At 41.6% G+C, this 144179-nt stretch overlaps 2 protein-coding genes across 5 annotated transcripts; both read left to right on the forward strand.

The window, feature by feature from the left end:
• The first annotated feature begins 17893 nt into the window (after positions 1–17893).
• On the forward strand, positions 17894–85538 carry TUT7 (terminal uridylyl transferase 7). Of its 4 annotated transcripts, none has more exons than XM_055127185.1 (27): positions 17894–18025; positions 18715–19265; positions 25443–25624; positions 26113–26229; positions 27597–27774; positions 31405–31493; positions 33491–33542; positions 35389–35458; positions 37151–37277; positions 38329–38448; positions 43413–43565; positions 46320–46500; positions 47627–48690; positions 49066–49216; positions 50738–50824; positions 51228–51328; positions 53457–53514; positions 57572–57675; positions 59170–59259; positions 59655–59768; positions 62949–63026; positions 63634–63811; positions 65906–65953; positions 66051–66142; positions 68253–68368; positions 70109–70431; positions 83630–85538. In XM_055127185.1, exons 2-27 carry the CDS (start codon positions 18746–18748, stop codon positions 83695–83697), a joined length of 4461 nt encoding a protein of 1486 aa, XP_054983160.1. In that variant the 5' UTR covers positions 17894–18025; positions 18715–18745; the 3' UTR covers positions 83698–85538. The 4 variants fall into 4 exon arrangements, with proteins under 4 accessions (XP_054983160.1, XP_054983176.1, XP_054983166.1 ...); XM_055127191.1 differs by lacking the exon at positions 17894–18025 and adding an exon at positions 18147–18284; XM_055127197.1 differs by lacking the exon at positions 17894–18025 and adding an exon at positions 18559–18579.
• Positions 85539–88423: 2885 nt separating this feature from the next.
• ISCA1 (iron-sulfur cluster assembly 1) lies at positions 88424–101130 on the forward strand. The gene is made up of 4 exons (XM_004600106.2): positions 88424–88618; positions 93318–93371; positions 96704–96809; positions 99672–101130. Exons 1-4 carry the CDS (start codon positions 88538–88540, stop codon positions 99818–99820), a joined length of 390 nt encoding a protein of 129 aa, XP_004600163.1. The 5' UTR covers positions 88424–88537; the 3' UTR covers positions 99821–101130.
• Positions 101131–144179: the final 43049 nt, after the last annotated feature.

The raw sequence follows: 144179 nt of genomic DNA on the forward strand, positions 1-144179 counted from the left end.
AGCAGGGGACAGGCCCCAGGACTGGCCCTGGAACTAGCTCTGGGACTCAACCCCAGCCCACTCTTTCAGCCTAGTCAAATCCCCAAGAATGAGGGCTTGGGGCTCACACATAGTTGTGGTCACAATCAATGGGGTAAAGTTCTATCCCAAGGGGATGCTTCTTCTAGGACAGATATTCTTTCAGCAGGACACCCGCCCAAGAGTGGAATCCCATGGGTGTGTTTCTCTTCTCCTTGTCCAACTAACATATAAGTATCCATATTATTAATCATTTTGTATGGACATAGCAAGAGGTGCATTAAGCTTATAGAATTGCTCTCCTGGGGTCATCTTGATCTCAGACTACAGTGCTCAGGCCAGATTAGTCTTTCCTATCCCTAGCAGAGTCCTAGTCTTGTTGTTGCTTTTGGATCATGACATGACATGTCCATGACCAAGCTCTTAACTTATAGTTAAGCATTAGGCGCTTTGGCCAGGCCCATCTCGATGCCAGGGTAGCAAACAACTCACCGCTTGCACTGGGTCCTTCCCGTCCCTCGTCGGGACCCTACCTTTGGGGGTGCTAGGAAGTAAGGGCAGCTGAGGCTTAAGTCGAGAAAGCAGATGCCTGGGAGTGAATAATATTTGAAGCCAATTAAATCCCATGTTACCAAAGCATATTAACCACTGTCTTCCTTTGTCCATACAAAAAGGATATTGTTTTAAAGTAAACTATTCAAAAGACATAAGGAGTGGAGAAAGGCAATATTAACTTACAATACAAGTACACTGTCCTAGCAAGGTCTGACCTTACAAATTAAGAGTTTGATTAGAGGAAGAGCAGATAAGCTGGTAGAAGTGGTTACAGATAAACAAAGGAATGGAAGTGACTAGGGAGCACTTTGATGGGTGTGACTAATATACCTAAGATCCTAGTGGCAAGGGGAGCAGGACTACCAATGTAGTCTAGAATTGTTTAGAGATTATTACCAGATAAGCCCAAACTCTGTGGCAAGGGAGAAAGGACAAACCAATGATATCCTACAAGAAACCAAGAGTTTGTTTATCATTTCTCCAAGAATAAATTATTTTCTCCAACTGTTGTAGAAAACAAGTTAAATATTTAGGGCACATAATCAGTGAAGGGAAAAGGCTAATAAACCCAGAAAGGATATCAGACAAAGTGGTTCTGCATCTATCTAGAACTAAGAAGGAGCTCAGAAAGTTCTTAGGATTAATTGGTTAATGATTGATTCATATGCTCATAGTCTATACAACCTCAAGTTACTATAAGAACTTTACATGTCATTCACATGGTCCTAGAGGAAATTCAAGCAGCAGAGAAATTCAAACAAGCTCTCATTACAGCCCCAGTCTTTTTTTTTTTTTTTTTTTTTGCTTTTTGGGTCACACCCAGCGATGCTCAGGGGTTATTCCTGGCTTTGCACTCAGGAATTACTCCTGGCGGTGCTTGGGGGACCATATGGGATGCCGGGGATTGAACCCGGGTCGGCTGCATGCAAGGCTAATGCCCTACCCACTGTGCTATCGCTCCGGCCCCTACAGCCCCAGTCTTAACCTTGCCATCTTCAGAAAAAAATGATGCCTTTGTATGTAACTGTGGACCAAAGAGTGCCCTTGGAGAGCTCACCCAGACTTGAGAAGGAGAAAGACAGTCTTTGTCCTTCCTTTAAGCTCCTCCACAGAGCTTGGAAAACTCAAATCTTGTGTCATGGTGGCCATTGTCTTACCAGTAGAGGAGAGAAGAAAATTGACTCTTGAGGGAGACTTAATAGTAAGCATCCCTCATGGCATTAGAAGAATATGTAATCAAAAAACTGGACAATGAATGAGGCTTCCAAATTCTAAAATAGGATGACACACTACTAGAAAGCAATGATTTAGTTTTGACTATCAATACTTGCCTAAAATCAGCTAGTGTGTTGGGGTAAGGAGAGAGAGAAGTAAGCGTTGTCAGCAGTTATAATTAAAAAGGCATGGTACTGGAACAAAGGCAGAGTGGCAGATCAATGAAACAGGGTAGAATATCCTTACACACACCCTCAAATATACGATCATCTAATCATTGATAAGGGAGCAACAAATGTGAAGTGGAGCAAAGAAAGCCTCTTTAACAAATGGTGCTGGCAAAACTGGGCAGCAACATGCAAAAAAATGGGCTCAGACTTTTACCTAACACCATGCACAAAAGTCAGATCAAAATGGATTAAAGATCTCAACATCAGACCAGAATCTATTAGATACATTGAAGACAAGGCGGCAAAACCCTTCATGACATTGAAGCTAAAGGTATCTTCAAAGATGACACCCCACTGACCAAGCAAGTGGAAACAGAGATAAACAACATGATTATCTTAAACTAAGAAGCTTCTGATCCTCAAAAGATACAGTGACCAGAATACAAAGACAATCCAGAGTGGGAAAGGATATTCACCCAATACCCATCTGATAAGGGATTGATATCAAGGATATACAAGGTAGGGTGGGAGGGATACTGGGAACATTGGTGGTGGAGAATGGGCACTGGTGGAGGGATGGCTACCCGATCGTTGTATGACTAAAACACAAACACAAAAGTTTGTAAGTATGTAACAGTACCCCATGGTGATTCATTAGTAAAAAAATTTTTTAATTAATTAAAAAGGATATACAAGGTACTGGTTGAACTCTACAAGAAGAGAACACCAAACTCCATAAGAAAATGGGGTGAAGAAATGAACAGAAACTTTCTCAAAGGAGAAATCCGAATGGCCAAAAGGCACATGAAAAAATGCTCTTTATCATTAATCATCAGGGAGATGCAAATCAAAACAACAATGAGATATCATCTCACACCACAGAGCCTTGCCCACATTCAAAAGAACAAAAGCAACCGGTGTTGGCAGTGGTATGGCGAGAAAGGAACTCTTCTTCACTGCTGGTGGGAATGCCCAATGATCAAACCCTTTTGGAAAACAGTATGGACGATCCTAAAAAAATTAGAAATTGAGCTCCCATTTGACCCAGCAATACCACTTCTGCAATATCCCGGAGATACAAAAAATATATAGTAGAAATGACATCTGCGTTTGTATGTTCATTGCAGCACTGTTTACAATAGCCAGAATTTGGGAAAAACCCAAGTGCCCAAGAACAGATGACTGGTTAAAGAAACTTTGGTACATTTACACAATGGAATACTATGCAGCTGTTAGAAAGGATGAAGTCATGAAATTGCGTATAAGTGGATCTACATGGAGAGCATCATGTTAAGTGAAATGAGTCAGAAAGAGAGGGACAGACATAGAAAGATTGCACTCATTTGTGGAATATAGTGGGAGACTTACACCCAAGAACAGTAGAGGTGAATACCAGGAGAATTGCTCCACGGCTTAGAAGCTGGCCTCACATGCAGGGGGGAAAGGCAGCTCAAATAGAGAAGGGAACACTAAGTATGGGGTGCTTGGAGTGCCCACTCGGGAGGGGAGATGCATGCTGAAAGTAGACTACAGACTGAACGATGGCAATTCAATACCTCTATTGCAAACTACAACACCCATAAGGAGAGAGAGATAAAATGGGAATGCCCTGCCACAGAGGTGGGTGGGTCAGGGGGGATGGGGTGGGAGTGTTGGGAGGGATACCAGGATCATTGGTGGTGGAGAATGGGCACTGGTGGAGAGATGGGTACTCGATCATTGTATGACTGAAATGTAAGCACGAAATTTTATAAGTCTGTAACTATACCCCATGGTGATTCATCAAAAAATTAAAATTCAAAGAAAAATAACACAATGAAACTGTTTGGAAACTTACATTTGAGTTTGAATGTTTTGTATAAGTTAATACAGTTGAAGCTATCTCATGTGAATATAAAAAATAATCAAGCATTGTCAAAGCACAACTACTTAGACATCAAAGAATAGCAAACTAAGATCAGACATGAGGGAATTCCTGTTGAAGAAAATATACCCACATTCCCCAGAATGATGAGAGAAGTCCCTAATCCTCTTGCCCTCGTCAGGAACAACTGAGCAGCCAGGGAAGTAAGAGCTGTAAGAGACAGACTGTTGCACCAGGACTAAGAGATGTGCTCTGGATGCCCTTGTTGCTCCATGACCACAGAATGTGCTCAGAATGTCTAGACTCTCCAGAGTTTTGCTTCTATATTCTCCTGCCTGCTGCCTGAAAATACCCCAACTCCATCAGATAATCAATAAAACTGAGTTTTCGTGGGACCCATTCTTTGAAGCATGAAGCTCTGTCAGCATAATTAATTAAAAGAGAATTCTTCCATTTCTCAGAGCATACTGCTTGGTTTTATAATGATGCTCAGTGAGAATTTTATCATCAGTCCCATTACACAATAGGGTCATACATGTTGAGGATGTGTCATCCTGAGTAATAGGAGGAAAAAGACATAATGGCTGTGCTGTAATTGATGGAACAAATGGCCCCAATGTAAGGGAAGAAAAATAATCTAATCACTGGTTATCCCAAACCTTTTGCCTCAGTTGGTTAGGCAGTAGAAGTTCTTAAAGGACAAGAAGACACAATGGACAACGACTCAAAATCTGCTTACAGAATGGTATATACTTTTGGAAAAATCTGGATGGAACTGGATCTCAGGGACAGTAAAGGGAAGTACTTAGTACATGGGGAAGCAGTCAAACAGGTTTTGGAGAATCTACTGCTCTAGACAGATCAAGCAGTTGTCTATATGAATGGTCACTAGAAAGGAAACACTATGGAAGCTGTGAGACATAGACCTGCAGATGAAACGCTAAAAGAGCCCCCTAGAAGAGACCAGACTATTGAGATTGATCTCAAGTGTTCTGGAGGTAACTTTGAGCTTGTTACCTGGAGGTAACTTTGAGCCTGACCAAAGAAGAAAAAGAACCAAATACAAGCCACTGGGACTGAGGACAGCAAGTGAATGGACTCTTGGTAGGCAGGAGACAATAGAGAGACCTATGATGAAGGATCCTATATCCATAGTGCAGAGGGCCCCAGGCCACGTGTGATGCAATACAATAATTATGGTTGTGTCTGTGTCTATGCCATTGCTGAGCAAGTAAGTGGAGGATGTGTAACCTGCCATGAAATAACCAAGAAGTAGTCAGCAAACATATTTCAAGGGGTGTGGCCTCCTGGGTTAGACCAGTTCAAAGTATCTAGGTGGACTTCACTGAGATACTTAAGGTGAGGAGAGTAATATTTGTTAATGAGTGGATCATCTTTCTGGTTGGATGGAAGAATTTTCTTTGAAACTGCCACCACAGGAAGTGACCTTAAGATGATCTTGGAGCAGATCACAACTAGGTTCATTCTGGTGGAAAACATTGATTCAGGCAATGGAATCAACTTTACCTTGAGGGTATTAAGGGGACTTATGGAAGGTTTACTTTGGGGTATCACTCAAGTGCCTAACCCCCAGAATTCATGTCCTCGAGAAGGTAGAAAGAATAAATCAGACTCATCAGAAACATTATCAACTTAAGTTCAGAAACCAATGTCCTTTGGTCAAAATGCACTGTTTGGATTAGGGCAGTACCATGAAAGGTGCTCTCTTATGAGAGGCTTCAGTATGTAGGTATTAACTACAGCTCTCCTTCTATCTCGGATTCCACTCTAGTAACCTGGTTTTGACCTGGAAAGAAAAGCAGCTCCAAAGAAGCTTGAAGAGTACCTCTCAAGGACTCCTAATAACTGACAGTGGTGTTCAGACTTAAGAGAAAAGGATGAACTAATGCTCAAGTCTAATAGCTGGGCAAAGGGAAATAAGACAGCTGCAAGTCTACACATCTCCTGAGGAATTCCTTAAAGTTGCTTTAAGGAAAACATAAAGAATCTCTTTGAGACCTTCCAGTGGCAGTCATAAAAGGAACACATCTCAGGGTAATAATATGGTTGTTAAGGACTCTAACACAAAATTAGAGAGTAAATACATAATGCAATTAGTGATTAACATGACCAGGACTTCAGGACCCCAGACTAGCAATCTGATGCCTGCCAGGTTCTACCCTGTGGAAACCCAAAGTTAAAGACAACTTTCAAGGGAAAATAAATGTTTACCCAGAATCAAAGAATTCAGTCGCATCTCCCTGTCAGGGTTAGAGCATTGTATTGTGCCACCCAGCATGGACAGATACTACTTTAGGAAGCAAGTCTTTAAAAATATTCAAAGACAAACTACACCTACCAAAGATTGTCCCACCAACAACTATCAGAATATATAGTGCAGTCCCTTCCCTTTAACCTTCCCTAATCCAGCAATCTTGGACCAAACACCCGAGGTGACCTTCAAAGTCTATGGACTGGGAGCAGATATTTCAGGAAGAGATCTCCTAGGAAAATTATTCTTGGTGTTTGTGAGGAATGCTATTTTACCCACTATCAGTCCTGTTCCAGCTTGCCATAGGAATCTGATCTACCTCATACAGATTCTAAATGAGTGGAGATAATTGAGGTCAGTGACGTATGAGTTCAAATGGAAAGGAGATGTGTATTGCATGTGTATTGCATGTTGGTTCTACACCAGGATAAGGATGCAAAGGAAAATCAAACCTGTCTATTGCTGCTCTTTCCCACTCTTCATAACTTTCTAGGCAGGGGTAAACATTTTTAAACTCTTGGGTACTTATAGTACCCAAATTACACTCTAAGTGTCATTAGTGAACTGGCAGTGGCAATTATTCAATACTCTATTTACCCTGGTGGATGTATGGTAGTACTGTGGGAATAAGAGCCTCTGGGATGCACTACTGTCCAACTGAATGGGAACTTTGCTTTTAGTTCGATTGGTCATTCCACTCATCTAGGTGTCTCATCAAATAGCCAAACAGTATTGAGGTGGCCATTGACAAAGAGAAAATCAATAGGGTCTTTTTGACTGTCCAAATATATATATATATATATATATATATATAGGACAAATATAGATATTCAATAGAAATGCAAGGGGAATTTCCAGTGAATTGAAGGCCTGAAATCAGATAACTCTTAGGCTTGAGTCTACTCTCTTATGGTTGTCCACAAGTAAGAGATGTGAATCAGAAAAAAATATATTTATTAAACTCCAATTAGATTCACTTTTCTGTGATGAGAAAAGTCAGCAAATTCTAGAGCAATTGGGGGGGAAGAAATAGAGGTGAAAATGAGATCCTCTTAAAAGAAATAAAAATATAATAGAGATAAAAATAGAAAGAGGAGGGAACTTTTTATTAAAAGTTGGTGGTTGTTTATTTTCAAACAAAGCATTTAATCTGCATGGAAAATCGTTGGTAGCATGCCTACAAATAGACCTGCAGATCTAACAGCATTTGAACAAACAAAATGTCAGAAGGGGACCAAAATTTTTAAATGTTTAAGTGCCAGAAAGTTCATCACTGTATTGCTGTCATCCCGTTGCTCCCGCCCAATAGTTCTTGTACCTTAGTTATTTAAAACCATGAGATTTCTACACCAGATACTTTTAACAATTCCACAAGAACACAAACATGCTTTCAGACACAAAAAAGGCTTTTGGTTCTTACCAAACTTTGATATTAGCATAGAAAAAACACCTGAACTGCCAATGTTTATGAAAACATGGGGAAAGTTTATTTTAACGGTTTCTATACCTCTGTTGTTTGTAAAACAGCTAAATTTCTCATTAAAATTGGCAGAGGCTTGTAGGATAAAGCCTTGCATTTTCTGAACTCTATTTCACTTTAGTTTCAGGCTCTAGTTCCGAAACTCTTCCTAGATGGTACAGATTCTTAAGTTCAAAAGAATTTCAACTGTGCAGAACCAAGAGTGACACCTGTGCATCATCGGGTGTGACCCAAAAAGCAAAAAAATAAATAAATAAAATAAAATAAAATAAAATAAAATAAAAAGACACCAATAGTACATTGAAATAATTGTGATCGTTTAGGTCAAGTGAAATGTACTAAAATCAATTCAATTTCTCTTTTGTCTTTCTATAATATGGCTTCCAGACAAAAATTAAAATTACTCATATTGCTCCTAAAAAAATTTCAACTGTTAATAACCATTAATGTTCTTCCAATAAGAAATTTAGGTTGAGAACTTTGCTTTCTCTGTAGGTTCAACATTCTGATAAGAAATCTTTGTTTAGAGATAAATAAATGAGACTACCTTAAACTAAGAAGTTTCTGCATCTCAAAAGATACAGTGACCAAAGTACAAAGTCAATCTACAGAATGGAAAAAGATATTTACCCAAAACCCATCCAATAAGGGGTTGATATCAAGGATATACAAGGCACTGGTTGAACTCCACAAGAAGAAAACTGCAGACCCGATCAAAAAATGGGGTAATGCAAGAATAGTAGAAATAAGTACCGGGAGGTTGACTCCATGGCTTGGAGGCTGGCCTCTCATTCTGGGCAACTCAGAGAAGCGAACACCAAGTAAAATGTGGTCGGAGGTCATGTGGGGGAAGGGTGATGCGTGCCGAATGTAGACTAGAGACTGAACACAATGGCCATGCAACACCTTTATTGCAGACCACAACACTGAATCAGAGAGAGAGAACAAAAGGGAATACCCTGCCATAGAGACAGTGTGGGGTGGGGGGAGATGGGACTGGGGAGGGTGGGAGGGATGCTGGGTTTACTGGTGGTGGAGAATGGGCACTGGTGAAGGGATGGGTTCTCGAACTTTGTATGGGGGAAATATGAGCACAAAAATGTATAAATCTGTAATTGTACCCTCACGGTGATTCACTAATTACAAATAAATAAATTTTTTTAAAAAAGAAGTGAAAAAAAATAGGGTAATGAAATGAACAGAAACTTCCCCAAAGAAGAAATCAAAATGGCTGAGAGGCACATGAGAAAATGCTCTACATCACTAATCATCAGGGAGATGAAGATCAAAACAACAATGAAATACCATCTCACACCACAGAGACTGGCCCACATCCAAAAAAACAAAAGCAACCGGTGTTGGTGCGGATGTGGGGAAAAAGGGACTCTTCTTCACTGCTAGTGAGAATGCCAACTGGTTCAGCCCTTTTGGAAAACAATATGGACGATTCTCAAAAAATTAGAAATTGAGCTCCCATTTGACCCAGCAATACCACTCCTGGGAACATATCCCAGAGAGGCAAAAAGGTACAATAGAAATGATATCTGCATGTGTATGTTCATTGCAGCACTGTTTACAATAGCCAGAATCTAGAAAAAAAAAACCCAGGTGCCCAAGAACAGATGGCTGGTTAAAGAAACTTTGGTACATCTACACAATGGAATACTATGCAGCTGTTAGAAAAGATGAAGTCATGAAATTTGCATATAAGTGGATCAACATGGAAAGTATCATGTTGAGTAAAATGAGTCAGAAAGAAAGAGACAGACATAGAAAGATCGCACTCATAAGTGGAATATAAAGTAGCAGAATCGGACACTAACACCCAGGAGTAGTAGAGATAAGAACCAGGAGGTCTTGGAAATTGGCCTCACAGCTCGGAAATTGGCCTCACATGCTGGGGGAAAAGGCAGCAGAGATAGAGAAGGGAACACTTAGTAGAGAATTTTGGGAGGACCCACTCAGGTTGAAAGCTGCATACCAAAAGTAGACTATAGACTGAACATGATGGCCACTCAATACCTCTGTTGCAAACTACAACACCCAACAGGAGAGAGAACAAAAGGGAATGCCCTGCCGCAGAGGCAGGGTGGGGTGTTGTGGGTTGGGGTGAGGGTGATAGGAGGGATACTAAAAACATTGGTGGGGGAGAATGGGCACTGGTGGAGGGATGTAAACCAAATGCAAACTTGAAAGTTCATAAGTTTGCAACTGTACCTCACAGTTATTCACTAATAAAAAAAAAGAGAAAAAAAAGAATATGAACAAAACAGCTGGGAAAAAAAAAAGAAATCTTTTTTTAAACCTTGTCTAACAAGTTCCAAAACCACCTAGACCCTTTAAATTGCTGAACTGCATATCATTTTGATTTCTTGTGATGATCCTGCTTCCCCATGTCGAATTTCTACTACTGATTTTCATTCTGGCTCCAACACTTGAGTGTTCCACACAGACAGATAGACAGACAACGAACTGACTAAAAACTCCACACATACATGTGCACACATCTGCAAACATTCTTCTTTGGGTTACTTACTGAAATATTGGAAGAGCCTCCAGCCAGATAGTTTAAATAAGGAACATCTTGTCGACCTCTGTAACACCATGTGGCCTGAGTATAAACTAGAGCACAGGGAAAAATAGCCATAGAATGGCAGTTTGCATTACCAGACCTTTTACAATCAGATCTTTTGCAGGTAACAAAAGAAAAAGGATAATCAAAGCAGAGAAGGCAGGAAAATGCAAGATCATATGATTAATTGTTTAACATCAGGAAAGAAGTGAGTCACTAAGGCAGTCTATCCCCATATCTGATAAGAAGATACTAGCTCCCTGCTTCAGAACTAGTCTTGACCAAAATATGGTAACATCTGACTACCTTAGGTTTCAACAACTTTGTCATAATTTATTTTGACAGCTTATATCAACAAAAGCGCTTTCTTGACCCATTATTTAATAAGCAGGAAACTAACTGATCAGGCTGGGGATCAGGGAGAATGTTCCCAATTGGCCAACTGGGCTTAACTTTGCCCTGGGGACTGCCCCTTCCTTTCTCAGTCAATCAGTTTTCTCCCTGCCATTTTTGAACGGTCACATCGATTGATCAACTGATCAACTGCCAGAAAGTTCATAACCTGGGAAAATCTTCCTGCTACATGAGAACAAAAGGAGGTGGAGACAACCAAAAATTGTTTCTAAAAAAACAACCAATTTCACTATGGGCTCAACAGGACTGGGAGCAGAGATCCTCTGCCCATTTCCTCTGTCTCCAGCGACCCAGGGGTCACACCCATCAACCACCTCCTGCTGGAGCCAGATAATTTCATCATCAGCCACCATCCAGATCACACAGCTTTTTCTCCCAGAAGGGAGCAACATGACGCCTGCCATAGCCATACCACAGGACACTGCGCCAGGCTGTTTCAATCGGGGTGCCCCGGGGTGGGGGCGGGTCAGAGCCCTTCTCACCCCAAGGGACCCAGAACCCAAGCACTGCCACACTCAAGGCCACTCCCTACACACTCAGGCTGAGCCTTATGCTCAGTGAATGTATTTCTGACCACGTGGCCACATTTGTGGCCATGAGACTCATTATAAGACACTCCCTCCCCATTCTCCGTAAGTACCTCACTATATTTGATGGGGTTAAAATAGTAGGTAACCAATCATACAGGGAAATATATATATATGCATATATGCATATTTTCAGATATATGTGAGAAAGCTCACATCACTCAACCTTTAACAACATGTTAGTGATATCCTAAAGAAGGTCTCAATGGCCCCTATCAAAACAGAACAATCGTCACACTGTTTCCTCTATGGATACTTTTTTGTATCATTTTCAGCGGTTTTTCATAACAGACAATACAAAATAGATTATTTCAGCTGTGCTTTGGGACAGAGATGGGGCTTGCGATGGAAACATCCCAAATACGGTGGTGGGAAGGTGTAATGGTGATGGGATTGGTGTTCGAATATTAAATGCAATCAATATTGTGAACTACCTTATGAAAGTTTTTAAAAGGGAAAAACAAATAAATAAATATTTTAAAACAATTTAAAATAAAAACCAATTTCAAAGGGGTCTTGATTTCAAATTATTCAATAAAACCTAATAAAATGTAGTTGAAGTCTGGGAAGATTGTATACTCCATAGCACTCAACCTTGTGCACTAGGAAATAAAATGTTTGCCACAACTACTTTGAATAATCCTGCCTACCAGACATTTGATATTGAAAAATCTTCAATAATCACCTCTTTTCGCTGTGATTTCACTCTGCTTCATGTCTCTACATACACCATGTTTGGACTGGATGATTGTTTCTCATCCTGTGGCCACACACGTAACTTGAGCATGTGTGGAGCCCTAGGCTCCCCCACTATCCTTGCGCATATTTGGGAGCACCTCCACTCACTGGAACCAGCCAGGTGTGCCCCACCTAAAGAAACAAAATAAAAACATTTTTTAAAAAAACCTATAAATTGTTTGAAGCATGGCAGCATCATATCTAGTAAGTAGAAAGATATTGCAATAAATTGTAGGAAATAGAATGACTTCACAGGTTTTAAATAAAGGGTAAAACAAGGTTATTGGCAAAAAAAAATGATCCTTCAGGCTAGGCTACCTTTCTTTAGAGTTAAGGGTAAGGAAAAGGTGTGAAGATCACCTTATTAATATTGGGCAAGAATTTCCAGATTGGTGGATTTTCTACTTGTAAGAGAGACTAAAGTGAAATTAAGCTGATTATTAAGTTTTAGTCAACCCTGCATGAAAGAGTACATTTTGAGCCAATCATTTTTTCTTTCTCCCCTCCTATCCCCTCTCTTCCCATGCCTAACCTTCCCCTGTTTCTTTTTTCTTTTTATTCTTAAGAAACCATCTAGAATGCCCTTTGATCCAGAATCCTAAGTTGCTGGAAATGGGTCTGGATTATAAAGTAACTGCACAATGATTCTGTGAAACTGTATTTCTTCTGCTCACGTTCAAAGGAAAAACAAGCCAAATTCTTAATTAAATGTTAAGAATTCCCATTATAGAGGCCTCTCTTGGTTTAGAGTTTGGGAGTCCCTTCCAATTGTCCTTGAAAGACCATGTAGAGCCAGGATCAAACCGGATCTCCTGCATGAAAAGTTTATTCTCATCCCATAAAGCTCTTTCTCTGTACATTTTAATGTAAAAGAGTTCACTTAATCACAGGGAGACCATCTTTAAGTGAAAAGGCAAGGAGACTTTATATTAACTGCTAGATCGGCTGCAGCTAGGCAAACTGGCATGAAGCATGAGACCAGAATAGGATTTCAGAGCACTGTTTACAGGAGTTTTTCTGGCAATTATAGCTTACTGTGAGATAAGAAGGACATAAGAATGGAATTTTTCCATTGGTTACTTCACCATAATGGACCCTACAGAAGGGAAGATGGTGGAGTACATGGCCAGGCTCTGCCATGCGGGCAGGACACTCTCAGTAGCTTGCCAGGCTCTTTGAGAGGGACAGAGGAATCGAAACAGGGTCAGCAGCGTGCAAGGCAAACGCCCTACCCTCTGTGCTATCGTTCTAGTCCAGTTCCCATATAAACATTTGTTAATTTACTAATCGTTTAAGTGGTCCTATCCCCCTTTCTGTCTAGATAGCAGGTTGGTTTGGGTCCCTCTGTCCATAAATAATACTTTATGGTTTATGGTCTATTCATCTCTGCCCAGACCCTAGAATCAGTCACTCAGAGCTCCTGCCTGATTGTACTTGCTTAGCTACCTGTTTATGCTCCTGATTTTACCCCTGCACTCACAGGGTCAGGATTTAGATCAACACACCAGTATAAAACCAAAAGTAACAGTATTAAAAGGGCAAATAAACATCAAAAACTGCAATTCTGACTCTTCCCATATCATTACTCTTTTAATCAACATTGTTTCTTTTCTTTTGTTTCAGACAACCTCTTTTATCTTCAATATGAGCTTATTATGAGCAAATTTAACATAGGAGTTAAGCTTTGGCAAAAGAAAACAAAAAAGGAGGATGGTGAGAGGGATGCTGGGGACATTGGTGGTGGGAAAAGTACACTGGTGGAGGGATGGGTGTTCAATCATTGTATGATTGAAACTCAATCAGTAAAGCTTTTTAACTGTATCTCATGGTAATTCAATAAAAAAAATTAAAGTTTAAAATGATGTATTACCTATGGTCTCTCTTCTTTTGAAGAGAGGGTCATGCCCGGCATTGCTCAGGACTTACTCCTGGCTCTGCACTCAGGGATTACTCCTAGTGGGCTTGGGGGACCATATGAGATGCCAGGAGTCAGGAATTATACAAGGCAAGTGCCCTATGTGCTGTATGATTTCGCCCATCCCAAAGTTCCTCTTGAACGCTAGACAACTGTTGGCTAACTTTTCCTAAGCCAGAAACTACTCAGTTAGATGTGGTGATCCTGCTGCCCCACAATAAATGCAAGCATGTGACTTCACACTCCCTTCAGAGTCTCTCATAAAAGATCATTGCCATTGCTGAGAAGATTATTGGCTTGCTTCTCATGTAACATCAGAACCAAAACACTTACACAAAGCATTGTACAAAAGTTGTATGATCGTGCTTTAAACCACTTGTAGCATGGGTAATAATTAAGGAGAAGGTTTGAATTCCAGGGTTGTCGCTTGGTTCATTGCAAACACTTCTTCATTTTTAATTTTTTAATTTTAATTTTTAAAACTATTTTTGTTTAATTTTATATTTAAAATAAGGAGAATAGCTTTCTAGTAGAGATGCAGGGACTGAATGAGGTAATGTTTATCAAGTCCTTTCCAGTATCTGACAATGATCAGTACTTATGTGACCGTAAATTTGTGTGTTTGGGGGGGTGGGGTTGTTGCACAATAAAGTGGGGAGTCAGGCAGGTAGACTTGAGAAAAGAATACTCCCACCTCTCTGCTCCACCCACCATGGCCACCATGGGGAGAATGTCTGGGTTGATAATGTCTGCTGAGCACCTACACTGTAAGGACATTCCACCAGCCCCACAGCTGTGAAGCTGCACCTGAGGTCCACTTGTTCTGCATGGCATGGGAGATGGTCTCTGTTACCCCATTTCTCAGGGAGCTATGAACTCAGGCTGGAGTGAAGAATTGTCTTTGCAGGAAAGAAAAAAATAGTCCTAACTGCCACACAGACATTCCAGATCCAACCCCTTCCCTTGCAGAAAAGAATCAAAAATAGTTTTATTTGTTTTTTTGGGAGCCACTCCTAGCGATGCTCAGGTCTTATTCCTGGCTCTGTGTTCAGGGATCATTCCTGGCTGTCTTGGAGGACCATATGTGGAGCTGGGGAAAGAACATATATCAGCAGTGTACAAGGCAAATGCCCTAGCCACTGTACTATAGCTCCAGCCCATCAAGATAGTTTTTACTGAATGAAATTAGAAAGATGTGAAGGGAAAATAATAGAAGAGACAAAGGCTTGTCCAGAGTGGGAAAAGCTAAGATAGAGATAAGCAAATGAGCTATGTATTTAAAGGAAAACGCCGGCTTGAAGAGCAAGCCCTAAATCGCTTTCAGGAGGGCCTTTTATACAATTCCTTCAAATGTTTGTTTATTTTTCTGGAATTTTGAATACAGAAAAGTTAATCTCGGTGTTGTCACAGGGTAAACCTTTTACTGAGGGTATAAACTACTCCTTACACTATTGATGGTCTTCTCATAATCTTATCCCTTGAATTCTTCATGTCTCTTCATATTCTCATAGATTCTCCTGTAGCTTCTGTAGCACTCAGGAAGGAGTCCATCCTTCTCTGGGTGGAGGCTTGGATTTCTGCATCTGAGTGTTGCTTCAATTTCTCTTCTTCAAAGAACTCAGAATTCGTATTTCAAAGCGCTTTGGTATTCATGCCTTTGAACGATTTCAAGGCTGGGTAATCTCTTACATTTTACTATTTCCCTAAAATGCATTAATAGGGTCTCCCCACATCTACCTGCAACAGTTTATTTTTATTTAGTTTTGTTTTTCATCTGCATCCACTGGTGTTGGGGAAGGGACATGGAACCCCTGCACAATGCTCAGGAATGGAACTTGTAACTGCATCCTAAGCATGTGTTCCAACCCTTTAATAAGCCATCTCCCCAGCCTTTGTTAATAAGTACTTTGTGATGAACTGTTGTGAAACCATGGCCTAAAGCAGAGCTAGACTCAGAATGTTAGCTCCAGGGCCTTGGAAGGCTGTGAAATAGAGTGGATGTGACCAAGCTGTGTCTATGCTGCTTCTCACAAAATGGCCCTTAGCAGGAACAAAAAACAAAAACCTTCCAACCCCTGCCCTAAAGGGACAGGCCTGCCTGACCTCAATCAAATTGGAGTAGACAAAAATACAAACATTTAAAAAATATTGTACTTTTCTTCCACATTTTATTTTGCAGATAGTGCTTTACAGAATCCGTGAATATAACTGACCTGCAGGCACTAAGAAGCAGCAGAATGTAATTTAGACACCTTACCCCAGTCTCTACCCACTTGCCTTTCACTTCACGCTGGCAGATGAACCTGGCTGCTTGCAAGGTATTAGGGAAAAGGCAGGAAGCCAAGTCAGCGCTCTCTGCCTCGAGACAGATGACCTGCCTTCCCCCAGGACTCCACTCTGCTCTTGCTCTAACTACCTTGAGCCACACCCACAGTTTCCCAGTAGGGGAAATGGGGGCCCAAGCCCACCTAGTGAGGCTGTTCTGAGACCAGGCCGGGTGCCTGGAGCCTGCTCCCTCTCCATGTGGGCTGTTTGGGAGTCCAAGCTGGGTGGCTGGAGCCTGCTTCTCCTCCGTGCCAGACTGTTCTGGAGACCAGGCCAGTGCTGGAGCCTGCTTCCTCTCCATGCTGGGCTGCGCTTCCCTGCAGCAGGCCCTGCCCCAAGAAGTCCCAGCTTTAAATTTACTCTTAAGACTCAGAGAAACTATTTTCCAAAATAGACCACATGCTGGGCCACAAAGCATACCTCAATAGAATCAGGAAGATAGAAATTGTGTCAACTATCTGTTCAGATCATGATGCACTGAAGATAGAAGTTAATCATGCACAGACGCAGAGAACTAAATCAAACACCTGGAAATTAAACAACTCAATGTTTAACAATGAGTGGGTCAGGGAGGAAACCAAGGAAGAAATCAAAACATACCTGGAAACAAATGAGAATGAAGACACAAACTACCAGAACCAGTGGGACACAGCTAAAGCCGTGTTAAGGGGAAAATTTATAGCTCTGCAAGCATTCCTCAAGAAGGAAGGACCCACATAAATAACTCGACCTCACAGCTCAAGACCTTAGAAAATTACCAACAAAAGAAGTCTAAACCAGGCAGAAGGAAGGAAATAATAAAACTAAGAGCAGAAATCAGTGAAATGGAAACCCAAAAATAATCCAAAAGATCAATGAGCAAAGGGGAATGCCCTGCCACAGAGGCAGGATGGGGTGGAGGGAATGGGTTGGGGGTGGTGGGAGGGTCCTGGGATCATTGGTGGTGGAGAATGGGCACTGGTGGAGGGATGGGTACTCGATCATTATATGACTGAAACTCAAACACGAAAATATCTAAGTATATAACTGTACCTCACGGTGATTCACTAATTTAAAAAAAAGACAAAGAGAAACTAAGACATATTTCCTCTGTATCCATGCTCTGGCCACTTGCTGTAAGCTCTATAGGATAGCACAGATACTCTGGCCAACAGGGTGCAAAGGGCAGAGAGGAAAACGGAGTAATCTGCTCACTCCAGCGCTGCACTTCAAGGTTCAGAACTCGAGTGGAGCATTCTGGCCACTCCCTGGGGTGGCAGAGCCTTCAGAACGCCCCTTTCTAATAAAAGGCAGAGCGATCTTCGAGCCTAGGGAAAAGCGGAGCTGCTCCCGGGACACAGCGCGGAGAGCGACAGGTGACGTGGGCCCAGCCAGTCCGCCCTGCCACCCGGGAGCCTCCGAGGCCGCCCAGCGGCCAGGGCGCGCCTCTGCCCTCCAGACCCCACGGCCGGACCCCACTGCCCAGCCGCTGCCAGGCCAGAGGGGGCCGGGCCGCCAAGCGGGGCGAGCGACCGGACCCGCAGCCGAGCCCACGGCCAGACCCCACTGTCGGCCGGAGGCGGAAGCAGGAGGGGCTGAGGGCGGGTCCTGGGCGAGAGCCTTCGCGCGCGGGGCGGGGCGTGAGTGAGAGGGGGCGGGGCGTGCTCGCGGGGAGGCGTGATGTGTTGGGGAAGGGGCGTGTCGCGCCGGCGGGTGGGTGTGGCGATGCGGAGATGGGCGGGGCGCGCTGACGGCGGGGCGGGGCGGGCGCGCGTTTCCGGCGTGCGCGGGGGAGCGCTCAGGCGCGGGCGCCGCCGCTCGCGACCGCGCACAATGAGCAGGCGCCGAGCGCCGGAAGTGGGGCGGTAGGAAAACACGGAGAGGGCCGGCGGGACCGGAAGCGGGGATCGCGGCGGAGCTGGTGAGTCCCCGCGCTGCCTCTCCCGGAGCCTCCCACTCGGGGGTCGCGCCGGCCTGCGGCGGTCCCGGCGGCGGGCGCGGGCGCCGGCCGGGCTGGAGTCCGGCAGGACCCCGCGACCCGGGAGGCGGATGGCGCTCCCGGTCCGCGTCCTCAAGCCGCACCGGACCCTGGCGGGCGGGCCGGGCGGCCAGACCCGAGCCCGCGGGGAGCCGCTCGCTGCCCGCTTTCTGCGGCGGGCCGGCCCCGCGGGGAAACTGAGGTCCGGCGGGCTGGGCGGCGCGCTCTCGGCGCTGGCGATGGGGCGGCGGGCGGGGTGGGGCCCGGACCCGCCCGCGTCCTGCGCGGCCCCGGCCGGCCCCCGACTCGGGACACCGCGGATCTCCGCCGCAGCCCGGCCGCCCGGCGCCCTTTGTCTCCCGGGAGGGTCCCCCGGAGCCGTGGGCGCCGCCGGCGCGGCCCCGGCGGGTCGGCTCGCGACCGCGTCTCACGGAGAGTAGTCAGTCCGAAGTCTGAAACTCTAACGCGCGGCCGGTGTGCGTGCATGTTGCTGGAAGGTGATGGGAACTCCATTGAAACTCGGGGAAAGTAGTGCACAGGTTTTCCAGCATCTAGGCAGCGAATGGGGGATATTTTATTATACTCAAATGTCTTGCTGTAGTCCGATGTTTACCAAAAATACATTCTTTCAGGTGCGAAGTGAGAAAATAGAAGTGAAAGACCATGGGAGATGCAGCAAGACCTTACTTTGTGAAGCGTGCTAAAGACCGAGGGAGCATAGATGATGAGGATTTCAGAAGGGGTCATCCTCAACAAGATTATATAATAATGGATGATTATGGCAAAGGCCATAGCAATAAAGTAGAAAAGAGCCTTCCCAGAAAAAAAGTAATACCAGGAAACTATGGGAATGCCCCCAGAAAAGGACCATATGCTGCTTCCAGCAATCCGTACGCATTTAAAAACCCGATGTATAGTCCGCCTGCTTGGATAAATGACAACCACAAGGAGCAGAGCAAGAGGTGGCTGGCTGATGAACTGACCGGAAATTCAGACGGTTGGAGAGAATTTAAACCTGGATCCAGGACTCCTGTTACAAATCGATCAAGAAAAGACACTTTTCAAGAAACCGAAGATAGTTATAGGTGGCAGGACGGCAGAGGCAGCCGAGGTGTGCGACGGCTGTTTAATAAAGGCCTGGTAAGCCTGGAAGGCACGGTGGAGGCGGAGGCAGGAAACCCTGGTAATGTGTTCCAACTCAGACCTTTGTGTTAGACTAATCAGCTGTATCTTTTCTTTTTTCACCTAAATGGGTTTTATTTTCAGGAAAGTAATTTCAGTTTTCCAGTCTCTGTTTAATATGTTCATTCTATTGATCCTTTCAGTGGTTTACTTTGCCACAGCGCTCATTTTGCTTTGATAAACATTTGTATTGTTGTTCTGTTTTTTAGAAAAAGGGTTATATTCTGGGATGACTATTAAAATTTCTGAGTGGAGTGTAGACACTTGCTAAATTACTATTTTTTAATTGAATAATGAATGTGTCCATATTATGTAAAGTGACAATGTAAAGCTAAAAAGTATTGTAAAAACAATGTAGACTGCATGAGGATTATATATGTTTTCAGAAATGCAGATAAAGCTTTTCTTGTTTGTAGCTCACAAAACTGTACAGGAGGTCAGGCATTTGCCTTGCTTGCAGCCAACTCTCATTAAATCCCTGGTAAGGCATATGAACCACCAAACACCACCGAGGGTCACACCTGAACACAGAACAACCCTAAAAATACTGGATGTGGACCTAATATCTCCCCCCACCTCCCCACCAAAGTCTATTTCAAAGTGTAATTTTCTAGGTACTTGGTGCTTCTATATTTTTGAGTTATTTTAGTATGTCAGTGTGGACTTTGTTCATAGAAGAGTTCCTATAAGTAGGAAATAATTACTGGATAATTACTAATGAAATTATAAATTCGAAGGAAAAATGAAGTATTTTGTGTTATAGTGGAAATTATGCTGGACAAGATCAGGCTTTCTAGCTTCTTGATAGAAGAGCTTTGGGTGACTATATAGACAAAGTTGCAAATTGGCTGACTTGTTACAAGTATTCTAAATTTAAATGTATTCCTCTATTCCTCAGCCCTGGCTCCTTCTGGGTCTCTGAAGCCCTTTTCCTTCATGTGGCCTGGGGGGGGGGGGGGGGGGGCGTGTCCTAGAGTTTGAAAGTAACCCGGGTTTTTAATTTATGACCTGGACATTTAGAACAATGAGGGAAAAGTCACGCAGAAGTTTATTAATTTAAATAGCAGGAAAGGTGCTATACTGTACTTTTAAAAATAGGAAAAAAGAAAATGCAAATACCTTACATCAGATAGAAACAGAGCAAGGTATGAGGCTGCATGTTTTACTAGGAGCCTGTGGTCTGCTGTGGGCCCCAGAATATTCCACAGGGACTGCAGGTGGAAGTTGCATGAATGAGCACCATGGAGGAGGCCTGCTGGTCAGGCTGTGGTGGCCGCAGTCCATTAAAGATTGAGAAACACTGTTAAAAAGACTCAGTAGAGAGAGAACTTTAACCCCCTAGATCTTTAAGTGAGAAAGAATTCGAAAGTGTGCTTGATTCCATGCTTAGTCCTGATGTCTCAGAGGTAGAAAACACAAGCAGCACTGTGCCCCCAGGAGACAGTAAGAAAGCGGGACTGGAAAGCTGTGTGTGCTGGCCCCCCGCACAGAAGTATGGGCCTGTCAGGGACTCTGGGACACATATTAAACATTGGAGGACTGTGTGTGTGTGTGTGTGTGTGTGTCTTAAAGTCTGTATGTTTTAAGGATTTTATTTTTTAAATGTTCCTGTAATTGGTGGGGTGTGAACTTTGTGGAGAGGGCAGAAGGTCACACCTGGTGGTGCTGGGTGGCACTTCTGGCTCTGTGCTCAGGGTTCACTCCTGGAGGTGCTCACAGGACCATATGCTGGGGAATAAACTGGGTTGGCTACATGCAAGGCAAACACCCTTGTACCCCCCAGGCTGCATATGAACATTTTAGTTACCAGTAAAGAAGTTTAGATAAAAAGATTTGCCACTAGACTGATGCTTTTTTTCTGGTGGGGTAAGGTGGAGCACACCCAGGAGTGCTCAGGGCTTACTCCTGTCTCTATTCAGGAATCACTCCAGGTGGTTCTCCAGGGACCCTATGGAGTGACAGGGAGTAAACCCAAGTTGGTGGGGTGCAAGGCAAGTAAGTGCCTTTTTTTTTTCTTTTTTCTTTTTTGGTCACACCCGGCGATGCACAGGGGTCACTCCTGGCTCATGCACTCAGGAATTACTCCTGGCGGTGCTTGGGGGACCATATGGGATGCTGGGATTCGAACCCGGGTCGGCCGCCTGCAAGGCAAACGCCCTACCCGCTGTGCTATTACTCCAGCCCCACAAGTAAGTGCCTTTACCTACTCTCTCTGGCCCAATACAGATACTTAAAGGGACTGTTTATAGACCAAAAACCTCTTCTGAATATTTTTGTTTTTCCCAAAAGCAGCTGTTTTAGTTATTAAGTACTTTTGAACAACAAATGTATTTTTACTGCCTTCCTGTTGAAGCAATTCTAAGTATTTTCTATAGGAAGTTCTGGTGTTTATTTCAGTCACTAAGTGAAGGACTGTCCAGCTTATACTTTAAAAATCTTCATAAAGAAAATAGTACTGGTATAATGTTGTTTACTGTAGAAAATTTGGTTGAAAGTAATGCTGCACTGTGCTTGGTAGGCAGTAAGAAGGGTTTTAAACAATTGAATTTTTCTTAAATCAGAATTAGCTTATAAGGGAGCTTTTTGTGAGCGATGTAAGGAAAATTATGTTAACATGGCTTTATTTTTAATTCTGCTTTTCATTTCTGCATTTCCAATCCCACTATTTCTATACTAAAAATTTAATGATTTTGGAATAATGCTATTAATGAAAACACTCGTTTTTGTGTGACAAATAATGTGTCATGTACAAATAAACGTGTTGGAAACCTTGAAAGATAGACATACTTAGCACATACACAAAACCTGGGATGAGCCAGGTGTTCATCTAAATTACAGAAATTTTACACCAATTTCTAGCATTCTCTTCAGATGAGATTTTACTTTACTGTGGTTTATTTTGCCATGTAAGTCTAGAAATTTCAAAAGATGTGTGTAAAATTCTGACATTTCTGGTGTATATTGGTATGCTGTGAGAAATGTTTGTAAGTTTTTTTCAGAGCTTACATTTTTCAATAGAAGGTTGAGGGCAAGAGAGCTAGTATATGGGTTAAGGTGCTTGCTCTTTATACAGACAACCCTACTTCTATCTCCAGTGCTGCTTATAATTCTCTGCTTCCCCAAGAACTGCCAGGAGTAAGCCCTGAGCACCAATTGGTATGGCCCATAACCCCCACCACCCACCAAAAGAGTGCTGAATTTCAAAATATCATCCGTGTTCCTTTGTAGTGGTAGAGACCAAATACTGGGCCTCACATATTCAGGGCAACTGTTCACCTGTTGAGTTTCATCTCATCTATACTTTAATCTATTTCAGATCTCTTTATATGTCATGTGCCCTGTGACCCATGTGTCCAGTGGGGATAAGAACATCCATGACAAGCTCACTATAGGAATCTGTAAGGCAATGGGTTTAAAGTGTTGGCATCAAATCTGTCCCGTAGTAAAAAAAAAACTCACTATTGGTGATTCCCTGTGGTAGTCAGCATACTGTCAGGGTCTCCACAGCCACTCGCAGGAAGGAGTTAGTTATACTCTGTCTTCTGAAAATGAAATAGTTCTTTAGAGGTAGTTATTTTGTAAATCTAAAAAAAAATGGAAAAAATAGTTATTTTGTGATGGAGAGGACTTAAAAAAAGGAATTTCAGTCACTGTTTTCTTTCTTAACTGTGGTGAGCAAATAGTATTTTTCTATGGGGTCATGTTAGAGTCACTAACTTTTTTTTTTTTTGCTTAAGCAAGACACTTCTACCTCAGCCTGGGACACTGAAGTCAGATACAATTATTTGGGTTTTGTAATATTGATGAGCAAATTACAAAAGAATAGGTACATATCTCAAGTTCAAAAAAGGACTTCATCCCAAAGTTTGGATCACTTGTGTAGACTAAGGCTGTTACTGTCACTGTCATCCTGTTGCTCACCCCGATTTGTTTGAGCGGGCACCAGTAACATCTCTCATTGTGAGACTTATTGTTACTGTTTGTGGTATATCCAATATGCCACGGGTAGCTTGCCAGGGTCTGCCATGCGGGCACAATACTCTTGGTAGCTTGCCGGGCTCTCCGAGGGGCAGAAGAATCTAACACGGGTCGGCCTCGCGAAAGGCGAACACACTACCGCTGTGCTATCACTCCAGCCCAGACTAAGGCTACTGGCCTTAAAAGATTGTGAGAATTACCAGTAGGAAAATGCAGGTAATAAGATAGCCCGATTTTCTGATCAAATGACTACTTTCAATGTTTTGTTCATTTTGATTTCTTAAAAAAATGAATATTTTGATCATTTTTTTCATTGCTACTCATTGTTAGGATGATTTGCAGAACTTAACCATATCTTTGTGGTAGTTTTAACACAGTGTTTGGTGGCATTTGTTTTTCTCACCTTCCCTCATTCCCTTTGATGCTACAGTTCACCAGGGGTTGCATACACATGGCTATGATGCTTGTAGGTACACTTAGTTAGCTCTGGTGCTCACTGAGGTTTGTGAAGTGGCTGGTGGCATGGCTGAACTTCACTTGTGCAGGGCATCACAGCATAGCTAGCTCCAGGCTCCATGCAATGGTACTTGTGGGGAACATTGAGGATCTGAACTTGTGGCTGTCGCTATGTAAGGCACACACTCTCTCAGCCCCTATACTTGTCACCCTCAAGGATAGTGGTTTTCTTTTAGTTTCTTGTAATAACTTCCTTGAGTTAGAGGCCCCATACTTCCCTTTTCAGGTTCTTTGTAACTGCTTTACAGATGAGTGTTCTAACAAAGGGCTAGAGAGAAAGGTCAAGGGGCAGAGCGCACGCGCCTACACACGCACGCGGCGCCTACACACACACACACAGAGGGGAGGGCTGAGCACATACTCTGCATGCAGGAGACACAGCTCCAGTTCCCAGCACTGCCTGGTCCCATGACCACCACCAGGAGTAACATCAAACACTGGTGGTTGTGGCTCAAAAATAAGTTCCTCTAAAACCTTGACCTAGTTCCACTAGGTATTTTAAAAATAAAGGCACTTGCCTTGCACAGAACCAACCCCAGTTTAATCCATGCTATCACATACTCTCCCCTGAGCACATAGCCAGTTGTGAGTTCTGAGTGCTGTCAGGTGTGGCCCAAAATAAACAGCTTGCTCTGCATGTGTGAGGGTTTGGGTACACTCTGCAAGGGAAAACAAAAAACAACCTAGACATAATTCACAAGGGCAGTTCAATATATTGATGTTCTCAATGACTGATTTTTGGCATGCCATTTAAAATACTAGTAACTTTTTAGAACTTGATAGATGTCATCAGAGCTTTAGATTTCAGTCCCACAACTTGTAGTTTCATAGATTAAATAGTTCAAGTTTTAAAAAGAATGGATTTATTAGTTATAAGAATTGTAACAGCAGAATATAAATTTGTTTGATATAAATCAAATGAATTAGTCTTGTTGAAAATTCATCAACTGCTGATTGTTTTTTTCCTTTGAAAAATGGTCAATGTGCAGGCTAAAGTTATAGGTGGGCAAATTTATCTTCAAAACTTTCAATAAATAGAACTTTGGCATGGGCTTCTTAATAAGAATAAGGAAAATTTAATTGTGTGAAGGCTAAATTTGCAACTATATGATGCTGAATTTACAACTAACAGTGGTTTTTTTTTTAACTTTTCAGATGAAAATCTATTTGGTATTTAAGTTCTCTGGAGGTACATTAGCCATATTTGCCTTTTTGACATTTTCACTTATTAAAAAATGAGAAATCAAATGTGAGTAATTTTCATTAGAAGAGGTATATTTCTAGGTGTGCCGGATATGTTAGGTGTGTATACAGTACTTAGTATGATCTATTAGATGAATAAGAAGTACAGGTATTTGTGCCTTTAGAGGGTAACTTCCACTGTTGCTCATGTGGTCATTTATATATTAGGAAGATAGAAGATCAGATTGTATGATTGAAGTAGGCTTCCTTTTACATTTTTTAATAAGTTGACTTTTATGGCTTAGTTATCTTCAAATGAAACTCTGGATACATATTCAAGCATTTTAGTCATGGGGGAGCTGCCTTTTTTTTGTTTTTTGTTTTTCTCTATTATCAGCCAACATAGAGATATCATTGTATTATTAATATGCATGTAAGTTCTAATTTTTTAATTCAGGAGATGACTTTTTCAATATTGCCAATATCTTTTTCCTAATTTAAGAGAACAAGAAGCAGAGGTCCAGACCTAGGAAGCCACGGAGGACTAGGAATGAGGAGAATGAGCAGGATGGAGAGTTGGAGGGCCCCGTGATCGATGAGTCTGTGCTGTCGGCCAAGGAGCTTCTGGGCTTGCAGCAGGCCGAGGAGAGACTGAAAAAGGACTGCATCGAGAGGCTGAAGAGGGTAATGTCTTTGGGTATATTTTGTTCACTAAACAAAACATTTGCTGAAATATTTGTTGTGGTCTAAACTAGTTAATAAATAAGTGCTTTTGATGAATTAGGTATCATACTTTGGTGACCCCTAATATTTAGGCACTGGAGGTTAAAAATGGAAATTGGATTTAATAGCATTGCTTCAATAAAAATGACTACTAGAAGATGCGGCAGTATTACAGCTTACCTTGCATGTGGCCAGCCTGTTTAATCCCTGGCACCACATATGGTCTCCTGAGCTCACTAGAAGTGATCTCTGACTGCAGAGCCAGGAATAAGCCTTTGGAGTGTGAAAACAAAAGGAAAAAATAATAACTTCTAAGATGGCACTAAAGACCAAAAATTAGACATTGGTAATTTTTAAATAAAGGGAAAATAATTTTATGGCAAATTTTTGTTGACCCGCATTTTAAAAACATATTTACATATGTTATTCTAAATCTCTTCAAATTACAGCGACCTCGAAACTACCCTACAGCCAAGTATACCTGCAAACTTTGTGATGTTTTCATTGATTCTGTCGCATTTGCTCATAAGCATATCAAGGAGAAGAGGCACAAGAAAAACATGAAGGTAACTTTAATGTAACCCAAACCGATATGTGTGCTGTTACTTAGAATCTCTGTGACTTTCTTTGCTTAAGACTATGATTTTAATAACTTTACTAACACTTAATAAATTTTGTTTAGCCAGGATATACAGATCAGATTGTTTTACAGAGCAGTTTTGTAAATTTCCTTTAGGACAGTGTTAGGAAAATGAAGTCACTAGTAAGACTTAGCTTTAGGTTCTTAAGCAGAGAAGAATAAAGCAGATAATCTAAATGCCACTCGTTGCTCTTAAATACTACGTTTTCTTATCTTTGCCTTTCCTATATGATCATTTTATGTTTATAAAGAAATGTGTGAAGAACAAAAGCAACCAGTGCTGGCGTGGATGTGGGGGAAAAGGGACGCTCTTTCACTGTTGTTGGGAATGCCAACTGGTCCAGCCTTTCTGGAAAACAATATGGACAGTCCTTCAAAAACTAGAAATTGAGCTTCCATATGACCCTGCAATACCATTTCTGGGAATATATTCCAAGGATGCAAAAAAGCACAGTAGAAATAACATTTGTACCTATGTGTTTATTGCAGCACTGTTCACAATAGCCAAAATCTGGAAACAACCCAAGTGCGCTAGAACACATGACTGGTTAAAGAAACTTTGGTACATCTACACAATGGAATACTATACAGCTGTTAGGAGAGATGAAGTCATGAAATTTGTCTATCCATGAAATGGATAGACATGGAGAGTATCATGCTAAGTGAAATGATTCAGAAAGAGAGGAACAGACATAAAAGGACTGCACTCATTTGTGGAATATAGACTAACATCACATGAGGCTGACACCCAAGGACAGTAGATACAAGGGCCAGGAGGATTGCCCCATAGCTGGAAGCCTGCTTCATGAGCGGAGGGGATAAGGCAGATGGAGTAGAGAAGGGATCACTAAGAAAATGATGGCTGGAGGAATCAGTTGGGATGGGAGATGTGTGCCGAAAGTAGATAATGGACCAAACATGATGACCTCTCAGTGTCTGTGTTGCAAGCCGTAATGCCCAAAAGTATAGAGAGTATGGGGAATATTGTCTGCCATGGAGGCAGGGGGAGGGTGGAAAAGATTATACCTGGGATATTGGTGGTGGGGAATGTGCACTGGTGGAGGGATGAGTGTTTAATCATTTTGTAATTGTAACCCAAACATGAAAGCTCGTAACTATCTCACAGTGATTCAGTAAAATTAAAAAAAAAGAAAAGAAATGTGTGATTATATAACAACTAACAAAACTGAGATGCCTAGAAAAAGTTTTTCAGAAACGTCTACAGTTGTTGTCTCCGTGAGTGTTAAAAGGTAGACTGTGAATCATTTTTAATCTCAACATTAATCTTAAAAGGAAAAACAAGAAGAAGAGTTACTCACTACGTTGCCCCCACCAGCACTCTCGCAGATACATGCCATTGGCAATGCGATTGACAGAGTGGTACAGGAGTTTGGCTTACTCAATGAGAACTTGGAACAAAGACTAGAAATTAAACGTATCATGGAAAATGTGTTTCAGCACAAGTTATCAGGTACTTTCTAGATTTTTTTTCCTATTTAGATACCTAAAATTACCGAATTCATTTTCTCCTGCCGGTGGTAATTTTCTTTTGATAAAAGCTATTGGCATATCCTGAAGCTTTTTACATTTTATGTGTTCTTTTTATTGGCTTCATGTATGTTTGTTATGAAAAACCGCTGAAAATGCTCCAAAATGGTTTCTTTAGAGGAAAGAGTGTGAAGATTGTTGCATTTCACCCAGGGACCATTAAGTCCTTCTATAAGAGATCACTAACATTAAAGGTTGAGCCTTGTGTGCTAACATGCATGCATATATATGTATGTATGTATGTATGTATCTGTAAAAAAGAAATATTTCCCTCTAAGATTAGTTGCCTCCTACTTTGAACCCTATCAGATGTGGTGTGAGGTATGAGTTGTCGCGGGGTCATGAATGCAGCTGGGCAGTCAAGGAACACGTTCACTTGTAGGTGAGGCTCGGTTCAGGCATGTGGAGAGCGGCTGTGAGTGTGGTGCCAGTTGAGTTGTGGAGGCTTTCAGTTTCCAGAGCTGAGTGGGTCCCTTGGGGCGGGGAAGAGTCTCACTGCGCCCCCTCCAGGTCACTGAAAATGAAACAGCCCAGTGCAGGGTCCTGCAGCATGGTTATGGCTTGTGTATTAGATTTGTTTTGATTATAAATTTAATTGTGCACAAGTTTTGTGGCTTATATGTATATATTTGTCTTCTAAATTGACAATATTTTGAGTTAAAAATAAAGAGTTATGCAGTCATTTTCAGGTAGGTTACTTATGTCCAAAAAAGCCTCTGACTTGAAAGAATTACTGTGTCCAAAATGAGTGTTTTGCCATACTATGAGGCGCAGGAAGGGGGATGAGGAGGAAAAAGAAAAAAAAAAAAAGGAAAAGGAAAAAGGAAAAAAAAAGAGAGAGAGAGAGAGAGTTATGTACTTGTAGCCGTGGGGCTACATATCTCTTCATTTCCAGCAATGAAAAACTAATTATCAAATGTAGTAGGTCTGTCTCTCTTGGTTGGAAACTCCAACAACTATAGTGAGTTTTGTGTTGAATTATGGAATGTAATCAAGGTAAAGAAAAAATGAAGTGAAATTCATTAGTTATACAGTAGGGGGTAGGGGGTGGGGGCGGGGGGTATACTGGGGTTTCTGGTGGTGGAATATGGGCACTGGTGAAGGGATGGGTGTTTGAATATTGTATAACTGACATATAAACCTGAGAACTTTGTAACTTTCCACATGGTGATTTAATAAAAAAATAAATAAATAAAAAGAAAAAAAGACCAAAATGAGTGTTTTGGAAACTGGTTAGTAATAGATTTTTGTGTACTAATAAATTAATTTTTTATTATGTCTGAGCAGTCATGTTTACAAAGCTCTCCTAGAAGTGATTTTGATTCGTTGGTAGGACTAGCTGGCTATTTAAATTTATCATCATATCCATAGAATTCTTTATTCTGTTAAAAGAATTATATAGCATACTATTTTGATGTATATATCTCATAAAGATAAATTATGAGGGTATGGGGCTTGAGTTTGTTTCCCAGTATCTCACAGTCAGATGTGGTCCCAAATACAAAATAGTGAGAATCTTATTTTTATATGTCAGCCTTTCGTTATTTAAAAAAAAAAAAAAAATTGTTTTTATTTGGCTCAGGGAACCGAATGGGATGACAGGGTCTAATTAGGGTTAGCCACATACAAGGCCAGTACCCTGCCCACTGTCCTATTGCTCCGGCCCCGTAGGTCACTCTTCCTTTAATGTGGCGGTATGGGGGGTACCCTGTGGTGCCAAAGGCCCAGCCCCTGCTCTCGAATGCCAGCGTGCTCTCCGGCCACATCCCACCTGAGCTCCTGCATGCACAACACTCCAGCCATTTGAGCCATTTTCTTGACCCTGTTTACTTTTTATCATTGTCTGCCCAGCCTTCCTGTACCCTGTTTTCCTCCTCCCACCATGGTCGTTTTAGCTCTGTTGTCAAGAGTCCTAGATATTCTCCATTCTCTTTCTTGGGTTTTGTGTTTGTTTTTTGTTTTTTTGTGGGGGGAGTAGTTTGGGCTCCTGGTGATGCTCGGGGTGGGGCAGGCTACTCTCAACTTTGTGCTTCCAACTTGGCCCCTGTGGTGCTTGGGACTATAGTTCCAGGGTTTAAACCAGGGTCCACCACATACAGGATACGCACCTTTAGCCTTACACTTTCTGTCTCTCCAGCCCTTGTTTGTTTCTTTATATGCCACATAGGAGTGAGATCATCTGGCATTTGTTCCTTCTCAGAATCATTCAATATGACAGCTTCTAAATTCATCCAAGCTGAAGCAAAAGGCAAATTTTATCTTGTAGCTGAATAGTATTCTATTGTATATACGTACCACAGTTTTTAGTCCTCTTATCTGTTGTTGGTTATTTGGGTTATTTTCAAAGACATCCTTATTATAAATAGCATTGCAGTGAGCATATACTTGGATAAAAAACTGGATAAAAGTTTCTTAGCAAACTTCAAACACATGAACTGGGATGTAGTTCAGTGATAGAGCACATGCCTTGCATGTGTGAGACCCTGGATGTATCCCTGGTACCACACATACAAGAAAAGATTGACCCCTTGTGGGATATTTTTAAAGTGAGGAGAGGAGTTAGCTTACTATATTGAGTAAGTACTTGCTTATAAGAAGGAGCTGTGAGTACATCTCCTAATTTAAAAAAGAGAGATTTTCCTACAGCAGTAGTCAAACATTGAAAACATTTTGAAATGCCATATATCGCTACAGGTACCAAGTATACCACCTGTTTTTTTTTTTTTCCTAAAGAATGAACTGGCTGCTGCCTAATATTGAGTTCTTCACTGGGGTGGGGGAGGTGTGGGGGGGAGTATTATTTCTATTTTCTTCTTCTTTTTTTTAATTGATTCCCCATGAGCTGCAGTTACAAAACTTTAATGTTTTTCAGTCATACAGTGATCAACACCCATCCCTCTACAGTGTACATTTTTCACCACCAGTGTCCCCAGTATCCCTCCTCCCCTATCCCCCATCCCAACCTTTCCTCTATTTCTTCACGTGTGTGTGTGTGTGTGTGTGTGTATGTATGTTTGTGTGTACTTGAGATTGAATATAGAGCCTCAAACATGCAAGACAAGTGCTACCTCTTGTCTAGAATTTTATCAGTTAACCTATGGTTTTTTTTCCAGGGTTTTCCTAAAGGAATTATAATATTTGAAAAATGTTTAATGAAGTGACTTCATTTTAAAAGTAATTGCTGAAAAGATAATTTTCATGACAAATTATATCTATTGTTCTGAAAGTTGAAATGTTTGCATAAATTCTAGTGTACTAGAATCCTCATCCTTTTTTGAGTATCACATTTTAAAAAATCATTGCAAATATTATCTAATCTAGCAGTTACTTTAGTGTGTTGTTGGCTACCAATTAAACTGCAGTCAGCGTTGCTTTCTCTGTTAAATAAAAGGAGGGAAAAGCAGTTACCTAGTTGTGTCCTATAGTTCATCTTTCTCGAATACAGTTCTGCTTTTGTGTTTAGTTTTAATTAATGGCTCCACTCCTTTGCTGACAGTGTTTTGTTTTAACAAAGCTTTAATTTTGACTTGTATTTATTTAAATTATCTTTTAGATTGTTCTCTGAGATTATATGGATCGTCCTGTAGCAGATTAGGGTTTAGAAACTCCGACGTAAACATTGACGTTCAGTTTCCAGCCATTGTAAGTATAAAATGAAATGGAATTATACTTCAGCTATTTGAAGTATTCGACTCTTTTCCCCTATAATTTTATCTTCAGTTTGATTTTGGAGCACTTCTTTTAATATTCTATATATCTTTCACACTTCAACCACTGGTTTTCTAGCTGTATTAGTACAGTGGAAATGTTTAGGTTCTGTTAACTTGGGAAGGTGGTAAAATCAACTTTCCAAAGACAGAAAAGAATTTCAAGTTTTAAATAGTGTAGATATGTGTACATCTATGATCTGATGTCTTAATTTAGTCCTGAGTGTTCTGTCTTTCTACTTCGTTAAAATTGCTATACTCCTGGAAGAGCCACACTTGACCTACTTACTGGTTCTAGTATGACTCCTAAGGAATTGGAGGAGCCTTGAGATGGCTCGAAGGACTGAAGCTCATGCTCTGTGAGAGGAGGTGGTAGTCTCAAGCCACAGCACCACTGAAATGACCTCCCGCATCAAGCTGGGCATTGCCCAAAACCACAAAGTAAATGCTGATTCAGGATTTTAAAATGGTATCGGAAGACATTTTAATAGATTAACTGTTTATCTTCTTGTGATTCCCACTGGTCCCTTTGCCAGTACTTTATTCCTTTAACCTGGAATGCTAGTTAAAAATCAAGATTATGCTCTAGTGCACTACCTTTCATTCCTTGTCCTGTCTGACTTGAAAAAGCCATATAATCACCTTTACTATCCTTAGGTTAACAGCCTCAGGTCATTCATGTTTCATATGTGTTACTCAACTGAGCCCCTATACCAAGCAGTCTGCTAGATTGTGGAGAACAAAACGATTCCTCCTTCATGAAACTCAGACCTAGTGAAGGAGAGGAGTAATTATACACACTTATAATTAGAGCCTTAAAGACTCTATGACTCTATGACAGAAGGAGGAACTATTCACAGGTATCAGGAAGGCCTCTGTGAGGAGGTAGCATTTCATCTGGATTCTAAAAAATGAAAAATGGGAGTGGGGGAAAATGTAGAAATAAAAGACTGTTTCAGGCAGAGAACAGAGTATAAGGAAACTTAAAATTCACAGGAAGCTTTCCTATTCAGGGCGCTGTAAAGGAGTGGATGAGGAGTGCAGAAACCATAAGAAAGAAGAGCATGGCTTTTTGATGGAGGCAGCTATGATTTCACAGGGAGGAAGGGCATGGTTGGTGATGACAGTTTTATTTTAACCAAAAGAGGGTAGGTAGCCTCTGAAAGTTATACTTGATTTGTTTGTTCTTGTGTAGTACCAGGGATCTGATCAAACTCAAGGCTTCACATACGAAAGGCATGTGCTCTGCCACATCCTGTGCACTGAAAGTTTTAAAGAGGGAGCATGACTAGGTTTAATTCATGATGGATTCCTTTCTGAAGACACGACCCAGTGACCCACGTGGCAAGGCAGGATGGGCAGTTACTCCTTTTAGTCTTTTTCTTGTTTGTTTTTGGTGATACCCAGTGATGCTGAAGGGTGAACCATGGAGCCCTGCTCTATCTCAGCCCGGGGAATCTTTTCAGGATGGGAGTCGAGCACGGAACGAGTTTTAGTTACCAGCTCTCCATGGCCACCTGAGCCCTGCTGGTGTGGCCCGGATGGCCTGAGTGCAATACTGCCCCGGCCTTCCCTCCCAGCCCAGAGGTGACAGTATGGCCCTGTAAAAGAAAGTCAGAAACTGACATTTGTCTTATACAGTAAGAGGTAATGTAGTTCACAGACAACTTCTCATCACAACTCTGAGACTTATGGACAAACTGATTATCTCAGGAATTAAGCCAGTAGTTATTCTCAAGTCTTTTACCTATCATCCTTGTTTGGTTATCTGTCTTTTTGATGTGTGCAGAAAGATCTGTGATTGATTTCTTTAATCTGGTGGAAGTGTGCTTTCTTATCTGGAAAAGAATTTGCATAATTTGAGATGTCAACTATCTCAGAAAAGCAATAGTACTTATGATTACTTAATGTGTTTATTCATCTTTTTATTAGATGTCTCAGCCAGATGTACTCTTACTTGTGCAAGAATGTTTAAAGAACAGTGGTAAGGACAAATTATGTATTTCAATTTTATATTTTCTTTCATCGCTGTAACTTAGCTTATTTCTCAAACTTTGAAAATAGGAAGTCATAATTTCTTAATTTATTTCTATGGTAACATACAGAAAATCAAAATAAATGCTTATGATTTAATTGCAAATTTGTGTTCTATTAGAATTTCATAAGTAAAGCTTTTAGTTTGATAATAATGTTAAATATGATAAAGATAAATTAGTCCTAGACTGAAACTAAACTGATGTAGAATATGTAATATTTGCTCTGATGAGTAAAACTACAAGATAAACTGCTTTGTTTAGTGTTTTAAGTTAGTGTTTTTATAAATACAGTAGTAAATAGGTCTGATTAATAGATAGTTGTTCCCAACTAGGTTTATCAGTTATCCAAAATAATGTTGAACTTGGGTGGATGATGCTGATCTTGGTGAGGATGAACTTGGTGGCCAGGGGGCAGAGAGGGAAATTTGAGCCATTCCCAGAGATGCTTCTGCCTGCGTCTACTCAGGAGTGGTACTTCTAGCAACACAGGCAGTGCTGGGAGCTGAACGGGTTCCAGCTGCGTGGCAGGGCAAGGACCTCACTCCCTGCACTGTCCATTTCCAAATGCAAGATTTCTATGCTTTCCATGGGCTTCAAACTGGCATGATTTTAAATTTGAATTAGGTTTTTTTTTTTTTTTAATCTTTCTAATTTCAGTTGGATAAAACATTTTAAAGTTACTTCAGTCAAGGGGTTGAAGAGGTTGTGGGGGTTAAGTAAGATGCCGCTTGCATACAGCCGACCCTAGTCCATAACCACATGTGGTCCAGTCAGGAGTTGCCCCTGGGCACTGCTGGGTGTATCCCTAAAACCAAGAAGAGAAAAAAAATTATTTCAGTCTGTATATATCCATATACAAAGAGTATCAAATTACATGATTCTGTCTTTGCTTGTAGCTGCGTAATAGTGTTATATATATGTATACCAGTTTCTTACCCCACCCTTCATTTATTCCCCATACTTCATTTAATAAACACTTTGGTTTATAAAGTTGTTTATGATGAATTATTACAGACATTCAGTATTTCAACACCAGCATAACCACCATCACTTTTTCTCCACCATTATCTCCATTTTTCCAATAACCCCTCAAGCCTGCTCCTGTAGCAAGCCCACAGACATTTGTTTTCTTGTTTTTGATTGCATGTTACCAATAAATGGTTAACAGAATGATCAAAAATACTTCCTTAGATGAATGTTGTATCTCATCATAGGGACATTAAGTCCCTGTCTGAGGGAGTACTAAGATGTTATTCCTAGGACTGGAGCAATAGCACATCGGGTAGGATGTTTGCCTTGCACACTTGCACACGGCCAACCCAGGTTCGATTCCTCCCTTCCTCTCAGAGAGCCTGGCAAACTACCCGTGTCATATTTGATATGCCAAAAACAGGTAACAAGTCTCACAATGGAGACATTACTGGTGCCCACTCAAGCAAATCAATGAACAGTGGAAGACAGTGCATTGTAATGCTATAGTACATATTTTGACAGCAAATATGTTAGTAACTTTTACAGCACTTTGTTTCTATATATCCTATCCATATTTCTAATAATATGAATATGTTATAACATTGGAGTATGCCAATTTAATGTCACTTCTAATCAGTTTTGCAAAATTAGGGTTTTAAGTTAGTATGACTATTTGAGGCCGGATTAAAACTGTTTTTCCTTTTTAAGTCATCTCAAGTCTTTCTAAAGGCTGAGCAGATAACAACTCTGCTATTTTATCCTGCTTTGCTTTTACACAGATAGAGTAAATCTACTTAGAAATTGTTTTCTTTATTTCCTCAGATTCTTTTACTGATGTTGATGCAGATTTTCATGCAAGGGTACCAGTGGTGGTATGCAGAGAAAAACAAAGGTGTGTTTCTGAAGTTTTTTTCCCATACTAAATACCAGCTTTGTGAAAGAACATGTGATTCGTTAAATCTCTGTGTTTTATTTCTAGAATGGAAAGTTCCTTTTATAGTTAATTTTATGAGCTTATTGTCATTGAACCTATATTCTTGGGATTAGATACAAAAGGGAAAATCTTTTATTTTTTTTAAGGAATATGTTAGTAAACATAGCATATTTGACCCTTTTTCAGCTCAGTAGAGTGTCTTGCTCAGATGGTCACTGGTGCTGACCCTTTCTATTTACCTGCATTTTGCTTCTGTGTGTCTTCTGTGGGCAGTGGGGGAAGGTGGGCTGGTGTTCTGGTGGTGTCCGGACATAGGGGTCAGTCGACCAGTGCTTGGTAACAAGCATTGCTCCCGCCAGCTCTTTCAGCTAGCTCTCCAAACCATCCCAAAGATGTTCTTCACTTTTACAGATAAACTTCATTTTGTCTTGTTTTGAGGCCACACCAAGAGGTGTTCAGAACTTACTCCTGCCTCTGTGCTTCGAAATCATTCCTGGTGTTGCTCAGATTAGGGGATGGAATCTGTCCTACCCCACTGTACTATCTCTCTGGACCCTAGGAAAACAAACTTTTACTTTTGAAAGTAGTGCTTTTTGAATCAAGTTTCTTAATATTATCAACATAAATTAGTTGCCTGTGTAAAGATGCCTAATAACCATATAACACTTTTATTTTTTTTATTTTATTATTATTATTTTTTTTTTCTTTTTGGGTCACACCTGGCGATGTATAGGGGCTATTCCTGGCTCTGCACTCAGGAATTACCCCTGGCGGTGCTCAGGGAACCATATGGGATGCTGGGAATCGAACTCAGGTCAGCCGCCTGTAAGGCAAAGCACCCTACACTGTGCTATTGCTCCAGCACCTATAACACACTTTCAGAATTTTATTTAAAGACCATGGTTTGCAAAGTTTTTATAATATAGTTCTCTTAAGGCATTCAGTGTTCCAGCACCAATCCCACTGCTAGTGTGATCTTCCTTCCCCCACTGTTCCCAGTTTCCCAACCCCCTCCCACCTGTGCCCTTAGCTGGCACAAAATAATTCTTTTTTTTTTCTATTTGGGTCACACCCAGCGATGCTAAGGGGTTACTCCTGGCTTTGCACTCAGGAATTATTCCTGGCGGTGCTCGGGGGACCATATGGGATGCTGGGAATCGAACCGGGTCGGCCACATGCAAGGCAAACACCCTACCCACTGTGCTATCACTCCAGCCCCTTGTTACAACTAAATACTAAGTGGAATCATCAAAATATTCAGTAAAAGAAATTTTGTGAAAATTGATATCTCTCACAGTGGTGTTATTAAAGTCATAGAGAATTTACTAGGCTATTGAGTCTTCTTTGTTACTGTTTTTGATCATGGAGCTTATTGGGCTTCTTTGCTGCTTTCCCATCTAACATGGTGTTCCCCTGCTGGGCTGTCACTGTTACACGGAATTTGGTGGTGTTGCACGGCCGGATACTAGTTCCCGCCCACCCCTTCCTGAACAGGCCCTGGAATTTTCAGCCTGAGCACCAGTGGCCCTGGGAGTTTCATTGGCTTGGCATCACTTCTGAAATATGTTATGAAGCTGAGACAGTGTGAGAGGGGGAGTGTCCCCACGTAACATTTTTTATCTTTTTCCTTTTATCCCTCATCTTTCCCAGTGGTCTTCTTTGTAAAGTGAGTGCAGGAAATGAAAATGCTTGTCTGACAACAAATCATTTGACTGCTCTTGGAAACTTAGAATCAAAGCTGGTTCCTTTGGTAATTGCATTCAGATACTGGGCAAAGGTAGGTTTGAGTTATTTATTATTATTTATGCATGAATGTGTTCTATGTATACATAAGAAGTATACTTTGATTTTTTTACATGTCTAATCTCTGTGAAAAATCAAAATGACTTATAGGCAATTTATAGTGCTTATTGACAATCAGATTTTTGAGTCAGATCCCCAGAAGATACCATCTAAGAATTCACATACTCAGTGAGATGAGGAAGGGTTCTTATCTTGCACATAGCAGACCTGGTACCCTATATAATCTCCTGAGCACTGCCTGGTGTGGCCAAAACAAAAAATCCTGTGATGATTCTTGTGCAAAAGGGATTCCAGGAAAAGTAAAGTTACTTGCTTACCTCCATAATATTTTAAATACAGCATCCAAAATCTTACAGCATTTAGTATTCCCTGAAAGTACAAGGTCCCTTCATTGTTATAAAATTGAGGTTCTGTGTCAGAACTTTATAAAGTAAAGCCAAAATTTTCAGATTAAGATAAAATACTAATAGTATGAAGTTCCCAAACCTAGGAATAAGGCCCCATTTCTGAGTCCATGAATTGATAATTACAGTATATAATCCTTTGAGAGCTGCTTCCTGCCCCTCATTAAGAAGGCCATACTGTTGCTAGTTCTGTCATTGTTACTCTTTGCCTGTGTTTCCCATTTTGTTTACTTTTTTGACTAAAGACAGTATATTAGGTTAAAAGAACATTAAACTGAGCAAAGCAAATTGACTTGCATTTGCAATTGAACAGTCATTTTTACTTTGTTAAAGTATTTTACCCAAATGAATGGATTTACTGAGGATGTCAAAAAAGGGGGGGAAGTTATTATTTTAGGGTATTCCATTAATAAGTTTAATGAGATTAAATGATAACATTTATTAATCGCAATTATCATTCAGTGATAATATGTAATTTGTCCGGAAATATACGGAACTTTTGTTTTTGTACTGTTTTATTCTGAGATGTACTCATTGGTTCACATGCAGTGAAGTAGGAAATTCAGATGGAGCTGGGTGAAAGCAGGTTGATACCTAACCAGACTTCTCTTCTTTTTGTAGCTTTGCAGCATAGACCGCCCTGAAGAAGGGGGTCTGCCTCCCTACGTGTTTGCGCTCATGGCCATTTTCTTTCTCCAGCAGAGGAAAGAGCCCCTTCTGCCTGTGTACCTAGGATCATGGGTAACACTTTGTCGTCGTTGTTTATATATTTGATACAGGGCCACAATTACTTTCTCATCACTTCAAATTCTTAAAACCTGTCCAGAACTGACATGAACTTATCTGCTGTGGATAATTGTTTTTCTAAACTGAAGTGTCTTCCTTATTAAACCCCTATGGTCCTGAGGAGTTCAAACAAGAGTATCAGCCTGTATTCAATATGTAACACTTTTCTTTGGATACAGTTTTGCTACTTATATTTACTTGTCACTTCCAGACCAACTATGAGGAGCCTTTGGTTAGTGAGTTCCTCCTCTTCCTTGAGGCGAGAAGGACCTGTTGAGGCTGCCACACTGGACTGGCTGTGGAGCTGCCCTCTCAAATACCATTTTTATTTCATCTTTAAGACAGTGTCACTTCAGTAATGTTAACCATTGTTTCTAGGTTTGTTTGTTTTTTAATTCAGAAAATCCAATTTTTGAAAAAGTCTTAAGAGTAGGGGCCTGCAGCCATAGTACAGCAGAGCAGGTCTGGCATTGCATACTTAGCCCACCTGGGTTTGATCCCCAGCAGTATGTATGGGCCTTGAGCCCTGCCTGGAGTGATCCCTGAGCATTGCTGGCGTGGCCCCAAAGCAAAACAAAAAAATCTCAAAGTCAGAGTAATGGTTTCTTTTTGGAAACCTTTTCATTTCCATGGTGTTTATTCTGATAAAAGTTAATACATATACTTTATAGAATAGTTTTAATTTGTTGAAAGCTCACTTTGGCACATTGAATGGTTCAGCTGTGTTACTGTATGCTAGATGCTCATCACCCAAGGAGATGTTCCAGAGTAGTTCTGGAACAGCAACAGCGGGGGCAGGCATAGAGGTGAGCTTAGGAGACTCCAGGGGTAATGATCACAGGTCACTGTGTGGCACAAGGGGCCCGGTGGAAGGATGGGGACTATAGGACAGAAATAAGGTCAGAAGGGGCTGCTGGCTGAACAAGGTTGAGAAACTGTTCTAGAGGACTCCTGAGAGAGAAATGTGAGATAAGACCCAGCCCTCACTGATAATCGGACCCAGCTAGGAATTGGTGGGAGCTTTAGAACTTCTCTTTTGTTTGGGCTCAAATAGCAGATGAGAACGAAAAAGTCTTGTGCCCAGACTGGCCTCCAATAGGTTAGGGCATTGTTGCCCCCTCTGCTGTCTGCACACCTGTCGTGTGTGGACATGGGGAAAAGGTGCTTCTGATTGATGAAGAGTTTATCTTAATGCTTGCTTTGAGTACTGTGAATACCTTTTATTATTTCCTTGGCAGTGTAAAAGTACTGGAACTTTTCAAAAGGATGCTTACTTTGATTTTGACGATACCGTTTGTGTATCTATGATTTAATGACAGGGTTCTAGAAGAGGGGGCAGGTTAGGGCTCTTCCCTTGCATGTATCTGACCCCCATGTACATGGTCATCCCCCAAGCACTGCGAGGAGTGAACCATGATCATCATTGAGTAAACCCCTATGCCCCCAAAATATTTAATAACAAAGCAGATAAGTGTAAGGAGTGCTAAACACTGGATTAAGTTATATGGGAAAAATCAGATACTATTGACTGTCAGAATGAGTCCATTTTCGGTCTTTAAAATCGACTGACCCAGTGTGCCCACCCTGCAAGAGTCTTGGGCCAAAGTAGAAAGCAAGAACCTGGGCAGCTGACCCCAAAGGCTGGAGGGCATGTATGGCATGTAGAGGCCTCACATTGCAGGGTCCCCAAGCCTTGGCTGACAGAAACTGCTGGGTGCACAGCCCTCATGACCTCAGTAACTCTGGGCCTGAGCGGCACCACTTCACCAGACTTGAGCATTGACTTGTCTGACTCAAAAAGACCTACTTGTTGTAGGTTTCTTTGTCATCTGCAGCAAGAATTTCCTAATGATTCTAAGTATGTGTAGTCAAGTGGAGAATGCCATATACAATAACATATAAACAATTGGAAATTCTAAAAAAAAAAAAAAGACCTACCTATTGTGATGAGTGGCCCCACATCCCTTGAAACTACAATCTCAGGAATACTGCCCCATCCCACTAAAATAGTATATGTATAAAGCAAGTGAGGAGAGAGAAATTGTTCTGGCCAGATATTTTATATGCATTATTTCTGTACAAAGTTAAGACCTCAAGATTTTGCGTGTATACACATATGTGATTAATTCCTTCAAATTCTTTAAAGCACTGTGCACGTTAGTCGCTGTATTAGTAAATTCCAAATGAATAAGACTCACATTCCATCCAGAAATCTAGAGTGACATGCCTCCATGCTGATCTGTCTTTTTCAATATCTTTACTCCCAAGTAAAATTCCTGTTTTGCTGTCATTAGATTTTGATGTAACCAAAGCTAATCATAATGAGTGGATAGCCTTAACCTTGTATTCTTGTGTCTTTGACCCCCTTAATTGTAATTTACTGGTATACTTGATAGCTACTTTATTCCAAATTATATATACTTTTAGCAAGCAGTTATGTATTAAGGATGCTGGATAACATAGTAGAAAGTGGATTATAAAATTTCATAAACATGAAATTAATGCAGGTTTTTTCATGTGTGTATTTGTGGCACACGTTAGGCAAGTTATTTAAACTCTAACCTTTGGTGTCTTCATCTGAAAGATTCTGAAATGAGATCGTGAAGACTATACAGCTCCTGGAACAAGACAGGAGGAGAAACGAACTCCTCTTCCCCTGAGTAGAAAGTCAGTTTCCCCTTATGGTATGGAGGCAAGAACTCCTCTAACTACCCATCATTGTTTACAAATAGCAGCCACAAATTCTCAACACAATGCTAGAAAGAACAAAGTATAGATTCTGGACACTGAACAAATGCAAACTTGGGAGAAACCAAACTTGGCACAAGACCACTTTTCTTTCTGGCCAGAGCAGCTGGGGGTACCAGATAATTGAGAGGGACGATAAGAAAGGAAAGGTCAGAGAGATGGGACATCTCTTGGGCTCATACTCAGCAGGCCCATGTGGTACCAGGACTCCAACCCTGGGAGCCTGTGTGGGTGGCATGTGCTCTGGCCTTCTGTGCCACCACTCTGGCCCAGAAATGGAACTCACTCTGTGTGTGAATGCAGCACTTCTCTAAGCCTGGATTAGAGTATTCTATCAATGAACTTGAAGGCTGTATTTATAGAACCTGAAGATCAGCCATTTCATGTGTGGATCAGGTGACTGAGGCTTGCTGTGATCATGGAGAAATAGGTGATTCTAGCAGGTTGAACTGGAGAAAGCAAAAGCCCAGGGACAGAATTCTGTCACAGAGCCACTGCCAGGGTAAGAAGATTCTGTTCTGGAGATGTTTTGAACAAATTTGTGAGTTCAAACAACAGTGAGCCCTGCCAATAAACTCTCCCAGCACTTATTAGAGTCTTTTCTCTAGAAATATCCATCAGGTTCTCTTCTGACCGGGCTGGGGAAAGGGAAAATAGCCCACATAGTATCCTCCAGTCTCCTGGCTTGCCTCATCCCAGGAGTGATGCTCCCGAGGGCCACAACCACAATGCTGTCACTGCAGGAAGGGCAGTCTCTCCCCCCAGTCCCCTGTCACGGAATTAGTTCTCTGAATAGCAGAGGGATTGTAATGCAAAGGACTGCAGGTGTTAGACTTGCGTAAGGAAATTCTCCAAACACACTCGGGAGCAGAGACAAAAGGACCACTCTGCAGTTTCCTGACTGCGCATCTGCAGTCAGCAAAGAGTAAAACAGAATTCTTAGGCAGATAAGGTGAGCAAGAGGCCAGTACATACATCCAGAATTCAACAACAGCAGACTTGGGCTTGGGAGCCACACCTGGCTACAGTCACGGCTTAATCCAGGCTCTGTGTTCAGGGATCATTTCTGATTGTTCTCAGCGGACCAGGTACAGTGCCAGGGATCAAGTAGGGTCAGTTATATATGAGATAAGTGCATTGCCCCCTGTGCTGTCTCTCTGGCTCTCAAAGAAATGTCAAGGCATAGTAATAGTAAAATAAATAAGTAAATAAACATAGTTTAAATCGAGAGCGTGATATTGAAATTATCTAGCTGTGACGTTAAGGCAATAAAGATTCATATGACCAGGGTTTTGAGTGGGAAATGGATAATTTGCTCAAACAAATGGGTAATGCAAGCAGAAAGATGAGTAAGAAGAAATCAGAAGGAAATGCTAGATTGAAATTGTCACAGAAATGATGAATAACTTTTATTGGTTCATTAGTAGACTGGACATGGCTCAGTAAAGAATCAACTTGATTCAAAACAAACTGAAAAGCAAAGGAGAAAAATAGAACACAGTATCCAAGAACTGCTTGACAATTGCTAAGAAATGTAAAATACGTGTAACTTGAATTGAAAGACAACTGTTATTTCAATAATGTTGATGACATTTCCAAAATTAATGACGTACTTCTGATACATGTGAAATATACTATTAACAAGAGTTAAGGACTCAAAAACCGAACTTAGGGAAGAGCCGGTGGAAACATGGCAACCTGCATTTTGTCACACCACTTACTAGGAAACAAAAATATCAATAATCCTTTTTGAAGTAAGGTAGAAAATACAGAAATTCTACACTACCAAATAAATGGTAGCACAATATTCAGAGCATAATCCAAAATTTTTTGACTTTCATAGAGCTAGGAAAATGGAACCCAGACTCAAGTGAGGGAAGTCAACAGATGCCGACCCAAGATGGCCCCAGTGTAGTGACACTGAAAGACACTGAGGAGGGGCCTCTCCACACCTCGCCTCAGGCTGTTTACTAAAGAAGTGTTTCACAAATTGTATTTCTACTGCTTTTTCACTTCGAAAGACATTTTTAAGAGATTTGCAGGTGTCTCAGCAATGTTCATAAATATCACCTTTAATATTTTTAGTAAAGTACATTCTTTTCATTTCTGTGATTGGATATGCACTGATAGATCATTTCTTCTGATAATAGTATGTCTCTTTTTTTACCTAGATTGAAGGATACTCATTAAACAAACTAGGGAACTTCAGTCTTAAGGACGTTCAGAAAGATACTGTGATCTGGGAATATACTGATAATGTACTGGCGGATGCAGACAAAGCAAAAGAAGCGGCACCGGAAAAAATGCCTGTCAAAAGGGGACAGGTCTGTTTCATTGTTTTTAATTCAGTTTTTAGTTGCAAAGTTTAAGTTCATCCATCCTCACCTCTCAACTCTCAACTTTTCATGACTGCTTTCTCTAGTTCTTAGAATAGGTAAGGAGGGAGAAGAGGTCAAATTAGATTAGATCCTGTTACCAATGCTTTTTTTTCTGTGTGAAAGGTCCTTTTAAAAGATAAGTCAAAGATAGGCCCTTTTATACCCTCAAAGAACTTAAGTTTTAGATTATATTATGTATTTTAAGTATATAGAAATCAACTAACCTCAGATTACTAACAGTGTAACAATGATTAAGAGCATAGCTTGGGTCCTGGAGCGGTTCTGCAAGAGGAAGGTGCTGCTTTGCATACAGCTGACCTTTCTTTAGTCCCTGGCACCACATCTGGTTCCTCAAGCACCACCAGGAGTGATCCCTGGACACGGCCAATTATGGCCCCAGAACAGAGAGAAATAGAATTCTGCTCTTGACTGGGATTATGTCCTGACCACATAACCTTGTTCATAGTCTTTGGGGTAAAAATGACAGTCCGCAGAATACTTCAGACACAGGATTCTAATCCCTGTTTTTCACAAACAAGTCATGTGTCTCCTATTATCCACAGTGTTTTGTTTGTTTGTTTTTTATGCCTAAGAGATAAAGGCAAATCATTGCTTGTCCAGTTGTGTTCTCGAGAATCCTTGAGCATGGGGCCGTAAAGGAAAAGGTATCCCAACTGTTTTGTTTTCTATTTGTAATTCCAGAGGTGGGTAAGAGCAGGAATGTTCCAGAGATGGAAATTGAGTATGTGAATTGTATCCCAGCTCTCCCACTTCCTAGCTGTGTGTTCTCAGACAAGAGACCTAAGCTTTCTGTGCCCCAGTTTCCTCACCTAGAAATGGCGTTGACATCGGTACTCTCACAGGGTTGTTGGTTAATAGAATGCTTAACTCAGTGCCAAGCGTGTGGTAAGCACTCAGTAAGTGTTTGCTGCTGCTATTTTATTGGAAAAAGAAAGTGTCCTCTGTTTAAAAGAACAGACACCACAGTATCAAAGTGGTGTACCACTGGCCCAAATATATCAGAGGTCTCTACGTTCCACGTTACAGTGTTATCATTTCAGTGAGATGCTTAAAAATCCTTCATAGTGCTAAGGCTTATGGGTAAAGGTGAGATTTAATGTGGCTTTTAGTGTCTGGGAGTTTTCTCTGTGTTCTCAGCTACAGAATGGGACCTAAACAACTTCCGTTTTCAGTCACTTCTGCTTTGTAAAACACCTGATGATTTTATATTATTTGCCAGACCATTGTGGTCAAGATTTAATGTGAATTATAGATATGTGAAGGAGGGGCCGGAGAGAGGTTGCAGGAGGTAAGGCGCTTGCCTTGCATGCCGCTGACCCCAGTTCAGATCCTCGACACCACACATGGTTTCCTGAGCACTGCCAGTGCAGAGCTAGAAATAGACCCTGAGCATTATCGGGTATGGATCCCCCCCCAAAATAAAAGAAATGTGAATGAAGAGCTAATGCTATTTGTCCAATTAACTATCTTATCTTTACTTTTTATGCTACTTGGAGAAATTAAACATTCTGCCACTTCTGAAACTAAGTGGAGGTGTGGTAAAAGAGCACCATGCTGCTATTCACAGACTGCCCTCGTCCTGTCGCAGTCAAGCAGTGGGACCTTTGACAAGTCACTAAAAGTTCTTGTAATATATGGGATTTGATCTAGATTACCTCTTAGAAGCATCATCTGATTGTGACATGTTTCAATGATAAGTGGATTTGTTGTTCCTGAAAAATTAAAGAAAAAATGCAGAAAGCAACCAAGTCTGCCAGATGCGTTCCCTTGTTTCTGATTTAATCTTCATGACTATCCTGTGTTATAGGTGGTATCATCCCTACTCTGCAGATATGGTAGCGACCATTTTTTGAACTGTGTGCAGGCACTGTGCTAAGCTCTTTACAGACACTCTCTCACTCAGTCCTCCCAACAACCCTATGAGGTGGGTACTGTGATCCCCATTGTTCAGTGAGGAAACTGAGGCTTAAACAGTTGATATACCTTGACCAGGATCATACACAGCTAATACATGGCAGAGCTGGATGTCAGTCCTCAGTATGTCCCATTCCAAAGCTAGCTAAGTCTTTTAGACACTGTTACACTGCCATTTTGAAAAGTTAAGTCATAGAACAGTTAGAGAATGAAATGACAGATTCTCTGAACCCAGTTGCTCTCCTAACTCAACTCCTCTGTACTTTCTAATATATTACATCACAGTATATTCCAGTCTTTCAAGCCTGTGATGTCAGACTAGTCACCAGTTCTGTTTCCAAGTTTTGCTTTCCAATTGATAGCCATTGGCAGACCCAGTGCACTTTGCAGTCCTTAGCTGCTGCCTGTTTCCGTGTGAGCCATGTGCAGGCGCTGTTCAGTACCAGAGGCAGTGACAAGGAGAGCTGGCGCCGAGAGCACAGCAATCTGCACGAGTTCATAACTAGGAGTGCTGCCTGGGTCTGTCAGATTGCCTGTCTGCGATGAGAAGTAGATTTTAAGATGCTCTATTATCAGGAGTGCAGCGAAAGAATACTTTTTTCAGTAAACAAAATAGAACTAATATGTGATTTCACTAGATGGATTGCCAAATTCATATTTTGCTATGGTTCTCTTATTTTTTTTTAAAAGTGATACTTGAATGATCAGTTGTTCAGATTGTGCTGATATGAAATGACCTGTATATTTTCTCTTTGCTATTAATAGGTTTCATTAGTGTTTGACTTAAAACACCGACCATCAGTACCTGTTGGGCAGCTCTGGGTGGAATTGCTTCGATTCTATGCCTTAGAATTTAATTTGGCTGATTTAGTGATAAGTATTCGAGTCAAAGAATCGGTGTCTCGTGAATCAAAGGAATGGCCCAAAAAGCGCATTGCCATTGAAGGTATTCCAAGTGTTTATCTTTAACTCCTTTTGATGTCTTGAATCTAAGGATACCAGTTTACCAGACTTTTTATTTAAGTCTTTTTGGCTACTGCATACTGTAAGGTAGGCACACTTTACCCCAAAAGTGAAATAGAATCCTTCTTCCACATGTTAGTCCAGGGAACCAAACTTCAACTTGGGTTTATAAGGTGCTGCATTGGAATACCATAATCATCAAAGCAGCTCGATGTGGCTGGTGGAAATCTTCACAAACCATTTCTGTTGTTTGTGTTGGTCAGAACTCCCCTAGTGACATGTCACTTGCTCTTGCGGCTCCATTTTCATCTCTGGGTATTTTGGGTCTTTCAAGAATTGGTACCAGTGTTTAATTTCTCAGAGGTAAGGAGAATATTTTCTCTGCCTGAAGTAATAATAATTAATTTCTAAAAACACCACTCCTGCTAGCTGAAGGCTCTATTAGCTAAACCGTGGTATAAATGACACTCCAACATGAGCTGTATATGTCAGTAAACGGACAATTTCCTCTTGGCTTTGCAAAGCCAGGAGATTAAAACCCCTCTAGAAATCTTAATTCTCTTCTGGTATTTAAGGAAACTCTTAAATGGCATACTCTTATCTTTGCTTGATTTTTTTTTTTAAATCAAACTTAGTGTTGCTTAAGAGGTTTTTTTTGGCATTTTACATAAATTCTGTTTATCTTCGTAGAGATCTCACATTCTTAAGCAGTCTCCTGCAGGTTCTCTGGCTCAGCTCTTGCCCAGTTGCTGGAGTTCTGGGGGCAAGCAGAGAGATAGAGTGGATCTCCCTCTTGCTCCTTATTCAGTCGAGTCAGTTGAGTGATGAGGCTCCATCGAGCCCAGGGCCTGGCTGCAGGGTTGAGAGGCAGCAGCAGCTCTGGTGGAGCCCAGACAGCCACAGTTGGTCAGGCCGCACACGTGCTCTCTGCAAGCAGAACACACATCTAGGAGGCCCTTTCTTTTTGTTCTCCCATTGTATTTTCTTAATCCTGTATGAAGTTAAAGTCTACTATATGCTATCTTACATGTAATCTGCAGCAGGCTAACTTGAAACATGAAATAAAAATGTATGAAGTGATGAACTTTGTTTTGTTTCTTCTGTTACAGATCCTTACTCTGTTAAAAGAAATGTTGCAAGAACCCTAAATAATCAACCCGTGTTTGAATATATACTTCATTGTTTAAGAACAACATATAAGTATTTTGCTCTACCACACACACTTACAAAATCCATCCTTCCAAAGTCTCTAAGTACTGTTAAAGGTATTTCCAAGCATTCTAAAGAAGTAGCAAAGCATGATCCAGCTGTTCAAACAAAAGATGATAAATTCAGTAACTCCGTTTTGGCTCAAAGTACTGGTGCAGCTGCTTCAGCTGCAGACCCCTGCAGGGTGCAGCACCCAGGTTGCAAGGAGGCAGCAGGAAGCTCTGGAGGCCCGCCAGCAGATACCGTGGGAGACATGCATCCTAGTGGCCAGCTGAGGAGTATGGGCGCTGGCAGGGCACAGGGCCACCCAGGTGATGATGAGAAAGCTAAAGAGTCCCACAAAGAAACTGAAGGTGAAAATGGCAAAGAAAAAACTGAAAGGGAAGACACACACCCTTTGACCAGTGATGATCCAGGTTTATGTGGCCAACAAAGAGAGCATGGCATCTGTGACAACGCTCAAAGTGATGAGAATTTAGAAGTCTCGCAGAATACAGCTCCAGAATGCGAAGGATTTGCTGGTCTGATTGAGAAGGCTGCTGCTGAAGAAGGCACAGAAAGTACTGAAGAACAGAAAGGTGTTCTGACACACTTTGCCCCCGCCAGTCAGAGCCACACGTCAGGAATCATCGACTCTGAGGAAGGAGAGGAGGAGGAGGATGATGAAGAACTGAGGCATGCTGCTTCCCAAAGGGAAGACAAAGACAACATCCCTAATGGAGACGAGCTAGAGAGCAGCTGTGCGGAGTCAGGGGACGAGGCTCTGTCTGGAAGGGAAGAGGAGCTTGGAGGGTCTGCTGAGTGTGGAGACATGAAAGAACATGGAATGCATGTGGATGGAGCTTTCCTAATGGAACTTCAGAAAATCAGTCTTCATGAAAAAAGCGAATGTGAGGAGAATTCAACTGTAGATCAGTCTGACTTCTTCTATGAGTTTAATAAACTGACCTTCACCAAAGGCAAGGTAATCTGGAGATCTAAAACCCTTTATTGTGTTGATTTTTAGGTTATTAAGCTCAAATATGTCTTCATCCCTGTTTCAATGGTAGGTAGGGTGTTGGCCTAACATCTAGTACAGCTTCTCAGCCCATTTCTCATTTTAGATTTAGGAATTTTCATAGGAGGTAGAGTATACTGCTGGTGGTGAAAATAATTAGCTTTTTCTTTCATACTTTATAATACTCTCAAACAATTGGTGTGTCCTGCTTCAGTTCAGAATGACTGAATATTATATTCCCATTCATTTGGAAAATGAAGTCGACTGTGTACTTAAAAATAATCAAACTCCTGGCATATAATTTGTTGTTAAGCTTTGTTTTGCATTGCTTTCTCTCTGCAGACTCCTACAATAGTATGCAGTTTATGTAAACGAGAAGGTCATCTAAAGAAGGACTGTCCTGAAGACTTCAAAAGAATCCAGCTGGAACCCTTGCCACCATTAACACCCAAATTTTCTTATATCTTAGATCAAGTTTGCATGCAGTGTTACAGTAAGTCATCAGCTATTTTTTTTTTTGGGGGGGGGGGGTGTTGTCCAGAGTACTAAATTGGCATTTTCTCAAGTCATCTGAATCAACTGATCTGTTAGTTGCATAATCTGGGTTACTTTTGTTCCAGTCTCCATCATGTCCATAGTAGTGCTGTATGTATTTGGTTTTACTTGGGACATGCAGTCAGAGTGTTACAGACTTGGGGGGTTGGGGGGCGACTTAGGGCAGATCTCTTAAGTAGTCTTAAGATTGGAGTATTGTCATTTCTGAGCTGGTTTTCTATGAAATTTTTTTGTAGGTTCAGTTAGTGCGGGTGTACAAGGTGCTCATGGGCTACTCCCAGAGATTCCTGGGGACCTGTGATGCTGGTGGCTGGGCCCTGGCCTCACGCAGGTGTAACCCTTTGAGCTCTCTCTGGGACCCAAATTAAGAATAACCGTTATCACACGCCCTCAGGGAGGTAGTTGTTATTTAGCATTATACAGGCTTCTGAGAAATACAGTGATAAGCTCATTTAGTCCTTTAACTGGCCATTTCTAACCTCTGACCATAGAGGACTGCTAAGAGCCTAAATAATAGCCTTTTAAGGAATACCACCAGCTTGAGAAACAGCATATAGAGATTTAAAGTTCTACAACAGGGAGGGCTCTTGCCTGGCACCCTGCTGACATGAATCCAATCCCTGGGCTTCCCCTATGGTCCCCTGAGCCTCACCAGTAGTGATCCCTGAGTACAGCCTAGAGTAAGCCCTAAGCACCACCAGGTTTAGCCCAAAAACAAAAAATCTGCAAAGAAAAGAAGAGAATCCTGAGACTGTTCTTGCTGATAAAGATTTTTTAGGACAGGATAAACATTTGCTGTGCTTTCCTGCTGAGGTCTGCTCAGAGAGGCTGCTGATAGATGAGAGGGGAAAAGAGAAAGTGACAGCATAAGAGTATAAGAGCTGGGCAGAGCCATCGTACTTCTGGGAGGGTGTTGGCCCTGCCTCCTGCCTGGCCAGGGCACCCAGTGGGGGTGTGCACATCCATCCCCACCCCCCGCCCCTTAAAAAAAAAAAAAAGAAAAAGTAGAAAAACTTGCTACTTCTTGAGATTTTGTGCTAGAAGGTATTTGTGAGTTTTGAGCTTCAAAAAAAAAACTATAGGTTCAGCTTTATGAGAAATAAATACATGCTCACAAACTTTTGTTTCACACTTTGGGGGATCCCTGCCTTGTCAACAGTCTGTGAATCTTTGCCTTCATAGACTCATGGGACTTTGATAAACAGTTAAAAATTAAACTTAGTTTAATTTACATTCTGGGAACAGTTCTTGATGTTAGACTTTCTTTTGAAGGCATTCTCTGTATTTCTAAATGCTTTCTACCTAGAAGGCACATGAAATTTAAGATTTTTTTATTGTTGTTGTCTTGATTAGTTTTGGTTTCTACTTTTTTCAGTTTATTTAAGGCTTCATTTGATAAAATTAAGTTTTTTAGAGAATGTGAGCAGTCATTGTCTCTGAATGTTTGTATTTTAAACAGAGGATTTTTCTCCAACTGTTTTAGAAGATCAGGCTCGTGAACATATTCGGCAAAACCTAGAAAGTTTCATAAGACAGGAGTTTCCAGGTAAAGAATTCTGTGCCTTTTTCTGAAAAGAAATTAACCATCTAACAGAATGAGTCAATGAGTCACAAGGATGTTAACTTCTGAGAATGAGAAGATAACCTTGTGACCACAGTGGGGGCAGGACTTAGACAAAACAAGATGGTCTAGTCCACCCTGTCTTGGGTTCACAGTAGAGGACACAGCAGCAATAGAGAAAACATTGGGTGTCTTTATGCATCTGTAGCATGTTGATTTACAAGGAAATCTTGAGAGAGAATAATATAATAAATTAGTGGTTCATAAGAACATAGTACTAATGAGATTAATATGTGACAGTTAATACCTGTAGTTTTGATGGGAGGGCCATTTTGATCAAAAAATTATATGACTCAGATAATTACTACTTTTCCTATCTCTCTAACAGGAACTAAGTTGAGCTTGTTTGGCTCCTCCAAAAATGGATTTGGGTTCAAACAAAGTGATCTGGACGTCTGTATGACAATTAATGGCCATGAAACAGCTGAGGTATAGTGACCATATGGAATTCCCATTGTTGTGGCAATGATGGTGTGGCATGATGCGGACTGGCATCATGGTCACTGAAGCTCACCATTCCCTGGTCTATCTCTGTGGACTGTTGAAAGCACACCAGCTGTACAGTCATGCTTGCAGGGTGCACTAGGATGCTCGGGGCTAGAGTCTGTGTGAGCCTAGTTTAGTCACTGATACTGCTCTTTTCCCCACCACTGAGCTGGGCATGAGTCCCAAGCCCTGTGTCAGAAACGGGCCCCCTTCCTCACCTCCAGCACCACTATTTGTGGCCCCAAACCAAAAAATAGCAATTTATAGGCAAATGTTTAAAAGGCTTGACTTTCAACACAAGTAGACCGTGAATTTGTAAGTGGTTTGTTAAAATTCTTGAAAGCCCGACCAGTCTTCCAGAGTCCTGTTGGCATGACTTCCAAATTGTGTATGACTCTTAAACCCACAAAGTTTAGCCAGAATAGAGTCTCTTGAGCTTCTGGACTATGTGACACACAAATCCACGAAGTTTAGCCAGAATAAAGTCTCTGAGCTTCTAGACTGTGAACACGCAAATCCATGAAGTTGAGCACGAATAAAGTCTGAGCAGAAGGCAGTTCGCACAGTAAAAGTGTTAAATTCTTGCTCTCTGACAAATCTGTTTCATTAGTGCTTGGACATGTTCTTGGTTGATAAGTGGTGATGTGGGCATGGTCCTCGCTACTCTTGTGCTGGGAGATCGTAGTGAGCGTGAGCATAGACTGACTCCCCCCATTCAGGATCAGAATGTGTGTCGCACTCCTGTCTGCTGTTCTTAGGCTGCTCCGAGAACAGTCAGGTGGTCACAGCAGGTGATGTTACTTGCAATACAACAAGGGTTTGGCATCCCTGGTGGACATAGAGACTTTTACTTTTTATTTATGTTGTTTTAGGGGATTTACTCAGCAGTGCTTAGTGGCCACTCCAGACCTTGCTTGGGGGACCACGTTGTGTAGGAATTTAAACCCATGCAAAATTTGCTTCTGCATTCAAAACACATACTCAGCCTCTGGAGCTGTTACTCCAGCCCCAGGAGACATTTATAAAATATAGAATAGTGGTTGGAGAGAGAATAGAGGGTTAAGGTACCTGCCTTGGCACACAGCTGACTTAGATCAATCCCTGGCACCACATATAGTCCCATGAACACCACCAGAAGTCACTCTTGAGCAAGAGCTATGAATAGCTTCTGTCAGCCTCCCTCAAAAATAAATTTTATTAAAAAACATTGGAAAATAATAAAATAAATGGTCTGTAAAGTTACAAGATGTGAGAAACTCAGCTTGGTTTTTTTCTTTGGGGAGGTGCTTAGGGCTCACTTCTGGTTTTGCACTTTCGGATCACTCCTAGCAGTGTCTATTTTTCCTGTTTTGTTTTGTTTTTCAAACAGTGGTCCAAATGAGTGATCCTACTGCTTTTTAAGTTTTTAATGCTTTTTCATTCTTTTAGAACTTTATCTTTTGCAGGTGCGTCTAATTTGGAATATAGCCAGAACTTTCTAGTCTGAATGGTGAATGATCGGTTGTATAGGCTAATTAGGTCCAATGTTAATCAATATTGACTTTTCACATTACTTAAAACTAGTTTTTAGGGAATTTGTAATATAAAATTCAACATATAATCTGGGATACGTAGTAAACCATCAGAAGCACTTGTGTTGGAAAAGACTAAGCCATATATTTTAAGTATGATTTGTTTGAAATATCCATATCACATGATTTTTGTTCTGAGCATTGTATTTTTGGCTACTCCTATGAAGAGAGATTCAGAATTAATAATTCCTTTTAACAGTTCCCCCCTTAACTAAACTGTGATAGTCTAACCAGAATGAATTAGATGAGTCATAGAATCTCACTTATTCTGGAACATAATTTACTCCCAAATGACATAATTACATGGAAGGGCAAAAATGAAGTTTTCACTCCTGGCTCACGACCTTTCTGTAGACTGCTGTCAGCCTGTGGTGCGTCTCTGAAAACAGTTATTAAAGCGGTGGGAAGGGGTTGGAATGTTTCCTATAAGTAACTGATCAGTGATCACTTAAATGGAGGAAATAAATCCAATGCCCTTTTTGATGCCATTTTTGTTGCAGGGGTTGGACTGTGTAAAAACTATAGAAGAATTGGCAAGAGTCCTCAAAAAACATTCAGGTACTTTTATGAGTTTTTCTAAAAATATTCTAAATCTTTTTTAACAGTTTTCCGCACTCAGAATTTTCTAGTACTAGTGGTCGGTATAGTGGCTCATGTATAGATATTTGCTTGGCAATATAAGTATCTTGCTTTTTGGTTTTTAAGCCACACCTGACAGTACGTGGGGTACCCCTAGCGCAGTGCTCAGGGAAAACTGCAGTACTGAGGATCAAACCCAGTCCTTTATGCAAATCATGAACTCTAGCGCTTTCATCTTTCTCTGTAACCCCAGTATGGTGTCTTTAAAATAATTTGGTATGTCAAGTATAATAGACTAAGGAGTTGCTAATAATTTGCACGTCTAATGTTACTGACCTCAATCTTACTTCTAGGCAGAGCACCCATCTTAGAGGCTAGATATTTTGGAAGTAATTTTTACCTTATTGGTTACTACCAAATTTAGTATAGTGATAGAAAAGCACTGTGCCAGCATGGAATACCAGAAAGTCACTGACTTCTATGTAAGCACTCAGATCATCTGTAGTGGGAATAACAGTTACAGCTTTTAGGGCTAGAAAGGTAGGTGATACATTGTCCAGGGTTTAGCATATGCTAAGTATTCTTGCCTTTCAAAAAGATGTGTTGAACTTTCTGATTTTCATGCAGATCTGAGTTCTAAGCTTATTGTGTATCTGCCCTGTGTGTAACATCACTTCCCTCTTAAGAAGAAACGCCAATCTCAAAACTCCATTTGGACTCATCTTCTTGATTCTCTGTTTGGGCTCAGGGGCAGCCACATGCAAGGGAAATACCTTCATCCTTGTACAGTCTCTTCCCCTGAACTCATCTTTCTCTTTACTCCTCCCTCTGCCGTCCTACCAAACTGGCCTTCTGAATGCTTTGTCTTGTTCCTTTTTTCAGGGACCATTCCCAAAGGTGCAGAGGCGAGGGTGGGCACACGATGATGCTTCTGCACACCGCCTGGTGCTGGGGATCTTGGCGTGTCAAGCATGCCCTGCACTGGGCCCTGAGTCAGCTTTCTTAGTTGGTTTTGCTGAAATGGGCAAAGTATCTTGAGTCTTCATGGTGTTTTGCAGTATGAGTGCTGCTCCCCTCCTTGGGCGCTGCCACAGTGCAGGGAAGGTGCAGTCAGGGTTCTTTCTGTCTGCTCTCTTAAAGGAGATTTGCAGGGACTGCTTAGGGATGTTTTTTTCCTGGGGGGAAACAAAAAACTAATTGACACAGTTGTGGTGGGGTTGGTAGTGGGGTTGAACAGGAGGGGTATTAGAGTCTTTGGGGGAGGGAGGGGGGATGCGCTGGTGATGATGTGGTAGTGGAATTATGTGTAAAAGGAACCTACATGAACAGGATTTTAAATCACAGTATATCAATCAAAACATTAATTAAAATAAAGGTCTGCGTCTGTTTTAAAAAATAGGTTAGTAGGCCAAATAAGTTCGGACAGCTCTGGTCCAGAGTATCAGCCCAGGTTCAGAGTTAGGACAGAGTTCAGTAGAGGCTTGCCTCTGTCATGCCCAGATTGAATCCCATTTTCCATTTTAATAGCTGCATATTCCTACACAAGTTTATGTCTCTTGACTTTTCTCAACTACTGGGTAAAGGGTGAGAATTTAGGAAACTTGAAACAAGGACGTTAGGTGTATCTCTTACAGCTTTGTCTTTGGTCAGCCCTACCTACATTCGCTCAACCATTTATTTAGAGATTCTCCACGTTCCCCTGCTGCCAGCATAGGGAAGGCCCACGTCATTCTTCCTGCTAGCTGCAGGGGAGGCCGCCCCAAGGGAAACCTGCTCCTCTGCGCGCCACTTCTCAGACTGCTGGGGTAACGCCTGGGCTCGGGCAGAGCTGTCGGTGCTGTGAGGTACTGTCACAGGACAGCCGTCAGGCCATGCCTGAAGTGTACTTCTGTGCAGTACAGGTCCTCAGCCGCCCACAGCCTGGGCTGAAGCCAGGGATCCCCTCTAAGGAAAGGAGAGTCAGTCCACATTACTGTACAGGTTTGCCAGGAATATTGTTCTCCTCACAGAAAAGAATTGCCAGAGGCAAAACACAGAATGCTTTCATTTAAAGACATTTGCTTAGTGAAAGATGAGGCAGGAAAAAGACTCGTGTTTAAGAGAGCCAGAGCTTCTCCTGTGGGGTAAGCGGCTTTTGGGAGCTAGTTCTCTGGATTTTCTCCAGATTGCCTTGGACCAGTGTTCTCTGCAGGCAGAAAAGTCGGTCTGGTGGCCCTTTGATAGCCCTGCCATGGCTGCAGGTTCTCTTGAAGCACCTCCTTTTATGAGCGGTCCACCCTGTTTTGGGTGGTACCTCGGTTTCTCCATCTCTAAACAGCTCAGTCTCTGTGTCTCACAGGGATGTAGTCCTTATGAGTAAGGTCATTTCTTTTTAGTTTTCTTATTTCCCAAAAAAACTTTACTATCTGTCAGCCCTCCCTGTCTGATCCCGGTCCTTTGGCCTCTTGGTCGCCTAGAACAGTGTCTTGGTAGGTGTGCTCGCTGGTGGCTCCCCTCAGCTTCACTGGGTTTCTTGCCCTGAGGGTACCTGCTAGCAGAATGTGTTTCTTATGTTTGGGCTCTGTACACTATGCCTTTCCTTGAGTTCACCCTTTAGCCTATATCGTCTGAGGGAAATCATTTCCCGAGCGTGCTGCTTCAGCTTCCCGCTCTCCAGGGACAGTTTGCCTTAAATACCCTCATTGTGCCTCTTCTGCAGCCTTCTCCTTTTTCAAAACCTAGTGGAAGCAGTTTCCTCATTTTTCAGAGCCTCAGTAAGGCAGTTGACTCCTCTCCAAGTGAAGTTGATTCCTTTTTAACTACTAGCTTTGTGGTGATTAACTTCTTTTTTTTTTTATTGAATCACCATAAGATGCAGTTACAAAGTTGCTTGTGATTGAGTTTCCTCATACGATGTTCTGACACCTGTCCCTTCAACAGCGCACATTTCCCACCAGTGTTCCTAGTCTCCCTCCTGCCTCCATGGCAGACACTTCCTCTCGCCCCTGTTCCTTTTTCCTTTAGGCACCGTGGTTTATAATTCTATTGCTGAAAAGTTACCATGCATATCACTTTACTAGTCCAGTGATCACTTCCCACAGTGGTCTCTTTTCTAGCTTAACTGCCCCTCCACCCCATTCCCCCCATTTGTGGTAAGCTGCTTTCTTTTTTTTAATATTTAATAGTACTTATTTTTTATTTTTATTTTTATTTTTTTTATTTATTCTTTTATTGAATCACCATGTGGAAAGTTACAATGCTTTCAGGTTTAAGTCTCAGTTATGCAATGCTCGAACCTGTCCCTTCACCAGTGCACATATTCCACCACCAAGAATCACAGTATACCTCCACCCCTCCCCACCACCACCCCAGCCCCCCACCCCGCCTGTGTAACTGGTAAATTTCACTTTACTTTCCCTTTATGGTAGGCTTCTTATCATGAGCAGATTTCTCCTGGCCCTCTTCTTTTGTCTTTGAGTATTATTCTAATACTGTGGGATAGCTGTTGTTGTGAGGAGTCTTGACTGTCCTGGTAGGCCTTTCTCCAGTAGCTCTGTGGAGAGCCTAGGGTCCACAGTACTGACCAGCTGGCTCCTGTTTTATATTAATCAGGTGGACAGTCCTTCATCCTACTCGGGTAAGCACAGTACCCAGAGAGTTCTCACAGCGCAAGTGCTATGTAATTCATGGTTGGGATTTTTGTTTAGTGTTTTGTTTCGGTTTGTTTTTTTGGTGGGTGGTTAGGGGAAACTATGCCCTTGGTGCTTAGGGATCATTCCCAGCAGTGCTGGGGGACCATCTGCAGTGCCAAGCATCAAACTGGGGTCAGTCACTTGCAAGGCAAGCACTTTAAACCCGTATGATATCTCTGGTCTCCTGTACTTGAAAGATGAATGTGTTTAATAGTTGTAAACAGTCCAGAAAGACTCTCCCAGATAAACAATTCTCTAGGCCTAGCGACTTTAAGTGAAAGCATTTACCTCATTTTATAATGGAGCTTGAACTTAAGGTTATTTAATGCTGCTGTATTCAGTGATATTGTCTATTTCCTAAATAGGTCTAAGGAACATTTTGCCTATTACAACAGCAAAGGTGCCAATTGTAAAGTTCTTCCATTTGAGAAGTGGTTTGGAAGTGGACATCAGTTTGTATAATACATTGGTAAGATTTTCCTTTTTCTGATGGGGGGCGGGGTTAAAAGAAAAAGGAGTTTATAACATTTTATTCACTAAGCTACTCTAATTTTACTCATTCCCTGAGTTACTGGATCGATGTTTTATCTCTGACAATGTTGTGAAACGAGGAGTAGTATTGTTCCCAGCACCATTTGTTCTTCCTCTCTATACCCATTCCAGATTACACGTCTTGGTCTTGACCCCACACCCCTTTGTCCAGTGACCCAAGTTACTGGTGTGATGTCTGAGGTTGGAGACCTATCACCTTTGTTGGGGCTTGCTGCTGTGTAGTGTCCCTGGCCCTCTCTCAGGCTGTTTCCAGTACCTCCTTGTCGCCTTGACTTTTCTTGGTCTGCAGCCATAGCTATAGCCACTTACATGTGTGTGAGAACCTCTGCTGTCTGCATCCCTTGTTTATTACAGCCACTTACGGGTGTGTGACATCCTCTGCTGTCCCGCATCCCTTGTTTATTTATCACTGCTCCCGCCTTCAGCTATCCCAGGACCTTTTTTGACTAGGGAACTGGGTAACTCTCAGAGGGAAGATCTTTAATACAAGTTTAATTAACTAGTTTCCAGGGCACCATAACAGCTCAAATAAAATTCTCAATCGATTTTAAAGATTTGGGGTGGAGGGGAAGGAGCTGGGTGGGAGGGAGGCACCCTCAGTAGTGCTAGGTTCTGTTTCTGGCCCTGAGCTCAGAAATCACTACTGGCCATGTGGGGTACCTGGGATCAAAGCCCAGGTCAGCCACAAGGACAGAAAGCTTCCTGCCTACGGTACTGTATCTCCTTCCCCTGTAAGCAATTTATGAATGGACAGTTTCTGAATAACATGAAGGATTGCAGGGGCTAAAAGAGGGTGAGCTACCAGAAGAGGAAATTATTAGGCCAAGTGAACCAACTGTGGGAAGGGGAGAGGCAGGTTTTCTAATCTTTATTTGAGGATTAGAAAAAGCAGCTTGATTGTTGAGCCAGAGCAGTAATGCAGTACAGGACACTTGTCTTGCATGAGGCCAGCCCAGGTATCCCAAATCCTTCCGGGACCTGAGAGCAAAGACTGGAGTAAGCCCACTAGTTGTGGCTCAGAAACCAGGAAAATATCAAAAAAATCAGTTGAAGTCAATGTCAAACACTTTATTTTTGTAGAGTATATATATATGTGCCTTTGTTCAACTTTTCTGAATTGCTCCAGAACTTTTAGTACTTCCTTATCCCCTTAAGGCATTTAAATATTAAATGCATTGGGAGACTCATATCTATCTGTGTTTGATTAACTGATTATTGTGGGAATCATGAGGTAAGATGTTAGCATTCTTAGTTATTTAGTCAGTTAATGATGTTTGCCTTGTGAGAAAAGTATCAGTGTTTTCTAAGTGTCTCTATTGAGATAAATCACATTGTAAATCTCAGAAGTTTCCAGTTTAAACCTTTTCATATCAATATTCTTAAGGTGTGTAATTAAGTTTCTTTTTAACAGGCTCTTCATAATACAAGACTTTTATCTGCTTATTCAGCCATTGATCCCAGAGTGAAATACTTGTGCTACACCATGAAAGTATTTACAAAGGTGAATATGCTTGATGTTGTTTATTCAGGAAATCCTACTGCATCTTCAAATTTTGTTGAAACCCTGTTTGTGTATTGTGAAAACTAAGCCATGTCAAATGCTTCTGTGAACTCTTGGGACACTCTCCTCAGCAAGCAGAAGCATTATAATCTGATTTATTTGAAGCTGATAATCCCACTGCTTTGTTGGGTTTAGGGGTTATATCTTGTTTATTTGATGTTCTTTTGAGTTTATTTTTATTGGCATGTTTCAGCATTCTAAGATAAAACCTTTATTAGTCCTCTATATCAGCACCTTACTGTCATAGTAGTATGGCTACAAACTTGGCGGCAAACAGCTCAAGTGGTGTCTGTCTACAAATGATTTTCCTTTATTCCTTTCCCCCTTCCCTGTAGATGTGTGACATTGGTGATGCGTCTCGGGGTAGCTTGTCGTCCTACGCCTACACGCTTATGGTGCTGTATTTTCTCCAGCAGCGGAGCTCACCAGTCATCCCTGTCCTTCAAGAGGTACTGGTGAAAGCAAGGTCTCTCACAGAGAAAACCGGGCTTTCTCTGACGCTCTTCCTCCCCTGAAATTCTGTGGTCTATAGTTGGCTTTTTATCTTACGCCCCTCCAGTAAGTCTTCTCCCCAACCTTCTCTTGAGATGACCTTAGTTCTGTTGTCAATATACATGAGTTTGTCTGTTTTGTTTTAGCTGTTCATCAGTTTCACATCATTGCATTATGTACCTGGATGAAATTACCCAACTTGGCTTCTTCCTTCTCACTTATTTCTCTTTACATATCCCCTTGCACTCTATCCATTTTGCTTAATGATAAAATTTCATTTTTTTTTTCAATTAGGTGACTTGTATTCCATTGTTTTAATTTGCCACAACTCTATCTGCTCCTCTGCATTTTAGATACTTTAACACTGCAGTAAACATTGGGCGTTTGCTGGATCATATGGCTGCTCTCTCAAGCTTCATGAGGGAGCTTCATAGTGCTCTATGCAATGTCACACCAGTTCTCATTCTCTTCAGTGCATGAGAGGTTTTTCATTCACTGCAACATTTAATGTTGATTTTGATATAAGCCATTCTTAAAGATGTTTAGTGTGAAAATCTTAGACATAATTTGTATTTGATGATAAGCATTTTTTAAAAATTATTTTGGGCACCACAATTTACAGTACTGTTAATGGTAGGGTTTCCTGCATAAAACATTTTGGCACCTTCACAAGTGTCCTAACTCCCTTTATGTTGTCCCATTGTTTCTCCAGCCTCTCAGCCCCAAGCCCCATCACCGTAGCCTCCTGCTGAAAACCAGCTCTTAGTTTCTGTTGCCTTTGGGCATTTGTTATTTTCTTACTATATTTGTTTATATCTCACACTTAAAGAAGATCATTTTTATCTGTTTCTGTCCTAACCACTCAGAATTTTTTTTATGTGCTAACAACTATCTTCTCTGTCTTGCATCTATGGAGAAACTCTCTGCTGGCCAGGCTGTGGCTGAGCGGTGGAGCATTTTCCTTGCATGAAGGAGGCCCTGGGCTTCTTTCCCAGCATCACCAGAAAAATAAAGTGTTGGCGAGATGTCGATGCCAGTCTTAGCTATTTTTTAAATTAGGTTGGGTTACAGTTTTCTTCTTGTTGAGTGTGGTTTATATAACTTATGTACATAAGATTTATAATGTGCAAAATACCTTCTCATCCAGTAGTCTATCTTTTTGTTCAGTTTAGATTTTTTGCTAAACAAAAATGTTTTCGTTTAATGTAGTACCAGCTTGCTTTTCATCTTACACTGTTGAAGTTGAGTTCCCAAAGGCACCTATAATGCTAATAGCATGAAATATTTCACCTCTGCTGTTATTTATATATTTTGGATTTATTTCTTTTCAATCTTACATCTGTCTTTAGTCCAATTTGAATTTAATATTCTGCTTGGGTTTTTTCTTCCCCTGGTTTTTGGGCCACACCCTGCTGTTCTCAGGGCTTATTGCCAGTACAGCCAAAACTCCTGGCAGTGTTCAGGGGATCCTGGCAGTGTTCAGGGGATCTTATATAGTGCTGGGGATTGACAGACGTCTTCTCTCAGTGCTTCCTGTGCTCCGGCCAAGAGACCATTTTGCACAAGTTTCAGTAACAATCCATTTTCATTCCTTTTCAGTGTTGCTATCCAGTTTTCAGTTTTCTCAACACCCTTTGTTGAGGAACCCCTTTCTCCATTGGGTGTTCTTTGAGCCTTTTGGTTGGATGGGCAGAAATGTTTCGGTTGTTCACATTTCAACTGTACTGATTCTTTCCAATTATGCACATAGAGTGTCTTAAATGTCTTACCATCTCTTGTCTTGTTTTTGTCTTTTAACAATGTCTGGTAGTTTTTGCTATGCAGGTCTTTCACCTCTGTTAAATTTATTCCAAAATGTTTAATTCTTTTTGATGGAGTTGTGCATGGTGTTGCTTTCTTAAACCTTTAAGCCTTTGTTACTTGCATATAGGAATGCAACAGATGCTTTGGGTAGTGATATTGAATTCAACTACTCTGCTGTATCATAGTTTCTAGTAGCTTCTTAATGAACTATATATATACATATATGCATATATACACATGCAAACATGCATGTATATGTATATATGTGCATATGTATATACACACGCGTGTATGCACACATACGTGTACACACATACACATGCAAATAATAGTTCCGCTTTGCTATCAGGATTCCTTTTATTTCTTACTGTCTTATTACTGTAGCTAAGACATCTAATACTAAATTAAATGAAACGTATGAAAAACTGTCTTGTTCCTAAATTTAAAAAAAAGAAGATTCAGTTTTTTATTGCGCACAGTATTAGTTGTAGGTATGTAATATATACCCATATAGTAAAATATATGACCTTAATTGTGCTGAGATGTGTACCTCCTGTCTCCATTTTCTTGAGTTTACCTAAATGAATGCTTCCTCATTCTCTTTTGCAACATATGATTTTTGTCTTTTATTGGTAATAGTTTATTGTATGAACTGATGCCCATGGGTTAAGCCATCTTTACATGCCTAGAATCATATCCAGCTGGTCTTGAATCTGATCCTGTTGATGTGCTATTGACTCACGTTGTTTGCTGGTGTTTGGTTGAGATTTTCCATGTCTATCAGAGACATTGATCTGCAGTTTCCTTTCTGTGTGTTACTTTAGTCTTAATCAAGACATTGTGAGCCTTAGGACATGTCTTTTGAGTTAACTCTTTATCTTTCTTGAGGAGAACAAGATCTAGAGATAAGTTATTATTTTATTTAGACAGAAAAAATAACTGTTAAAGTCATCTGGTCCAGGACTTTTCTTTCGGGAGTTTTTTATTACTGTTTCAATTTTCATACCTTGATAGTTCAGGTTTTCTATTTCTTACCTACTTAGTTAATCTAAAACTGGATCATTTCTTCTAGTTTTCATATTTGTTGGCTGTTAGTTTTCTTAGTAACCTCTATTCGTTTATATTTCTATAGTATCTGTTGTAATTTCTCTTTTATTTGGGTTTTATTTATTAGAGTTTCTCATCATAAGCCTAGCTAAAGGTTTATCCATTTTATTTGTCTTTCAAAGAAACAGCTCTTATCTATAGTTAAAGTTATAATGCTTTTCCTACAAGTTATTGTATCAATGCCTTAAGTTTGTAATACATACTAATAGTTTAAAAATTAATTTCAGATATACAAAGGTGAAAAGAAACCTGAAATATTTGTTGATGGCTGGAATATTTATTTTTTTGATCAAATAGATGAACTGGTACGTATTTTTAATAGTAAAGGCTTTTTTAAATCTTGACAAAAAGTTAGCTATATTATGCTCTGGTGTAGGTGAACAAATTATATTAGTACTTGTTACATCTATATTAAAATAATAAAAACTATTATATATGGATCTTTCCTTTGAAGTTGAAAACATTTTTATTGAGCCAGGTGAGTTTTTAGTTAACAATGGCCAGGATTTCTTTAATGCCTGATAATTCCAAATCTTTATTCTAAATGAACAAATACTTGATCTGTGATTTTCTACAAAGAGTTTGGAAGGACTTAACTTTGAGTTAATCAGGACATCATTCAAGGCTCATGGTCAAATTTATGTAAGAGTCTTCCACATGACATGTATTCTAAAGTTGGACATTTAAAGCCCTAAGCTTTTCCCTATCTCCAAGTCATTGAGTAGACATTTATAATCAACAAAGTTATAAATGGTGTTTTAAAATTAGAATTAAATAATTAGAGTTTGGACTTATTTCTTAACTGAATAGAAGTAAGTCTAAATTCACTCCCTAAGATAAAAATGAACATTAACATACTAACACTTCATTATATAAAGAAAGTATGATATTTCTTATTCCTTGTACTTTTAGCCTACCTATTGGCCAGAATATGGGAAAAATACAGAATCTGTTGGTCAGCTGTGGTTGGGCCTTCTTCGTTTCTACACAGAGGAATTTGATTTTAAAGAACATGTTATTAGCATCAGAAGAAAAAGTCTGCTTACAACATTTAAGAAACAGTGGACCTCAAAATACATTGTTATTGAAGGTACAGATAAAGCCAAACCTGAATAGAAAACGTATTCTGGACTCTTGAGAGCATCACCCTTTACTCTTAGGGCGTACTTTGAGGCAGTCCTTCGCTGAGGGCAGTTGATAGCGCACCACATCCATTTCCAGGGCACACATGTGTTTTGTTGTTTTGTTTGTGGGGGGGTTACACCTAGTGGTGCTCAGGGTTTACTCCATGCTCTGCACTCAGGAATCACTTCTGGTGGTGCTCGGGGGCCACATAGGGTGCAGGAGATTGAGCCTGGGTCTGCCATGTGCAAGGCAAGCACCCTGCCCTCTGTATTATGACTCCTGCCCCTGTTTTTATTGTTTGCGTTACTTTAGGATAAGCCATTACTAATGAACTAAACTTCGAGTTTCCAGCTACCTGTTCTCAGTATGAGAAATCTTACTCGTCCTTACTATGTCTGTAAAACTGTAGTGCCTGTAACTTTACAAAAATTAATGTTGTTGTCTCACCAGTCAAGCAAACTAGCAAACATGTTTGCCTAGACACACATAAAACCCCCTAGAAGAGTGCATGCTTTTTATGCAGGAGGCCTGAGTTCCACCCCTGGCACTCCGAGAGTTCCCTGAGCATCAATGGGTTTTGGACAAAAGCAAAAACAAAAACCTCCAAAAAGAGCATGGCCAGACCTGCCAGGTAGGTAGCCTTCTCGTAGGACATAGCTAGGGAATAGCCCTATGCTCCAATACAGATGTAGAACCTGAGTCCCAGGACGGCATCCCAGTTATTCTGTGGTGAAAGCATGACAGAGCTGGAAGGGTGCCTCCACGTACCTCTGAATACCTCTGCTGTGTTCTTGTGAGATGAGTTCTCTTTGTGGAATATGTTTTTAGGCTGCAGGGAATAATTCCATTTCTGCACAGTATTTAAAATCATATATATTTGTGAATTTATTTGACATCACATAAGTTTCAGTTTATGAATAGTGCTTTATCATTTATTTCATTAATCACTATTCAGATCTCATATCTTTGATGAGATATTTTTAATGGTTCCTACTATTATTTTGTTACCTAACATTTTTTTGGTTCCTACTATTATTTTGTTACCTAACATGTTCCAGATCACAACATATGTGCACTCATTTAAGACGTGTGAGTGTAAATATTTAAGATCGAATACGAAAAGTTTACTGGAAATTGGTAGCAAAGCGGCCATTGGTATAATACTTCTGCCCCTGGAGTCTCCATGTTTTAATTGATCTTGTAAGTGTGTATTATGATCTCCATAATTGTTTCTAGAAAGTGATCTTTAAAAGATTCGTTAGTGGGGGCAGAGCAGTAGCTCAAGGATACTTGCCTTGCACATGGCTGACCCAGGAAAGATCCTGAGTGCAGAGCCAGGAATAAACCCTGAGCTTACCAGGTGTGACCCAAAAACTAAAAAAATGGAAGATTTGTTAGCGGGAGAAGGATATGGCCCAACAATGCAAGCCGATAATTAGCACTTAAAGATTTGTCTTAGATTCTCAGTAACAACAACAAAAATCAATAAAAGACTTGTTAATTAGTAAGACATTCTGTATTAAAACATTTTTGATACATTATGTTCTCTAGAATCATCTGAAACTAGTGTTTATAGGCATTTCAGTGTAGTGTGTCTTCTTCAAACTGTTATATTGTTCAAACTGATGCTTCTTGTGATAAACTTGTAATATGAAGGACCTTATTCAGATACAGAACTGGAGAGAACTGTACAGAGGTCTATGCACGTGCATTGCATGGGGCTGACCTAGTTGATCCCCAGCACCACATGGTTCCTCCAGCATCACCAGCTGTAGCCTTGAGACCCCGACCATGGCAGAGTGGCCCACATGATCTCCAGAACTATGACTGAGCCATGAGCCAGTGGCTGGCTGGCCAAGAACCACCAGGAAGGATCCAGAGAGGCAAAAATGTCAAGAGAAGTCATGTTGCAGACTTCAAGCTCAGTACAGAGACAGTCCTTTAGTATTTTTTCTTAGTGATAAAATACGTAATAGTTTTTCCCAGTGTAAAACATTTGAGTTTGTAGTGGCATTTCCTAGTTGATTTTTTTATTTATTCTTGTTATTTTCCTTACTAGATCCCTTTGATTTGAATCATAATCTTGGAGCTGGATTATCAAGGAAAAGTAAGTTACCTTATAGCTGTAACTCCCTTCCTTTTACTTAGCCTCTTCCTTTTCCTTTTAGTCCATCTAATGAGTGCATGCTCTCCTTTATTCTCAGTGACAAATTTTATAATGAAAGCATTTATTAATGGTAGAAGAGTATTTGGTATTCCAGTGAAAGGATTTCCAAGGGACTGCCCGTCAAAAATGGTAAGTGTCAAAAATAACAAAAGCCAATTCTCAAAACCCTTATTAAGCACTAATATGCATATACTACTCTATTAGTTAATAGTCTGAAAGTCTGGTGAGTCTGAACTGAAATCAGTCCCTAAGATTGTTGATCCTGTGAGTTGTGGCAGAGCACGCTGTGCTGTGCTGGGCTGTTCCTGGCTAGGTGCTCAAAGGACCATGCAGTGCTGAGTGTCACACCCAACCTGTCACACGTGAGGGAGTGCTCTGCCCTCGATCCACATCTCCTGCTCAGAAAATGTTGTTTTTATTTTTATTTGTGGAGGTTTGAAGCACAACCGGTGGAGTTAGGTGTTTTCCCGGCAGTATTCCGTGGACTGTGTGCCGTGCTGGGAATTGAACTAAGGGTGAGCTGAAGTGACTACATGCAGAGCAATTGCCTCACCATCAGTGTCTCTCTTGGTCCCCCCAAGCAAACCTTTTATGAACAGTCTTGATTTTTTGTGACCATTAATTAGTAGAGGGAGAAGTGGGAATGGAGGTTTTAGAAAATAATGATTTTGGTTCTGTTGCTTTTCTTCAATAATGTTTACAGGAGGCATTGCCATGTCCCAGGACTCAACTGCATGCCTGTTTTTGTTAAAGTTTTGGAGCTAGCTGAGGACTTCCCCCACGTTTCTCTAGACAAGTCTAGACTTTATCAGTGGAGCTAGGAGCGAGCTACCATCGCCTATATCAGGGACCTGTTGTTTTGGGGACAGTGTGGGTTGTTTGGTTTGGTTTGATTGTTTGGGGGACATAACCGACTTTGCTTAGGCATATTCCTGGTTCTGCGCTCAGGAGTCATTCCTGGTGGGGTTTATTGGATGTCAAGGATTAAACCTGGTCATCTACATGCAAGGCAAGCGCCCTACCCCTGTACTGCTGCTCTAGTCCCTGGTTTACCTTTTTTAGTGCTAATTATTCTTGTTGTGGAAAGGGTTATATGTATCTTTTTCTGACACCTAAATGTGCTCAGGAGCTACTTGTAGCACTGTTGAGGGTTGCTTCAGGGACCCTCTGTTTTGGGAGTGCACCTGGACCTCCTGCAGACAACACGTGCACCCAACCCATGGAGCTCTCTGGCTCCATACTTCTTACATAAGTACTACGTGAATGGGTTTATAGTTATACTAAGTACTGGGCATTGCTGGACATTCTTCTAGACTACTCATTCTGTAACTTGTTCAGACAGACCACCTGGAATCTTATAAAAATGCATTCCTGATTCAGGAGGTCTGGAGTGCATCCAGCATTGCTTTTCCCCACATCTCTGAGGGTTCGCTCAGGCTTCTGATTTTCACCTCAGTTTCGGTAGCAGAGACTGAAGTCCAAATCATAGTTACTCTTTTCTTCTGATCTATTTTTCCAGAGATTGTAACAGAATAAAGCAAGACCATGTAATTTCTTTCTTTCCTTCTAAGTTACTAGATTTTAATAGCCTATTTTTTTCCTGAATGAAGCATTTGTAACTATTCTGAACTCCCTCCCAGTTCCAGGAAAGCAGACTCAGGGATGTCTTATTTAGCCTTTTTTTTTTTTTTTTCCTTTTTGGGTCACACCCAGCGATGCTCAGGGGTTACTCCTGCCTTTGCACTCAGGAATTACTCCTGGCGGTGCTTGGGGGACCATATGGGATGCGGGGCATCGAACCCGGGTCGGCCGCGTGCAAGGCAAACGCCCTACCCACTGTGCTATCGCTCCGGCCCTAGATGTCTTATTTAGAAGCCAGCTGTTACCTTGCTTTGCATTACTTGGTTTGGTTTTAACATTTCCCTTACAGTTGGGCAATGTCTGCATAATGAAAAAAAGCAAATATGCAGCTTAAGAAAAACTCTTCTAAATGCTTTTAAAATTCGCATTCATCCGTATAAACAATATTGCTAGGAGTAAATACCATTGAGTAGAACTGGAGATGTGGCTCGATACGAGAAACCTGCCTTGCATGTGGGGCCCTGGCTCCAGCCCAGCTCCACACCAGGTGACAGTGCATTGAGGTGGGAGATTGCTATTCCGTACCCTGTAAACCTTTGTGTTTTGTGCTCACATTGATAGTTCATATATTTATATATAAAATTTTATCTTTCACTAGGAGTACTTTTTTGATCCAGATGTGCTTACTGAAGGGGAGCTAGCCCCAAATGACAGATGTTGTCGAATCTGTGGGAAAATCGGACACTTCATGAAGGACTGTCCTATGCGGAGAAGGTAAGTCTCAGTCTAACAGGGGTACCATACTTCCAGAGCAGTCAGCAGTTGGTCATTTTCATTAATGAAAAGACACTGAGTCTCCTCAGGCTGTCTACTACATGAGAGTGTGCACTGAGAGTAAACTGAGTCTTCCTGGCTGCCTGCTGCACTAGGTGTGCACTGAGGGTAAACCATGGCACCTGTCCAGGTGTGAGCCACCAGTGTAGCATGCCCCCTTTTGCATGTGCTTAATGGGCTCCCACGAAGTACCCAGGAAATCCAGGGCCCCCTCAGCAGTTCTTGGTGAACAGAATTGTTGGTCCATTGCAAGGGCCCACATGGGATGCTTCTTGGGTCCTGCACTGCCAGGGGTCTCCAGGGTCACCCTTGGCAGTGCTTGAGGGCCTCTGAGCTGCCCTGATGATGTTCTGCAGATTAGTGAATTGAACTTAGGTAGGCACGTGCTTGGCACATACCCTAAGTGTTATACTAGCTTAACAATTTCCAGTGACCTTCTTGTGGTTTGGGAGGAGTGGGTCAGGAGTGGTTGCTTGGGATGGACATGCTATTGTTTTGGATGATAGTGTTGACTTTCAGTCTGTACACCCTTTGTGTGGTGTCCTGTGGAGCCAGCGGGCAGACTGGAGCTCCAGTCTGTAAAGCATATTCTTCAGCCCTTTGAGCTAGAAAAAATTATATAGGGGCTAAGACATTTGCATTTGCCATGCATGCAGCTGATGGCCAGTTTGATCCCTGGTACCACATATGGTCTCCTGAGCACTGAACCTAAACTAAACAAGATTGTTTTAAGTAAAGACATGCTAGAAATCTGCATTAGATTAGATCCCTACAGCTTGCCAAGTCATGGCTCCAAATCCCCGGAGCCCCATATGTGTGTCAGATGTGAGGTGGCAGCATTGCTTTTGGAGCAGGCAGCCCTATCTCTGTGGCCTTGGGCACCAAGAGAAAGAGAGATGATTAGATCCCTGCAGCTTGCCAAGTCATGGCTCCAAATCCCTGGAGCCCCATATGTGTGTCAGATGTGATGTGGCAGCATTGCTGTTGAAGCAGGCAGCCCTACCTCTGTGACCTTGGGCACCAAGAAAAAGAGAGACGAGGGAGAAGTGGAAGGAGGAAGACAATTCACTTCAAATGAATTACAGGCATAGTCCATAATAGAAGCTTCTGATCTGTACTGTCTAAGAACATATCACACCTTCTATTGTTCCCTTGTGTTCCCCTTGACTTAAAGTTGTACCTCATTAGCTTCCAGTACCCAATAAAGAATGCTTAGTGGAGTGCAAGGGGACACCTCCAAGGACAGCCTTAGGATTGACCTTTGGCATAGCATGGCCGCCTCAGTACTGCCAGGAGAAACTCTCAAGCACCGAAGTTTGTGGATCCCAGACACAAGCAAGAATGCTGTTGGGCCAGAAAGGTTGTTCAGGAAATGTCCCCACGGGTCATTTGGGTTTCATAATACCAGCATCAAAGTGTTTAAGTATTAAATCAGGGCATTACTATAATTGTAAAAGATGGTATTTATGACTCTAGACTAATTGTGAACATGGAAAACTATACTCTTAGGCCTTGGGGAGGCTTCTTAGTGGAGAATATGGATGGACTTGAGTTTGATAAATTCTGCTTTTCCCTCATATACCTCCCATTTTTTCTGGTTATTTTAAACCTGGAATAACCTTACTATTTCATCATGCCTCTATTTAGGATTTTCCTGAATGTTTGTATTCACTCCTGCAGAGTGAGGCGACGAAGAGATCAGGAAGATACCCTGAACCAAAGATACCCTGAGACCAGGGAGAAAAGAGGCAAAGAGGACAGAGACACGCAGAGCAAGCACACAGAGAGAGGACTGCCAGGGGAAGACAGGCCCTCCCAGTGCACCCCTCAGAGAGCCAGGTCAGCTACAGCGGCTGTGGAGGTGGGGAGAGAGAAGATCCTCAGGCCACCAGTAGAGAAATGGAAGAAACAGGAGGACAGAGACTGCAGAGAAAAACGCTGTTTCATCTGTGGACGAGAAGGGCACATCAAGAAGGAGTGCCCGCAGCTCAAAGGCTCTCCAGGTACGGACACCAGCTGCACCGCAGTGTCGGCACTCACGGCTCAAGGGAAAGCTCTTCTGTAGAGTTTTAGTCATATTTATTTCCTTAGCTAGTTTGTCTTGAACAATTGAAAAGGATTGTATTTTAGGGAAGTGAGATTTCTGTGCTTCCCCCCTCCTTTATTTCTATTCTTTTGCGTCCCAAACCCTTTTTCCTGTCATTATTTAGAGACTTATGAAGGCCATTTGGTTGAGTTTTCTAAGACCATCGCTGATGTTCAGACCCATAGTTATTTTGGCCCACATGACCAAGGAACAGGCTGCCGCTGCAGCAACATCACTTGGTATCTGTGCTTTCAAAGCAAACTAATACCAGGTTTGGGGAAGCTTGAGCCAGCACCATCACAGGGCCATTGAGTGTGCTGTGGCAGACATCCAGAAGCAGCTATATAGGCAGGTCACAGTGGGACAGTTATTGCTGATCTGTCATTTAACTTCAGTGCAGTGAAGAAAAATCAGTAGTTCAAAATCCTGCCCCTTGGGGTTACTGTGTCTCTGGAGGGCAACTCTCTTGGGGGCACCTTTTTAATAGTAAGGGTATCTCGTGCATATGTGCAGTCAGCTATGAGCTAAAGGCTGATCCTGCCGGGACTGACACCTTGGTAGAGCACACACTTAGGAAACCTGAATAATAGATTCACCCCAGCACCCCAGAATAGTGATGAACAGTAGAAGCAGATGGATACTCTTCACGTATTATTCAGGATACCTGGGAGAGTGGATGGGATTTGACAAACAGGAGAAAACCTCCTTCTGTTTTTTTGGGTTTTTTTTTTGGGGGGGGGGGGTTAGATTGTTTGTTTTGAGGCCGCTCAGCTGTGCTCAGGGCTTACTTCTGGCTCTGCACTCATGGGCTCAGAAAACCCATGGGGATATGGGGTGCTGGGGATTGAACCCTGGTTGACTGCATGTAAGGCAAGAGCCCTACCTGCTGTACTCTCTCTCTCTCTGGCCCTGGAGACCTTTTAAATTCAAGTCATAGATAGATAGATAGATAGATAGATAGATAGATAGATAGATAGATAGATAGATAGATAGATAGATAGATAGACAGACTAATAGCAGAATTATAACCCCATTCCTCTTCCCAGCTGTGTGTTTCTAGATGGGGGAGGGAATGCGTCAGGTCTGCCGCTCTTCCCTTAATTACTGTTCTTGGACCTCTGAATATCCTCTTCCATTGTATTCTAGGAGCAGTACAGCGTCTTTTTTAATGACATTGTTAGACTATCCTTATTTTTTTAAAACAGGAACTTTATATGGAAAGAATATATTATTTAGTTATTGGATTTAAAATAGTGCATAAATGTTGATGAAAGATGCAGCTTTTGCTAAAATTTGTCTTTCCCTAATCCTCAGTAATTCAAATTCAAACATCCAGTTTAAATTCCCCACGCCCCCCGATATTGGGCACAGCACAATAAAATGGTTTTTATTACAAGAGAAAGTTGTGTTTACATAATAGCAAAGTAGACATGTATTGAGTATATACTGTGGGAACAGGCATCATTTTAAATACTTAACATGAGTAATCTTATCTAATTTTCACCATTGTTCCATGTGGTATTTGAACCTCCTAGTTTACAGATAAGTAAACTATAAATAATAAGATTTGATGATGTTTTATCAAAAATATTTTTGTGAAACTGCTCTTCAAAAGAACTCTGAGTTTACTAGCACTGATAGCATGAAGCACTTTATTATCATTTGCTCCTCTTTCATACAACAGAATGGTGACAGGGTACCCTGCTCCCAGATCTACTGGGTTTTTTCTTACTAGGTAGTAGCAGCTTTGAGATCCCCATCAGTGAAGCTTTTAGAGTAGCTGAACAAAGGTTCTGGGAGCTTCGGCCGCAGCAGTACATTAGGAGGCTGAAGTCAGTGGACCTCACAAAAGACTCCTGTCCCTGAGTCTCCTCACAGTGTAGTCTTGAGTTGGCAGACCTGAGAGACTTACTCTCCTCAGCCTGGGTCTTTTCACAGTGTAGTTCAGGTGTACTTAGTCTGGTACCTTGTATTGCACTGAATAATTTTCAGAGATTTTATGCCACTTTTTTTTTGCAGGAAAGTGGGATGTGACCATCACATGAAGCTTTGAAAAATGTGTGGGTGTGGGTGGGTGATGTGGATACATGGGTGGGTTTGTGTGTATGGTAGTGTATGTGCATGGACAGGGTATATACATGGGTGTGCGTGGCTGGGTGTGGGTGTGGGTAAGAGGGGCATTCATGTGTGATGGGGTGTGTGCATGGGTAGTCTTGTGAGGGGGTGTACATGGGGTTATGTTGGGTGTGCCTGGGTGGGTTTGCATGTTGGGGTGCATGGGGGGTTGAGAGTTGGGTGTGTGGGTGAGTTGATGTGTTGGGTGTGTGGGGGGTTGGGTGTTGGGGGTGTGCTTGGGTGGGTTGGTGTGTCGGGTGCATGGGGGGTTGAGTGTTGGGTGCGTAGGTGGGTTTGTGTGTTGGGAGGTGTATGGGGGTTGAGTGTTGGGGGTGCGTGGGTGGGTTGGTGTATTGGGAGTGTGCTTGTGTGGGTTTGTGTGTTGGGTGCATGGGGGGTTGAGTGTTAGGGGTGCGTGGGTGGGTTGGTGTGTTGGGGGATGTATGGGGGGTGGGTGTTGGGTATGCTTGGGTGGGTTGGTGTGTTGGGTGCATGGGGGGGTTGGGTGTTGGAGGTGTGTGGGTGGATTGATGTCTTGCTTGGGGGTGTGCGTAGGTGGGTTGGTGTGTTGGGTCGGTGTGCATGTGGTTGTGGGAGGGGTGGCGGTGTAGGGGTGCACATGCAGACCTGCCATTGTGCCAGTGTTTTATAGGAGTCTTACTACTGAACCATCTTTGGTGCTGTATTAGGAATTTAGTGAGTGATTATGCGGTAGTGACAGTACGCAGTGAACTATGGGTAATCATCATAAAAATTAAGATGTAGGAGTAGGTTTAGGGTATGATGAATTTTCTCCTTTTACACTTAAAAGTAGGGGGTGGAGCAATAACACAGCAGCCGACCCAGGTTCAATTCCCAGCATCCCACATGGTCACCCAAGCACCGCCAGGAATAATTCTTGAGTGCATGAGCCAGGAGTAACCCCTGAGCATCACCAGGTGTGACCCCAAAAAAAGTAATCAGGTGTTTTCTGTCTAAAAATTGCAGTGTTCCCTCTCATTTCTCAAATATGTTCCCTTTTTTGTCCTCACACTATTGCTAGATTATTTGATTTGTATTGCTTATTATGGGTAGAATATAATGTCCAGGAAATTCTGTGTCATTCTCTTCCAGGAGCTTTGGTTTATATCTCTGGGTCTTGGCCATTGATGAGATTACATAGTGCCAGGGGCAGTTTGTGGGTGTGACTGCCCAGCTTATAGAAAACCGAGGACCTCGGGGGAGGAGGGTCAGTCCTGATCCAAGCAGGCTTGGAAATCTCAGTCACGGGTTCCCTCATATTTGGGTTTTCCTGCCGGTCCACTCTCTGGTGAGATTAATCCCATTCTCATTGTTGTTTTGATCTGCATCTCCCTGATGATTAATGATGAAGAGCATTTTTTCATGTGCCTATTGGTCATTTGAATTTCTTCTTTGTGAAAGTTTCTGTTCATTTCATCACCCTATTTTTCTGATGGGATTTGGTGTTTTCTTCTTGTAGAGTTCAACTAGTGCCTTGTATATCCTTGATAACCCCCTTATCAGAAGGATATTGGGTGAATATCCTTTCCCATATCGTAGGTTGTCTTTGTATCCTGGCCACCGTGACTTCTGACATGCAGAAGCTTCTTAGTTTAAGATAGTCCCATTTGTTTATTTCTGCTTCCACATGCTTGGTCAGTGGCATTTCAACATTGAAGATGCCTTTGGCTTCAATGTTATGAAGGGTTTTGCCGACCTTTTCTTCAAAGTACTTTATGAATTCTGGTCTGATGTTGAGATCTTTAATTCATTTTGATCTGACTTGTGTGCATGGTGTTAGGTAGACGTCTGAACCCATTTTTTGCATGTTGCTGTCCAGTTTTGTCAGCACCATTTGTTAAAGAGGCTGTCCTTGCTCTACTTAATACTTGCTCCCTCATCAAAGATTAGATGATTATTTATTTGAGGGTATATGTCAGGATATTCAACCCTGTTTGTTCCATTGGTCTGCAGCTGTGCCTTTGTTCCAATGCCATGCTCTTTTAATCATTTCCACTTTGTTATATAGTTTGAGGGTGGGTAGCATGATGCCTCCCATCCTTTTTTTCCCAAGAACTGCTTTAGCTGTTTGTAGGTGCTTGTTGTTCCATACGAATTTCAGGAGTGTCTGATCAATTTCTTTGAAGTGTGTCACGGGTATCCTCATAGGGATCACATTGAATCTGTATAATTCTTTGGGGAGTGTGGCCATTTTGACAATGTTAATTCTCCCAATCCATGAGCAGGGAATGTGTTTTCATTTCCTCTTTTATTTCTTGAAGTAGTGTTTCATAGTTTTCTTTGTATAGATCCTTTACCTCCTTAGTTAACTTATTCCAAGGTACTTGATTTTCTGAGGCTTGATTGTGAACAGGATCGCCTTTTTCATGTCACTTTCTTCTCTCTCACTATTTGCATATAGGAAAGCCATGGACTTTTTGGGTATTCATTTGATAGCCTGTGACTTTACAAGTCTGTTGTTTCTAGAAGCTTGGGAGAGGCTTTGGGGTTCTCTATAGTATCGTGTCATCTGCAAATAGTGAGAGCTTATTTTTTTCCTTTCCTATCTGGATGCCCTTAATATCATTTTTTCCCCAACTGCTACTGCAAGTACTTCCAGTACTATATTGAACAGAAGTGGTGAGAGTGGGGATCCTTGTCTTGTCCCTGATCTTAGATGGAAGGCTCTTTTTTGTCCCTTTGAGGATACATGCTTGCCATGGGCTTATAGTATATCGTTTTGACTATATCCAGGACAGTTATTTCAGTTCTCTTTAAACGTTTGGAAGAATTTTCTAATGAATCTATCTGCACCTGGACTTTTGTTTTGGGGAAGACTTTTGATTACTGTTTCAATTTTCTTGATACTGATGGATCTCTTCAGATATTTCGAATCTTCTTAGCTCAGCCTTGGGAAATTTTACAAATACAGAAATTTATCCATTTTTTCTAGGTTCTCTTATTTCATGCAAACAGACTTTCAAAATAATCTCTGATGATCTTTTGAATTTCCTTGGTTTCTGTTGTGATGTCCCCCTTTTCATTTCTGATTTATTAGGGTTCACTCTCTTTTTTTTATGAGTCTTGCTAGTGGCTTATAAGTCTTAATTTATTTCCTCAACGAACAAGCTCTTGGTTTTATAGATCTTCCTAATTGTTATTTTAGGTTTCCATGTTGTTAATTTCTGCTCTGAGTTTTATTATTTCTTTCCTTCTATCTAGTTTGTGCTCCTTTTGTTGACCCTTTTCTAAGATCTTGAGCTGTGAAATCAAGTTATTTATGTGGGCCCTTTCTTCCCTCCTAAGAAATGCTAGCAGAGCTATAAATTTTCCCCTTAACAGTGCTTTAGCTGCGTCCCACAAGTTCTGGTAGCTCATGTCTTCATTCTCATTTGTTTCCAGGTATCTTTTGATTTCCTTCTTGATTTCCTCCCTGACCCACTCGTTGTTCAACATTGAGTTGTTTAATTTCCAGGTGTTTGATTTGATTCTCCACATATGTGTGTGATTAACTTCTATCTTCAGTGCATCCTGGTCTGAAAAGATAGTTAATACAGTTTCTATATTCCTGATTCTGTTGGCATATGTTTTGTGGCCCAGCATACGGTCTATCTTGGAAAATGTTCCATGTGCACTGGAAAAGAATGTGTATTCAGATTTTGGGGGACTGAAAACCCTGTATACATCTTTTAGCCCTCTCTCTTCCACTTCTTCCTTCAAACTTCCTTGCTGAGTTTTAATCTTGTCAATCTATCAAGAGATAATAACGCAATGTTGAAGTCTCTGACTACTATTATGTTGTTATCAGTATCCTCCTTGAAGTATATTAGCAATTATTTTAAGTATTTTTTTTGATCCCTCATTGGGTGCATGTATGTTTAGGATTGTGATTTCTTCCTGATGTACATATCCCTTGATTATTAAAAAATGACCTTCACTGTCCTTTCTAGTCTTTTTCAGCCTGAAATCTATGTTATTGGATACTAATATGGCCACCCCAGGTTTTTTGAGGGAAGTGTTTGCTTGAAGGATTGTGTTCCATCCTTCGACTTATGAGTCTGTGTTTGCTTTGACTGTTCAGATGTGTTTCTTGTAGGCAGCAGAATGTTGGGTTCCTTATTTTAATCCTTTTTTCCACTCTGTCTCTTAATTGGTTCATTTAGACCATTGACATTCAGAGAGACTATTGTCATGGGGTTTTGTGACATCTTTCTGTAGAGGTTTGTTGTGATTGTAGGGGTTTGTCTTGTCTTAACAGTAACCCCTTTAGTCCTTTTAAGATTGGTTTTGAGTCTATGAAGTTCCAGAGCTGCTGTTTATCCATGAACTATTGTATCATTCCTTCGAGTTTGAGTGAGAGGCATTCATTTCATTGAGTTTTTTCCATTTTCTCAGGTTCAGATGGTTTCCTCTGATAAGTCTGCTATAAATCTAAGGGGTACTCCTTTGTATGTGATTTCCTTCTTTGACCTTGCTGCTTGCAGAATTTTGTCTCTATCCATGGTATCCATCGTTCTGATTATGTGTCTTGAAGTCTTTTTATTTGGGTCTCTTAGCTGGCACCCTTCGTGCTTCTTGGATCTGGATGCCTGCATTCTCCAGCTCTGGGAACTTTTCAGCCATGATATCTTTAACTGTTGCTACTTCATTGGGGTTGCCACCTAGGTTTTTCCCATTGTATGTTGTTTCCTGTGTGCTTTCTGCAGTTCATCTTCAAGCTCACTCATTCTGTTTATGGCTGTAGCCATTCTACTGTTGAGAGCACCCACTGAGTTTTTAATTTCATGGACCAAATCCTTTATTAGTAACACTTCTGTTTGTCGCTTTCTTTTTTCTGCTCTCATTTCTTCCTATATTTCTTGGCCACCCCTTCTATTGTTTCTTTCATGTCCTCTTTAACTTACTGGATGCCTGTTCCATCGTTTCTTTGAGCTCATTGAACATCCTCACCATTTCATTTCTGAATTCCTTATCGGATAGATTTTATTTGTGGGTATTTCCTATTCAGGAATCTGGTCTCATTTCTTTATCCTGTTCTCGTGATAGGTATTTGCACTGTTTCTTCATGTTGCTGTGGTAGTATGGAGGTGGGACCCTCCAGTTCATTATCAGTGTCCCCCTCTCCCTGCGAGAAATAATCCTGGATGAGTTCGGTCTATGGTGGTTGCCTTTTTCCTCTTCTAGAATACTGACTTTCTCTTTGCTGCTCTTCTGTGACTTACATGAGGCATCTAGTGCAGCTTCAGGGCACGCGTTCTTTTATATTCAGCTTGTTCAGATTCTTGTGTTCACTGTTACTTTGGTGGGATTGGAATAGACTAGTGGACTATTGGCCTGTTGTATTTGGGACAGCCAGGCTGTCCTCCTCAGAATTAGGTAATGGAGATTGAGATGTGAGTCCAAAACACTGGGAAAGGGGGAAATAACTGCAGCTGCATGAGTGGCCGTCACCCCAGAGGCCATACCTCCTGCCATCGCTTTACCTGTGGGGGAGTGGGCCGCATTGGTGCTTGTGCAGGATTAAAGTGCCACTTCTGGCGCAATCCTAAAACTTGCCAGATCTCCTCTGGCCTGGGTGCTCGGGGCGGGGGGGTCATTGACACCTTAGTGAGTTGGGGGTCTTTCATGGGGGTCTTTCAGTTTCCTGGGCCAGCTTGCTGGGCACACTGCCCTGGAGGCCTGCCCATGGGTTTCTGAAGACAAGCTTTCCACACATATACACAGAAATCAAGGGACCAACTATAGTTAAGATTTTATACACCTCAGTTTTCTTGTCGGAAGTTACAGGCAGATTTTGAACCCTGGGTCAGCTATAGGTAGATTTGCACTTGAGTGGCACCTCCCCCCCATACAACTGACACAGGCTTAAGATATTCAGTAAGTCTTACTGATCTTTGAAGGAATAGTGATGACCAAGTGATCAGGAAAACTAATGGTCAATCAAGAATACAACTTTCTAGGCAGACATCCAGCCCAGCCACTTACTAGCGGTTCAGCTATGTAAAGTTACTGAATCTTTCTACAGTTTCTCAGTTTCCTTGTCAGTAAAATTGGGTTGACACTTTAAAGGACAAGATTAATTTTATGTACCTGAAACCCTAAACCTAGCATCTGGCACATATCAGTTGCTACCTTTGTTACTGTAGTTAACAGAAAATGTCCAACTCTTCTGTAATTTATCTCTTCTAACCTAGAGAATAAATGAACAATGGAGATCTTAAGAGTATGTGGATATTGCAGAGCCATAGTCATATTCTTTTACAAAATTTACTCTTACTCAAAATGAAAATCTCAAACAACTGTCTTCAAATCTTCCAGTTTTTGCGAAGAATACTTTTTTAAAAGCTACTGTCTCTTTGTTCCATTTTAGCCCTTGGGTTTAAAGTTTAAGTGGAAATGCTTTTAGAGCTTAGTAGATATCTTTTTGTACTTATGCAGTCTTTTTCTTAACCAGAATTTTTTGTTCTGGGGTCACAACTGGCAGTCCTCAGGAGTTACTCCTGGCTCTGCACTAGGAAATGACTCCTGTTGGGGGTTCATGAGACGGTATATGGTACTGAGGTCAACTTAAGTTGGCCCTGTGTAAAGCAAGTAAGTGCCCTATCACTGTATTACTGCTTCAGCCCCTTGACCAAAATGTTTAAAGCCTACCTTGGTATTAAATAAAAATACAATAGTCTTTATGATGGTAAATTTTAAGTGATCGGTTTTTTCTTTAAGTTTAGGTAGATGTTATCAGTAAACTTAGATCTTTTGGTAGACCCTTCTTGATATTCTAGTATACCATTATTTATTTTGTCTTCTTGTTAATGGACTATTTCCATATGTTTTTATGTCAATGTCTTCAAAACTTTCTCTCCCCAAATAATGAAATTCCATAGATCTTATCTCATTGTATATTTTTTTAACTGAATCTAAATTTTTCATCATAGTTATAAACTTGTAATTTCTAGGTTTTTCCTTGGTAAATGATTGGCATATTAAAGTAAAATTTAAAGCTTCCTTAAATGTACTAAATGAAACATAGATATGAATTTTTCTTACCCATTGTCAAGCTCGACTTAGACTTATTTGCAGCAAAAATATTTAAATTGAGTTTTTATATTTATTAAATCTACAAATATTCATGACTGAAGTTTTAGTAGTTCTTCAAATAATAAAATTGATTAAATGAGTGCTGGTTTTGATAACACTTGCTTTTTCTATTTACTTACTGATAGTGACTTTATACCTAATGAGGTAGATGTGGTTTTTACATGGAAGTTGAGCTTGAAACATATTTGATAAAACTGTAATACTTGATGCCAGTAAAAGTAATTGAAATCATGGAGAAAAAGGTGTAACATTTCTGTTGGTAAAGGAAGAACTGAAATGAATGACCATGTAATTTTTACAAAAGTTGACAATTAGCTTTCTTTTCATTTACTCTTTTGGTTTTGGGGCTGCACTTGGCTGCTCTCTGGGCTTACTCCTGGCTCACCCCTACCCACTGTACTCTCTCTCTCTCTCTCTCTCTCTCTCTCTCTCTCTCTCTCTCTCTCTCTCTCTCTCTCTCTCGTCCTAGATTTTTTTTTTCCTCAGAGATGATTAAATTTCCCATAGACAGCAGATTGTGGGGGTGACTTTTGCAAGTCCCACATACCACATCAGGATGTAGATGATCAGGAGGTAGATCCTGGTTGTGAGAGGAGAGTGAGCCTTGTCCACTGACAGTGGCATTCTCAGAATGTCTAATGGTTGAGGAGCTGCAGTCACACCTTCCTGGATCTTCTTTTCTTCCCTTTCCCTGGGAAATTATTATGAAAATGTTCCTTTTCATAACAGTTCTAGGGTGTGACGAATTTGACCCAAGTTTGAAGATCACTGCTTCTGTTAAATTCTGTAATGAATATTTGCATGCTTGACCTGGTGTTTTCCTTAGGAGAATTCCCAGTGTTGTGAGTATGACAAATTGAACTGTGCACATTTCTTGTTTTATCTGCTGTGCCCCCTTGGAAGTGTTCAGTGGCTATTGTTGGGCGAGTCCATGTGCCGGGGATAGAACGCACGTCTCCTACATGGGATCCAGACATTCAGCCCACTGAGCACTCTCCATCCCCAAGTCATGTGCCAGCGATGCCGAACTGCTTGGTGACATCCCAGAGACTCATCAGAACTTGTTTACCAAATCCGTACTTCATTTGGATTTTGTTTTGGGCCATTCTGCTTGTATTTCAGTTCACAGTGTTTTACCTACATTTTCATTAATCATCATTTTTAGATCTTTCTATATAGAAATTCACTCATCTCCATCATATGTCTAACTTTCTCTACTACAAACATCCTTGTGGGATTTACCTGTCAACCTTATTATGTTTATTTTTGTGATACAGACATCTGTTTGCTTGTTTTAGTCATTTGTTCTAGCCAACTTTTAGATTGTGTCAGGTCAAGCTTAACTTAAAATTTTTTTTCATTTCCCACCAGTTTTATCAATTTGTATTTTACTTATAATACTTTTTATCCTTTACATGCAACTTTTTTATAGCTGTTTTTTTAGGTATGATAGAATTGATTTTATGTATAGGAAACTACATGCTTAAGTGGTATAGTGATTAAAAAAAACTATCCATATTCTTAGAAAAAAAGATTTATTAAAACATTTTGGTGAAAATAAAAATATACAAATATGGGCTGGAGCAATAGCACAGTGGGTAGGGTGTTGCCTTGCACACGGCCGGCCCAGGTTCAGTTCTCAGTATCCCATATGGTCCCCTGAACACTACCAGGGGTAATTCCTAAGTGGAGAGCCAGGAGTAACCTCTATGCATCGCCGGGTGTAACCCAAAAACCAAAACATATATAGTCATCATTTTGTTTCCACATTTTCTTAAATCAAAGATTACTAAAATAGTAAAGTGCCCTAGGCTTATCCCCAGATTCATTTTGTTGTGTACCCTCCACCCCAAAGTATCCGATAAATATTCTCATGAATATCTAAAAAATAGTTCAGATATCCTTGTAGTTTTTCTTTTGAGCTTTTTACATGTATCATCAGTGACTTTTAACTTGGGACTATATCAAGAACTATATAATTAGAATGTGTGTACTAATACCTGTTTTTCATAGTTGCTGAACAACATAATTTAGAAGTTTACAGAAATAGAAAATTCTGTATTTTTTAAACTTTTTTGTAATAATTTATCGTATGGATAGAGGGCATTTCGGGAGCTGTTCCCTGTCATCTGAGCACACAGTCAGCATGTCAGCATCGCTGTGCAAGTCTCGATTATGGACAGAGATACTTCAGATCTTTACGTAGGACTAGACAGAGTGATGAGCCTGTGTGTGTGCATTTCAGTTTTAGTTTATCCCATACTCTCGGAAGCAGTTAACCAGTCTTATCAGAATTTTTTTTATCTGATAGTGAAAAATATCTTTAATATATATTTCATTGATTCTGGGGATGCTAAGCTATTATTTATATGCTTTGTGGGCAGTTGACAATTCTTTTGTGAATTGCCTCTCCAAAACAGTTGTACGTTTCCTATTATATTACCATTTCCTGACTAATTTGTTAGGACTTTTTATTTTGAATACTGCTCCTTTATTACATTCCAAATTATCTTTCTCAGTATAGTTTATTTATTCTATCTGGATGTTGTATAAATGTGAGGTAGGGATCTAAATTTTTCCCCTTTAATGAAAATCCTACTCTCTAAACATATGTAGTTTAGATCAAAGACATGTATCTGCAGACTAACAGATGTTCCATGGTAGAATTACCATATAGAGTACTTGGTTTCTTCCTGACTGGTATTGCTCCTCTTCCACTGGGAATCTGTCACCATGCTCCAAGGGCAGCCCACAAGCACCAGGGACTCCTAAGACCAAACTGAGGCCTGAGCATTGCTGTGATTTTCCATCCCTAGCAACTCAGGGGGTGCCCCATAAAGATTTTTGCTTGAGAGAGTATATAAATTTTCATTTTCATACTTAATATATTTAGAAAATTTAGAAAGATGAAGAAAATTATCTTTATTAATGTGTGTTGGGAGTCAGGTCTTCCTGTGTTCTTCCAGTACAATAGTAATAGTCATAGTTCATTGAATATTTACTGAGTAACACTGAAGAACATTCTGTGTGCTAGTCTCCAACTTAGTTGCTCTACATATATCTTTATAGGGGCATGTAAACTCCAATGGACTAGGTACTACTGTCATTTTATGGGTAAGGAAAATGAGGCATTAAATATGATTGGTGAAAGTTGTAATTTGTTTTAAATTTTTATGAAAATTTTATTAAGGTTTTATAATCTTTCGTTACTGTATCTATGCATATGTTACCTATGTCATAATATACGGTCATGTTACAAGTTTTGAACCAGACTTGTTTGCATTCTTAGATTATTACAAGGTTTCTATGAGTGTTTATTTAGAACAGTTTGTAGCAGTCTCCCTGTCAACCCTTATTATATACTACTTTCTTATACATAATCACTTCAAACTATATGAAATTTCATTTATTTGATCTATTTAGACTAGCAAATCTGTTAACTGTTCTGTAGTTTGGTTTCATAATTCTCATTTAAATGTATTTCTTGTTTATATCAAGTTGTTGCCATTGTCATCATTCATAGTTTCATGTCTGTAAAGTGATGAGCCAAGATCATTATTTATGACCAAAGAATTCTCTGCAGTCTACTCTGTTTGGCAGCAAAAGACCTTGAAAGTCCCCTTGTCCCTCTGTGTGGACACAGTAAAAGTGCACATGCAGATGGAGTGAAATGTTCTCACTCCAGCAACTTGTTGGTATTCCAAAGGAATTTTAGCTAGGGTTATGTTTAATAATGTATTGTGTTCCATATATACATTTTTATATGTAGGCTGATTATTTGATTCACATCAGGTGACCAGTTTCAGTATGAAACATACCTTAAGATCATAATAGAATTTTAAGGCTTTTTTGATAAAACGGGGCTTGTTTATTTACACTGGGTTCTGTTTTTTCCCTTCCTCTAGGTAGTCTTTCCAGTAAATATATGACTCAGGGAAAAGCCTCAGCGAAGAGGACCCCGCAGGAATCATGAGGGGAGGAAATACAGCACTCTAAGTGACCACGTAGGCGTCCTATTCACTTGGAAAATTAGGTTCATTTCACTGGACACAGCAGCATAGATCAATTAACATTAAAGGGAAATGTCAGATTTTTTTAACTTAATGAAATTGATTAATAAGGAGAAAATTTTTAATATAGTCTTATTTACCAGATTCCAGAGACGTAATAATTTTAATAGAAAGCCATGGTGTATGTATTTGAGCCAGATTTTTTAAAAAATGCAACTATGGGCCAGTATTCAATGAATATAGTTTCATGGTTTTTGATTGTTTCAAAGCACACTAAAAATGGTGTGCTGATAACCCCCAAGCAAATCAACCTTTTCTTCCATATAAATCCCTTTTTTTTGTTTTGAAGAGGGGAACTTATATTTATTGTGGTTTACCAAATCCTCATGTGAAAACATATCAGATATGTATGAACTGCTACTACTGTATTTACAATTTATGGACTTTATTTTGTTGATATCTGTAGAGGTGGTAATATGAACATGGAGACCTATTTATGTGAGCCTTCTGTGGATGAATTCCAGAGAGGGGCTTATGTCTTTCCCCTCTCTAATTTTAAGTAAATTGACTTATAGCTACTATCATAAAAATGAAGTAAGGAAAACAAGAATTCCTTTTTGCTGCTAAAAAAAACCTTTTCAAAAATGGCAAAATAAGAGCTTTTTACTTTTTATGGTATTCAGAAATTAGGGTGAACTTTTACAAAATCCCTGAAGATTAAAGAGGCAATCTCAGCCCATCACGAGTGTGGTTGGAGTCATTTTGGGTCTGACTAGAATCCTGATGGAACTGTTGCTCCAATCTCACAAGCCCTGCAAATGATCAGAACTATGCCTATATTTATCATTTTGAAATAAAATCAAAATTTCAACCTGTCATTTTATCCACTTTTTCTAGTGACTTCCTAAAGTTTGTGGGTAAGCAAGATGAGAGAGTAAGGGCAGTCAGCAGAGATGAGTTCCTCTCTGCTCCCGGCTGCTGTCAGAGGGCATTCATACAGAGCACTGGGGGTCCGGGAGGAGCCTGCTGAGGAAGCATGTCCAGGTAAGGGAGGCTTGAGCACTCTGCTATAAACTACCAAGTGAATAACACAGAGTACCTATTTTTCCTCAGTTGCTGCTCTTCTGATTTCTTAATGCTTAGCTTCACTGAGCATCAAATCCTTGGAAAGCCCATTAATATGGTTCTGTTGTCTGGTATTTTAATTCTGAAGCCAACCTAATTTTTGTTCCCTTGTAGAAACGAATTTTTCTGCTTGCATGCTGTTTTGTTTGTTTTTGTGCCACACCCGGTGATGCTCAGGGGTGATTCCTGGCTGGCTCTAAACTCGGGGATCACTCCTAGTGGTACTTAGGTGACTGTACGGGATGCCGGGGATCAAACCCAGTTTGGCTGCATGCAGAGCAAACGTTTGTCCTACTGTACCACTACTCTGGCTCCTCTGCTTAGCCTGCATCTATGTTTATTTGTCCTTGGAGCATTTATATTTTGTCTGAAACAAAAGTGAATCTACCTAAGATTTTTGTTTTAATTTGAAATATTCCAGAAGAGGGGGGTGGACTGCAAAAGAGTGGACCAGAGCAGGCAGTAAAGAGGTTAAGGAAGGTCAAAGCACTTGCCTTGCATGCGGCCACCCCGCTAAATTCCAGCTCCACATGCATTCTCCTGAGCAGTTCCTTGGCACACAACCAAGAATAGCCCCTGAACACTGCCAGACTCCTCTCCCCAAAAACTTCCATCTTTTCTTAATATATTTTTGTATCGTTTCTTTCTTTCATGCTAGAAAAAAACTCAGGACTATTGACTTTTAGTGTCCTTCAGCTGTTTCTAATACAAATCTTGTCCTTGCAACTTAAAATTTCCTTGTACCACCTGCAATTCTTACTGTCTTTTTATAGAAACCTTGTTTCTTTGTATCCTTTTAAGGATGTTAAAACTACACATTCTTCTGCTTTCTGTAATAGATTCTGCCCAAGGTATTGGGGCTTTTTCAGGGCCTCACACTAGGACTAGGACCATCATTTACTAGCAGACCTAGAGAATGGATGTCTTCAGCTTTCTGCTCCCACATCTTAGATGCCAGTTAGTAGCCCCCTTTCTGCCCACGCTAGGACACACGAGTGCATCTGTCTGGCCTGTCTGTGCCATGCTGAGTCTATTTCACAGCACAGAGCTATCTTGCAGGTACAGCTGGCCTGTTTTCCTAATAGACTTCACAAATGCCCCACTACCAGGGTTCACCTTTCTTCCTCTTAACAAAAAAAAAGCTTGTTTATAGCCCCATTTTACTTTTTTTTTTTTTTTTTTTTTTTTTGCTTTTTGGGTCACACCCGGCGATGCACAGGGGTCACTCCTGGCTCATGCACTCAGGAATCACCCCTGGCGGTGCTCAGGGGACCATATGGGATGCTGGGATTCGAACCCGGGTCGGCCGCGTGCAAGGCAAACGCCCTACCCGCTGTGCTATCACTCCAGCCCCGATTTTACATTTTTTAATTCCTTGCTCGATGTATATAACATCACTAGTGTGTACACTTAGAAATGTCATTAAAATGTACTGAGAAAACTTAAGTTTATTCCTCTAAATGTGTTTCACAAATGCTTCTATTAACATCTTTCCCTAGTGGAAAAAATCCTGGGTAGGTAAATCATTAGGGTTCAAGGTATGGCAAAATATTTTGAAAACTAGCATTTAATCCTCATGAAACAGGATGTACTATTTTCTTTAAAAGCAGTTGTATTTGGAGAGCAACAGACAAAAAGCATACACTTCAAAAAGTGGAGTGTAAAGACTTCACTAGAGCCTGGATCTGCTGCTGAATGTGGCAGCCTCCCCCCCAAACGATTGGGTTCTTCATACACGTACCTGCCCTGCCAGAAAATAATGAACAGTAAATTCTCAATAGAAAAACATTGAAAATACCTAGAACCCTGACAGGAAATAAAGTGTAGTGTTGGGCATTTCCCTACACAAAATTGGTGTAGTGAAATGAAAGTGATCGCAGCTTACAAATTCCTTCAGCGTTTCCCACACCCTCATCACTTGGCCACTGCAGAGACAGCTGCTACTCTGAGATAACAAAGCCGGCAGGTCTTAGTCATGAAGACTGCTAACATACCAAGTATCTCGGGAACTTAAGCCAGTCCAGTATCCAAGAACCATCAGACACTCCCATTCACTGACCAGCTGTTTATATGATTCAGCATTTATATGCAAAAGAGCCAAACAAGTTGAAAATACAGATCATGTTCATTTTGTGGGAGTGGTCTTGGGATCTGGTTCCATCTCAGCCAACCTGGCTAGGCAGTTCAAAACCTGGTATGAACCTGGGCCTCCCTTGCATGGAATTCTTACCCGTGCTTTGGTGTGTTTTACAGAGCTGGTGTTTTGATCTTTGGCTTTACATTGAGCAGTAAATTGCACCAAGTTCTCATCCTTCCTATCGTTGTACGCATCACCTCTCTGTCATTCATGCATGCACAGGGTGGAACGTTTATTACCCCTCGTCTGCCCTCAGGTCGCAGGGATCATAATGAGGTGCAAGACACATATCTGGGCAGATGTATAATGGCGTGTACCCAGTACTGTGCCTTGCAGACCAGTCTCACGATACCTGGCGCCTTCAACAATGAACAGTCTGTAGGTTTAAAGGAGCCTTGTAATGTGCCACTTGGTCTTCTAAATTAAATAAGGACATGAGCAGTTAAAATGCCCCTGCCAGCAGCTGGGAGAGAATTGTCTTGCATGTGCAGCCTCTTAGTAGGGAGAGAAGTCTGCACCTGGTCTTGCAGACCGACTCTCCAGAGAATTAAAAATGCTCTGAAAGGTTTCCCTGGCGCCCCTCCCAACGCAGAACACTGAAAGTCTCCGCGCAGCTCTACACAGCCCCACTGCCCTCTAACCGCCAGCACGTGCAAAGGATCCCCACGCCCCTGCAGCGTGTCACAGCAGGGAGATACACCTGGGCCAGGTCGGGTCATCCTCCCAACAGACTGCGTCCTGGTGCCACCTCCTCCCTGGAGCTGCCAGGCTTTCCTGCACCCAGGCATGCTGACAGCAGACGACTAGGACTCAGTAGGTGAGGGTTCACTCAGCCACAGCTGCGCCTAGCGGGGCGGGGGGCGAGGCTGAAGCCCAATATGCAGGTCCCACGGGCTCTGCTCATCGCGACCAGTCGGGCCCAGGAAGACCATACCAGGTGGTCCCCAGGAGAGGCAGGCACGCGCCCCCATGCCGGGACCCTAGAGGTGCCGCGCGCCGGTGCCGCGGTTTGCCCTGATCGCGGGGGGCCGCAACGGTGCCCAGGGCTCCCTGGCTGCGACTCAGGGACCCCATGGAGTGCGTGCTGGAACCGGGTCGCGGCGAGCAGGGCAGCACCAAGCTGCCCTTCGCTGAGGGCGGCGGCCGGGTCCCCGCAGGGCTAAGGTTTCCAGCTTCCGACGTCACTGGGGACAGAACTGCCCTGGCCCGCCTTCAGGCTGTCACTCACGTCGTCTATCCAATGGCGGGGCGGGTGGGTCCCGACGCCATTGGGACGACGCTGCCCGCGGCCCGCCCTCCGACTGTCATTCACGCCGTCTGTCCAATGGCGGGGAGGGCAGGGCCTGACGCTATTGAGACGACGCTGCCTGCGGCCCGCCCTCCTACTGTCACTCACACCGTCTGTCCAATGGTGGGGCGGGGCTGGGCGGGGCCGGACCGCTGTGCGCGCAGCCTGTGGCGTCAAAGCGGCCCGCGGTGTCCATGGAGAGAGGTTGAGGTGGCCCCGCTCCGGCCCGAGCACCCGGCGCGCCGCGGCGACCATGTCGGCGTCGTTAGTCCGGGCCACCGTCCGGGCCGTGAGCAAGCGCAAGTTGCAGCCCACGCGGGCCGCCCTGACTCTGGTGAGCGGAACGCTCGGGGGATCCGTAGCAGTGCGGTCGGCGGGTTCGGCGACGGGAGCCCGCGGGTCGGTCCCGAGGGCAGCGCTGCGGCCTCCGCGCCGGGACCACGTTTCCCAGCAGGCACCGCGGCGGGAGTGCGCACGCGCGCGCGGCCGGCCTCCTCCTCGGACAAGGACGCCGGGCCGTCGGCCCTGGCTTGGGGGCCAAGAGTAACGCCCGCAGTCCCACGCTCGCGGTGCTCTCCGAGTCCGCCGGCCGCCCGCCGCGCTGGCCCTAGTGCTGAGCCTTCCCCGCCGCCCCGGAGAGGCGCGGGCCGTGCGGACACGTCCGCGGCGTCCTTCCAGGTCCAGCGGCGGACCCAGGGAAACGGGCCAGTCCACGCTCCCTGTGGGTCGTGCTGCCCGGTCAGCCCGGCCAGCCGCCCGGGACTCACGGCCCGCCGAGCCCGAGCCGGCGGCCTCGACGCCGCTGCCCCCCGACCCCGGGCGCGCCCCCACGCCGCTGCCCCCGGCCTCAGGCCCCGGGAGGGAGTCGGTGCTCGGCACGGGGACCGCGGGACCCCCCGTCGGGCACGGCCTCCCCTGCCCCCAGCAGACGTGCGGTCGCCTTGTGGAGGACAGGGAATAGATGCTTGGCGGTCCCTCCCTCCCGGGGCAGAGGCCGGCCTGGCCCGGCTCGCTCCTCGGAGTCCGCCCGCCGCCCCGCCTGGCCCCCGCGCGTTCGCCGCAGCCCTGCGCGACCGCGGGGTCCCCGTCCCAGAGCTGCTCTACTCCCTGGTTTCCCGACTGTTGGGACTCGGCTCTGTGGGTCGCCGCCACCCTGATGGCCTCCAGGAGTGCCGTGAGGCCTGATGCAGGGGCCAGGGAAGGGGCCAGGCCAGCACTGTTCCCTGCCGCTGGCCTCTGGGACAAACTGAAGGTCATTTTGGTCCTTGAGTAGAAGATCTTCACTGTACCTTTCACAAGCCCTTTAGCCACAGCATATTCTTTAAAGGGCAAAAGCGGAGACAGGTAACAGTAGAAAAACTTAAGAGCTAAATCGGTAAGACTGGTCAGAAGTACATGTGAGCTGGAGGTGTAAATGACATTGCAGTCTTTGCAAAGTGCATTGTGTAGTCGGCAAGAGACTGGGAAAGGAAAACATTTCACTGTCAGCAGTTATATAGGTTAATTGATGTTAATTTAGGAGAGGATGGTTGCTTTCCTGCAGAGACTGATTTCCTTGACACTTTCATGCAAACCGGAGCTGGTTCCTTGATTGAATGTTTTGTAGGAATTTAACCCACTACAACAAAGTAATAGAGAAACTTGTAGACAATATCTGAAAAAAATGAGGTTTCTCTTGCAGTTCCCACCATACTACAGAACTGGTAGTTGAACTTGGAGTCATAGTGAAATGATAAGCAGGAAATGTTCATTATGTATACTGAGTGCCTTAGGACTTAACTCTAGTGGTATGTGGTTTACTACATTAGGGCTCAATGAGGCATTGTTGTTTAAGAACTAGCAGAAAACCTCTGAAAAGTAACAAGTAAAAATGTATGCATTTTAAGGTATATCGCACAGAAAGTCATTGGAAGTAACTTGACTGTCAACTAAGAGATTGGTTAAGTATATTAATTTTACTGCATCATCATTGCACATTTTTTATATAAAGAGAATTAGACTGCAACCATTATGAGAAGCCTTTTTTTTAAAAAATATGCTTGTATTAATCATTTATTATTAAACTTCCTTTGGTGCAAGATTAGGATGCATGATATGCTCCTAATACTTATTTCATCAACAGTTGCACTGTGAGATAAAGTAGATGGAGTGTAGTCATTGCAGATAAGGATTTGTTTGGGGCCACATCCAGCAGTGCTCGGTGCTTACTCCAGGCTCTGCTCAGGGTTCACTCTCAGTAGTGCTCAGGGAAGTATTTGGAGTGCTGGGTTTGAGCCAGGGAAGGCTGCATGAGACTCAGAACGCCCCGCTGTACTCTCTCTACGACCCAATAAATTTTTTGTTGAAGTTTGGGGTTCATAATTTCATTGCTTGTATTGTGAAGATTATTTCATCTTTATTACCTTAATCATAGATTATAAAAAGTAATAATGATACATATAAACAATCAAGCATATAGCAGGTATTCAATTAATGGTAAATATGTATTATGATGTATCAGATAAAAAATGATGTTAATCTTTTAGAATGTAGGCTATAAATTATGTGTGTTGGGAGGTGGCATTGGGCACACCAGTGGTGCTCAGGGCTTACTCCTGGCTCTGCACTCAGGAATTACTTTTGGCAGGCGGAGATTAGAGGGCCATATGGGATGCTGGGTTTCAACTTGGTCAGCTTTATGCAAGACAAGTGTTCTATCCTCAGTGGTGTCACTCTGGCCCTGAATGTAGCACTGTCGTCCCGTCCCATTGTTCATCGATTTGCTCGAGCGGGCACCAGTAACATCTCCATCGTGAGACTTGTTACTGTTTTTGTCATATCGAATACACCACGGGTAGTTTGCCAGGCTCTGCCGTGCAGGCAGGATACACTCAGTAGCTGCTAGGCTCTCCGAGAGGGAGGGAGGAATCAAACCCGGGTCAGCCATGTGCAAGGCAACTGCTCTACCCACTGTGCTATCGCTCCAGTCCAGTGTTTATTGGTAAATGCTGGTTTTGTAGCTGAATATTTTATATGTTCTGCTGTACGGCATTGTGTATTAAAAATGTAATATATAGTCGTAGTGTGTATAATAGGGAAAGACATAGAAGAAATGCTCATCTTGGCCCTCTGCATTGGTTTCATAGTCTTTGTGAGCCAACCACAGACTCTGGCAGAGCCCCATCAGATGGGTCAGAAAAAACTTACTGTGTGGCTGTTCATGGCTCTGTCACCTCAGCACACACTTGGGTTCTGGAAGCGGGTGCTATCAGTGGCATACGTATTATATCATTTCAGAATTTCACAAGCCATTAAAGGGGCAGCACAGAGAACTTAGAGGACCAGCTGGCTGCAGTAGTGAGAGCAGCTAAGTCCACACAGAAAGAAGGCCATGGTGCCTTCCTTGGGATGTGCTCAGCTTTGTAAAAGCATCTGACTTATCTTGGGCCCCTAGTGCCTTCCTCCCGGAGGTCTTCTCTGTACAGTTTAGTTCCCTTCACAAGACTGCTGATCCCCCATTGATCCAGGAAACAGGGTAGGCAAGCTAGGACATGGACCGAGTGTCCCAGGAGAGACTTGTCCCTGACAGCCCCCTCCCAAGTCAGGGGTGAATGGACATAATCTCCACACAGCATTATGCTGATACTTTTTATACTTTTTCCTCATTTTTGAGGTTAGAATAAACTGCATTCCTCCAGAAAGACTCTTTGTTCTTGGATTGGGGGAGGGGCGACACCTAGCAGTGCTCAGGGCTCACTCAGAGTTCACTCCTGTTCAGGCTCAGGGAATTGAGCCAGGAATTATGGTGCCGGGAATTGAACCCATGTTGACTGTGCAAGGCAAGCACCTCCCTGCTGTGCTCACTCCAGCTACAGCCTTGTTTCTGTTTTAATAGTTAATGCATGAACTTTATTCTTAGATACCCTGAAATAATATTTAAGCACATACAAGAATCTGTGTGGTCATTTGATAGAATGAAAAAAATGAAAGCTTACTTTAAGTTGATATGGTTAATAATCTTCATCTCCAAGTGAATTTTGATGAATTTTAAAATTTATTTGGGGTAAGCAAAAAAACCAATAATGGATCATCATAATCAATGAGAACAATACCTGATGGTTGGCTTTTCCTAGTGAGATACATGATGATTTTTTTTATTACTATTATTTTGTTGTTTGTGAAGCAAGGTAATTTTTATCGAAAGAAACTTACTTAGACATGAGGGGAGAGAAAGAGAGCAATTCATGTTCAAGAGAGAACCCAGGCTTCTCCAGAGTGGAAAAAAGCAGAGAAGTGCATATCCAAGGGAGAACACGACTTAAGACAGCAAGCCAGCAGTATTGTTTTAGCGTTGGCTGCCGAACACCGCTGTGTCAGGCAGAGCACTTACTGTTGCTGGGCAGTAGTAAGCGCACAAAATTGATGTGGCCTGACAAAATTTATTTGTAATATGTATATTGTATGGCTTAAGACAGGAAGCTGATACAGGGGAGAATAAAATTAAAAGGACGCTGCTAGAGGGATGATTTGTTTGTTTGGGGGCTATAAGTGAAAGTGGTCAGTACTGACTCCATACGCAGGTGTGACCTCCCCGGTGGTGCTCTGGGGACCATATGTGGTACCAGAGATTTGAGCAAGGGTTGGCTGCAAGCAAGGCAAGTACCTTATCTCCTATACGCTTGCCAGCTCCAAGAAATATATTAAAGATAGAAAATGCTTTGAATTAAGTAGAATTCATGTATAGAATTCATCAAGTTTTCTTGCAAGAACAGAATATAATTTGTCATGGGAATTTGCTAAAGGTAGATTTGAATAATCATTAAGATAAAGAAAACATAAAACTTTGAAGGATGCAAGTTAGATAGATAAAAGACAATGGTCAAGGAACTTGCCTTGCACACAGCTGATTCTGGTTCCGTCCCCTTCACTGCATATGGGCTCCTGAGCACTGCCAAAAGTGATTTTTCTATGCTGCCAGGTGTGGCCCAGAGCCTTCTTAAACATAAATTAGTTTTAGAAGATAAAAGTTAACATGTTTTCTTTTTTTTTTTCAGACACCTTCAGCAGTAAACAAGATAAAACAGCTTCTTAAAGATAAGCCTGAGCACGTAAGTAAAAAATCTGTCGCAAATAATAAAAAGATATAAAACATTTTATAAATAATTTATTTTGCAATAAACAATATGCTTTTATCGATGAGTGATTTGAGGAGAATTTGCTTTTGGACCACATTCAGCAGTGCTCCCAGCTCATTCATAGTGGTGATCAGGGGACTGTGGTACTAGGTGTTTAACCTGGCTTCTGGCATACATACCACCTGCCCAGCCCTTTGTACTATCTTACTGGACTTCAGGGGTTTGGTTTCAGTAATTACAATATGCTCATGATTTGTTTTGGCTTTGATTTATTTGGGTGCCACACTCAGCATTGCTTAGGCTGTAATCCTGGCTCTGCGCCCAGGGATCTTAACTCATGACCAATTTGTAGGGGCATATGGGGTGCTGGGGATTATACCGTGCTTGGCCTCAAGTAAGGAAAGCCTGCTGTAACTCCATCCCTATACCTTCATCCCTGCTCACAATTTTTTTTAATTGAAATAATATAACTTTTCAGGGGCTGGAGCGATAGCACAGCAGGTAGGGCATTTGCCTTGCATGGGGGCAACCCGGATTCGATACCCAGCATCCCATATGGTCCCCTGAGCACCACCAGGAGTAATTTCTGAGTGCAGAGCCAGGAATAACCCCTGTGCATCGCCAGGTGTGAACCCAAAAGGCAAAAAATAATAATAATAATAATAATAATATAACTTTTCAGAGCAAAGGAAGTCATTTGTCACCCCAGACTTATTGTCTTCCCTTTAAGACAGTTTTTCAGTGTCCTCTCCCAAGATAACCTATAACTTTTATTTACCTCCACCAGGGTGTCTCAGCCTTAATGTTTGCTGATTCTGTTATGGATGAATTGCAGGATATTCAGTGGCATCTGGTCTCTACCACTCTGCCTGTAGCTCCTCCCCAAAAATCATTCTCTGAAGGGCACAACTGGCTCGTTGTCGTTTGTGCTTGTGTCTCTATGTGAATCTTCTTGGTGAGAGGAGAGCATCTCGTACATACTGTGCTTACATGCCATTTTATCAACTATGACTTGGAGGTATTTTGGGATGCTACCCCCAGAGGTGCTCAGGGCTTACTTCTGGCTCTGTTTTCAAGGATCACTCTTGCCGGTGCTCAGGAAATCATATGCAGTAGAGAGATTCTAAGTGGGGTCATCTGTGTGCCAGGCAGACACCTCAACCTGCACACTCTTCAGCCTCTTGCTTGAAGAGCTTTCAATATGAATTCATAAAAATCCACCTAATTATTTTCTATGACTGCATCTATTTCAAATCCATTGAGCAAGTTTGGTTTATTTAACCAATGGTCCTTAATACTTCAGGATTGCCTCAAACACCATCAGCATACATTCAGTGTGTGGTGAAGCAGACACGTTATTCTAGTGTTTTCGTACCCAGCCTGTACATGTATGGAGTTCTTGGACCTAGATAAAAAAATCATTGAGTGAGAGGTGTATCACCTTAATCTGAACGTATGGCTAATTCCTATCAGTGATTGTGAATTACTCCCAAGTGATAAGTCATTGCTCCTTATTAATCTATTGTGGCTTCTAGGCTCCCATGGACAGCCCACCTTACAATGGCAGTGGAGTTTCTACCATATTCACTTAAGCATTACTAAATGCTAAAATGCAGCAGTATGTCACTTCCCTTCTTACAGTCAGACTAGAGTACAAAGGAAATGAGCCAGGGAGATCTAACTCAGTGGACTGGCTATACCAGATCAGTCCTTACCACCACCAGGCTGACCTATGAAGGCGGCTACCATCATAAATCAACAGTCCATTGAAGTGCTGACCTGTGAAAGATGAAAGTTATTAAGTTCAGAAAAGACTTTAGCCTTAAAGATTTGAGAGAATATTTGTGTTGATAAGCGTAGAATCTAGCAAATGCTTCATCAGGGGTAATGCATGGCCCATTCATCTCCTTTTTCCAAACTCATTACGTATTAAGGCATATTCTTACATACTCATCACATTAGTCTCTATACATTCCTAACAACTGTATTTCCTGATTTCTCGAATCTTCTGTTTACAAAGAACAATGTAGAACATGCTTACATGTGCTTCAGAATTTCAGTGGGGCCATTTTTTCATTTAAAGTTTATCCCCTCACACCCTAGTCACCTTGGCACACTGGGCACTTGTCCGGGGCACTCCTGTGTGCTCACTGAGCAGGGCCATCAGGATGGCCTCTGCATATACAGGCAGCAGGGGAGTTTAAATATTCAGTCTCGGGGCCACAGCCATAGGACAGTGGGTAGGGCACTTGCACTGCATGCAGCCGACCCAAATCCAATAACCAGCACCCCTCATGGTCTCCTGAGCCCTGCCAGAAATGATCTCTGAGCACCAAGTCAGGAATAAGCTCAGAGGACAGCTGGGTGTGGCCCCAAAACAAAAAAGACTGGAGTCTGAGCGCTGTCAGCCACAGAACTAATATCTGGGCCTCCTTGTTGTTGCAGTTACTGGTTACCATGCTGAGTATGTAAGATTCCCTGCATATTCTGTAAACTGTTGCTCTGACTCAAATAAAGCCATACTTCTATCTCCTTTCTCTTTAGAAAAAGAAAACACAAATGTTTCAGTTTGTCAGAACCTAAGACAGCTCAATGTGTTCACGCCTCACGTGTTCTTGCCACTTGTTTTCCTGAGACTAACACGTGTTAAAGCTTTTCAAAAAGTTGTCTGCATTTTATGATTTATTTATTTATTTTTAAGTTTTGGGGCCACATCCAACAGCACTAGGAGCTTACTCCTTCCTCGCTCTTGCTTAGGGGTCACTCCTGGTAGGAATTAGGGGACCATATGCTTGGGATTGAGCCCAGAGAGAGATTGCATGCTCGACAAGCATCCTACCCCTGTACTGTCTCTCTGGCCCCAAAGAATATTTTTGAAAGTAAGTGAAAAGGCAGATCGGGAACAAGAACAGAAGTTCAGTAGATTCTGTTAGAAAATTACTTTTAAGAGAGTCTATGACAGTTTCAAAGAGCTGTTTGGTCACTTTTTAAATTTTGCATGTTGACTTAGCTTTCAAGTTTTGAGAATTTTCCTCCTCTCTTTTCCTTTTTTTTTTTATGTAATTGATTTTATTTTTCTTGGATTCTCACTAAGTGCTGTTATGTTTGTAGTTTTTATTTTAATACGTGATCCCTGGATCCTTGGTTCCCTGTTTGATATGCTCCATAAAGAGACATTTTGTAACTGGATGCTCATGTTTTTCCTTTCGCTTAACAGAGTAAGTAAATCTTAGGGTCAGGGATCTTAATATAGTTCTTTAATCCATCCTGCTTAAAATTTCAGCTTACATTCAATGCTTTTTCAGGTAGGCCTGAAAGTCGGTGTCCGAACCAGGGGCTGTAATGGCCTTTCTTATACCCTTGAATATACCAAGACAAAAGGAGATTCAGATGAAGAAGTTTTTCAAGATGGTGAGTTGTGAGCAAACTTTCTCTTGAGTTCTTGAAATGTAATAATGTAGGAGTAATAGGAGTGGCATAGACAGTTCTCCTGTGAGGATTGGAAGGCTTCCAAGTAGTAACTGAATTATGCACAGGTTTAGGGTGAAAATGGAATGGAATTGAGTCGTCTTTGTAGATATAGGAACTGAGGCCTGAAGAGACTAAATATTGCCTGAAGTCACAGCCTGTAATTGATCTTCTAAATAGTTGAACCCAGACAAATTCACTCCAAAGATTGTTTTCACATCTGAGTGTAAGGTTAGATAAACTTGTGTCAGTTATTTTGTGCAGGAAGATTTTTGTTTGTTTTCAGGGGATGGGTGAGAGGGAGTGTTTGGTATACCTGGCTGTGCTCGGAGGACCATATGTGGTGTTGGAGAGTAAACCAGAACCAGAAAGTCAGAAGGCCAGAGCCTGTACCGCTGTACTGTCGAGTCCCACAGGAAGATTTTCAGATACTGAATCTGGTGTGGGAGGAGGATCCACACTTGGCAGCTTGCAAGGGCTGTTCTGGCTGCAGCCCTGTTGCTGCGTGGGGTCTCTGAACATGGGCCGCCGCCACCTGCAAGGCAGGTACCTTCCCTCCTGTGCCCTCTGCAGTCGAATATGGTGCAATGCCATGTGAAGCACACAGTGTCACCTGTCAGTGAGTGCTGTCATCTTACCCTTTGGGGAGTCTGTGTTTCTGGTCTTTATTAAAGACTCAGTATTGTAGGTCCAGGATGCAGTGCTCGAGAACTTGCCTGGCATGTATGAGACTCTGGATTCCGTTCCCAGCACCATCAAAATAAAGGGGAGATTTGGGTGCTTTAATCATTAATTTGTTGCCACTCCCTCCCCCAGCCCAGTAATGGAAAGTGCCTATTTTAAGTAAGATCCATGATCTTCAGCTGCAAAGCACTTCACTGCCTGGAGGTTTTGCAGTGGGGGCCCATGTCTCAGGAGAGGTTTGCAGTTAGCTGACTTTCTAGTTCTTAACCGTGGCTTCGTTTTACTAACCTGAGATTGCTGAGCCAGTTAATACTGTCTTTGAAGTCAGTACATTGAGTGTCTTAAGGCTTCACTCTTTCATTTTAAAGAAGAGATAGAATTTTGTATCATTTCTACTTAACCACACGATTGCTTATGTGGAGGAAAAGCTATCCAGTTGCCTTTGCAGCCATGCAGTATCTCATACTTTACACGACTGATTCACCAAGAGCAACGCACCACATTTGATGGGGTTTAAAGTAGAAGGCAACCGGGGGCTGGAACGATAGCACAGCGGGTAGGGCGTTTGCCTTGCACGCAGCCAGCGGACTCGGGTTTGATTCCCAGCACCCCATATGGTCTCCCAAGCACTGCCAGGAGTAATTCCTAAGTGCATGAGCCAGGAGTAACCCCTGTGAGTTGCCGGGTGTGACCCCAAAACCAAAAAAAAAAAAAAAAGTAGAAGGCAACCAACTTCAGGGGGGAATTTATTTATATAAGCACACAAAAATTTTAAGGTTTAAATAATAGGGATTTAAGGCTCAACCTTTAACAGCATGTTATTAATCTCTTACAGAAGGGCTGGGTGAAATACAACAATCTTCACACACTTTCCTCCAAGGAAACTTTTTTGGACCATTCTTAGTGAATTATTCTTAATAAGCAATACTGTATCACTGTCATCCCATTGTTCATCTACTCGAGTGGGCACCAGTAACGTCTCTATTACACTCAGCGCTGAGACTTTATCAGCCTCTCCTTACTCATCTTCCCCAATGATTGGAGGTTCTTTCAGGGTCAGGAGAATGAAACCTGTCGTTAACTGTTTTTGGCATATCGAATACGGTAGATTGCCAGGCTCTCCGAGAGGTATATTACTGTATATTTTGGATATGAATACGCAACGGTGAGCCTGCCAGATTCTCCTAAGTGGGAAATAGACTCTCTGTAGCTTGTCGGGTTCTCCAAGAGGGAGAATTAGGCTATTAGATGTTACATGGCCGCTCTCTTCCAGGAGCTTGGTTTTATAGACTCTGGATGTTGGCTGTTGATGGAATTACACGGCACCGGGGGGCAGTTTCTGGGTGTGACTGCCTAGCTATTGGAAAATGGGGGATCTGGGCGGGAGAGGCCCAGTGTGATAATTTTTCCATTTTTTTTATTAAAAAAAATGAGGAATACAAAATAAATTACTTCAGTTCTGCTTTGGGGGCAGTGTTTGGGGTTCGGGATGGAAATATGGAATCAAATACTGTGAACAACTTTATAAAAATGAAATTAAATTTAAAAAATATAGTAACTTTGAATAATAATTTTTTTAAAAGAACATACCAGTTGTTTTGACATAGCTGCCAGCCTTTTCCTCCACATTACCAGGGAGTTGTATTGTGAATTTTCTGCCCATGGGGGAACAGAACTTCTTTGGTCTTTACCAAACTGAGTGCTTTACCACTACCACAGAAGCATGTAATTGGCCCAAGATAATTGTTTTGGGGGCTGGAGTGATAGCACAGTGGGTAGGGCGTTTGCCTTGCACGCAGCCGACCTGGGTTCGATTCCCAGCGTCCCATATGGTGCCCCGAGCACCACCAGGAGTAATTCCTAAGTGCAGAGCCAGGAGTGACCCCTGTGCATTGCCAGGTGTGACCCAAAAAGAAAAAAAGAAAGATAATTGTTTTCGTATGGATTATTATGTGAGAAAGGAGATAAACAGGGCTGAACACTAAAACCCTTCAAAGAAACCGAGTTAGAAACTTCCTCTCTGACTTTCATCTGATGGTTACTATTTTAAGCTTACTGTGCTTTGAATTAGGTTCTGTAAAGCCTGCAGACTTTATATAACATATGATCTTTTTCCCCCAGGAGTAAGAGTATTCATTGAAAAAAAAGCACAGCTGACACTTCTAGGAACAGAAATGGACTATGTTGAAGACAAGTTATCCAGTGAGTTTGTGTTCAATAACCCGAACATCAAAGGCACGTGTGGCTGTGGAGAAAGCTTTAATATCTGACGCCACAGACTGGCTCTGGCCGTGCATTCCAGAAGGAGACCCAAGGCTTGCAGACACTATCATGTGATCGCCACACACTTAAGGTTTCTAAAGAGTCCTCTGAGGAAATAAAGTGACTCATTTGAAAACAAAACCGGTGTATTTGTCCAGGGGACAGAAAACAGCCACTAGTGCTCTCTGGGTCATGTTTCTGATTTGTCAGAGGGAAGCCTGACCCTTTCTCAACACTTTCTGTGTCCTTCGTTTTAGAACCAGTTTTGTGAGAGTCGCTTTGCTCGAAGAATTTTCAGAAACTTAAATAATTGGTTTGTACTCAGTGGTGTTCGGTGGCTGGAATCTGCTCCCCCCAGGAGAGGTCCTGCGTTGAGGCCCTGGCCGCCGACGTGGGTGCTGGCACTTACTGTCCTACCCAGCTTCTCCTGGCCTTTCCCTTTCTCGTCACAGCTGCTTCCCTGCTTCCTTGAACTGCACTGCAGAAAAGAGAGAACACCTCAGCCTGCCTATTTTAAATCAGTTCTTTTACCACACTAAATGTCTGCAAATGTAGATCTCAAGCTGATACAGATCTTTGAAATGAAAGGTCTCTTAAACCCATCTGTCCCATCCCCTGAGTTTGCTCCCAAAAGGAGAACCCACAGAAAGATGAAGGGCTTTTCTGCACCTTTGCCTGGTGGGGTTGGTCAAGCCAGACCATTCTAGGACTACCCACACTTCCTGTGGAGGGCGGCAAGCAGCTGAGGCCATCAGGAAAGCTTAGGTGATTCAGCTGTTTGAGAACATTTTATAGCTTGTTGGCGATCAGCACAATTATTTTGAGTGAGAATGTGTTTGACCCATTTGTGTGAATCACCATCTTTCAAGCTACTTTATGAGTAGCAGGAAGAGAAATTATTCATGACCTAGAATCCCTCTGGCATTGTCACAATATAATGGTAAAGTACAACCTGGGGATCTTCTCTCGCAAATCCAATATGCACACACCATCCATTTGCTAAGACTTAAATCCCTGTTATTTAAACCTTAGATTTTTGTGCCCATATTCCCTTTGTCAATTATTGACAGATTTTCCTGGGTTTGACCTATTAAGTCTTTAATGAGATGATTTTTTGGAAAGCTGGTTCGTGTTTAATTGAAGCATCTGAGTTGTATGTCGTATTCACTAAAGTTATGATAAGAAGTGCACGGCCTAGAGGTCTAGGTAAGAGTTCATAAGTTTATATCATTAATAGAAATGTCTGTCCACTTATGATTTGTGCAATACTCATGTATGTAGTGGTTAAGTTGTCAATAAAACATGTGCCTCTCCATGATTATCAGTTGCCTTTTCTTCGAATAAAGCAGGGCTGGAATAGTCGCACTTCAGCCACTAGTCAGCACTTGCTGTGATTTTTCCATGTCAGGCCCTGCAAGTGCCGAAGTTAGTGTGTTCTCTGTGAGGTGTCTGACACAGCTATTTCTGATTGTTCTTGGCTCTTGTTCTCATTCCTTTCCTCCACCCTCATCTTTCCCTGTCTTACTGTAAGTCACTGGCCTCATTCATACCACTTCTTCCACCCTCCAAACATTTCTTCATTTAATTCTCAGGTGTATCCCTGCCTGGACTGCACTCCAAGAAGGCATTGTCCCTTTTTTGTTTTTTGTTTTTTGTTTTTTGGTTATGAGCCACACCAGTGCTTGGGGCTACGCTACTCTCAGCTTGGTGTCAAAGCATTGCTCCTAGCGGATAGAGACCAAGCATTGTGTAAGTATAAAACCCAGGGCACGCTCTCTCTCGCTCTCTCTCTCTCACACACACACATACACACACACACAACATCCCCCATTTTCAGGCGAGTTTCGAACACACCCTACCAGTCCTGAGAGCTTACCATTGACCAGTGACAGCCCCTGATCTCAGAATCTCAAAATTGACGAGTCTAAGGTGACATGGTCAGTGACGTAGTTAGAATTAAAGCCATTCCGTCGTCTCCAGTCTGCTCCTAGTAATGCTTGCAACATCTCAGAAGGTTTATGACACGTGAGCCAGGACTGAAAAAACAAGGTACTTGGGGAAGCGGAAAAGGAAAGAACAAAGCTGAAGAGATTTGGAAAGATGCATAGGAGTTTAGTAAATTTGGGAGGCACAGCAACAGGGGACAGATAGGCCAGTTTGGGGAAGGCCAGGGGCATTTGGACATCTGTCAGGGGCCAAAGCAGCTGATGGTGTTTTTAGGGGAGACAGTCATTGGAACAAGCATGCAGAAGTATCCATTGGAACAGAAGAAGGCAGGATGGTAGGGAAATTATTGAGCCCAAGTAATTCTTGAGAGGAGTTTGACTCCTGATCAGTCACACTTGTGGTCCTTGTACGGCTCTGGAATTTGGGGCGATGTTATTTTCACAATATTGAAAAGTTCTTTAATATAAAAGCTCAGTCGTGCCCTGATGCTAAATAATGCTTATTTTAGGCAAAATGATCTATAGAAGCATCACAGCCATATCCTGTCCATCTTTTGTGTCACCTCCTAAGCCCCACTACAAAGCCCACGTGTCCTGCATGGTGTCATTCTGTGGTAATCTCCGCCATGTGTAGACTAAGCTGATGGTTGGTCAGAGTGAGCAGGACATTGGTTAGTATACCTCCTGAACGGTGCATGGTATAAGGGGTAGCTCTTAAGCAAGTATTTGTATACACTGCTACAGAAGATCTTCTGCCCTCTGTCTCAGGACCCCCAAAAAAATACTTTTTTCTGTTTTCTTTCATCAGAAATCACCCATGGTGTCACCCAATGCAATATAAGTGCATTACCACCACATCAGCTACTGAGCCCCTAATACTTTTAGAGGAAAATGGATAAGGGGACTGGAAAACTCCCTGTAAAGGCAAATGTCCCTAAGATTTTTAGTATTTCCTAGGTTTCATTCCATCAGATTATAACACTTTTAAAAATATTTCCTCATAAAGAAAGCATCGCTGGGGCTGGAGCAATAGCACACAGCGGGTAGGGCGTTTGCCTTGCATGCGGTCGACCCGGGTTTGATTCCCAGCATCCCATATGGTCCCCTGAGCACCGCCAGGAGTGATTCCTGAGTGCATGAGCCAGGAGTAACCCCTGTGCATCGCCAGGTGTGACCCAAAAAGCAAAAAAAAAAAAAGAAAGCATCCCTTCTCCTATCTTTGATGCCTGAAAAGGCAGGAAATACCAAACCGGATGTTGAGTTGCCTGGTCAATCAGAGTGCGCAGATTACAGACTGACCACAGATGTACACACCTAATGGCTGCGAAGCTCTACCTGTGTCACATTTATTTAGCAGACTTGGTCTGGGGATCATCCACAGAAAACATAAAGGCAACCAGCGTGAAAAGCAATCTAAATCTCAGAAAAGACATATGTGCTCCCAAGCTCCTTGCATTGCCACCCACAGTATCCAAAATCTAGAAACAGTCCAAGAATCCGAAGGATAGAAGACTGGATAAAGAAACTATGATACATATGTACAACGGAATACTAGTCAACTGTAACAGACAAAATCATAATTTGTGGCTACATGGATGGATGTGGAGAGTGTGCTGAGTGGAGTGAGTCAGAGGAGAGTGACAGAAAGAATGATCTTCAAGGCAACAAACTGAACTATTCTTTAATAGGTCGCATATCACTACAGGGATTGGGAGAAGGGTAGGACGATGGGGGGTTGGACACTGGGACACGGTGGAGGTGAAAGGAGGGTACTTCCTTGACACTTGTGAGGGTGTGGTGCTAGAGCGTTTTGTTCATGGATCCCTGCCGTGTTCAATATTATAAACCACAGTGCTGAAAATTTAAAAATTTAGAAAGCAAGTAAACCAGGACTATTTGGTATATATTACTCTTTTAGGATGCTTGTTTCATCTCTAACACTTGTACAGTTGCTGTAACAAATGGATCAGGGTGGGTGGGTCTATCTTCAGAAGTTTGGAGCTATGATGTCCATTCTGATAAAAACCCAGCTTTCTGCTTCACTGGTGATTTAACCTGTTGCCTGAGATTTCTGCATGCAAACTGCATCTAGTTATCACTGAGGGCTGAGGTAACTAGGAAGACCTCAAGACAATTCACTTTGACTATTTCTGGTCTTTCTGTTGTCTAGACCAAGCTGAAGCAACAATATACTGAATTTGTCAGAGAATCACAGAGGATGAACAGAATCTTGGCAATTGAGTTCAGAAACCATAAACTTGGAGTTTTCCATAAAGAGCCGTCATACCCCCCACCTCCATAAAGTGTTCTTACTGAAACTGACTTTTCTGTTGGTGCCTTCATGGATCTCAGGGTTTGAGACTCACCTCAGGAACTCCACCACTATCCTTCCAAACTCAGAGCCTGCCACACTGTCCACTTACTGTTCCTCTTTTGTTCTGGAAAACCCAGTGAGTTCTATTCTAGAAAAATATTGTTTGAGTCATTTCCAGTGATGGCTAATATAAGACTCCAAGCAAACACCACAGCTAGAAATGTGTACCACAGCCCAGCCTATGTGTGAACATTGTTATCACAAGAACTTTGACACCAGCAACCAAGGGGTGAGGAGGGGGAGAACGAAAAAGCAAATATAAATTTAAAACCAAAGAAAATCTTAGAGAAGGAGCACTTTCAGTCAAGGGCTGGGCTAAAGACTGGCTTCAAGGTGAGCCATTCAGCCTCTGATCCACTGACACCCAGATTGTGCACACGTGGGGCACATGGGGCTGTTTTCTACCTAGTGGCCTTTGTTTCCTTCTTATACTTTGCAAATATCTACAGAATTAAAACCTTTACCAATTAGTCATTATTTTCATGATCAGCTATTTAATGTCCACTTTAAAAACAAAAAGAGGAAACCTTTTCACTGTCAACTCCCCACCTACCTCCTTCATCACTGTATCATTGTCATCCTGTTGCTCATCGATTTGCTCAAGCGGGCACCAGTAACGTCTCCATTGTGAGATTTGTTACTGTTTTTGGCATATTGAATATGCCACAAGTAGCTCTGCCGTGGGGGTGAGATAATCTCGGTAGCTTGCCGGGCTCTTCTAGAGGGGTGGAAGAATTGAACCTGAGTCGGCCGCGTGCAAGGCAAACGTCCTACCCACTGCACTATCACTCCACCTCCTTCATAAAGGAAAATAATCCTGTGACCATTAATGTTGCTAAACTGTGTGATCTTGGGGATGCTCCTATGTCATAATGGACAGCCATTCATTTATTCAACACTAAGCATTAGGACATGTCAGCCCCCATCAGAAAAGGATGAATGAGATGTAACCCCTCATTGCAGACTTCAAAGTCACAAAAACATGGGCAGCTGAGACATCACTGTAAAGCAAGTGGTAAGTACAGCAATTGATTAAACTTGGGGCATAATGCAAGAATAGGAAAGTGAAAATGAAGCCCATTGGGAGTTGGCAAGGAGAGGTGAAGGACCAGAGCTGAGAGATGATATGATGCTGAGCTCATTTTTATAAACCAGGGTTGGGAGACTTCTCTTTCCATCAGGTTTCCAACTGGACCAGTCAGTCAAGATTCAACTATCCCCTGTCCCTCTTCCCTTGGTACCTTATGCAGGAACAGTGTTGTGTGCGCATTCTCTCTTTCTTCTCTGGAATTTTTTGAACACCTTTCCCACTGTGTTCAGTCAATGCCTACAGCTGACCTGGCTTGTCCCTGCCCCCTTTCTGTTTCCTTTCCCTATCCCTACCCTGAGCAAGCAGTCTCATAGAAACATTGATCTGAGTGTAGAAGGACACAAAGAATGGTAGATAGTTTCCCCTCTGCTTCCACCCCTACCCTCGCCCCAGCAGCACATGTAACAAGCTGTCACTCTTGGGTCAAAACTGAACAATGGGAAAAAATTAGTCAAATCGGCTTACACCAAGAGTGCCAATGTTGCCTCTTCCTCACCTCACCAGAGCTGTTACTTCTCAAGGCCATCCTGAAGACCACAGTCCATTCAAACAATGAGTGTTGTTCCCTGTAGTGTCCATTCAGTAGAGCTGGGAACAAAGAGCTGCAGTGCTCGCTGGCCTTCTGCTGTTTGGAGGGATGAAATTGTATCGCTGCTGAGCCACCGCAGGCTTTGCCATCCCTCCTGCTACCCATGCAGTCTCTTCCTTCTTTCCTTTCTTATGGTGTGGCCAGGAGCACTCAGGCACACTCTGATGTTGTGGATGACATTAACGACCAGTGACCCCCTAGAATTTGGAAACTATACTCAAATCCTATTTTATTTTGTGCATTTGCCTGGAGAATAGGTAGGAAATCAAGCCCCACTGCAACTACACAGCTCTTCTTTGGCATGAAAGGGTAAAGAACAGAAATAGTCATAGGTACAGACATAAGGGGTCAGGGGCACCAATTGGAATTACAGGTGCAATGGGACCTGATACTTGGTCCATGAAAGCTATACCTAGTTGTTCTTGGGCCAGAGGGGGCGGGGCATGAGATGCTGGGAATCAGACCTGGGGTCTTGCATATATATAAGGCATGCATTCCACCTTTGAGTTCTCTCCCCAGCCCCAATTTTTTCTGTTTTTATTCTTTCACTTGTGCTTTTGATTGTATCACAGAAACCATGGTTTAAATCAAAGTCTTGAATATTTACTTCTTTGTTTTCTTCTAAGGATCTTAATGAGTCCCTGTTTTGTTTTGCTCTAATTTGGGTCTGTGCTCCACCTTGTGCTCATATTTTGTGTATAGATTCAGGTCAGGTTTAGTCTTTTGCTTATGGTTATCCCAATATCATTTACTAGAAAGACTATCCTTTAGCTCACTGACTTGTCTATTTTATAAAAACATTAATTGATTAGGCAGGGAGATAATTCAAAGGACTGGAACTTATGTTTGGCTTGTGGAAGCATTGAGCTCTACTCCAGACACTATGCAAGCTAGCATTCCCTGAGCACTGCTTGTAAGACCCCTTCCCCTGCAAATCGATCAACCACACCTGAACTCTATAAATTTTAACTATTTATTTTGATTTCCTATTTCATGCTTTGCTTTGTTTTGCCAAAATGGAGAATTTTTTACCCCATTAAAATTGTACTTTAAAAAATTCCATCTTCTCTTCTAACTTTTTTAGGGAGGTCACAAAATAGCCAGAAGTGCTCAGATCAGAGCTTACTCCTGAATTTGCACTCAGGACCACTCCGGGTTGTGTTTGAGGATGATGTGGGGTTCCTGGGACTGAACTTGGGTCAGCTACATGCAAGTCAAAGAGTCCCACCCACTGAGTTATATCTCTGGCCCCTGTTCTTTTTTTTTTTTTTTTTTTTTTTTTTTTTTGCTTTTTGGGTTACACCCGGCAATGCACAGGGGTTACTCCTGGCTCATGCACTCAGGAATCACTCCTGGCGGTGCTCAGGAGACCATATGGGATGCTGGGAATCAAACCCAGGTCAACCACGTGCAAGGCAAACGCCCTACCTGCTGTGCTATCCCTCCAGCCCCATGGCCCCTGTTCTAATGTGTTTTTATTTAGATTGACATAAAAGAGAAGAGCTCTTAAAATAACATTCTGGTTGATTAGATGGGAAGTCAGTGAGTCCAGGCCCAGGTAACAACACACGAAGAATAGAGGTTTGTTTCAGAAAACAATGAATTGGCCTGGCTGGCAAGGAAAAATGTGTGGTAGGAAGAAATAGGATTTCTTCCTTTTGATGGGAAAGTACTGAAAACAGATTGTGAATAGTGTTTAAGTCTGGTCAGGAAGTTTTATTTATTTCACTAAAAGGAATTAGGAGTCACGTTTGAAGAATGAATGGCTCTCTGGGGCTGGAGAGAGAGTGCAGTGGGTAGAGCACTTTGCACAAACAAGCAAACAAAAAGAATAAACGGCTAGCTGAAGAAGTATTTTAAGATACATTTTAAAAAATATCTAAGAGGTGCTGGCACGATAGCACAGCGGGTAGGGTGTTTGCCTTGCACTCAGCCAACCCGGGTTTGATTCCCAGCATGCCATATGGTCCCCTGAGCACCACCAGGAGTAATTCCTGAGTGCAGAGCCAGGAGTAACCCCTGTGCATTGCCAGGTGTGACCCAAAAAGAAAAAAAAATGTCTAAGGGTGAGAGTATCTGAGAGTATCCTCTACGAACGGCAGAACTGGCAAACTACCCGTGGCGTATTCGTTATGCCAAAAACAGTAACAATAGGTCTCATTCCCCTGACCCTGAAAGAGCCTCCAATCATTGGGAAAGACGAGTAAGGAGAGGCTGCTAAAATCTCCGGGCTGAGTGTATTAGAGACATTACTGGTGCCCACTCGAGTAAATCAACGAACAACAGGATGACAGTGAAACAGTGAGGAGTGAGAAAACCAAGAAGAGATAGATAAAGTAATGCAAATCTGTGGTCAATCAGACTTATTAGAATCATTGCCATAAATTTGGAAAGAATAGGGAATTAAAAATTCTAAAAGAGGAGGCTGGAGCGATAGCACAGCAGGTAGGACATTTGCCTTGCACACAGCCAACCTGGGTTTGATTCCCAGCATCCCATATGATCCCCTGAGCACATCCAGGAGTAATACCTGAGTGCAGAGCCAGGGATAACCCCTGAGCATTACAGGGTGTGACCCAAAAAGCAAAAAATAAAAAATCTAAATGAAGTAGCCAAGAGACTGAAATAGGCAAAAATTAGGACTGTAAATACTGAATTCGGTCTTATGATTAGAAATCATTATTTTAGGCCAGGGAAGGGCTTAAAGCATTGGTGTATATGCTTTATTTGAGGGACTCCACAACTCTTCATGGTCTCCAAACATTGCTAGAAGTGACCCCAAAGCACCAAGCTGGGAGTAGCCCTCTGGGTGGCTCAAAACAAAGCAAAGCAAAAAAGGAAATTCCTACTGGGGAGTTGGGATATGACTCAAGTGATACAGCACATGCTGAGCATGTGCAAGGTCCCAGGTTTGATCCCTGGCACTATGTGCCCCACCCCCAGGAATTTTAAGAGTGACCACAACTTTTTAGAAAGTCACCGTTGGAAGCATAGATGTGGTTCCGTACTAAGAGTATATGCTTCACAAGTGTGAGGTTTAGGTTTCGTTCCCACACCACGTGCACACACATGCACACATCACACTTTCATGCACACACAAGCCACACCTTCAAGAGTTTAACTTTGTTTTATCAGTAATGTTGGAAGTTAAAATTCACATTGAAGGAAAGATTTTAAGACCATAAGAATATAAAAGTAGCTAGCTATAGATGTACATGAACTATGAAGTTCAAGAGTTAGTGTTAAGATTGTAGTCAAAAGATGCTATATTTCCCCAAAATTAAAGATATATTTAAAGGAAGCTGGTGTTTGGGTGCATGGGGTTGATAATAAAAGAATGATGGGAAAATAAGAAGAAAAAGAAGTTATCCAACAAGGTAGAAATCGTTCACAAAAGTTATAAGAAAAACAAAATATAAAGTATAACCCCTGCATAAGAAGGGGGAAGAGATGGGAGATGGTGTGTATGAGTGTTTGTGTATATGTGTGTGTGAGAGAGAGAGAGAAAGAGAAAGAGAGAGAGAGAGAGAGAAGAGAAGAGAATGAGAGAAAGAGAGTTATAATTAGATGAGCAGATAGCTAAGCCTTTACTTGCTAAATAGGAGATAAGGGTGAAAGTTGTTTATGAATGTAAAAATGAAGGTAAGGAGACCACCCAGTGGGATTTCTGTGACATTCTCTTGTTCTGGTCTGGAGGTTATAGTAAAGGTCTAATCTACATTTAGCTTTTGACTTGACTCAAGCCAAAGCCTAAGGTCTGAAGGCTTTGTTAGGGGCCCAAGAGATTGAGCAAGTTAAGGAGCTTGCCTTGCATGAGACTGACTTTAGTTTGATCACTGACCCCACGGAGGGTCCCCTAAGCACTGCCAGGGTGACCTCTGCACACAGAGTCAGGAGTAATCCCTGAAAAACACCAGGTGTGCCCCCTCAATACATTAAAAATGGCATCATTATCATGGAAAAGATCATCTTTTACTACTGATCTGTTTCAGCACTCTGTCTGGACAGATCTTCAACAGAGGGACTTGTCCACAAGGGTAAGTGCAAAGCAAGAATTTAAACTTGCATCCTTGTTAATATCATTGCAAAGAAACTAGCAAAATTTTCCTAGAAATTGCTTTTAATATATGTATACTGAATTCCATGACTAACCACTGTAGTTAGAAATGGCTTATATGGGTGGTACCACTAATTAAGTTAAGCTTAGTGTGTCTGTGTAGTGAGAGGTTAAATTTGGTATATGTTGATGTATTTGTGCCTCAACTTCTGATGGCAAGGGAAACAAATGCAAAAATAAACAAATGGGAAGATATTGAATGTAAGGTTTATTTTACACAAAAGGCCACTGCACAGCTTGAAAAGGGTGTAATTGGCAAAGAACATGTAACAAGGGTATGACAAACATCCTTATGTATCCAAAATGCATAAGGAAATTTCCACACTCAACATCCACCATTGCAATAGGCCCACCTCCACATTTCAGACCTTATGTTTGCTCCTCCCCCACTCCAGGTGAGGAATAGTGATATCTCTGGCTTTTTAAAGCCAGAAATGGTTTTCCCTCTTCCAGCTGAGTCTGCATCCTCCACACTGGGTCTGTGCGCAGGCCCAGCTCCACAGCTCCTGAGCCATCACAGCCCTAGAGCTCTGTCCATCACACCTCAAACTGCTCACACTTACACCTCTGTGAGTTCAAACTTTGGTTGTGCAATGCAATCGGTGCCAAGAGCTGTCTCCCCACCTCAGCCACCAGATAGCAACGGACAAAAGAAGGAACAGGGCCACAGGAGGGTTGGAAATTAGTCACCCTCTACTCAAGTCTCACAGCATTAGTTATAGAAATCATGAAGGGTGGGGATACACATAGGTGGGTTGAACATTATCATAACAATAAACAGATGTAAAGTCCTTCCTTTAGGGGAAGTTCTTCTAGATTAGCTAAAGGACAAAAATCTCATCTGGGGGTTCAGCACTCTAGATTACTAGGAGATCCATTCAAGGCTGGGATTCCATCTAAGGATGAGTATTATTTTCTCCTTTCCTCAGCTAGTAATCCATTTAAACAATTATATTAAATTTTCTTCTTACTAATATTTCCAGTCATTTTGTATAAACACAGTAAAAGTTACATTAAGCTTAAATAGTGGCTCTTCTTGGGACATCTCACCATATATCCTAGACTACAGTCCTCAGGCCAGGTTAGTCTTTCGTAACCCCAGCAGGGTCCTTATTCAGTTACTTTTTCTTGGGTCATGACAGTTTGTTCCACGACTGTGCTCTTATTATACTTCTTATGGCACCTGTCCCTTTTCAATGCCAGGTAGCTTACGATTTGCCCTGAGTCCATCCAAGTCTCTCACCAGTACCCTCCTTTTGGGGGTGTAAGGGCAACTGAAGCTTAAGTCAAGTAAATATGATGGATGTCCAGGAGCAATTATTATTCAAAGTCAATTAACTCTCATGTTACAAAAGCATAGCATCAACTGTCTTCCTGTGTCTGTACAAAAAGGACATTGCTAAACCATGCAGAGGACATAAAGGAAAGAGAAACACAATAGAGGATTAGGAGTGCCTGATGGAATTGTGTGTATCTCAGGAGCACTGTGATGGGTGCAACTCAATAAACCTAAGCTTTCTGAGGGAGGAGCAAGGAGAAACCAATGTTATCCAACCCTAATTGAAGTACAGGGAAGGAAAAGAGCAACACCCAGGCTAATCCCTCAGTGACTCCAAGAGGGACTAGTTACAAAAATTCACCCTCAGCACAGTAACAACACAACACACAGTTGGGGAAGACTTGTAGAAGCTCAGCAAGTTCAGTGAGTGAGAGCAATAGCACAGAAGCCTCTATCAGCACCAACCAGCATTGTAAGCTCTCAGAGAATGACTTTAGTGACACCATAGTGAGGATGAGAATGGCTCAAAGAAACAACGGCACAGACCATCAGTAAAGCACAAGAAAGTAACAAAAGTGGAATTGAGAAAATTACAATTGGAAGATCCAGGAAATAGCTCAAAGGACTGTAACATAGACCCTGTATGCACATAGCCCTGATTTCCATTTGTGGCCCCCAGTACTGCCAGATGCATCTGGGCGATGCCCCAGCACCTCGGGCTGGGGAAGATCTTCATCACAGGGCCCAGGCACAGAACTGTCAAGCCACACTAAGCCAAGTATTGGCAGGAGCAAACCGCAGGCCCGCAAGCACCTCTGAGCCCCTCAGAAAAATAAAATTTACAAAGATAAAATCTTACTTTTGTGTACACCATGTATAGAGCTTTAGATGATTAGGCTTCATGGAGTAAGGAAATAAAAGACCAGATGTTCTAATTATATGCATATAAATAATAAAAGCAAAGAGACTGGCAAATGCAACAAAAGCAACTCTTTCGCTCCAAAATGCTCTGGTCACCAAAGGGAGAAAGAACAGGGAGAATGTGGATGGGTTCAGTTTGCTGGTTTAGTAGCTCTGATACCTTGGTGGTGGGTGTGATGTAACATGCCCCAATTTATATAGTGCTGTAAATAAAAGTTAAATCAATGAAATGTGCATTTAAAATTTAGACCTCTTCTAAAGGGGTAAAGAAGATAGAAAATTGCATTGTTTATTGGTAATGGGGAAGGCAGTCATCCCAATGTGGCCATCCAAGCATGACTGACTGAAAGACCCTGAAAGGCATTATCTGAAAGAGTTTAAAGTACCACTTCCTCCTTCCCTTCCCATTTGCTGCTGCTATTGTGTGTGCTTATGTTTGGTCACACGCTGAGCTGTGGAGCATGGGGACAACCAATGGGTGACACCAGCCAGTGATTGTGCATCTCGTTGTGCTGGGAGGGTGAGGGCCTGGGGATTGAACTTGTGGCCCCACCATGGAGGGCAAGTTCCTACCACTGCGATATCCCTGGTCTCTCAGAAAAATGTTTTCCTGTGCAGAAAGAATTGAAGAGAAAACTATAAAGTCTTATTTTATCTGGTCAGGGATAGATGTCTGTGAGGACACTGTCAAATATAGGAGTGTGTGTGCATGCTGCTTTCTCTTGGTTTTGTTGTTATTGTTGCTCTCTACATTTCTATGGGGAACTCAGAAACAATGACATATTTTACATATATTTAGTGTTAATCTCAAACAAAAGCAATTAATTACTTTAACAAAAATACACTGGGTTTATGCTGCCAACAAGGCACCATGAGAGAGCAGCATTAAATCTTGCATTCAAGACATATTCCAAACCCAGCACTGACTGACTTTGTGTGTGCATGCGTGTGTGTCTGTGTGTGTCTGTGTGTGTGTGTAACCTACTATCTCCAATGGATAGGCCCCTCAGATCCATTGACGGCAAAACAATGAGAGATACAAGGCAGAGTGGGTCCTGTACTTTGCTAATTTTTATATATATGGACCTCTGAACCTCACTTAACTGAGTTCTTAATTATTAATGTCCAGAGCAGGCATACTTCAGAGATATTGTCGGTTCAGTTCCAGAACACCACAGTAAAATGAATATCATAATAAAATTAGTCATATGAATTACCATTTTTGCGCAGATCATATAAAAGATCATATTTTACATTAAGCTTTTCAGCTGTGAGATAAAATTATATCTTAAAAATGTAGCTAACTCGGGTCCGGAGCGATAGCACAGCGGGTAGGGCGTTTGCCTTGCACGCGGCCGAACCGGGTTTGATCCCCGGCATCCCATATGGTCCCCCAAGCACCTCCAGGAGTAATTCCTGAGTGCAAAGCCAGGAGTAACCCCTGAGCATCACTGGGTGTGACCCAAAAAGCAAAAAAAAAAAGTAGCTAACTTTAGTTAAATGTGACACAAACATATGAAGTGGCAGATGCAGTTAGAAAATGGACCAATGGACTCATCTGGTACAGGGTTGTCACAAACTTACAACTTAAGAATATTTTAAAAAGGAATAATATCTATGAAATACAATATGGAGAAGTACATAAAAGGAAATATGTCTGTGTATCCAAATGGCTAGAAAGCCCCAAATATATGTTTGAATATACTTGTATTCAAATATACATTTTCATTCTGTGTTTTTCTACCATGCTTGGGAAGGATAAAGAACCTAATTCTGGAGGCTGGGGGACCTCCAAGCGATGCTCAGATTTTCTCAGTCATGCTCAGTCATGCCAGAGAGAAAAAGCCTGAGTATTCTTGTTTCATCGAACAAGTATCTCTGATGTTTATTTCAGTTATCTGTGAGGATACAGCAGAACCAGGAAGATGTTTTTCCTCATACTCTATCTAGAAACAAGTTTCAGGGAAAAGAATCACACTTCTTGGTTTACCGGGACCTTACAGAGACTCAGCCACCTGAGTGAAGTACAGGCAGCAAAACTACTGATTCTAAGTTCCTACACTCACATTTAGACCAACAAAGTCTCACAGGCCAGTTCAGAATCAAATGTGGAGCAAGCGGAAAAGCTGCACCTTGGTCCTTTTGAATTCCCCACAGAGGGAGCAAGCAAACTTTCATCTGTAAAAATAAAAAAGCCTGCTAACATTTTAAATCCCTTGGTTTGATCCCCAGCAACCCATGTGGTTCCCTGCAAACCTGCGGTATTGATTCCTAAGCACAAAGTCAGGAGTATGTCCTGAGCATAACCAGATGTGGTAAAAAACCAAAAGCCAAAACACAACTCCCCCGAGACCCCACCTTTTTCTCTTGAATAAAAGTTTTCCTGGTTAAGACGATATGTGAATATGTTCTTTGAAAAAAAAATTTTCAAAATATACAAGGCCAATATACAAGATAAGATACCTTAAGCTAGAATTAAATGCTTTGTCATACATGTAGTGTAAGAATCTGAGGTGTTGGGGCTGGAGCTATAGTATAGCAGGTAGGGCATTTGCCTTGCATGAGGCCGACTGGGGTTCAATTCCCAGCATCCCATATGGTTCCCCGAGTACCACTAGGAGTAATTCCCGAGTGCACGAGCCAGGAGTAACCTCTGTGCAATGCCAGGTGTGACCCAAAAAGCAAAAAAAAAAAAGAATCTGAGGTGGTTTCTAGAAAATATTTGATTATACATAATGAATTTGGTAGACCTACTGTAAAGAGAAAATAAAAGAAAAATTTAAATGGCATAAAATTTTTTTAATTTTTTTATTTGAATTGCATAAAATTTTTAAAGTGTCACAATTTAGAGATTTCTTTGCCCTTTATTTTACTTTCCCTCTTGTTTCTGTTTGCCATATATTCTTAGGAATCAGGTAATAAAATCCTAGCATACCATCCAACAGAGACATGGACCAAACTGATACGGCAGGGGAGTGTCTTCCGTGCACAGTAGGTATTTAAAAACCTTTAGTTTTACTTGTTTGTGTGTCTGGGGGTCATAGCAAGCAGATACTCAGGGGCTATTTCTGACTCTGTTCAGGAGCGGCCCCTGCAGGTGCTCCAAGGGCCATCTGTGGTGTTGGGGGCCCAACCAGGTGGGCAATGTGCAAGACAAACTCTTTAACCTCACCAGCCTAATAGATATTTTCATTGTCTTCTTACTGACAACTCTCCTCAAATGTTCCACAAGCATAACCATTTTCTCTGGTACATGCAAGTGAATGCATAACATTCCTGAATATTTAGAGTCCTTCAAACACCAGGATAAAACTTTGATAGTACATTACCCAAACTCCTTGTTCTCCTCGCCCCCTTTGACGTGGTCTTTTTCTCTTTTCCACTTTCCCCCATAACTTTATTGAAAAACAGTGACTTGGCCCATATGCTGCCTGAGCCCATGTGCTGCTTGTGCCCACGTGGCCGAGCACATGTGGTGTCCGAGCACATGTGTCGCCCGCATCTCCCCCCTTGAGATGTGTACTTTCATGCTTTCGTGTCCAGTGCTAGGATGTGTGTAGAGCTTCCTCCACCCTTGGAGAAGCCCGCGTTCTCTCTTGAGCGCGTTACTCCTACTGTTTTTTCTTTTCCACTTATCCCTTCCTCCTTCCCTCAGAAACCTCTAAATAAAATCTATTTACTTCAAAAAAAAAAAAAGAAAAACAGTGACTTTTTTTTATTAGTTGTTAAAAATACAGCTGTCTCAGGTATCCAATGTTCAGCATCAATCTCACTAGCAGTGTGACCTTCCCTCTGCCATTGTCCCCAGTTTCCCACCCACTCCCTTAGTAGGCACAAAATTATTTTATATTGCTTGTTACAACAAAGTAGTAAGTGAAATTATCAAAATACTGTTTAGTAAAAGAAAATTTGTGAAATTGTTATACCTCACAATGGTGTTATTAAAAACTGAGCTGTTTGTTGCTAGTTGAAGCTTCTGTATTATTGTTTTCACTCATTAAGCTGAGTGGATTTATATGCTGCTTTCCCATCTAATTTTCTGTGCTTCTATGGGACTGTCAATATTGTGAAATTTGAAGGTCTTGCTCCAGGAGCTGTAGAAATGGGACAATTCTTTGGCTTGTCATGTCTTGAGATCAGTGATGAAGCTGAGCCAGCTGTGGGAGCTAGGCTTAGTGGCTGGAGCTTCCTGCAGTTCATGGGGGAAATGTGACGGCATTTCCTTCAACCTTATAATGCCTTACCCTTTCCCACAGCTGCCAGAACTATATGTATCTGCTGAGAATTTTAATAAGAAGATGAAGAAATCCAAACTCATGGAAATTCAGGGTGTCTCACCTGATGAAACACCGAAAATACTTTGCCAAAACCTGAAGACCATGTTACTTATAGGAGGAAGAAATGTGGCTGAAGATTCCCAACAACTTTTCCCACATGAGATGGTTAAAATGAAGAAATCAGAATCTATGGCTGAGCTCCTGCACTCCTGTTTGCTGACCAGCTCACTCTCTTCAGTGGAAAGGCCGTCGCGATCCCAGAAGATTCTCTCCCTCTATGGGATTCCTCCTCTTGGGAATAGTTTTCCTTATGAGATCCTCCTCCATCACTCCAAGAGTTTGGCAGCAGACGTCAGAAAGATAATACAGCGCATGAAAACAAGCAGTCACTTTTCCAGGAAAATCTCAGAAAAGTTTATTATTAAAGACAAAACTTCTCCATACTTAATCATTGATCCAGGTAATCTAAATAGATGAGGCCACGTGGGAGGAAATGAGTGTAAGTCTTTTTTTTTTTTTTTTTTTTTTTGCTTTTTGGGTCACACCCGGCGATGCTCAGGGCTTACTCCTGGCTCTCTACTCAGGAATCACTCCTGGTGATGCTCAGGGGACCATATGGGATGCTGGGAATTTGAACCCGGGTCAGCCGTGTGCAAGGCAAATGCCCTACCCGCTGTGCTATCGCTCCCGCCCCGAGTCTAAGTCTTAATGCAACCTTTACCTAGATTTCTAGAACAAACAGCCAAATATTGATAAGTACTGGAGGTTGTGATTATTGCTCTTTCTGCCTACCATGGCAATATGATGCAGGGTCAAATCTCAGATTAATTTTCCCAAAGGACATGATTTACCTTCATAAGGTAAGTACTTAAATTTGCCTTTATAAACTGATTGAGTTAAACTTGAATTTTAAAGAACCCATGTTGATTAGCCTCTTATTTCATAAAATTAGTCAAGCTAGGCAACTTAATAATGGCTTATATCTTAGAAGAAATCTGGCTTTTACTGTACTTGATTTTAAAAATAAACTTTACCTTTTTCTTTTTGTTGTATCTCTATAAACAACAGAAAAAAATTTATTAATGATTTTTTAGGATGAAGGTGGCAAAAAGGTCAAAGATTTTACAAAGTTTAAAATTATATAAAATATATGTTGGTTATTTTAACAAGGGCTGGAGTGATAGCACAGTGGGTAGGGCGTTTGCCTTGCATGAGGCCAACCTGGGTTTGATTCCTCCGCCCCTCTTGGAGAGCCTGGCATGCTACCGAGAGTATCTCGCCTGCATGGCAGATCCCGGCAAGCTACCTGTGGTGTTCGATATACCAAAAACAGTAACAATAAGGCTCACAATGGAGATGTTACTGGTGCCCGCTCAAGCAAATCGATGAGCAACAGGATGACAGTTACAGTGATATTTTCATAAGAGGGGACCGTCTTAATCATAAGAACTATAGAAAGGTAAATTATCAGTGATGCAGAATGTTTGAGTTCATTCTGAAGTAGACTCTGCACAGAAATATCACCATTTTTATTTACACTAAAAGTAAAAGGAATAAATATAAAGGATTTATTATTCTGGCTATATTTGGTCCCAAGACTCTTGTCTTTGTTGTTAGTTCTTCATGATGATGTCTGGATAGAGCCTAACATAACATTTCTATTTTTATTTTGATACATGAACCCAGGAAAAAGAAGAAATTAGAATAGTTATAGGAAAGACTTAGGCCAGAGTTTCTCAACCTTTTTTCCAACTGTGCCCCCCACTACAGTGCTAAAAACATGGCTCCCTGATACTGTGCTATATCCTCCATTTATGTAATTATTTTTACCTGTGACCTGCTGGAGCCATAGCACAGCGGTTGGGCTTTCGCCTTTCACAAGGCCGACCCGTGTTTGATTCCTCCGCCCCTCTCGAAGAGCCCGGCAAGCTACCGAGAGTTTGGAGCCCGCGTGGCAGAGTCTGGCAAGCTACCCATGCGTATTGGATATGCCATAAATAGTAACAATAAGTCTCTCAATGAGAGACGTTACTGGTGCCCGCTCGAACAAATCGATGAGCAACGGGATGAGAGTGATCTGCTTGCAATATCCTGGGGCCCAAGGAGGGACATAGTGTGTCTGGCAAGTAAAGCTGTCTTAGATAAAGTTTCCAAGTCTATTTGACCCTTCTTCCCTTAGTAGAAAAAAATGCCTCAGCAACCCCTGGAATTCCATCCTATTCCAGAAGTGAACAGAGAACACCGGGACTGAATTCATTTGAATGTCCCCCTGGATTGTTTCCATGATGGCAGGGGGAGCCTTATCATCCATTTGGAGAACTACCTTAGGTAATACACAAGAGAACACCATTTACGAGAGAACAAAGGAAAATTAATATAGACGTATTAATAATTAATAAGAAAATTTGGACCAGATATTTCACTCAAGGTAGAGTGCTTAAAAGTATATGGTCCTGGGTTTGATTCCCTGGCATACAGCGCACACACACACACACACACACACACACACACACACACCTGAAAAAGTGCTGGAGAAAGAAAAAAGAAAGTTCAGAAAGTGCTGAAGGTTTGGGATGTTAGATATCCTACCAACTAGCTTTTCTAGTATGTATGGCAGTGCTACCCACTAGAGCCAAATTATCCTGTTTTTCACCCAGTCCCTGGGAGGTCTCATGTGGCTTGATACTCTGAGTATCTCCTCTGCTCCATGAGTTCATTTCCTCATATCCTGGAGATAATATATTTAAGACATGTACCAGTTATTCAAGTAGTATAAATAAATCCAGGTAAGTGTCCACGTGAAGATACCAGAAATTCATTGGGTTTAGTTGGCATTCCCGTTCATCTGTCACACTGCTCAGTAATGATCTTTGGTATCATTGGTATCATTTTAGTAGCTAGTCCCCAAGAACTTCAGGACTACTGGTATCCTAAAGAATGTTATAGAATATATCCTTGTTAGTACCAAGCACTACATAGAGAGGGAAATGAAATAGATATTTTTATTTTGTTTCTCCTCTATCATACAAACTCTTCTAACTCAGGATAGATCTTGTAGGACCATGGAAGTTAAGAATGTGATGGATAGAAAGTAGAAGAGGCTATGTAGTGGGTTGGGTGCTTTCTTACATATTTAAAGGGCTGGAGGTAGGCTACTTGAGTGAAACAGTGTGTTTTAATATTATCAAGGATCCAGGTTCAACTCACCTTGAGTGTGTGACTTTTGTCTTCATGGACAAAGGCTGACTCATTACATGCAGGAAAAGAGGACTGGGATATCAGGCAATACTACCCATATCTATCCTCTTTCAGGAGGGAATTAAAGCTACCACAGATTTCCTGTTTCAGGTGATGTCTCCCTCTGCATCATGCTAGTCATAACTCTGTCCAATAGAGACTCACTGGTGCAGGACAGCAAAGGGGGATTGTAATAGTTTGGTCTTGTCTGGTTTGGTTTGGAGCCACATTGGTGGTGCTCAGAGCTCACTCCTGTGCCAAAGGCATCACCCAGTTGCTGCTCAGGGACCATAGGTGGTTCCAGGGATCAGACCTGATTGGCTGCATGCAATGCAAGTGTTCTAGTTGTTGTACTATCTTTCCAAGCCTGAAAGCAATTATAATGGATATGGAATAAACTTGACACAGATCACAGATACAAAGTCTTTGGTAACCAAAAACATTACCTCTGTGGCCTTATACAAAATACCGGTTTCCTTCCTCTATCAGTTTCTGATATGTCAAACCTGTCAAGACATTTCAAACTTCCTAAAATTTCCTGGCCAGTATGAACTCAAAGAATTCCTGGTGCCAGTCTCCTGATAGAAGCCATGTGCAGAGAATTCCTACCCAGCAGGTACAGGTTCACCCAAGCCCTTCCCAGCACAGTGAAGGCCTGAGTAGGCAGAGACAGAATCTGAACTGTAAGTGTCCTCAACTATACAACATTCATTACTGGAATGAGACCAGTCCACCTTGATATTTTGGTTTGGAGCCACATTATTCCTTCATTTATTACACTTAACTCATGTCCTTGGCTCCTTGTTCACAAATGTTGTAGTACTCAAACTATACCCAAGGCCTGGCCTTTTATCATGTTTCTAGTTTGTTCATAAAAGCAACTGAAAAAAGAGAAATGGCTGCTGGATAGCAGAACAGGCAGCTCACCTGATCTTGATATTCCACAGCTCCGTAGCCCGGTGAAGGGATAACAATAATCCAGGGCTAGCAGCTCCTGCAAGAGTAGGGGAAGCACATTGTCCAGCTATGCCGCTTCCCTACTGTATTCAGGGTTTTTACTAGTATCTTGAAAGAAATGACCAAGCAATATGTATATCTGGTCTCTCTCCCATCTTGTTTTAACTCTTGTTAGAGTCCCTTTCTCCTTCTTGGAACCTCATTGTGCCACAAATTCCTGTATTAGCACATTATTGACACCAAAGCAACAGGTGAATCTTGAGCTATTTTGGCCTAACAGAGTGCAACCCAGACCTGTTTCCTATGTGAAATGGTAGTTCGTGTGAGATCAATACCATAGGCTTCCCTCTAAGTTTATAGCATTCAAATTTATAGCATTTTTAATGAAAATGAAGGTGACTCAAGCTTATCAAAGTTTTACTCTGTCTATATAGCACCTATTAAATAACTTAAAGTTAGAGACTACCACCATCTGATTTTTTAAAAATATGATTCTTTCAGAAAAACAATTCCAGGATCTTCGAGATCTGGAATGGAAATATTATAAAGGGATTGTGAAATGGAAGAGGCCTACTTCAGATGCACTAATTCACATAAAATACAGCACTGAGAAGAGATTTGTAGAGTGCACAAAAGATCCTGAAGCTATTTTCTTCCCTCTAGTTCACAAGTCTCTGTTGATTTATCCCAAGTGTGATTATAAAATATATTGATCTAGATCTTGAATGAACTTATACATGAAAAGCATTGGTGGCACTATGAAGCATAGGACTGCATGTGACTTCCAAATTAAAACCATTAATTATGGCACTCGATGCAAAATTAACTCTGCAATATAAGACCTGGATTTGTTCAAAGCCACCAATCTGGAAAAAAGTGGAGCAAGTATAGATCATATGAGAAGAAGGGTGATTGGAAAGAGATTCACAAGCAAGAATAGCTCTTTTAGTATTACTTTTTTTTGGGCACATGAGATTCACTTTCATAAAAAAAATAGTTGGTATAATGAACACCTGAAAACATAGATATCAGAGAACATAAAAATTATTGATTGGACTTGGGATAGAAATTAATTGGCCTCTGGTTGATACACAGCATCTCCTGACTCCTCATCATTAGCCAGGAGTCATCCCTACAAAAATAGTGACAAAAGCAACATGACAGTAATAGGTTAGTTGTTCAAATACCTGAATAAGGAAGTACCACCCATTACATAAGATAATAGAAATCTACAAAAAACTATTGAAAGTCTTGAAAGTGAAAAATATAATCATTGAAAATAAAATAATAATCACCTCCAATAAATATTCTCAATGCTGTCCTGGATATAAGTGAAGAAAGAGGATTAGTACACTGGAAGAAAATGGTGGGGAAGAAGCTTCTAGTTCATTGCATAATCAGATAACAGGAATCGAATAGCTAAATAATTTGATAATAGTTTCAGAAGATGAAAATGTAAAAATCCTAAGGAAAACCATTATCAACCCAACATTCTTCAACAAGTCAAACTCACTTCAAAGAATTAAAATAAATATATTTAAAACGATTTGAGTGCCAAATTGCTTACTACCCATACTTACACCAAACAAACCACTAGAAAAATAACAACTCAAAGGGCAGCTATCAAAATAAAAGTTTCCAGATTCTATTTCCCAGTATACATCAAATTATTTGGTAGTTTTGAATTCGAAAGAATCAATGCTCATGCAAGTTCGTGTTGACAAGGACACCAACGCCCCCGATGACTCTGTTGTCACATGTTCTGAGGAACAGTTCTTCTCCAGTGTTGAAAATGGCGTGATGTGATAGATGCCTTCTCATCTCGGTCAGATCAATGATGTCATACTTGATCTGCGCTTGCACCATCAGATCCTGGATGGATGTTTCCAATGCCAGTGTACGTGCATTGAATGTACAGACAATCATTTTAGTCCTTCTTCGTTTTGGTAGTCTAACTCATCCCTGAGATTTTATTAGCCTTGCTCATCCTTCTTAACACTTTCGTATTGGGGCTCTTTCGGTGTGAGGCAAATGAGGTCCATTGTTGTTACTGTTGTTGGCATATCGAATATGCCACGAGTAGCTTGCCAGTCTCTGCTCTGCGGGTGGGATACTCTCAGTAGCTTGCAGTTCTCTCCGAGAGGGATGGAGGCTTTTAGGGTGGCCTCCAATTGCCCTTACAGGTGTTCCCATGGTTCACGCCATATTTGAACCCCATCAAATATAGTTGGAAATTATGGAAAATGGGTATTAAGTGTCTTCTGCTGTGTCTCAAAGAAGCCACGCAGTCTGCAATGTGGCCTGGAGTGTGGCGGTGGCTCAGTAGTGGAGGTAGTGCAGGTCTGCAGGTGAGGTATTTATCTGGCTCCAGTAGGGTGGGGTGTCTGGGCTTGATCCCTGAGGCAGGGTACCGGAGATTGGAGGAGGCAGACAGAGGATCTTGTTTCCAGGTCTCATTGAGCCTGGAGTTTGAGGTCACAAAGTTCTGCTTTACCTGGTTCTGTGGGTCTTCACTCATGCGTGAGGTTCAGCCCGAGTGTCCAGAAAACAGCCTGGAGCGTTGTGGTGCCTGGGTAGTGGAGGTAGTGGAGGTCTGCCGCTGAGGTATTCATCTGACTTCAGTAGGGTGGGGTTTAACCTATGTAAGTAAGGAAATTAAAACCATTTAATATAACAAAATGCCTTTTCTCATTTGCATGTTTTCAACTCTGGAATCTAAAATACTTTGCATTAAATTTTATTTTATGCTTGGATCTCATTATGGTAACAATCATGTCATTAGTAAAACTTAAAAAAAACTATGCTAATACATTGTGGAATTTATATAAAATAGGTAAGGCTTATATGTACAATTTCCCCCCTACACTTTACTTAAACACTGTGGTTTACAAAGTTGTTCATAACGATTTGTTACAAGCATTCAGTATTCTAACACCAGTCCCATCACCACTATCTTCCGAGGCCAGAGCAATAGTACAGCAGGTAGGGCTTTTGCCTTGCAAGTGGCCAATCTGGGTCTAATCCCTGGCATCTCAGATGGTTCCCCAAGTACTGCCAGGAGTGATTCCTGAGTGCAGAGCCAGGATTCACTCCTGAGCATCACCTGGTGTAAATCAAAAAGCCAAAAAAAAAAAATCTTCCTATGTTTTTCTTTCTGTAGAATCAGCTTTGCCTCAAGTGTACTGTCTATGAATTTGCCTGTCCCAGGTACTTCCTAAACTAGAATGAGGCTTGTCATTTTATAACTGATTGTTTTCACTGAGTTTAACTCCTCCTAGGTATATCAATGATATAATGGATAATGGAATATCATCCCCTTTCAGACCTGACTTACATTGTACTGTGTATATACAATAAATTTATCCATTCATTTGGGGGTGGGTGTTTGAGATGTTCCTGCCTGGGGGCTTTTATGAATAATGATGCTTCACCATTGGCATAGATGCATCCCTGTGTTTTCAGTTCGTTTAGTTTAATTTAGCTACTGGAATTGCTGAATATGTGGTACTTTTATCCTTAGTGTTCACAGGAACAGCCACACTGTGCTTCTCAGTTGAACCAATTTATACCCCTCTCAGCTCTGCACCAGGGCTTCAGTCTCCCCATATTCTGCAACACTGAGTATTTATTTCAGTAGGAGCCCTCCTGGCAGTGCTTACTGTGGCAAAGCTCAGCCTGACCTGTGCTGGATGGGTGATGCTCAGAAGTCACCTGGGTCACAGTCTGGAGTGTTCAGAGCTGCCTGGGGCCTGGACCCAGAGATGCTGGAGGGCCCTTCAGTGCCAGGTTGAGACTCAGGGTCTTGCGCACACTGAGCTATCTCCTTGTTCTGTTATTTGGGATTTTAATAATACCATCTTAATGGGTACAAAATGGTATCTCATTGTCTTCAGTTTGTCTTTTTTTTTTCCTTTTTGGTACTTGGACCACACAGGATGGTGGTCAGGACTTGCTCCTGGCTATGCATTCAGAAATCACTCATGGTGGGGGTTGGGAACCCAGGGATCAAACCTGAGTTGGATATGTACAGAACAAGCATCTTAACCCGATCCCAACTTTTAGCATTTTTTAATGACTAGCAATCATTATATGTGCTTTTGGCCATTTGTAGTTTGGAGAAATGTATATTGAAAATCTTTGCCAATTTTTAAATGGAGTATTTTTTGGTTACATTGATTTTTTTACATATATTCTAAATGATTCCTCAGATCAGCTCAATGACTTGTATACATCCCTCTCCAATCCTTTTCCCATCCTGTGGGTTACCTCGTCCCTCTGCTGATAGTGTTCTTGGATGGTCAGCTGTCTTTATTTTTTATGAAATGATGAAATAAATTGATTTTTTAAATATGTGTGCCTTTGATGTAATGTCCAAGAGAGATCTTAGGAAGATTTTACCTTCTCTTTAGAACTTTGATCCATTATAACACTGGATGTCCTGTGTGTCTTAAATAGTCAGTATGTTTACAAATCATTTTCCTTATTTATTGGGAAAAGATGAATTCCCTTGGCTTTTGTTATTTTGAACTTAATGGAATATATGTTTGTAACTCCTAATGCATTGATGACAAATACAAGGTGTTATCTTAAACCCTTTAAATAGTTTTATTAAAAGAAGTAGTGCCTATTTTGCCAAACTGTATATATATTATTGTCTTACCTATTTTTTTAATTTTATTTTTTTATTGAATCACCTTGTGGAAAGTTACAAAAGTTTCAGGTTTAAGTTTCAGTTATACAATGCTCAAACACCCATCCCTTCACCAGTGCACATATTCCACCACCAAGTTACCTATTTTTTAGAGTCAACTAGATGCTGACCAACCTCCACTACCTCCACTACACAGCCACCGCCACACTCCAGGCCACTTTCTGGACAGCACGGCCATTTTGCGATACATCATAAGACACTTAATACACATTTTCCATAATTACTGCACCATATTTGATGAAGTTCAAATATGGTATAAACCATGGGGACAACTGTAAGGATGATTGGAGGCCACCCTAAAAGCCTCCATTCCTCTCGGAGAGCCCAGCAAGCTACTGAGAGTATCCCGCCCGCACAGAGTCTCGCAAGCTCTCCATGATGTATTTGATATGCCAAAAACAGTAACAACAATGGGCCTCATTCCTCTGACAGAGCCCCCAATACGTCAGCGTTAATAAGGATGAGCAAGGAGAGGCTGATAAAGTCTCAGGGACAAATGAGACTGCCAAAACAAAGAAGGATTAAAATGATTGTCTGTACTTTCAATGCATGTACACTGGCATCGGAAGCATCCATCGAGGACCTGATGGTGCAAGCGCAGAAGATCAAGTACGACATCATTGGACTGACCAAAATGAGAAGGCATCTATCACATCACGCCATTTTCAACACTGGAGAAGAACTGTTCCTTGGAACATGCAACAATAGAGGTGTCGGTGGTGATGGTGTCCTTGTCAACATGAACTTGGCCATGAACATTGATTCATTCAAATGCGTAACACCCGAATCAGATGATTTGCTTGAGTAGATGTGGCTCACTGCCAGCAGTTTCTATCTTCGTCGTCTATGAACCGACCTCCAACTACAATGAAGAAGAAATTGAGAAGTTCTACATGGAGCTGGAGAAGTTCTATAAAGAAGACCATACCTTCTACAGGATCATTGTTGGTGATTTTAATGCCAAGATAGAACCGAGAAGGTCCTCCGAAGAACTCCATATCGGGACCCATGACCAAGAATGGAACGAACAGGGTGAGAGACTGAGTTCATCATGTCGACCAGGACCATCCATAGTACCTCACAGTTCCTGAAGGCTGAATCTAAACGTTGAACATGGGTGTCTCTCAGTGGACAGTTCCACAATGAAATTGACCACATCATATTCAATCGAAGGTTTACCTGACTGATGTCACTGTTGTCCCAAAATTCCAAATGGGATCGGACCACCATCTCCTTCATGCAAAATTCTACTTCACAGAGCGGGGAGAAAGGTCTGCAAAGTTTAAGTTTAAAAAAAGAACTCTCAGAATGGCCACCAATTGGGACCTCTTTGGCACTATTGCGGCAACGCAGGAAGGTGCCATCATTGACAACATCAACAAGGAATACAATTGACTGGTTCAGCACCTCCATGACTGTGCAAAGAATGCCAAGTTTGAGAAAACCACAAACAGATGCTTGTTCTTGGAAACTCTTGAGCTCATTTGTCAACGTGGTGTGGCGTGAGCCTCAGGCAACCACAAGCTAACGTCTGAACTCACAAAGCTGTGCAGAGAAGCAATAAAGGAAGACTTCAAAGAGCAGTAGTGTTGGCCGATGTGGCAGAAGCTGGGAAAAGTATTCTCAAAGCTCGCCTGTCCTTCGCCAACTACAAGACCAAGATGACTGCCCTCTGGCATCCTGATGGATCTATCACATCTTCCAGAAGGGGGATTTAGAGGATTATTCACGACTTTTACTCAGATCTCTTTGACAGCCATGTCCACCTGCCCACATACCAAATTCTGCAGGATGGATATGTCATTCCCAATGTCCTCCCTTCCGAAATCCAACATGCCATTTCATTAGTACAGATGCGTACAGCACCCGGTCCGGACAAGGTCAGACCTGAATACCTGAAGAATCTGCCGCCAGTACTCATCAATACACTGGCTCGGCTCTTCACACGCTACCTGTCTGAATGCAAGGTTCCATGCCAGGGGAAATCCAGCAGGACCATTTTGTTGTACAAGAAGGGAGACATCCATGACTTTGGCAACTATTGCCCAATCTGCCTGTTGTCTGTTGTCTACAAGTTCTTCACTCGTGTCATCCTGAATATCATAGGCAGAACACTAGATGAAGGATAACCATGCGAGCAAGCCAGTTTCCAAAGAGGATTCAGCATGATCGACCATATCCACACAGTGACAAAACTCATTGAAATTTCATAAGAGTTCAAGATGTCACTCTGTCTAATGTTCATCAATTTAAAGAAGGCCTTCCATTCTGTTGAGACTGAAGCAATAATCAAAGTACAGAGAGAGTAAAGTGAAGATCATTTGCCACACAGGTGGGGGGGTGGGATGGGAGGTATACTGGGGTTCTTGGTGGTGGAACATGTACACTGGTGAAGGGCTTGATCATTGTATGACTGAGACTTAAACCTGAAAGCTTTGTAACTTTTTTCATGGTGATTCAATAAAAATAAATAAATAAATAAATTTTAAAAAGATAATATCTTGCCACCAGAAAAAAAAAGAGCGTCGAAGAAGTTGTTAAAAGGACGAAGAACCTCTGGATCCGGACACATCTTTTCAACTCTACTGTTCTTCCTGCACTAACGTACACCTCAGAGACCTGAGCCCCATCAAAATAGGATGAGAATGCTATTCAGGTCACCCGAAGAGGAATTGAAAGAGTTATGCTTGGAGTATCACATTTCACTCAAGTGAGAGAAGGAATCCGGAGTTCCAACTTCTGTCGACAATAAAGAATCAGGAACACTGTCTCATTTGCCAAGGCATCAAAAATCAGATGGGTCAGACATGTAATGCGATTTAGAGATGATCGTTGGACTAGAGTTGTTACTGACTGGATTCCACGGGATGTCAAAAGATCGCGTGGCCACCCACCTATGAAATGGTTAGACTTCTTTGTCAAAATCCTGAATGAACAGTTTGAGGCTCTTCGTGTTCCTGGATCGAGCAGATACCATTGGGCTACACTAGCACGAAACAGGGATGAATGGAGACGTTACTGGTGCCTGCTTGAGCAAATCGAAGATCAAGGGGATGACAAGTGACTAGTAACAACTAGATGTACCATTTCATGTTAACTTTGGCGTGTAGATAAGCTATGCTCATTATTTGAATTTATTGCTTCAAAATGTGCACCCCAAAAGGTGACATGATGAGGGACAAATGAACGGGATACGGGCTGGTTGCTGGCCAGGGACTGTTTAATTTTTTTTCTCCCCCTTCTTCTCTTACAGAGTAGTTGTATAGAAATCGTGAAGGTGGGGGTACACATAGGTGGGGTTGAACATTATCATAACAATAAACATATGTAAAGCCTCTCTTTCAGGGGAAGTTCTTCCAGGAGATCAACTCAGGGACAAAATCTCATCTGGGGGTACAGCACTCTAGATTACTGAGGGATCCACTCAAGGGTAGGATTCCATCCAGAGTGTATTGCTTTCTCCCTTCCTTAGCTAGAAATCCATTTAAACGATCATATTAAATTTACTTCTTACTAATATTTCTAATCATTTTGTATGAACACAGTAAGAGATATATTAAGCTTGAAAGTTGACTCTTCCTGGGAACATTTCGTTATATATCCCAGACTACAGTCCTCAAGCCAGATCAGTCTTTCCTAACCTCAGCAGGCCCTTACTTAGTTACTTCTTTTGGGGTCATGACAGAGTTTGACCATGCTCCTAACATAATTATTATACTTCTTATGGCACTTAGCTTGTCCCTCTTCGATGCTAGGATAGCTTACAGCTTACTCTGGGTCCATCCAAGTCACTCACTGGGATCTTCCTTTTGGGGGTATCAGAAAGTAAAGGCAACGGAGGCATAAGTCAAGTAAATATGATGGATGTCCAGGGGTAAATACTACTTAGAGTCAATTAACTCCCATGTTACAAAAGCACAGCTTCAACTGCCTTCCTGTGTCTATACAAAAAGGACATTTCTAAACCATACATAAAGGAAAGAGAAAAGCAATATAGAATAAGGAGTGCCTGATGGAACTGAGTGTGCGCACTGTGATGGGAGTAATTGTATAAACCTAAGTTTCCTGTGGGAGGAGCAAGTACAAACCAATATTTTCCAACAGTCCATATATATCCTTTGTTAAGTTTATGAAACTATACAGCTTATTAGCAGTAAAAGGTACTTAAGAGCAGAAATGTTACATGTCCATTTCTTAGGTTACTGAGTAATTTTTTCTGTACCCTGAGTCGTCAAGTATGAGGGAGTCGAATCTGAACTTTGCAGGCTAGGGACCAACCTGAAACCTGAATTCCTGATGAGGTTTACTAAACCTAGTAAATGTGCTTTACTAGTAAATGAGGTTTACTAAACTAGAAAATGTGCTCTTTCTTGTACTTAGAGTTTTAGAAAACATATTCTTGTTTAGTTTTTAAACTTTTCTCTGAAGAATTTTATAATTTTACACATATAATGAATTTGTAAGTTTGTTTTTAAAGCTATAGTTTTATTTATTATTTATTCTATAATCAAATCTACAAAAACAATGAGACTGTTTCATATTCTAAACTACTGTTTATTTGGTTTCTAAGATTAAGTTAATGTTTATTGATTAAATATACTTTTTGGAAGAATATATTGGTCATCTTGATCTTATAATTTCATGGTTAAGCCTTCTCACTCAACCAGTTGAAGCTGTATGAGATTAAATTCATTACTTATAGTGGAGGGGTGAGGGGGAGGTATACTGTGGTTCTTGGTGGTGGAATATGTGCACTGGTGAAGGGATGGGTGTTCAAGCATTGTATAACTGGGACTTAAACCTGAAAGCTTTGTAACTTTCCACATGGTGATTTAATAAAAGAATAAATTAAAAAATAAATAAATAAAAATAAATTCATTACTTATAGTGCCTTCTAGTAAGTCACATATTCAATACTTCCTCTCATTTTGTTGATGAAAGAATTCTTTACATTTGAGAGTATGTCCAGAATTCTGGGCAAATTTTCTGAAATATTTTATATTTTAATTTGATATTTAGTAAAGATTATACTCAGTTAAATTTTTTGTAGACTTTGAATTTTTTTTATTATTAAAAGCATGATTTTCAGCCTGAGTATGCACTGTAGCACTGTTATCCATTGTTCATTGATTTGCTTGAGCAGACACCAGTAATGTCTCCATTGTGAGACTTCTTGTTACTGTTTTTGGCATATTGAATATGCCATGGGTAGCTTGCCAGGCTCTGCCGTGCGGGCGATATACTCTCGGTAGATTGCCGGGCTCTGAGAGGGATGGAAGAATCTAACCTGGGTCGGCCACATGCAAGGCAAATGCCCTACTCGCTGTGCTATCGCTCTAGTTTGAATATATTTACATTAAATGTAATTTACTTTCTTTTCATACTTTCAATGTAAAATATCATTCTATAAAAGAAGAAACACAACTCTAGGATACAAAACACAAAAAGAAAAGAAAAAACAACAAAAATTAAGCCAATAAGGATATACAAACAATGAACAAGATTAGAAAAAATAGAAGAGACCTAATATCACAGTTGATATTATTTTCCTGTGGAAACACTGAGATTACATAGGAAATATTGTAGGGCCTTAATACATTTATTATGTTTTCCACACTCATAAAATTTTCCCTTAAGTAACTAGTTTAATATATATATAAAAGATTAGGATCACAGTACTTTTGTTTATTATTTTTATTAATATTTTATTGGACTGGATTGATAGCACAGTGGGTAGGGCATTTGCCTTGCACGCGGCCGACCCAGGTTCGATTCCTCCATCCCTTCTGGAGAGCCCTGCAAGCTACCAAGAGTATCCCACCTGCACGGCAGAGCCTGGCAAGCTACCTGTGGCATATTCAATATGCCAAAAACAGTAACAAGAAGTCTCACAATGGAGACATTTACTGGTGCTCTCTCAGCAAATCGATGAACATGAGACGACAGTGCTACAGTGCTTTATTTAATAAAAAAATGTGAGTTACAAAGTTATTGATAGTTGAGCTTTAGGCCTATGATATTTCAATACAAATCCCACCACGAATGTCAACTTCTGTCCACGCATCATCCCATATTCCTTCCGCAACCCTTAACCTCCGCCTTATCCTTTGTCAGTTAACTTGATAGGCACATTACAAAGTTCCAGTGGCTGCAACTTATATCTCATGTTTTCAGTGTTGTTGAGTCTGTGTTTTGGATATATGTCTATACAACTCACCCATGGTACCAGTATAACTGAAACCCTGTTCATCTGTTACTTCCTGTCTTTTTCTTTCTCCTTTCCTCTGCCCCTCCCCATTTCTTTCCATCTCTGTCCTTCTCCTCTCAAAATACTGGATCCAAAGGTGAGTCAAACATACCCCTTTTACTACAATACATTTCTTCATTCTATAGTCTATATTCCACAGATAATTGCAATCATCCTGTCTTTCTTCTGGTTGAGTGAAGTAACTCAACATATATTTCAGTTCCAACCAGGTTACAGAAAATTGTATGATTTCATCATTCATTACAACTACATAGTATTCCAGTATACATATCTCCATAATCTAGTCGTCTGTTGTTGGACACCTAGGTGGATTTCATATCTAAGCTATTGTGCTGAGTGTAGCAATGAATAATGATGTGCATACATATTTTGGAAAGAGTATTTTTATGTCCTGGAGGTAGATGCCCAAAAATTGGAATGGCTGGGTCAATATGGAAGTTACAAATTTTCTGAGAACTCTCCTTACTGTTTCCATAGGAGTTGTACCACATAATAATCCCACTAGCAGTGGATAAGGGTTCCTTTTTCACTACGTTGCCACCAACAGAGATTGTTCCTATTATTTTTGATATGTGCCATTTTCACTGGTGTGAGATGGTATGTCATTATCATCTTGATTTGAATTTCTCTGATGAAAAGTGATACTGAGAATTTTTTTCACATGCCTACTGGCCATCAGCTTGTTTTCCTTTGAGAACACCTGTTCGTTTCTTCTCCTCATTTTTTATTTAGGATTTTTGAATTTTTTGTTGATCTTTGTGAGTTCTTTATATATCTTGAACACAAATCTTTATCGGGTGTGTTGAATGCAAGTATTTTTCCCATTCAGCTAGCTGTATTTTGGTTTTAGCCTTTTTTTTTTTTGCCATGCAGAAGCTCTTTAATTTTATATAGTACCATTTGTTTTTTATTTTGTTACCTTTGCCAGTGGTATCAGATTACTAATGCCCTTAAGGCCCAAATATTGAAGAGTTCTGCCTATGTTTTCCTCAATGTACTTCATAGTTTCGGGTCAGAGTCAAGGTCTTTGATAAACTTTGAGTTTACTCTAATGTAAGATGTAAGTAAGATATGTATATCCAATTTTAATTTCTTACTGTAGTCATCCAGTTTTCCCAGCACTGTTTGTTGAAGAGGCTATCTTTACTCCATTCCATGTTTTTAACTCCCTTATTGAAAATTAACTGGCCATATTGGTTTTGTTATTGGGCATTTGATTCTGACCTATATTTATTCAAGTACCATGATACCAAATATAGTTCTGACCTATATTTATTCAATCGAAGGACCTATATTTATTCAAGTACCATGATGTTTTTTATCACTACAGCTGTATAATACAGTTCCAAATTATATAATGGAAAACCTCCCAATTTCTTATTTTCCAATATGGCTTTGGCATTCGTGTTCTTTTTCTATACAAGCTTTATTATAGGCTGTTCTAGACCCTAGAAAAGCATCACCTAAATTTAAATAGATGGGGATTGCACTGAATCTATATAATGGCTTAGATAGGATAGTCATTTTACTAATATTGATTCTTCCAATCCATGAACCTGGGATGTTTTTCCATTGCCTAAGTTCTTCTATTTCTTTATGTGATTTAAAATTATCATGGTATATATCTCCTACATCTTTAGTTAAGATGATTCCTAGATACTTGATGTTTTGGGGTACTATGAAATGGGGTACACTCTTGGTTGCTTTTTTTTTTTTTTGCTTTTTGGGTCACATCTGGCAATGCACAGGGGTTAGTCCTGGCTTCGCACTCAGAAATTACTCCTGGCAGTGCTCAGGGGACCACACGGGATGCTGGGATTCAAACCCAGATTGGCCGCATGCAAGGCAAACGCCCTACCCGCTGTGCTATCGCTCCAGCCCCACTCTCGATTGCTTTCTTCTCTGATTCTTTCCTTGTATATAATAATGTGACTGATTTTTGTGTATTGACTTTGTAGCTGGCCACTTTGCTGTATTGGTTTATTGTTTTTAGAAGCTTTTTTGTGGACGCATTAGAGTTTTGCAGGTATATCTGTTAGGGTTCGGTGTCGATGATCTCCCCCTCCGAATCCGCACAAAGAGCTCAGCCAGTAATGTAATAAACAAGCAGAGTTTATTAGCCAGCTAGCTGGGGTCAAGCTTCCAGGCACGCAGGCCCAAGCAAGACCCTGAGCAAGGGAAAAGCCACAAATTTTATAGTCAGTGCTTACATCTGCTAACATCCCAACCTGCATGTACACATTTTAATAGAAGCATAAGTAAAAATGTAAGTTTGCATGATTCAAAAGAAAACATACTTTCAGATAGTACAAATAAGCACTTACAGATAGGTGATTCAGACATTTTCAGAACATTCTGGCGGCTGCTAACAGTACAAATGGGCAGTTACAGATAGGCAGATAGGTAATCTAGACATGTTTTCAGAACATTCTAACAACTACTCACCCTACTTGTGTCTTCTATTAACAATTAATTGCGGTTATGGCACTATTTGCCAAGGCCGAGTTTTCAGCCAAATTGACCTCTCACAGATGGTCAGGGGGAGAAATGGGGGGTTTAAAGAAAAACAAAAAGGTTTAAGTAAAACAAGACATGGAGCAGGGACCAGGCATGATGAAGTCGCTCCTGCCCTGCTCTGTGTCCAACATATCATCATGTCATCTGAAAGTATTGATAATCTAAGTTCTTATTTTCCAATTTGGTTTCCTTTATTCCCCCCCCTTTTAATTTGATTGTTGTAGCCAGGACTTCTAATACTATGTAGAATAAAAGTAGAGAGAGAGGACATTCTTGTCTTGTACCTTTCAAGGAATTCTTTTAGTTTTTCAACATTTAAGATGATACTGGCTATGGGTTTGTTTTAGATGGCAGTTATTATCTTGAGGAAAGGTCCTTCCACCCCTTATATGTTGAGAGTTTTTGTCATGAATGGATGTTGGAGTTTGTGAAAGGCTTTCTCTACCTCAATTGATATGATAATATGATTTTGTCTTTCTTTTAAATAATTTGGTATATTATATTTATTGATTTGCATATGTTGAACCATTCTTGCATCCATGAAATGAATCCCACTTGATCGAGTCTTATGATTTTTTATATGCTGTTGGATTTGGTTAGCTAAGATTTTGTTCAGAATTTTTTTCATTAATATTCATCAGGGAGATTGGTCTTAAATTTTCTTTTCTGAAACGTCTCTGTCTGTTTTGGGTATTAGTGCAATGTTAGTGTCCTAGAAGGTATTAGGGAGGATGCCTGTTCTTCAGTATTTTGGAAGAGCTTAAGGAGTATCAGCAGTAGATCTTTGAAGGTCTGATAGAGCTCCCCATTGAAGCCATCTGGACCGGGACTTTGGTTCTTGGGGATATTTTTTTTTTACTTTTTTTTTCTTTTTGGGTCACACTCAGGCTCAGGGGTCACTTCTGGCTCTACACTCAGGAATTACTCCTGGTGGTGCTCCGTGGACCATATGGGATGCCAGGGATCAAAGAGGTTGATTGTGCGCAAGGCAAACTCCCTACCTGCTGTGCTATTGCTATGGCCCCCTTGGGAATATTCTTAATTACTGCTTCAATTTCTTTAATTGTGTTGGCATGTTTAGGCTTTTTTCTTCCTCCTCGTTCAGCTTTGGGAGATTACTTAATTCTTAAGAATCTGTCCACTTCGTCTAGGCTCTCCAGTTTATAGAGTTGTTATCTCCAGAGCATAGAGTTGTTCATAGTAACCTCTTATTGTATTGTGAATTTTTAAAAGATCCATTATAATTACAATTATAATTCATTATAGTCCCTTTCATTTCCAATCTGATTAATTTGAACAATTTCTCTTTTTTCCTCATTCATTTAGCTAAAGGTTTATCAATCTTTTTAATTTATTTTTTAAAGAACCAGCTCCTTGTTTCATTGATTATTTGAATTGCTTTCTTGGTTTCTAGGTTGTTGATTTCTGCTCTCATCTTTATTATGTCCCTCCTCTTCCTGCTTTTGAGATTTGTTTGTTGTTCCTTCTCCAGATTTTGAGATGTGAGCTTAGGTTGATGATTTGGGCTTTTTCTTCATTCTTAACATAAGCCTGCATTGCTATGAATTCCCCCCCTCCCCCAAGTATAGTTTTTGTTGTACCATTGATTCTGGTAGCTTTTTTCTTCATTTTCATTGGTTTCAAGGAATCTTTTTATTTTTCCTTGAATTCCTTTTTGATTCATTTTTTGTTTAGCAGTGCTTTGCTTAGCTTCTCATATTGGAAGTTTTCTCCATATTTCTTTGGTTAATTTCTACTTTCATAGCATTGAGATCTGAATTGATTAATTTGTACATTTTTTTTATATTTGTAAACTTATGTGTATTTAAATTGTGCTCTAATATGTGATACATCCTGGAGAACGTTGTGTGTGCATTAGAGAAGAATGTGCACTCTTGTTTGGGGAATACAGAGCCCTGAGTATGTGTAGGATAACATAGCCACAAGGAGCTTAGGTTTATTTGGGTCATACCCATCAAGGTGCTCCCTAGTCACTCCCATTCCTTTGTTTTTCTGTAACCACTTCTCTATGCTCTCTTCCCCAAACAGTTAATCAGCTTTTTCCCCTAATCAGACTCTGTTAATTTGTAAGGTCAGATCTTTCTAGGACACTGAACTTATATTGTAAGTTAATACTGCCTTTCTCCTCTCCTTGTGTCTTTTGAGTAGTTTACTTTAAAGCAATGTCCCTTTTGTATAGACACAAGAAGACAATATTATGCTTTTGTAACTTGGGATTTAATTGGCTTCAAATATTATTCGTTCCCGGGCATCTGCTGTCTCAACTTAAGCCTCAGTTGCCCTCAGTTCCTAGCACCCCAAAAGCAGGGTCCCAACGAGGGATGGGACGGATCCAGGGCAAGCGGTGAGTTATGTGCTACCCTGGCATCGAGATGGGCCTGGCCAAAGTGCCTAATTCTTAACTATAAGTTAAGAGCTTTATCATGGACAAATGCTGTCATGATCCAAAAATAATGAGGAGACTAGGACCCGGCTAGGTATGGAAAAGACTAACCCGGCCTGAACACTGTAGCTTACTTGTACAGCTGTAATAATTATTTTAAATTGAGTAGTTAGTGGCTCAAGAATATTTTGTTGCTGATATTTTGTTACTGGATGTAAAGTTGTAACATTCTCTAACTGTTATAAAATTTGACAGTTAAGTTTAACCAGGGAGCCTTTAGCTGAGATTATCAGTTTGTAACTGAGTCTGATGCTTATATGAAATGTAAGTGTTTCTATTTTTCTTTTTTTTTCTTTTTGGGTCACACCTGGCACCTGGCGATGCACGGGGGTTACTCCTGGCTCTGCACTCAGGAATTACTCCTGGCGGTGCTCAGGGGACCATATGGGATGCTGGGAATCGAACCCAGGTTGGCCCCATGCAAGGCAAACACCCTACCCGCTGTGCTATCGCTCCAGCCCCAGTGTTTCTATTTTTTTTTTTTTGGTAAATCTGGCTTGAGATTTCTCTGCTATAGTAGAGTGGGTAAGGCATTTGCCTTGCACGTGGCCAACCTGGGTTCGATTCCTCCACCCCTCTCGGAGAGCCCGGCAAGCTACCAAGAGTATCCCACCTGTATGGCAGAGCCTGGCAAGCTACCCATGGCATATTCAATATGCCAAAAAACAGTAACAAGTCTCACAATGGAGATGTTACTGATGCCCGCTCGAGCAAATCAATGAGCCAGAGGACAACAGTGCTACAGACAGTGCTATTAATCTTTCAAAGAATAAACTTCTGTGTCAGTTGAATTTTATTATTTCTTATTTTTATTTCCTTCATCTACTTTGGATTTAGCAGTTATTGTTGGCTTAGTTTCTTCATTTTAGTTGGTGAGAGGGTGCTGCCTAACAACTGAGTCACTCCTGGCCATGCTCAGGAATGTGGGGGATGCGGGGAGCACAGTGCCAGGGGTTAAGCCTGGGCCCTGCCCAGACAAGGCATCCCTTCACCTCATCAGCTCCTCCCAGTCCTTTTTTCCCCTAGTTTTTGAATGTATGTGAATTGATTTGAAAACTTGTATTTTGAATGGTGACAGTTCACAAGTCATTTAGGGACTAGTCCTGCCTCTGTAGTGGGTGTTGCTGCTGGCAATCCTGGGAGCAGATGTGGTGCTGGGGCTCAGATCCGGGCTGGGCCTTGCAAGTTCATCTGCTTCACCCCTGTGCTATCTATAAGACCCTCAATAGAAGCATTTGCTTTTATATTTCCTGCAGGCATTACTTTAACCACGCTGAAATTCCTTACACTTATACTAAGTTTTTTTCTTTTTCTCCTTTGACTTCCACATATCCATGCTTATTTAGAAGTTTGCTCTTTAAACTCCAAGTACACTGATGTTTTTCTGACATCTGTCTTTTCCCAATTTCCATTGTAAGCTAGTTTGGTCAGAAAATAAACTATTGGAATTTTTTTTCTTTTTTTGCTTTTTTGGGTCACACCTAGCGATGCACAGGGGTTACTCCTGGCTCTGCACTCAGAAAAAACCACTGGCGGTGCTCAGGGGGCCATATGAGATGCTGGGAATTGGACCCGGGTCGGCCACGTGCAAGGCAAACGCCCTACCCGCTGTGCTATTGCTTCAGCCCCAAACTGTTGGAATTTTATCTATCTTGTTAAATTTTGTTTAACAGATACATAATGTGCCTTGGTGAACAAACTCCATGGGTTTTGTTCATTTGTTTTTGATTTTGGGGCCACACATGAAAGTACTCTGACCATACTCTAGACTATGCACTCAGGGATCACTCTTTGTAGAGCTCAGAGAGGTCAGATGGGGTCCTCATATTTTACTCATATAATTAAATTCTATATTGAGTACTTACAGATATAAAAATTTTCACCTTCTGGTGATCAGTGTTTTGTATTATATAATAATTTTCTCTATCCTTGATGATAGTTCTTTTTGTGAAGTTCATTCTGGTAGCAATCTGGCCAATCCAGACTTGATTAGTATTTGCAAGATGTGTCTTTTTCATTCCCTTTTGTTGTTGTCCTTTACATTTTCACATGTCTTTATATTAAAAGTGGTTTTCATGTAAGCACTATGTTTATAGTAGTGATTTGAAATTCACTGGTCAAAAGTTCCAACAACCTTGTGATAGGAAAATCTGTATTTGTTGATTTCTTTTTTTCTCTTCCCAAAATTTGGCAAGTATCAGGATAGTGGACTTTGAAATGATTATTTTATGTCTGAAAATGATTATGCCTTTATTTTCTGAGGGTTATTTATATGGAAATTTGAGTGCATTTAAGTTGCCGACCCAGTATTCTGACTATATTTTCTTCTCTGAATGAATAGAGAAGTTTGGATAGATAACATATCAGATACTAAACTTATAAACAGATTGTACATTTGGTCTTAGCCAAAGCTCTGACCTCAGGTAGCATCTGGTAGCCTCTTCACTATATCACTGTCATCCCGTTGGTCATCTATTTGCTCAAGCGGGCACCTGTGAGAGTTGTTGTTACTGTTTTTGGCATATCGAATATGTCATGGGTAGCTTGCCAGGCTCTGTCATGCAGGCAAGATACTCTCGGTAGCTTGTCGGGCTCTCTGAGACGGGCGGAAAAATTGAACCCAGGTTGGCCACATGCAAGGCAAACGCCCTACTCGCTGTGCTATCACTCCAACCCGCTGGTAGCCTCTTCACTGTATCACTGTCGTCTTGTTGGTCGTTGATTTACTCAAGTGGGCACCAGTAATGTCTCCATTCGTCCCAGCCCTGAGACTTCAGCAGCCTCTCCTTACTCATCTTTCCCAATGATTGGAGGCTCTTCCAGGGTCAGAGGAATGAGACCTATCATTACTGTTTTTGGCATATCATATACGCCAGAGGTAGCTTGCTCAGTTCTGCCCGTGCAGGCGGGATGCTCTCGGTAGCTTGCCGGGATCCCCGAGAGGTATGTCTGAACTCCATCAAATATGGTGTGGTAGTTATGGAAAATGGGTAGGAAGTGTCTTATAATGTGTCCGGAAAGCAGCCTGGAGCATGGCGGCGGTTGGGTAGTGGAGGTTGGCTGCCGGGGCTGGGTTCCTTGGGGTGGGGAGGGTTCTCACCCGCCCCGCTCTGGGGTGCCTCAAGAGAAAACAACCTGGTGTGGAGTCTGAAAAATGTTACACTGATGAAATGTGGCCAGTCAGTTCATGGTTGCCATGGAAGAGTGAGAGATAATGTAAACAAGGGAATTGCAACATTAATGTTTACATAATTGGGGGATGGAGTAGCCTCTTAATTTAAAAAAATTGGTAAATTAATTATATGTATTTATTGCTTAAAAGAATGACACTCAGTTTCTTTTCCAGTGCTTTGTAAAATATCAAAAGAAAATACCTCACAAAGAACTGTGACATGTTGATGACAATAAAAAACGTCCAAGAATTGGTGAAACTGGGGCTGGAGCAATAGCACAGCAGGTACAGCATTTGCCTTGCACGCGGCCGACCCGGGTTCGATTCCCAGCATCCCATATGGTCCCCTGAACACCGCCAGGAGTAATTCCTGCGTGCAGAGCCAGAAGTAACCCCTGTGCATCGCCAGATGTGACCCAAAAAGAAAAAAAAAAAAGAAAGAAAGAAAGAAAGAAAGAAAGAAAAGGAATTGGTGAAACTGAAGGTTTCATTGTAGATGTGGAGCAGCTCACAGATGACAGTGATGAGGGTGGTGACCAGTCTGTGGAGCGTGTCCTGCAGCACCAGAACAGCAGAGTCTCCTGAAGGGGCAGTGGGCACTCAGAAGGCAGGGAGGACTCTGATGCTCTTTGGCAGGAAGTTCAGGAAGTTGTGCATGACAGAAGCTTCGCGACACTTCTGGAAGGTGTCACTATATGGTGTCACTGACTGTCACTGTCATCCCATTGTTTATCGATTTGCTCGAGCCGGCACTAGTAATGTCTCCATTGTGAGACTTGTTGTTACTGTTTTTGGCATATTGAATTACACCACTGGTAGCTTGCCAGGCTCTGCCGTGCGGGCGAGATACTCTCAGTAGCTTGCCAGCTCTCCGAGAGGGGCAAAAGAATTGAATCCAAGTCTAATGCATACAAGGCAAATGCCCTATCCACTGTGCTATATATAAACACACAAATATATTTATATAAATATTGATATATTTATTAGATATAGATAAATAACAAGTGTATTGTGCAATAATAAAAATCACTGTCACTGTCATCCCGTTGCTCATCGATTTGTTCAAGCGGGCACCAGTAACGTCTCTCGTTGACTTATTGTTACTGTCTTTGGCATATCCAATACGCCACGGGTAGCTTGCTAGGCCCTGCCATGCGGGCGCGATACTCTCGGTAGCTTGCCGGGCTCTCCGAGAGGGGCGGAGGAATCGAACACGGGTCTGCCACATGAAAGACAAATGCCCTACCGCTGTGCTATCGCTCCAGTCCAATAATAATAAAAATAGTATTTTAAAAATTTACTTCATATTGCTTGCTCAAACAAAACTAAAAGGAATGGTACATGGAATTATCAAAATATAAATCAAGAAAAGTCAGTTTGTAGTGACTGATTGTCAAATATATATAAGGAAATTAAAATCATTTAATTTAATATAGTGCCTATTCTCATTTAAATAGATAAGTTTTCAACTCTGGCACCCAAATACATTGCATTAAATTTTATTTTGTACTTGGGTCTCACTGCAGTGAGTTTATGTCTTCCCATGTATTAATAAAACTTAAAAAAATTCTTTGCTAACATATTTTTTTTTTTGCTTTTTGGGTCACACCCAGCGATGCTCAGGGGTTACTCCTGGCTTTGCACTCAGGAATTACTCCTGGCGGTGCTTGGGGGACCATATGGGATACCGGGGATCGAACCCGGGTCGGCCGCGTGCAAGGCAAACGCCCTACCCGCTGTGCTATCACTCCGGCCCCAACATATTTTGGGTTTTACACGTACTAGTTAAAGTCTAACAAATGTAAAGTTTAAAGAGTGAAGAGAATTACAAAATTTAAATGTGAAAAACTGAACAGGCCTTAAAATAGTGTTTTATCCTAAGAAAGAAAATATAGGTTTTACATTAGAAAACATTACATTGCAGATACTGATTGTCTACATTAACAATTAAAGAGTTGTAATAAAAATCTCTGGATGTAAAAACAAAAGCTATTAAGACATAGTACATTCAATATAAATGAGGCTTAAATTCATTCTGGAAGATGTATAAAATCCCTTAGCAAGCGTAAATAAACATACTTTCTGAATCTAGTAGAAGGCAAATATAAGCACCATGAGACCATATTCAATGCCATGAGCTAGGAAGTTTTTCTTGTCCTTTTTTATTTTCTTTTTGGGTCACACGTGGCGATGCACAGGAGGTACTACTGGCTATGCACTCAGGAATCACCACTGGTGGTGCTCAGGGGACCATATGGGATGCTGGGAATCAAACCCGGATCTGCCGTGAGCAAGGCAAACGCCCTACCCACTGTGCTATCGCTCCAGCCCCTTTTCTTGTCCTTAAAGGAGGCTTCTTTAATGCTTCTTGTAAAACTGACTTCAGGGCTATGAATTCCCTAACTTATAGACTATTCCTGAAGTTTTGCATTGTTCCTTCAAATCTGAGTGTTAATCTAACTGCATAGAGTGTTGTTGGTGCGTTGTTCACTTCATTAAGTTTGTGTACTGTCTCCCTGCATTCTTTTTGGGCTAATAGAGTCTCATTGGATAGATCTGCTGTGACTCTTACAGGCTTTCCTTTGTATGTAAGTTCCTTTTATGATCTTGCCGCTTTAAATATTCTCTTTATATTTTTGTCATTTTGAGAATAGTGTGTCTTGGAGTTTTCCTAGGCAGTCTATTTTCACTGGGACCCTTTGGGCCTCTTGGATCTCGGTTCCTATATTCTCCAGTTATTGTTTCTTCATCAAATGTGTCTACTGTTCTTCAGGAATTATGATGATTCTTATATTGTTCCTCCAATAGTTTTCAGGTATGCACTTCTTTCTTTTTTATTTTCCACCTTCGGTTGTTTTCTAGCAGTTTCCATCTTGTAGATCCTCGATCTTTTACAGAACTGCTGTTAATCTGCTGTTCAGAGCTTCTAGTGAGTGTTTTAAGTTAGCAATCATATTCTTCCTTTCTGCTTGTAATTTTCTCTTTTCATCACTTATTCATGTGCACTGGTGGGTTTGCTGGCTACATGTGCCATGATTTCTTTGCTCTTATTAGACACCCTCACCATGGTGTCACTAAAGTTCTTATCTGAGGATTTACTGAGCTGGTTGGAATTTTTTGAGTCTCTGTGTTCTTGTTTTTGCTCCTTGAGGTTGGCAGGCTTCTAGGGTCTTCCCCATCAGTTTGCTGTGCTCCTTCTGTGCTGTGAGCAGTGTGAAATTCGGAGGAGTCGTGAGCTGGGCCCAGTGATATGAAAGAGATTGGGTGCAGAGGCTCCTCTGCCTAGTCAGGAAGGAAGGGAATCCACCCACCGCCTTTCCAAAAAGGTGTTGGAGTTATCAATTGGGAGATCTCTCTTCCTGGAAAAGTAGGAAGAGTGTGGTACTGTGGTCTTGTGGTCCCTAACATGGTTGAGTGTGGTCCTGGGAATATCTGAGTGTGATTCTGAGCATAGCTGAGTGTTGTCCCTGAACATGACTAGTATGGACCCTGGTATTCCCATGCTTGGGTGAGTGTGGCCTTGGTGGCCCAGAGCATGACATAATATGAGACAAAACATGGTTGTGTGTAGCCTCAAACACTTTTCTGTGTGGCCTTGAGCACAGTTGGGTGTGACCCTGAGCACAACTGAGTCTGACCCTGAGTATGGCTGAGTGTGACCCTGAGCACAGCTGATGGTCCTGAGTGACAACAGCCCTGTGGTCATCTTGCTGGGAGGGTCCCTATGAAAGACACTGAGTGCCTATATCCAATCACAGCAGAATGCACATGTCTTGGAGATCAACACAGAGCTAAGAGATTATATGCTGGGTTGTAAGAAACCTTAGGGTAAAGATAGGTTTCTTGTAGAATAGGGGTAGCTGGGGGTCAAACTCAGGTCTCACACCTCTAAGAATTGTGTTCTCTCACTGTGCCCTGCGCTCTATGTTGGGAAACTTTCAGGTGATGATGCAGAATAAATATTTCTATTACTAAGGCTCATGTACTAAGAGCCAAATAACACCAGAAAGAGACTTTTAAAACAATTTGTGTCTCAGTTATTAGAAATCTGGGGCTGGAGAGATAGCACAGCGGGTAGGGCGTTTGCCTTGCACGCGGCTGACCCGGGTTCAAATCCCAGCATCCCATATGGTCCCCTGAACACGGCCAGGGGTAATTCCTGAGTGCAGAGCCAGGAGTAACCCCTGTGCATCACCGGGTGTGACCCAAAAAGCAAAAAAAAAAAAAAGAAATCAAAAAATGAGTTTTTCTGTACATAATTTAATTCAGTTTGTTCATTGAAGGTCTTTCTTCCCCAAATCTTTTTCATGACTTAAGTTCAAGTGCAAATTTTAGGGACAATTTCTGGCACAACTTCAAATGGAGACCTACCTTTTCTTTGTAGTCACATGGAAAAATTTGTTTCTTTAAGTGAAACTTTCATTAAGTTTAAGTTAGTATTTTGAGGA

Source organism: Sorex araneus, chromosome 1 (assembly GCF_027595985.1).
Source record: "Sorex araneus isolate mSorAra2 chromosome 1, mSorAra2.pri, whole genome shotgun sequence".
Taxonomy (NCBI): Eukaryota; Metazoa; Chordata; class Mammalia; order Eulipotyphla; family Soricidae; genus Sorex; species Sorex araneus.

Bases quoted from the DNA above. Each gene is read 5' to 3' on its own strand.
- TUT7 (XM_055127185.1), top strand. From the start codon at position 18,746: ATGGGAGATGCAGCAAGACCTTACTTTGTGAAGCGTGCTAAAGACCGA. The intron at 19,266-25,442 runs GTAATGTGTTCC...TCCTAATTTAAG, and splicing joins GGCGGAGGCAGGAAACCCTG to AGAACAAGAAGCAGAGGTCC. The intron at 57,676-59,169 runs GTAAGATTTTCC...TCTTTTTAACAG, and splicing joins TCAGTTTGTATAATACATTG to GCTCTTCATAATACAAGACT.
- ISCA1 (XM_004600106.2), top strand. From the start codon at position 88,538: ATGTCGGCGTCGTTAGTCCGGGCCACCGTCCGGGCCGTGAGCAAGCGC. The intron at 93,372-96,703 runs GTAAGTAAAAAA...ATGCTTTTTCAG, and splicing joins TTAAAGATAAGCCTGAGCAC to GTAGGCCTGAAAGTCGGTGT. The intron at 96,810-99,671 runs GTGAGTTGTGAG...TTTTTCCCCCAG, and splicing joins TGAAGAAGTTTTTCAAGATG to GAGTAAGAGTATTCATTGAA.